General features: G+C 47.8%; 2 protein-coding genes across 2 annotated transcripts; both read right to left on the bottom strand.

The window, feature by feature from the left end:
* Positions 1-14,943: 14,943 nt before the first annotated feature.
* On the bottom strand, positions 14,944-69,278 carry LOC311117436 (uncharacterized protein; the record flags this gene model as incomplete). Its single annotated transcript, XM_084192368.1, has 8 exons — positions 14,944-15,283; positions 19,462-20,537; positions 20,637-20,801; positions 21,524-21,585; positions 26,821-26,977; positions 39,950-40,122; positions 66,035-66,737; positions 66,819-69,278. Coding segments are annotated over 8 exons (5,136 nt in total), but the record flags the coding sequence as incomplete, so codon positions are not given.
* Positions 69,279-86,811: 17,533 nt separating this feature from the next.
* On the bottom strand, positions 86,812-95,763 carry LOC311117435 (muscarinic acetylcholine receptor M3-like; the record flags this gene model as incomplete). Its single annotated transcript, XM_084192367.1, has 4 exons — positions 86,812-88,567; positions 88,879-89,029; positions 89,190-89,393; positions 95,741-95,763. 4 exons carry the CDS (start codon positions 95,761-95,763, stop codon positions 86,981-86,983), a joined length of 1,965 nt encoding a protein of 654 aa, XP_084048493.1. The 3' UTR covers positions 86,812-86,980.
* Positions 95,764-121,942: the final 26,179 nt, after the last annotated feature.

Genomic DNA, 121,942 nt, shown 5'->3' with positions numbered 1-121,942 from the left:
ATGCTATTTGGCCCTAAACAGAGAGTACAGAGTGGCAGAATACCTGACCACTGTGACTGACCCAAATTTAAGGAAACCTTTGACTATGTACAGACTCAGTGAGCATAGCCTTGCTATTGAGAAAGGCCTCCGTAGGCAAACCTGGCTCTCAAAATGAGGTGGAAACTGAGCTGCACTTCCTAACCTCCTGCCAAATGTATGACCATATTAGAGACACATATTTCCCTCAGATTACACAGACCCACAAAGAATACGAAAAAAAAAACAATTTTGATTAACTCCCATATCTATTGGGTGAAATACCACAGTGTGCCATCACAGCTGCAAGATTTGACCTGTTGCCACAAGAAAAGGGCAACCAGTGAAGAACAAACACCATTGTAAATACAACCCATATTTATGTTGATTTATTTCCCCATTTGTACTTTAACTATTTGCACATTGTTACAACACTGTATATATACATAATATGACATTTGAAATGTCTTTATTCTTTTGGAACTTCTGAGTGTAATGTTTACTGTTAATATTTATTGTTTATTTCACTTTTGTTTATTATCTACTTCACTTGCTTTGGCAACGTTAACACACGTTTCCCCATGCCAATAAAGCCCTTAAATTGGGGGGGAGGAGAGAGAGAGAGAGAGAGCGGGAGGGGCAGTTATTGGAAATTGATTTTAAAAGCCTGACATTCTAATCTTCTTTTCTTATGTGTTTAGGGGAAGAAAATGTGAACCTGGCCTTCCCTACCCACAACTCTTCGATACTACCGAGTCTCATCCAAGTTCACGGTTTTCCAACTGACATTTAGTGGTGAGAACAGTTTTATTAAGGGTACAAAGTGATAACCACAAGCCAACATTTTCAGGATATGATTGACTTTTTTCTGTACTTCATTGTCTGCGTAGTTCTGTGCTCATTCCATCACATGCAGCAGGAAATGCCTTCTGCTTCAACCTTGCATCTTATGAAAATGTATGCTATTTGACATACAATATTCTGTCTATAATCAGAACCATTCCATTTCCTTGTTTTCACCTCAACAGGCCCTAGGTCAGTTTTGGCAATTAAATAATAATAAAAACAGTGTGATTAGAAATGACTGGCGTCCATTTCCCCATCAGCAGCTGTCGCACACTGAACGACTCAACTCTCCCTGTTCTCTGATTAAATAATGATCTCGTAGGAGGTTTAGAAACAGGCCAGTAGGTAGGTAGGTGAGCGAGAGAGAGAGAGAGAGAGAGAGAGTGAGAGTGAGAGAGTGAGAGACCCACAGTGACCTCACCACAAGACTGTAGCAGTGTGTCTTAAAGCCAATTTATGCTTGGATATATGGAGATAATGGAGCCGGAGGAGATGGCTGCCGTTTTTACGGGTTCCTAACCAATTGTTCTATTGTGTGTTTTTTCGCGTCATTTGTAACTTATTCTGTACATAATGTTTCTGCCACCGTCTCTTACGACCGAAAAGAGCTTCTGGATATCAGGACAGACATTACTCACCTCGTACTGGACGAAGATTTTGGTCTTTAACGAGTTGGGCGCGAAGGATTTATTTCAGACACCCGAGAAGGCCCAAATCCCTGTCATTCGCAGGAGAAAGAGACGGAGATATCGGGGACGTAGGTTGGGGTGCCTTGTAAGGATCCGGTGGCGAGTAGGTAATCTGCCTCTACCATCAGTCCTATTAGCCAACATACAATCATTGGATAACGAGCTACGATTAAGGTTATCCTACCAACGGGACATTAAAAACTGTAATACCTTATGTTTCACCGAGTCGTGGCTGAACGACAACATGGATAACATACAGCTGGTGGGATATACGCTACATCGGCAGGATAGAACGGCTGACTCCGGTAAGACAAGGGGTGGCGGTCTGTGTATATTTGTAAACAACACCCAAGACGTAAGACTCCTGAACAGCTAATCAAATGGCTACCCAGATTATTTGCATTGCCCTGGCCCCATAGTCCACTACAGGGAATAGGGTGCTATTTGGGACTTAGCCAGAGACTGGAGCAGCGTGTGTTTACTGTGCTTTCCCTGCAGACCAAGAAAACTAAAAAAACTAACATTTTTTAAACCATGTTTTCTGATTTGTATCAGAAACTCAAGACAATGGTCAGTTTTCCACTGTTATTCAGCCTGCGTCAATGGCTGGAAACAATCTCCATCTAAGCAGAAGTGTATTACGTACAGACATAAACTTTCCCCTTCAGAAAGTAAACAGATGACCCCGAATATCCCCGGTTGGTCGGTGTGTCACCAGTCACCAGGACCCACCAACCAAGATCTAACCACGTAAACTGGACTCAGTACGTCCGTCAGTTCTGCTCTGCAAGATTACGGAGGAATGGAAGGAAAATGGGCCTCTCCTGGATGGGAGGACATGTTAGAGCTCTGGGCCCCATATCTAGTCTGATCTAGGATCAGTGCCTTTTAGATCACAATGAAAAGGTGTACTTTGGTCAGGTGGCAAACCTGGTCCTAGAACAGCACTTACACTACTGATGCTTAAAATATAAAAAGGCCCCCCTTGTCTTTCATCTGTGACCATTACAGTCTGTAAAATGTGATCGGGACACACAGTAAAACAGAACTGATTGGCTCTTTTGCATTCCACAGCCAGCTAGGGGCTAGAGAATTGCTGTGACGTCAACAGCCATGACATCAGACTGGGGCTAGACCATCAACAATGGAAAGAGTAAAAAGGCTTTTATCAGATGAATGAGGAGGCAGAACGACATTGTTACCACAGTGTACGATACATACTTTGATAAGGACAATTGATTTGGTGAATGAAAGAGCTGAAAACCAAATGAGAACGGAGTGATTCAACTAGGAAACATTCTCTTAAAAACGTTCACCATAATATGTCCCCAAAAGAAATGACAGCATATTTAGTCGATTAATTTAAAGAAAAATATTGTCAGGCTTTTCAATAAAAGACAATTGCAGTGGCATTAAAAAATAAATAGTCTATGCACTGCAATGTTTTATTTGACCCAACTCGGCTAAGACATAAGCATTAAGCGTTTCAGAAATATTAATTCACATGCAATCCTCATCAGAATGCTCAGTATTTTATCCTCTTACCGTAAAAATCAGGTTCCTAAAACAGATCTTCAATCTGACTAAACTGCAAACAACATGATACATACCAGCTGAGATACAGAGGACCACTGCAAACAACATGATACATACCAGCTGAGATACAGAGGACCTCTGCAAACAACATGATACATACCAGCTGAGATACAGAGGACCACTGCAAACAACATGATACATACCAGCTGAGATACAGAGGACCACTGCAAACAACATGATACATACCAGCTGAGCTACAGAGGACCACTGCAAACAACATGATACATACCAGCTGAGATACAGAGGACCACTGCAAACAACATGATACATACCAGCTGAGATACAGAGGACCACTGCAAACAACATGATACATACCAGCTGAGCTACAGAGGACCACTGCAAACAACATGATACATACCAGCTGAGATACAGAGGACCACTGCAAACAACATGATACATACCAGCTGAGATACAGAGGACCACTGCAAACAACATGATACATACCAGCTGAGATACAGAGGACCACTGCAAACAACATGATACATACCAGCTGAGATACAGAGGACCACTGCAAACAACATGATACATACCAGCTGAGATACAGAGGACCACTGCAAACAACATGATACATACCAGCTGAGATACAGAGGACCACTGCAAACAACATGATACATACCAGCTGAGATACAGAGGACCTCTGCAAACAACATGATACATACCAGCTGAGATACAGAGGACCTCTGCAAACAACATGATACATACCAGCTGAGATACAGAGGACCTCTGCAAACAACATGATACATACCAGCTGAGATACAGAGGACCTCTGCAAACAACATGATACATACCAGCTGAGATACAGAGGACCACTGCAAACAACATGATACATACCAGCTGAGATACAGAGGACCACTGCAAACAACATGATACATACCAGCTGAGATACAGAGGACCACTGCAAACAACATGATACATACCAGCTGAGATACAGAGGACCACTGCAAACAACATGATACATACCAGCTGAGATACAGAGGACCACTGCAAACAACATGATACATACCAGCTGAGATACAGAGGACCACTGCAAACAACATGATACATACCAGCTGAGATACAGAGGACCTCTGCAAACAACATGATACATACCAGCTGAGATACAGAGGACCACTGCAAACAACATGATACATACCAGCTGAGATACAGAGGACCACTGCAAACAACATGATACATACCAGCTGAGATACAGAGGACCACTGCAAACAACATGATACATACCAGCTGAGATACAGAGGACCACTGCAAACAACATGATACATACCAGCTGAGATACAGAGGACCACTGCAAACAACATGATACATACCAGCTGAGATACAGAGGACCACTGCAAACAACATGATACATACCAGCTGAGATACAGAGGACCAGCGCCGTGCTATTCCAGCTGAGATACAGAGGACCACTGCAAACAACATGATACATACCAGCTGAGATACAGAGGACCACTGCAAACAACATGATACATACCAGCTGAGATACAGAGGACCTCTGCAAACAACATGATACATACCAGCTGAGATACAGAGGACCTCTGCAAACAACATGATACATACCAGCTGAGATACAGAGGACCACTGCAAACAACATGATACATACCAGCTGAGATACAGAGGACCACTGCAAACAACATGATACATACCAGCTGAGATACAGAGGACCACTGCAAACAACATGATACATACCAGCTGAGATACAGAGGACCACTGCAAACAACATGATACATACCAGCTGAGATACAGAGGACCACTGCAAACAACATGATACATACCAGCTGAGATACAGAGGACCACTGCAAACAACATGATACATACCAGCTGAGATACAGAGGACCACTGCAAACAACATGATACATACCAGCTGAGATACAGAGGACCACTGCAAACAACATGATACATACCAGCTGAGATACAGAGGACCACTGCAAACAACATGATACATACCAGCTGAGATACAGAGGACCACTGCAAACAACATGATACATACCAGCTGAGCTACAGAGGACCACTGCAAACAACATGATACATACCAGCTGAGATACAGAGGACCACTGCAAACAACATGATACATACCAGCTGAGATACAGAGGACCACTGCAAACAACATGATACATACCAGCTGAGCTACAGAGGACCACTGCAAACAACATGATACATACCAGCTGAGATACAGAGGACCACTGCAAACAACATGATACATACCAGCTGAGATACAGAGGACCACTGCAAACAACATGATACATACCAGCTGAGATACAGAGGACCACTGCAAACAACATGATACATACCAGCTGAGATACAGAGGACCACTGCAAACAACATGATACATACCAGCTTCAACACTTCCTATTGCTGGCATGCCGACCGGAATGAAACTAAGGAAAACATGTTACTTTATTCAAATAAAATGTTTCCGGGCCACCTCTGGCAGCTAGCAGGGGTAAATAAGGATACCAATTATTCCAATCAGTTAGTATCTAAGGTCATGTTTTAAACATTGGACCGCTAACTGCAATCGTTCTCTATGGGACTGGGACGACTTCAAAGTTAAGATTCTTTACCAGAATATTTAAAAAGAGGTCAAAATCGCTGAAACAACTTAAATTCCCAAACACTTTATTTGATAACTCAAATAGCGTCCAGATTTAGACCTGCCCACAAGACTACATTAGATAAAGTGATGAGGCTCCCGTCCTTCAAAGAAGACGGAAGAAAATATCGGCTCAGGAATATTGCCCTTAAAATACTTTTGAATAACTTAAAATGGTAGAAATAAAAAGTAACTGTGGCAGGTAAATAACATTTCAAAATCAGTAAAATCACAGGAATCCTGAGGACACTGCTGCCTGGCAACACAGACTCCTAGCTCCGGCCAAACGCTAGGCCACGCCCACGGACGTTAGTCTCTTCTCCTCATTGGATCGGAGTACCTTCCAGACCCTTCACCCAACGCCAACACATTTGGGCCGTCTGATTGGTCCAGAAACCGATGGGTTGGGTCAGAGCCAGAACACACGTGGGTAAAAAAATGCATAATTGGCTTTGATACTCTGATTGGTTAGAGATGATCCAATCGCTGATGACTGTTTAGCACAACGCCCTTTATCTCAAATTCCGAGCAGCTGAAGGACCAACCAGTAGAGGGAAGGACCAATTTTTGTCAACATTCTTCTGGTTGTAAGGAACATTTCCATGATTGTGCACTCCTATGTTTCAGAATGTATACCGATTAAATAATGTATCCCAGTCTGATTAAATCAGACAACATCCAGATCCAGAAGCAGCTCAGTGGAGACAGAACATTTCCTTTCTTCCGCAACGAATGAGCCCCACAGACGCCAGAACACCAAGCAGCCCCCTGCCTCAGCCCCAGTCCCATAAAGCCCCAGCTCCAACCTCAGCCCTCCCTTCACATCCAACCAGCCCTAGTCTCAACCTCAAGCCTCCCTTCACATCCAACCAGCCCTAGTCTCAACCTCAAGCCTCCCTTCACATCCAACCAGCCCTAGTCTCAACCTCAAGCCTCCCTTCACATCCAACCAGCCCTAGTCTCAACCTCAACCCTGCTACATTCCTTCCGCCATGGCTGAACCTCAAGCCTGCTACATTCCTTCCGCCATGACTGAACCTCAAGCCTGCTACATTCCTTCCGCCATGACTGAACCTCAACCCTGCTACATTCCTTCCGCCATGACTGAACCTCAAACAGAGACACACTATACAGGCCAGGACTGCTCAGATCAGCTAAAGACTGCTCTGTGTGTGTCTGTGTGTGTGTGTGTGTGTGTCTGTGTGTGTGTGTGTGTGTGTCTGTGTGTGTGTGTGTGTGTGTGTATGTGGTGTGTGTGTGTGGTGTGTGTGGTGTGTGTCTGTGTGTGTGGTGTGTGTGTGTGTGGTGTGTGTCTGTGTGTGTGCGTATGTGTGCGTGTCTGTGTCTGTGTGTGTGTGTGTGTTGTATATGATCCTGTGGGCTTTAGTGTTACTGCAGCGTAGTTCTTTATTGATGACAGATCCTGGTTCTGCCACTCCAGTCAAAACACCAAGCTCTATGGAGCTCTGATGAAATCCCTTCATCTGAACATGGTTAGGTCAGGCTACATGGTTTAGATGTTTAGAGGTCGGGCTACATGGTTTAGATGTTTAGGCCGGGCTACATGGTTTAGATGTTTAGAGGTCGGGCTACATGGTTTAGATGTTTAGGTCGGGCTACATGGTTTAGAGGTCAGGCTACATGGTTTAGATGTTTAGAGGTCGGGCTACATGGTTTAGAATTTTAGAGACCGGGCTACATGGTTTAGATGTTTAGAGGTCGGGCTACATGGTTTAGATGTTTAGAGGTCGGGCTACATGGTTTAGATGTTTAGAGGTCGGGCTACATGGTTTAGATGTTTAGAGGTCGGGCTACATGGTTTAGATGTTTAGGTCGGGCTACATGGTTTAGAGGTCAGGCTACATGGTTTAGATGTTTAGAGGTCGGGCTACATGGTTTAGATGTTTAGAGGCCGGGCTACATGGTTTAGATGTTTAGAGGTCGGCTACATGGTTTAGATGTTTAGAGGTCAGGCTACATGGTTTAGATGTTTAGAGGTCGGGCTACATGGTTTAGATGTTTAGGCCGGGATACATGGTTTAGATGTTTAGAGGTCAGGCTACATGGTTTAGAGGTCGGGCTACATGGTTTAGAGGTCGGGCTACATGGTTTAGATGTTTAGAGGTCGGGCTACATGGTTTAGATGTTTAGAGGTCGGGCTACATGGTTTAGATGTTTAGAGGTCGGGCTACATGGTTTAGATGTTTAGAGGTCGGGCTACATGGTTTAGATGTTTAGAGGTCGGGCTACATGGTTTAGATGTTTAGAGGTCGGGCTACATGGTTTAGATGTTTAGAGGTCGGGCTACATGGTTTAGATGTTTAGAGGTCAGGCTACATGGTTTAGATGTTTAGAGATCAGGCTACATGGTTTAGATGTTTAGGCCGGGCTACATGGTTTAGATGATTAGAGGTCGGGCTACATGGTTTAGATGTTTAGAGGTCAGGCTACATGGTTTAGATGTTTAGGTCAGGCTACATGGTTTAGATGTTTAGAGGTCAGGCTACATGGTTTAGATGTTTAGAGGTCGGGCTACATGGTTTAGATGTTTAGGCCGGGCTACATGGTTTAGATGTTTAGAGGTCGGGCTACATGGTTTAGATGTTTAGGTCGGGCTACATGGTTTAGATGTTTAGAGGTCGGGCTACATGGTTTAGATGTTTAGAGGTCGGGCTACATGGTTTAGATGTTTAGAGGCCGGGCTACATGGTTTAGATGTTTAGGTCGGGCTACATGGTTTAGATGTTTAGAGGTCAGGCTACATGGTTTAGATGTTTAGGCCGGGCTACATGGTTTAGATGTTTAGAGGTCGGGCTACATGGTTTAGATGTTTAGAGGTCGGGCTACATGGTTTAGATGTTTAGAGGTCGGGCTACATGGTTTAGATGTTTAGGTCGGGCTACATGGTTTAGATGTTTAGAGGTCGGGCTACATGGTTTAGATGTTTAGGTCGGGCTACATGGTTTAGATGTTTAGAGGTCGGGCTACATGGTTTAGATGTTTAGGTCAGGCTACATGGTTTAGATGTTTAGAGGTCAGGCTACATGGTTTAGATGTTTAGAGGTCGGGCTACATGGTTTAGATGTTTAGAGGTCGGGCTACATGGTTTAGATGTTTAGAGGTCAGGCTACATGGTTTAGATGTTTAGAGGTCGGGCTACATGGTTTAGATGTTTAGAGGTCAGGCTACATGGTTTAGATGTTTAGAGGTCGGGCTACATGGTTTAGATGTTTAGGTCGGGCTACATGGTTTAGATGTTTAGAGGTCGGGCTACATGGTTTAGATGTTTAGGTCGGGCTACATGGTTTAGATGGTTAGGTCGGGCTACATGGTTTAGATATTTAGAGGTCAGGCTACATGGTTTAGATGTTTAGAGGTCGGGCTACATGGTTTAGATGTTTAGGTCGGGCTACATGGTTTAGATGGTTAGGTCGGGCTACATGGTTTAGATGTTTAGAGGTCAGGCTACATGGTTTAGATGTTTAGAGGTCAGGCTACATGGTTTAGATGTTTAGAGGTCAGGCTACATGGTTTAGATGTTTAGAGGTCAGGCTACATGGTTTAGATGTTTAGAGGCCGGGCTACATGGTTTAGATGTTTAGGGGTCGGGCTACATGGTTTAGATGTTTAGAGGTCGGGCTACATGGTTTAGATGTTTAGAGGTCAGGCTACATGGTTTAGATGTTTAGAGGTCGGCTACATGGTTTAGATGTTTAGAGGTCGGGCTACATGGTTTAGATGTTTAGAGGTCGGGCTACATGGTTTAGATGTTTAGAGGTCAGGCTACATGGTTTAGATGTTTAGAGGTCAGGCTACATGGTTTAGATGTTTAGGCCGGGCTACATGGTTTAGATGTTTAGAGGTCGGGCTACATGGTTTAGATGTTTAGAGGTCGGGCTACATGGTTTAGATGTTTAGAGGTCGGGCTACATGGTTTAGATGTTTAGAGGTCAGGCTACCTGGTTTAGAGGTCAGGCTACATGGTTAAGATGTTTAGGTCAGGCTACATGGTTTAGATGTTTAGAGGTCGGGCTACATGGTTTAGATGTTTAGGTCGGGCTACATGGTTTAGATGTTTAGAGGTCGGGCTACATGGTTTAGATGTTTAGAGGTCGGGCTACATGGTTTAGATGTTTAGGGGTCGGGCTACATGGTTTAGATGTTTAGAGGTCAGGCTACATGGTTTAGATGTTTAGAGGTCGGCTACATGGTTTAGATGTTTAGAGGTCGGGCTACATGGTTTAGATGTTTAGAGGTCGGCTACATGGTTTAGATGTTTAGAGGTCGGGCTACATGGTTTAGATGTTTAGAGGTCGGGCTACATGGTTTAGATGTTTAGAGGTCAGGCTACATGGTTTAGATGTTTAGAGGTCAGGCTACATGGTTTAGATGTTTAGGTCGGGCTACATGGTTTAGATGTTTAGAGGTCAGGCTACATGGTTTAGATGTTTAGGCCGGGCTACATGGTTTAGATGTTTAGAGGTCGGGCTACATGGTTTAGATGTTTAGAGGTCGGGCTACATGGTTTAGATGTTTAGAGGTCAGGCTACATGGTTTAGAGGTCAGGCTACATGGTTAAGATGTTTAGGTCAGGCTACATGGTTTAGATGTTTAGAGGTCGGGCTACATGGTTTAGATGTTTAGGTCGGGCTACATGGTTTAGATGTTTAGAGGTCGGGCTACATGGTTTAGATGTTTAGAGGTCGGGCTACATGGTTTAGATGTTTAGGGGTCGGGCTACATGGTTTAGATGTTTAGAGGTCAGGCTACATGGTTTAGATGTTTAGAGGTCGGCTACATGGTTTAGATGTTTAGAGGTCGGGCTACATGGTTTAGATGTTTAGAGGTCGGCTACATGGTTTAGATGTTTAGAGGTCGGGCTACATGGTTTAGATGTTTAGAGGTCGGGCTACATGGTTTAGATGTTTAGAGGTCAGGCTACATGGTTTAGATGTTTAGAGGTCGGGCTACATGGTTTAGATGTTTAGGTCGGGCTACATGGTTTAGATGTTTAGAGGTCAGGCTACATGGTTTAGATGTTTAGGCCGGGCTACATGGTTTAGATGTTTAGAGGTCGGGCTACATGGTTTAGATGTTTAGAGGTCGGGCTACATGGTTTAGATGTTTAGAGGTCAGGCTACATGGTTTAGATGTTTAGAGGTCAGGCTACATGGTTTAGATGTTTAGAGGTCAGGCTACATGGTTTAGATGTTTAGGTCAGGCTACATGGTTTAGATGTTTAGAGGTCGGGCTACATGGTTTAGATGTTTAGAGGTCGGGCTACATGGTTTAGATGTCGGGCTACATGGTTTAGATGTTTAGAGGTCGGGCTACATGGTTTAGATGTTTAGAGGTCAGGCTACATGGTTTAGATGTTTAGAGGTCAGGCTACATGGTTTAGATGTTTAGAGGTCGGGCTACATGGTTTAGATGTTTAGAGGTCAGGCTACATGGTTTAGATGTTTAGAGGTCGGGCTACATGGTTTAGATGTTTAGAGGTCAGGCTACATGGTTTAGATGTTTAGAGGTCGGGCTACATGGTTTAGATGTTTAGAGGTCGGGCTACATGGTTTAGATGTTTAGAGATCAGGCTACATGGTTTAGATGTTTAGAGGTCGGGCTGCATGGTTTAGATGTTTAGGGGTCAGGCTACATGGTTTAGATGTTTAGAGGTCAGGCTACATGGTTTAGATGTTTAGGTCGGGCTACATGGTTTAGATGTTTAGAGGTCGGGCTGCATGGTTTAGATGTTTAGAGGTCAGGCTACATGGTTTAGATGTTTAGGTCGGGCTACATGGTTTAGATGTTTAGAGATCAGGCTACATGGTTCAGATGTTTAGAGGTCGGGCTGCATGGTTTAGATGTTTAGAGGTCAGGCTACATGGTTTAGATGTTTAGGTCGGGCTACATGGTTTAGATGTTTAGAGGTCGGGCTGCATGGTTTAGATGTTTAGGGGTCAGGCTACATGGTTTAGATGTTTAGAGGTCAGGCTACATGGTTTAGATGTTTAGGTCGGGCTACATGGTTTAGATGTTTAGAGGTCGGGCTGCATGGTTTAGATGTTTAGGGGTCAGGCTGCATGGTTTAGATGTTTAGAGGTCAGGCTACATGGTCTGCCTCCTCAATGGCACCCTACTCCTTACCAAGGGCCCTGGTCAAAAGAAGTGCACTAAGTGCCCTGGTCAAAAGAAGTGCACGGTGTAGGGAACAGGGTGGCATTAGGGGCACAGCCATGGGTAAAGGTTGGGCTACATTTACAGGAAGAGGGGAAACTACCAGCCAGACAGACATCTACCACTAAGTAGAACTGTAGTCAACCCTCAGCACCGTTCTGGGCCCAGAATAAATATATCTAAGTCCCAAATGACATCCCATTCTCTTTGTAGTGCACTACTTTTGACCAGAACCCATTCGGAATAGGGTGCCATACTGGACTTGTTATATGGGAACCTGTCTGGCATCATGGACACCTTTAGCCTGGTCCCAGATCTGTTTGTTGTGTCTCGCTCTGTCACGCCGTGACAATGAACATGGGAGTTGGTAAGACAGCACAAGGATATCTGGGACCAGGCTAGCACACCTTAGTACACTATAATGCCACTGGTCCAGTTAAAGCTATGGACCAGGACCCTGGGCAGAGCAGTACACTATAACGCCACTGGTCCAGTTAAAGCTATGGACCAGGACCCTGGGCAGAGCAGTACACTATAATGCCACTGGTCCAGTTAAAGCTATGGACCAGGACCCTGGGCAGAGCAGTACACTATAATGCCACTGGTCCAGTTAAAGCTATGGATCAGGACCCTGGGCAGAGCAGAGAGCCATGAGAACAGACAACTAAGGGATCTGATTCTTCAGGAGGACAGTCAGTAATTCTAGTGGAGAACTGGGCCTAAGTTGACAGGACCTAAGATCACATCCATTCCCAGTTCAGCTGAAACCCCAGAACCCAGACAGTTCAGCTGAAACCCCAGAACCCAGACAGTTCAGCTGAAACCCCAGAACCCAGACAGTTCAGCTGAAACCCCAGAACCCAGACAGTTCAGCTGAAACCCCAGAACCCAGACAGTTCAGCTGAAACCCCAGAACCCAGACAGTTCAGCTGAAACCCCAGAACCCAGACAGTTCAGCTGAAACCCCAGAACCCAGACAGCTCAACTGAAGGAGAACAACAGAACAGCTGGAAGGAAGGAAGACAGAGAGGAGGAGAACTCCTAGATAAACAGGACAGGAGGACAGGGGTATAGGACAGGACAGGGAAATAGGACAGGATGACAGGACAATAGGACAGGACAATAGGACAGGACAGGAGGACAGGACAATAGGACAGGAGGACAAGGAAATAGGACAGGACAGGAGGACAGGACAATAGGACATGGGGCATTGGACAGGGGAATAGGACAGGACAATAGGACAGGATGTTGGACAATAGGACAGGACAATAGGACAGGACAGGAAAATAGGACAGGAGGACAGGGGATTAGGACATGAGGAGAGGGGAATAGGACAGGACGACAGGGGAATAGGATAGGACAGGGGATATAGGACAGGAGATATAGGACAGGACAGGATGACAGGACAGGATGACAGGAAAATAGGATAGGAGATATAGGACAGGACAGGAGATATAGGACAGGACAGGAGATATAGGACAGGAGAATAAGACAGGACAATAGGACAGGACAGGAGGACAGGGGAATAGGACATGGGGCGGCGCACAATTGGCCCAGTGTCGTCCAGGGTAGGGGAGGGAATGGCCGGCAGGGATGTAGCTCAGTTGGTAAAGCATGGCATTTGCAACGCCAGGGTTGTGGGTTCGATTCCAGTATGAAAAAATTAAATAATAATGTATGCGCTCACTATAAGTGGCTCTGGATAAGAGCATCTGCTAAATGACTAAAATGTAAAATGTAAATTACATGAGGAGAGGGGAATAGAACAGGACAGGAGGACAGGACAGGAGGACAGGGGAATAGGACAGGACAGGGAAATAGGACAGGAGGACAGGACAGGACGACAGGACATGAGGACAGGACAGGGAAATAGGACAGGAGGACAGGACAGGAGATTAGGACAGGACAGGAGGACAGGACGACAGGAGGACAGGACAGGAGATTAGGACAGGACAGGAGGACAGGACGACAGGAGGACAGGACGACAGGAGGACAGGACGACAGGGGAATAGGACAGGAGGACAGGACAGGAGGACAGGACAGGACGACAGGACAGGAGGACAGGACAGGGAAATAGGACAGGAGGACAGGACAGGAGATTAGGACAGGACAGGAGGACAGGACGACAGGAGGACAGGACAGGAGATTAGGACAGGACAGGAGGACAGGACGACAGGAGGACAGGACGACAGGAGGACAGGACGACAGGGGAATAGGACAGGAGGACAGGACAGGAGGACAGGACGACAGGACAGGAGGACAGGACAGGGAAATAGGACAGGAGGACAGGACAGGAGATTAGGACAGGACAGGAGGACAGGACGACAGGAGGACAGGACGACAGGAGGACAGGACGACAGGGGAATAGGACAGGAGGACAGGACAGGAGATTAGGACAGGACAGGAGGACAGGACGACAGGAGGACAGGACGACAGGGGAATAGGACAGGAGGACAGGACGACAGGAGGACAGGACGACAGGGGAATAGGACAGGAGGACAGGACAGGAGGACAGGACGACAGGAGGACAGGACGACAGGGGAATAGGACAGGAGGACAGGGCAGGAAGTGATGTAGATAACTGATACAGGGACTGTGTCCCAAATTATAGCCTATTCCCTACATAGAGTAAGACGGGCTCTGGTCAAAAGTAGTGCACTATTTAGGGACTAGGGTTTCATTTGGGACACAGGCTGATTCAGAAACCAAACAGGGAACATCAAGGGGAAACTGTCTGGCCCAGTTTGGCCACGGATGGAAGCCTCTATTTTGTGCATATCACGTCTGGCTCTAGACTGTCAAAGCTAGTCAATAAAAGACTGTTGTATCCATCTCCTCCAACATCACAGGCTCTGACTGGGGATGCAGAGATACCCCGGCAGTTTTAAAAGACATTACCAGGGTCAGAGATGAAAAAGGTCCAGTCTCACTCTATCCTACTTAGCGTGGCAATAAACATTTAAACCATATTCAACGACCGAGATCAAATTTGCTAAACGAGCACCATTTTTGCGTATAAAAATCTGCTCTCACCTGTTTGGCTTTAGACTTGGTTATGGTATCAGATCTCACCTGTTTGGCTTTAGACTTGGTGATGGTATCAGATCTCACCTGTTTGGCTTTAGACTTGGTGATGGTGTCAGATCTCACCTGTTTGGCTTTAGACTTGGCGATGGTGTCAGATCTCACCTGTTTGGCTTTAGACTTGGCGATGGTATCAGATCTCACCTGTTTGGCTTTAGACTTGGTGATGGTATCAGACAGGGGTTTCTTCTTCTCCTTCACAGCAGTCTTGGAGAACAGCTCCACAAACTCCTCAAAGTTCACGTCAGGCTCCTCTATCTTGTCCCAGACCAGCGACACACTCGCCTCTCTAGGATGAGGGAAAGAGTTAGTGAGGTCGTGACCTTTGGAACCACATAGGCGTTACAGTGTTACACCTTGAGGACGTCTCTAGGATGAGGGAAAGAGTTCGTGAGGTCGTGACCGTTGGAACCACATAGGCGTTACAGTGATACACCTTGAGGACGTCTCTAGGATGAGGGAAAGAGTTAGTGAGGTCGTGACCTTTGGAACCACATAGGCGTTACAGTGTTACACCTTGAGGACGTCTCTAGGATGAGGGAAAGAGTTAGTGAGGTCGTGACCTTTGGAACCACATAGGCGTTACAGTGTTACACCTTGAGGACGTCTCTAGGATGAGGGAAAGAGTTAGTGAGGTCGTGACCGTTGGACCACATAGGCGTTACAGTGTTACACCTTGAGGACGTCTCTAGGATGAGGGAAAGAGTTAGTGAGGTCGTGACCTTTGGAACCACATAGGCGTTACAGTGATACACCTTGAGGACGTCTCTAGGATGAGGGAAGGGTTAGTGAGGTCGTGACCGTTGGAATCACATAGGCGTTACAGTATTACACCTTGAGTGAGAAATATCATCTAACTTTTCGTCCATATTTCATTTGGTATTGTGACAGCAAATCAATACATTTCCATTAAAAACAATTGACACAGCATCTATTCTACTATCAACTGATGTCACTACTGTGGGGGTAATCGTATTGTTCTGCCTCTAGCTTGTTTTCCTAGACTGTCACATTGTCCGTTTAACCAGCTTGGCATTTCTTGTTCGATGGTTCAAAATTCAAAACCTGTTTGTATCAAATACCTCCAAAGCTGTTCTCCAGCCAGCCAGCCAGAGAGGGTCCAGTCTAACCACATGCTGCCAGAGAGGGTCCAGTCTAACCACATGCTGCCAGAGAGGGTCCAGTCTAACCACATGCTGCCAGAGAGGGTCCAGTCTAACCACATGCTGCCAGAGAGGGTCCAGTCTAACCACATGCTGCCAGAGAGGGTCCAGTCTAACCACATGCTGCCAGAGAGGGTCCAGTCTAACCACATGCTGCCAGAGAGGGTCCAGTCTAACCACATGCTGCCAGAGAGGGTCCAGTCTAACCACATGCTGCCAGAGAGGGTCCAGTCTAACCACATGCTGCCAGAGAGGGTCCAGTCTAACCACATGCTGCCAGAGAGGGTCCAGTCTAACCACATGCTGCCAGAGAGGGTCCAGTCTAACCACATGCTGCCTGTCCAGTCTAACCACATGCTGCCAGAGAGGGTCCAGTCTAACCACATGCTGCCAGAGAGGGTCCAGTCTAACCACATGCTGCCAGAGAGGATCCAGTCTAACCACATGCTGCCAGAGAGGGTCCAGTCTAACCACATGCTGCCAGAGAGGGTCCAGTCTAACCACATGCTGCCAGAGAGGGTCCAGTCTAACCACATGCTGCCAGAGAGGGTCCAGTCTAACCACATGCTGCCTGTCCAGTCTAACCACATGCTGCCAGAGAGGGTCCAGTCTAACCACATGCTGCCAGAGAGGGTCCAGTCTAACCACATGCTGCCAGAGAGGGTCCAGTCTAACCACATGCTGCCAGAGAGGGTCCAGTCTAACCACATGCTGCCAGAGAGGGTCCAGTCTAACCACATGCTGCCTGTCCAGTCTAACCACATGCTGCCAGAGAGGGTCCAGTCTAACCACATGCTGCCAGAGAGGGTCCAGTCTAACCACATGCTGCCAGAGAGGGTCCAGTCTAACCACATGCTGCCAGAGAGGGTCCAGTCTAACCACATGCTGCCAGAGAGGGTCCAGTCTAACCACATGCTGCCAGAGAGGATCCAGTCTAACCACATGCTGCCAGAGAGGGTCCAGTCTAACCACATGCTGCCAGAGAGGGTCCAGTCTAACCACATGCTGCCAGAGAGGGTCCAGTCTAACCACATGCTGCCAGAGAGGGTCCAGTCTAACCACATGCTGCCAGAGAGGGTCCAGTCTAACCACATGCTGCCTGTCCAGTCTAACCACATGCTGCCAGAGAGGGTCCAGTCTAACCACATGCTGCCAGAGAGGGTCCAGTCTAACCACATGCTGCCAGAGAGGGTCCAGTCTAACCACATGCTGCCAGAGAGGGTCCAGTCTAACCACATGCTGCCAGAGAGGGTCCAGTCTAACCACATGCTGCCAGAGAGGGTCCAGTCTAACCATATGCTGCCTGGACGCCACCTGTTTTCATTCAAACCTCAGCTTCACGCTTCTAACACATCTTTTTTTCATTTCACTGAGTTATGGTGGTTTCTCAATATGCATTCTACCGTGCTCCACACTGTCATGCTCTGAGCACATTCCCCGAGGACGTTCTCTGGAGGACGTTCTCTGGAGGACGTTCTCTGGAGGACGAGTGTGGAGAACACATTAAAACATTCCATTTGAGAAGCACTCCCTCTACTGGCTGCTCCTCCCCGTTCACTGACCCCTCCCCCTACTGTATTACCTCAGGCTGCTCCTCCCCGTTCACTGACCCCTCCCCCTACTGTATTACCTCAGGCTGCTCCTCCCCGTTCACTGACCCCTCCCCCTACTGTATTACCTCAGGCTGCTCCTCCCCGTTCACTGACCCCTCCCCCTACTGTATTACCTCAGGCTGCTCCTCCCCGTTCACTGACCCCTCCCCCTACTGTATTACCTCAGGCTGCTCCTCCCCGTTCACTGACCCCTCCCTCTACTGTGTTACCTCAGGCTGCTCCTCCCCGTTCACTGACCCCTCCCCCTACTGTATTACCTCAGGCTGCTCCTCCCCGTTCACTGACCCCTCCCCCTACTGTATTACCTCAGGCTGCTCCTCCCCCTTCACTGAACGTTCTTCCAGCCAGGACAATGGCAACAATAGAGACCAAACAAGATATACACAAAGCAAATGTTTTACGTCATAACTATCAGCTAGATATACAGTATGTGAATCATAAAAATCTAGCTGGCCAGATAGTTTAACAGGCAAAAATGACCTAAAACGAATGTTATGCAAAGTACATGCCAATTCTTCATGGCTAGCCAGTTAGCCCTATTGACAGTAGTAGCTAGCCAGTTAGCCCTATTGGCAGTAGCAGTTAGCCCTATTGACAGTAGCAGCTAGCTCTATTGACAGTAGTAGCTAGCCAGTTAGCCCTATTGACAGCAGTAGCTAGCCAGTTAGCCCTATTGACAGCAGTAGCTAGCCAGTTAGCCCTATTGACAGCAGTAGCTAGCCAGTTAGCCCTATTGACAGCAGTAGCTAGCCAGTTAGCCCTATTGACAATAGTAGCTAGCCAGTTAGCCCTATTGACAGCAGTAGCTAACCAGTTAGCCCTATTGACAGTAGCAGCTAGCCAGTTAGCCCTATTGACAGTAGCAGCTAGTCAGTTAGCCCTATTGACTTACTATGGGCTTGCGATCTACACACGCCTATGTATTGTAGGCAGGTCAAAATGCCAAAATGAACAGAGTATGTATTTATTAACATATCAAGATAAAGTATTGAGATGTGAAAGGGCAACATTTCATTCCCAAGTTGCCGTTTATTTTCTCTCACTTTAGCTCAAATAATGGCCTCCATGGTTTTCAAGAAATGTTGCGTAGTTGTTTACGTGGATTCGTACTTTTTCTGTGCATACTTTGTTGAAACTTACATCGACGCTTAAAAACTATGTACAAACGGAGTACGCATCTGAGAAGTGCCCTCTGTGCTCCGTTTCACATACTTTGATTTGAACTCATACTCCGACCGACCCTTCCTGTGTAGGCATTTTCAGAAACAGCCTTGTCCACACTATCATAAATGCTGAGCAGAATCCTCTTAGGTTGGGGCCATGGTCTGAAACAATACAGCAAGGTCCACAAAGAGTCTCAGAATAAGACCGCTGATCCAGGATCAGTATTCCATCTAAAATCACACAGGCCCAGACGCTTCTGTAACTAGCATAGCTGTAATAATATAATATAATATGCCATTTAGCAGACGCTTTTATCCAAAGCGACTTACAGTCATGCGTGCATACATTTTTGTGTTTGGGTGGTCCCGGGGATCGAACCCACTACCTTGGCGTTACAAGCGCCGTGCTCTACCAGCTGAGCTACAGAGGACCACAGCTGTCACATGATTACTTTTTAGCATAGCACTTTTGTGACAACTGCTGAAAAAAAAAAAGGGCTTGTTAAATACATTTGATTGATTGATTACTTTTTGTGTTGAGCCGAGTTGAGCTGTATCCTGGTCCAGTAGAGAGGTTTCATGGGCCTGGGAGGCTCCACCACTCCTTTCCGGGGAGGTTTCTCATGGGCCATGCTTAGAGCATACAGTCCCATGGGTAGGGGAGGGACCAGGGAGCCCAAGCCACAGGGTGGAGGAGGAGGAGGAGGAGGAGGACCGCCCATCCCAGGTAATGGTGGAGGAGGAGGACCGCCCATCCCAGGTAATGGTGGAGGAGGTGGGGGGCCACAGCCACCTGGTAGAGGGGGTGGAGGAGGGCACATCCCAGGTAATGGTGGAGGTGGTGGGGGGCCACAGCCACCTGGTAGAGGGGGTGGAGGAGGGCACATCCCAGGTAATGGTGGAGGAGGTGGGGGGCCACAGCCACCTGGTAGAGGGGGTGGAGGAGGGCACATCCCAGGTAATGGAGGAGGTGGTGGGGGGCCACAGCCACCTGGTAGAGGGGGTGGAGGAGGGCACATCCCAGGTAATGGTGGAGGTGGTGGGGGGCCACAGCCACCTGGTAGAGGGGGTGGGGGAGGTGCCATCCCCATCATCCCAGGTAATGGTGGAGGTGGTGGGGGGCCACAGCCACCTGGTAGAGGGGGTGGGGGAGGTGCCATCCCCATGCCAGGTAGAGGAGGTGGGGGAGGGGGGGGCATCATACCCCCTGGTAGAGGAGGTGGGGGAGGGGGGGGCATCATATCCCCTGGTAAAGGAGGTGGGGGAGGGGGGGGCATCATACCCCCTGGTAGAGGAGGTGGTTTAATGCCACTCTGTTGCTGCTGTTGGCACGTACAGACAAATGCTGGTCCGGCCTTGGGGGAGAAGGGTATGGGTAGGGACAGGGCCAGTTCTGAGGGGAGATTAGGTTGACAGGAGGAAGACAAGGTGGTCACTCCTCCATTCTCCTTTACAAAGGAGGGTGGCATCTGGTCCGGTAAAGGCACTTTAAACTTAAAGCTTTCCTCCATAGGCGACGTCTGGACAGACTTGGCCTCTAGACAACTCAGAAGACTTTCAGTCTGTAGGTCTACATCACAGACCTCCACTATCCTCTCCTCAGTCTGTAGGTCTACATCACAGACCTCCACTATCCTCTCCTCAGTCTGTAGGTCTACATCACAGACCTCCTTCACCATCCTCTCCTCAGTCTGTAGGTCTACATCACAGACCTCCCTGTACAGACCCCCCTCCCCACCACTCTCCAGGGGGTACTGTTCCTCCAGCTCAGCTATCTTAGTCCGCAGGTCCTCGATGGTCTGTTCTAACTGCTGGATCACGTTGACGTGCTCCTCTTTCAGCTTCACTGTTTTCATCACTGACTCCTCCTGGACAGATAGAGAGAGAGGAGAGAGGGAGAGAGGGAGAGAGGGAGAGAGGGAGAGAGGGAGAGAGAGAGAGAGAGAGAGAGAGAGAGAGAGAGAGAGAGAGAGAGAGAGAGAGAGAGAGAGAGAGAGAGAGAGAGAGAGAGAGCGACAGAGAGAGAGAGAGCGACAGACAGCGACAGAGAGAGAGACAACACAGTGTTCATATAAACCTTTAAAGCAATATGTTAACTGTTATATAAGCACAATGAGAACGATATGTTATATTGAACATATTGTTGTTAGAGGCAGGGCTTCTTGAAGGAGCAAAATGACTTCCTATGGGACAAGTTAAGACAAAGGACAATACTTTACCAACAAGGTGCCTCTCCAGGACACATGAGTGATGACTGATAAACACGGGAGAGGACTGAGTCTGCCAGGTATCGGCCCACACAACAAGACCAAGTCCCTCACATATAACCGCTATTAAGCTTATTCCACTAAACTAGCACAACTAACTGTTAGTGGATGCTGCCCTCATGTGGTCAATCAGGTGAAAGGTGGTGAGGGCTATTCTGGCTAAATGTTGATGACGGACCAGAAATACTATGCAATTCTCTCCCAAGGGGAAAATACTGTATAATTCTATAGCTAACCTCTCAGGTAGGGTTGCAAGATCCCCTACTGATTTTATGGAATCTTACCGGTACTTTGCAACCCTAATCTCAGGTAGGGTGACTGACCTGAAGTTCGTTGACTGCTTCTCTCTGCTGTCTCTTCAGCCCCAGGATGGCTGCCTGGTGTCCTGTAGGAACAGAGAGGATCCTTCTAGATTATCCCTACCAGAATACAACTACACCCGACATTCTACATTAAAATGCAAATCAATTTAGAACATTTTTAACAAGCGTTTTTCTGGATTTTTGTTGTTGTTATTCTGTCTCTCACTGTTCAAATAAACCTACCATTAAAATTATAGACTGATCATTTCTTTGTCAGTGGGCAAACGTACAAAATCAGCAGGGGATCAAATACTTTTTTTCCCCCCCTCACTGTAAATTCACAATCTGTTGCATCATGCAATGTTTTTCTTAGAATGAAATTAAAATTGACATTTAATGTGAACATCAAAAATAAGCAAAGGTTATATTCCTCACAAGCAGAGGTATGTCTAAAGTCTCATTTCATATCAAACCAATAGTTAGGGAAAATACACTACTACATTCACCAGCCTGTTCTATAGGAGTCAGACTCAACAGCAGGGAAATACTACAGGATGTTGGGGGACATTAGAGGGGAAATACTACAGGATGTTGGGGGACATTAGAGGGGAAATACTACAGGATGTTGGGGGACATTAGAGGGGAAATACTACAGGATGTTGGGGGACATTAGAGGGGAAATACTACAGGATGTTGGGGGACATTAGAGGGGAAAGAGTACAGGATGTTGGGGGACATGAGGGGAAAGAGTACAGGATGTTGGGGGACATTAGAGGGGAAATACTACAGGATGTTGGGGGACATTAGAGGGGAAAGAGTACAGGATGTTGGGGGACATTAGAGGGGAAAGAGTACAGGATGTTGGGGGACATTAGAGGGGAAATACTACAGGATGTTGGGGGACATTAGAGGGGAAAGAGGACAGGATGTTGGGGGACATTAGAGGGGAAAGAGGACAGGATGTTGGGGGACATTAGAGGGGAAAGAGTACAGGATGTTGGGGGACATTAGAGGGGAAAGAGTACAGGATGTTGGGGGGACATTAGAGGGGAAAGAGTACAGGATGTTGGAGGACATTAGAGGGGAAAGAGTACAGGATGTTGGGGGACATTAGAGGGGAAAGAGTACAGGATGTTGGGGGACATTAGAGGGGAAAGAGTACAGGATGTTGGGGGACATTAGAGGGGAAAGAGTACAGGATGTTGGGGGACATTAGAGGGGAAAGAGTACAGGATGTTGGGGGACATTAGAGGGGAAAGAGTACAGGATGTTGGGGGGACATTAGAGGGGAAAGCGGTGCTCAGAATATCAATCCATCTGTGTCTGCCTAAGCACTGACTCATTGTTGCTATGCAACCTTCCCCCTTTTAATAGCATGTGGGACTACAGACAGACAGCACATGATGTAACTGACGAACAAGGCCCAAAAGAAAAAGGAGTTAAATGATCACTTAGAAACACATTCACAATGTAACCATTACTTACCTTCATCACCCACTAGAGGTACCGTAGCGTGAAAGAAGAGAGATCAAGTTTAGAAACAAGCCTTTCCTTAAATCTACACTGTTGGGTTAAATTAATGCTAGTGATATGTTTCAAGGCACCCCTGGTGTAAAACATGGTAGCTCAACTCCACTCTCCTTCTCCCTGGACACATAACTCTACCAGAACAAAAGCCAAAGCTACCCGCTCCAACCTGGCTGAGGAACAAAGCTACCCGCTCCACCCTGGCTGAGGAACAAAGCTACACGCTCCACCCTGGCTGAGGAACAAAGCTACCCGCTCCACCCTGGCTGAGGAACAAAGCTACCCGCTCCACCCTGGCTGAGGAACAAAGCTACCTGCTCCACCCTGGCTGAGGAACAAAGCTACCCGCTCCACCCTGGCTGAGGAACAGAGCTATCCGCTCCACCCTGGCTGAGGAACAAAGCTACCCGCTCCACCCGCTGAGGAACAAAGCTACCCGCTCCACCCTGGCTGAGGAACAAAGCTACCTGCTCCACCCTGGCTGAGGAACAAGGTTAAAAAACAGAATGAGAGGAAAACAGATGATTGAGTGGAGGAGAGAGGGGTGCTTTAACTACAGAAAGGTGTTGCTTTTCCCCACATTACCAAGTTCCTCATTACTGGCACAGCTCAGTAGATATCTGTTGTAGCACTATAGACTGTGGGTATAAAACATTAAAAGAACACCTGCTCTTTTCCATGACATAGACTGACCAGGTGAATCCAGGTGAAAGCTATGATCCCTTATTGATGTCACTTGTTAAATCCACTTCAATCAGTGTAGATGAAGGGGAGGAGACAGGTTAAAGAAGGGTTTTTAAGCCTTGAGACAATTGATACATGGATTTTGTATGTGCGCCATTCAGAGGGTGAATGGTCAAGACAAAAGATTTAAGTGCCTTTGAACGGGATATGGTGGTAGGTGCCAGGCGCACCGGTTTGTGTCAAGAACTGCAATGCTGCTGGGTTTTTCATGCTCAACAGTTTCCCGTGTGTATAAAGAATGGTGCACCACCCAAAGGACATCCAGCCAACTTGACACAACTATGGGAAGCAACTATGGGAAGCAATGGAGTCAACATGGGCCAGCATCCCTGTGGAACGCTTTCGACACCTTGTAGAGTCCGTGCCCTGACGAATTGAGGCTGTTCTGAGGGGAAAAGGGGGGGTGCAACTCAATATTAGGAAGGTGTTCTTAATGTTTGGTACACTCAGCGTATGTCTCTATAGTAGGGATCTGTAATCACGTCCTAATGAAGGCCCCAACAGCTTCAGTGTAGCCAATCAGGATCATTGCAAGTTAAAGTTTCAAAATAGACGCCATCTTCTAAAATCAGGAGACGCTGAAAACTACAACAGTCTCTTTCCCCTACCCACCTTGGCCCCTACTCTCCTACAGTCTCTTTCCCCTACCCACCTTGGCCCCTACTCTCCTACAGTCTCTTTCCCCTACCCACCTTGGCCCCTACTCCCCTACAGTCTCTTTCCCCTACCCACCTTGGCCCCTACTCTCCTACAGTCTCTTTCCCCTACCCACCTTGGCCCCTACAGTCTCTTTCCCCTACCCACCTTGGCCCCTACAGTCTCTTTCCCCTACCCACCTTGGCCCCTACTCCCCTACAGTCTCTTTCGCCTACCCACCTTGGCCCCTACTCTCCTACAGTCTCTTTCCCCTACCCACCTTGGCCCCTACTCTCCTACAGTCTCTTTCCCCTACCCACCTTGGCCCCTACTCCCCTACAGTCTCTTTCCCCTACCCACCTTGGCCCCTACTCTCCTACAGTCTCTTTCCCCTACCCACCTTGGCCCCTACTCTCCTACAGTCTCTTTCCCCTACCCACCTTGGCCCCTACAGTCTCTTTCCCCTACCCACCTTGGCCCCTACTCTCCTACAGTCTCTTTCCCCTACCCACCTTGGCCCCTACCCTCCTACAGTCTCTTTCCCCTACCCACCTTGGCCCCTACTCTCCTACAGCCTCTTTCCCCTACCCACCTTGGCCCCTACTCCCCTACAGTCTCTTTCCCCTACCCACCTTGGCCCCTACTCTCCTACAGTCTCTTTCCCCTACCCACCTTGGCCCCTACTCTCCTACAGTCTCTTTCCCCTACCCACCTTGGCCCCTACTCCCCTACAGTCTCTTTCCCCTACCCACCTTGGCCCCTACTCTCCTACAGTCTCTTTCCCCTACCCACCTTGGCCCCTACAGTCTCTTTCCCCTACCCACCTTGGCCCCTACTCTCCTACAGTCTCTTTCCCCTACCCACCTTGGCCCCTACTCTCCTACAGTCTCTTTCCCCTACCCACCTTGGCCCCTACTCTCCTACAGTCTCTTTCCCCTACCCACCTTGGCCCCTACTCCCCTACAGTCTCTTTCCCCTACCCACCTTGGCCCCTACTCTCCTACAGCCTCTTTCCCCTACCCACCTTGGCCCCTACTCTCCTACAGTCTCTTTCCCTACCCACCTTGGCCCCTACTCCCCTACAGTCTCTTTCCCCTACCCACCTTGGCCCCTACTCTCCTACAGTCTCTTTCCCCTACCCACCTTGGCCCCTACTCCCCTACAGCCTCTTTCCCCTACCCACCTTGGCCCCTACTCCCCTACAGTCTCTTTCCCCTACCCACCTTGGCCCCTACTCTCCTACAGTCTCTTTCCCCTACCCACCTTGGCCCCTACTCTCCTACAGTCTCTTTCCCCTACCCACCTTGGCCCCTACTCCCCTACAGTCTCTTTCCCCTACCCACCTTGGCCCCCACTCTCCTACAGTCTCTTATCCCTACCCACCTTGGCCCCTACTCCCCTACAGTCTCTTTCCCCTACCCACCTTGGCCCCTACTCTCCTACAGTCTCTTTCCCCTACCCACCTTGGCCCCTACTCTCCTACAGTCTCTTTCCCCTACCCACCTTGGCCCCTACTCTCCTACAGTCTCTTTCCCCTACCCACCTTGGCCCCTACTCTCCTACAGTCTCTTTCCCCTACCCACCTTGGCCCCTACTCTCCTACAGTCTCTTTCCCCTACCCACCTTGGCCCCTACTCTCCTACAGTCTCTTTCCCCTACCCACCTTGGCCCCTACTCCCCTACAGTCTCTTTCCCCTACCCACCTTGGCCCCTACTCTCCTACAGTCTCTTTCCCCTACCCACCTTGGCCCCTACTCCCCTACAGTCTCTTTCCCCTACCCACCTTGGCCCCTACAGTCTCTTTCCCCTACCCACCTTGGCCCCTACTCTCCTACAGTCTCTTTCCCCTACCCACCTTGGCCCCTACTCCCCTACAGTCTCTTTCCCCTACCCACCTTGGCCCCTACTCTCCTCCAGTCTCTTTCCCCTACCCACCTTGGCCCCTACTCTCCTACAGTCTCTTTCCCCTACCCACCTTGGCCCCTACTCCCCTACAGTCTCTTTCCCCTACCCACCTTGGCCCCTACAGTCTCTTTCCCCTACCCACCTTGGCCCCTCCAGTCTCTTTCCCCTACCCACCTTGGCCCCTACTCTCCTACAGTCTCTTTCCCCTACCCACCTTGGCCCCTCCAGTCTCTTTCCCATACCCACCTTGGCCCCTACTCTCCTACAGCCTCTTTCCCCTACCCACCTTGGCCCCTACTCTCCTACAGTCTCTTTCCCCTACCCACCTTGGCCCCTACTCTCCTACAGTCTCTTTCCCCTACCCACCTTGGTACAACTTATTGTATATAGTATCTGTATAGATGTGGTGAGGGCCCCTACTCTCCTCTGTGTAATGAGGCCTGGTCTGATATCTGTTTTAGTCCTAGTCTCTACAGTATCTGTATAGATGTGTTGAGGGCCCCTACCCTCCTCGGTGGACAGGAGGCCTGGTCTATCTTCTCCCACAGGTCTGGGTGGGGGCCACAGGGTCTTCAGGTGCCCAGGGAGGGGGGCCCGGCCCTCAAAGTGTTCCATGGAGTTGGGGGGCTGGCTGACCGCTGCCCACGTGTACAGCTGGTCTTGCTGGGGGAGAGAGAGAGATGAGGGTAGATAACATATATATATTTTTTTTAAATATGGCATACATGAGGACACAAGAGGAGATCAAATGCTCTAAGGGGACGACAGAGGACATACAGAGACAGAGGTAGACGGTAAGAGCTATGGAATACATAGCAGTAGGATGACTCATCAGTTTCCTAACAGTAAAGGCAAGTACAACTATAGACCAGATCTGAAAGGACTGGATACACATCAATAATATGGGAACAGCTCCAACTCCTCTAGTGCACTCCTTTTGACCAGGGCTCCTATCCCCCATCTAGTGCACTCCTTTTGACCAGGGCTCCTATCCCCCCATCTAGTGCACTCCTTTTGACCAGGGCTCCTATCCCTCATCTAGTGCACTCCTTTTGACCAGGGCTCCTATCCCCATCTAGTGCACTCCTTTTGACCAGGGCTCCTATCCCCATCTAGTGCACTCCTTTTGACCAGGGCTCCTATTCCCCATCTAGTGCACTCCTTTTGACCAGGGCTCCTATCCCCTATCTAGTGCACTCCTTTTGACCAGGGCTCCTTGTGAATGGAACACATTAAAGAGGTCTGGATGGAAGGGGTTGAAAGATCCATATTAGCTGCATAAACACTGACATCACACCGTCATGTTCAACATAGTCAGTCTGACATCATCAACACACCATCATGTTCAACATAGTCAGTCTGACATCGTCAACACACCATCATGTTCAACATAGTCAGTCTGACATCGTCATCACACACCATCATGTTCAACATAGTCAGTCTGACATCATCAACACACCATCATGTTCAACATAGTCAGTCTGACATCGTCAACACACCGTCATGTTCAACATAGTCAGTCTGACATCATCAACACACCATCATGTTCAACATAGTCAGTCTGACATCATCAACACACCGTCATGTTCAACATAGTCAGTCTGACATCCTCAACACACCATCATGTTCAACATAGTCAGTCTGACATCATCAACACACCATCATGTTCAACATAGTCAGTCTGACATCCTCATCACACCGTCATGTTCAACATAGTCAGTCTGACATCATCAACACACCATCATGTTCAACATAGTCAGTCTGACATCGTCATCACACACCATCATGTTCAACATAGTCAGTCTGACATCATCAACACACCATCATGTTCAACATAGTCAGTCTGACATCGTCAACACCGTCATGTTCAACATAGTCAGTCTGACATCGTCAACACACCATCATGTTCAACATAGTCAGTCTGACATCGTCAACACCGTCATGTTCAACATAGTCAGTCTGACATCGTCAACACACCGTCATGTTCAACATAGTCAGTCTGACATCGTCAACACACCGTCATGTTCAACAGTCAGTCTGACATCATCAACACACCGTCATATTCAACATAGTCAGTCTGACATCGTCAACACACCATCATGTTCAACAGTCTGACATCGTCAACACACCGTCATGTTCAACATAGTCAGTCTGACATCGTCAACACCGTCATGTTCAACATAGTCAGTCTGACATCGTCAACACACCATCATGTTCAACATAGTCAGTCTGACATCGTCAACACCGTCATGTTCAACATAGTCAGTCTGACATCGTCAACACACCGTCATGTTCAACAGTCAGTCTGACATCATCAACACACCGTCATATTCAACATAGTCAGTCTGACATCGTCAACACACCATCATGTTCAACAGTCTGACATCGTCAACACACCGTCATGTTCAACATAGTCAGTCTGACATCGTCAACACACCATCATGTTCAACATAGTCAGTCTGACATCGTCAACACACCATCATGTTCAACATAGTCAGTCTGACATCGTCAACACACCATCATGTTCAACAGTCTGACATCGTCAACACACCGTCATGTTCAACATAGTCAGTCTGACATCGTCAACACACCATCATGTTCAACATAGTCAGTCTGACATCATCAACACACCGTCATGTTCAACATAGTCAGTCTGACATCGTCAACACACCGTCATGTTCAACATAGTCAGTCTGACATCGTCAACACCGTCATGTTCAACATAGTCAGTCTGACATCATCATCACACCGTCATGTTCAACATAGTCAGTCTGACATCGTCAACACACCGTCATGTTCAACATAGTCAGTCTGACATCGTCAACACACCGTCATGTTCAACATAGTCAGTCTGACATCGTCAACACACCATCATGTTCAACAGTCTGACATCGTCAACACACCGTCATGTTCAACATAGTCAGTCTGACATCATCAACACACCGTCATGTTCAACATAGTCAGTCTGACATCCTCATCACACCGTCATGTTCAACATAGTCAGTCTGACATCATCAACACACCGTCATGTTCAACATAGTCAGTCTGACATCATCATCACACCGTCATGTTCAACATAGTCAGTCTGACATCGTCATCACACCGTCATGTTCAACATAGTCAGTCTGACATCCTCATCACACCGTCATGTTCAACATAGTCAGTCTGACATCGTCAACACCGTCATGTTCAACATAGTCAGTCTGACATCGTCAACACACCATCATGTTCAACAGTCTGACATCGTCAACACACCGTCATGTTCAACATAGTCAGTCTGACATCATCAACACACCGTCATGTTCAACATAGTCAGTCTGACATCCTCATCACACCATCATGTTCAACATAGTCAGTCTGACATCATCAACACACCGTCATGTTCAACATAGTCAGTCTGACATCATCATCACACCGTCATGTTCAACATAGTCAGTCTGACATCGTCAACACCGTCATGTTCAACATAGTCAGTCTGACATCGTCATCACACCATCATGTTCAACAGTCTGACATCGTCAACACACCGTCATGTTCAACATAGTCAGTCTGACATCGTCAACACACCACCATGTTCAACATAGTCAGTCTGACATCATCATCACACCATCATGTTCAACATAGTCAGTCTGACATCGTCAACACACCATCATGTACAACATAGTCAGTCTGACATCATCAACACACCGTCATGTTCAACATAGTCAGTCTGACATCATCAACACACCGTCATGTTCAACATAGTCAGTCTGACATCGTCATCAGACACCATCATGTTCAACATACAGTGGCTTGCGAAAGTATTCACCCCCCTTGGCATTTTCCCCATTTTGTTGCCTTACAACCTGGAATTAAAATATATTTTTTGGGGGGTTTGTATCATTTGATTTACAAAACATGCCAACCACTTTGAAGATGCTAACTATTTTTTCTTGTGAAACAAATAAGAAATAAGACAAGAAAACAGAAAACTTGAGCGTGCATAACTATTCACCCCCCCAAAGTCAATACTTTGTAGAGCCACCTTTTGCAGCAATTACAGCTGCAAGTCTCTTGGGGTATGTCTCTATAAGCTTGGCACATCTAGCCACTGGGATTTTAACCCCTTCTTCAAGGCAAAACTGCTCCAGCTCCTTCAAGTGGGATTTCCCAGTCCCTGCCGATGAAAAACATCCCCACAGCATGATGCTGCCACCACCATGCTTAACTGTGGGGATGGTGTTCTCTAGGTGATGAGAGGTGTTGGGTTTGCGCCAGACATAGCATTTTCCTTGCTGGCCAAAAAGCTCAATTTTAGTCTCATCTGACCAGAGTACCTTCTTCCATATCTTTGGGGAGTCTCCCACATGGCTTTTGGCGAACACCAAACCTGTTAGCTTATTTTTTTCTTAAAGCAATGACTTTTTTCTGGCCACTCTTCCGTAAAGCTTTATCTTAGCCAGGTCGCAGTTGTAAATGAGAACTTGTTCTCAACTGGCTTACCTGGTTAAATAAACGTAAAAAAAAAAAAAAAAGCCCAGCTCTGTGGAGTGTGTGGCTTAAAGTGGTCCTATGGACAGATACTCCAATCTCCACTGTGGAGCTTTGCAGCTCCTTCAGGGTTATCTTTGGTCTCTTTGTTGCCTCTCTGATTAATGCCCTCCTTGCCTGGTCTGTGAGTTTTGGTGGGCGGCCTTCTCTTGGCAGGTTTGTTGTGGTGCCATATTCTTTCCATTTTTTAATAATGGATTTAATGGTGCTCCGTGGGATGTTCAAAGTTTCTGATATTTGTTTTATAACCCAACCCTGATCTGTACTTCTCCACAACTTTGTCCCTGACCTGTTTGGAGAGCTCCTTGGTCTTCATGGTGCCGCTTGCTTGGTGGTGCCCCCTGCTTAGTGGTGTTGCAGACTCTGGGGCCTTTCAGAACAGGTGTATATATACTGAGATCATGTGACACTTCGATTGCACACAGGTGGACTTTATTTAACTAATTATGTGACTTTTGAAGGTAATTGGTTGCACCAGATCTTATTTAAGGGCTTCATAACAAAGGGGGTGAATACATATGCACGTACCACTTTTCCGTTATTTTTTTGAAACAAGTAATTTTTTTCCATTTCTATTTTGTGTATGTCCATTACATGAAATCGAAATAAAAATCCATTTAAATTACAGGTTATAATGCAACAAAATAGGAAAAACGCCAAGGGGGATGAATACTTTACAAGGCCCTGTAGTCAGTCTGACGTCGTCAACACACAGCAGATGTTGCACAGAAACAACGTTTATATCCCAAATGGCACCCTATTCCCTATATAGTGCACTACTTTAGACCAGAGAATGGCACCCTATTCCCTATATAGTGCACTACTTTAGACCAGAGAATGGCACCCTATTCCCTATATAGTGCACTACTTTAGACCAGAGAATGGCCCCATATTCCCTATATAGTGCACTACTTTAGACCAGAGAATGGCACCCTATTCCCTATATAGTGCACTACTTTAGACCAGAGAATGGCCCCCTATTCCCTATATAGTGCACTACTTTAGACCAGAGAATGGCACCCTATTCCCTATATAGTGCACTACTTTAGACCAGAGCCCTATGACACCCTATTCCCTATATAGTGCACTACTTTAGACCAGAGCCCTATGACACCCTATTCCCTATATAGTGCACTACTTTAGACCAGAGAATGGCACCCTATTCCCTATATAGTGCAATATGGGCCCTCGTCAAAAGTAGTGCACTATATAGGGAATAGGGTGCCATTATTCATTCTACAATCATATGTTGAACGATCACATGGAATAATCCCATTTTAGATGCAATACTCTTTTCTTGGATGTTGACTGCAACGGAAACAATCCCAAACCACTATGTGACATCACATGCCGTGTGTATTCAAGCATCCCACGTTAGATTTAAGAACAAAGGTCATGTCCCAAATGGCGCCCTGTGGACCCTGGTCTAAAGTAGTGCACTACAAAGGGAACAGGGTTCCATTTTGGGACAGAGCCCACAGACCTGTGAATATTGCTCCCATGCTAACCTGCAGGTGCTCAAACAGGTTGCATTTCCTGCGGACGGTCTGTTTGAGTTTGAGCCATGCGAGGTCCAGTCTCCTCTCCCTCTCCTCCCCTGTTCCCTGGCCGTTGATGGTTAGTAGCTCCCTGACTAGCTCAGGCACCTTGGACAGCGCCACACACTCAGAGTCCCCCACAGCATCATTAGCTAGAGCCAGGGAGGATGAGGAAGAGCCTGAGCTCCCTTTGGTCTCTGTGCCCGACTCTGACATCTTCGCCATGTCCTTGTCAGCTTTAAATCTGTCACTTCCTGGACACCATATTCCATTTTATGGACCACAGCCTCTGGACTCAGCTCTATGCACCACTCCTGTTTGGAACGTGTAGGTATTCCATTTACCACCAGGAACGCTGAGGAAAATGTGGAGTTTGCATTTAAGAAAAAGAATATCAACAAATCCCTCGGGGGTTGTAAACGGTGGTGTTTTTTCTCAGGGGTTGTAGTCATCCTCTGCTCTGCTGTCCTCTGTTCCGATGCAGTGAGTTACCGCCAGTCTGGCACCTCTTTCCTTTCACCGGTCTTTCATCCCGAAACTCCCTAAGATGGTGCATCCTCTGTTAAACTGCAGCAGTGCCCAGAAACCTTGGGCGTCGCTGCCCCCCCTCCCCTCCCTCCCTCCCTCCTGTTCTCATGGTTGCTCTGACCCTGACCAGTCCATCCTCAGAGAGCCTGTTATGGTGGACTGGTCTCCTCTATGACTACGCTTTCTCCTTCTCTATACTGCTGCTCTGTGCTGCACAGGGAGGAGAGGGGAGAGGAGAGGGGAGAGGAGGAGAGGGGAGAGGAGAGGGGAGAGGAGGAGAGGGGGGAGGAGAGAGGAGGAGAGGGGGGAGGAGAGAGGAGGAGAGGGAGAGAGGAGGAGAGGGGAGAGGAGGAGAGGGGAGAGGAGGAGAGGGGGGAGGAGAGGGGAGAGGAGGAGAGGGGAGAGGAGGAGAGGGGAGAGGAGGAGAGGGGAGAGGAGGGGGGAGAGGAGGGGGGAGAGGAGGAGAGGGGGGAGGAGAGGGGAGAGGAGGAGAGGGGGGAGGAGGAGAGGGGGGAGGAGAGAGGAAAGGGGAGGAGAGAGGAGGGGGGAGGAGAGAGGAGTGGGGAGGGCGGGCAGTTGCAGAGGACGATCATATATTCACAGGTCAATGCCTGACAGAGCTGCCCTGTCCCGTCCTCTCCTGTCTGTAATCAGCTGCAGTTAGGCTCAGTCCCAATGACCAGATTAGGGTATCAGGTTACAATCTGAAACCTGTCACGTCTGTCCACCTCTGGGGAGCATGAGTCAGGCAGGGAGGGAGCAGAGAAGTGGCGTCATTCTCTGTTATCGCTACAACATGCAGCAGTAGTGTTAAAACAGCTAGCCAGGAGGCTGGTCCCTCCAGACACTGTAACAACAGCTAACCAGGAGGCTGGTCCCTCCAGAGACACACTGTAACAACAGCTAACCAGGAGGCTGGTCCCTCCAGAGACACACTGTAACAACAGCTAGCCAGGAGGCTGGTCCCTCCAGACACTAACAACAGCTAACCAGGAGGCTGGTCCCTCCAGATACACACTGTAACAACAGCTAGCCAGGAGGCTGGTCCCTCCAGAGACACACTGTAACAACAGCTAGCCAGGAGGCTGGTCCCTCCAGAGACACACTGTAACAACAGCTAACCAGGAGGCTGGTCCCTCCAGAGACACACTGTAACAACATCTAGCCAGGAGGCTGGTACCTCCAGACACACTGTAACAACAGCTAACCAGGAGGCTGGTCCCTCCAGAGACACACTGTAACAACAGCTAACCAGGAGGCTGGTCCCTCCAGAGACACACTGTAACAACAGCTAACCAGGAGGCTGGCCCCTCCAGAGACACACTGTAACAACAGCTAACCAGGAGGCTGGTCCCTCCAGACACTAACAACAGCTAGCCAGGAGGCTGGTCCCTCCAGAGCCACACTGTAACAGCAGCTAACCAGGAGGCTGGTCCCTCCAGAGACACACTGTAACAACAGCTAACCAGGAGGCTGGTCCCTCCAGAGACACACTGTAACAACAGCTAACCAGGAGGCTGGTCCCTCCAGACACTAACAACAGCTAGCCAGGAGGCTGGTCCCTCCAGAGCCACACTGTAACAACAGCTAACCAGGAGGCTGGTCCCTCCAGAGACACTGTAACAACAGCTAACCAGGAGGCTGGTCCCTCCAGAGACACACTGTAACCAGGAGGCTGGTCCCTCCAGAGACACACTGTAACAACAGCTAGCCAGGAGGCTGGTCCCTCCAGACACTAACAACAGCTAACCAGGAGGCTGGTCCCTCCAGAGACACACTGTAACAACAGCTAACCAGGAGGCTGGTCCCTCCAGAGCCACACTGTAACAACAGCTAGCCAGGAGGCTGGTCCCTCCAGAGACACACTGTAACAACAGCTAGCCAGGAGGCTGGTCCCTCCAGACACTGTAACAACAGCTAGCCAGGAGGCTGGTCCCTGCAGAGACTGTAACAACAGCTAGCCAGGAGGCTGGTCCCTCCAGAGACACACTGTAACAACAGCTAACCAGGAGGCTGGTCCCTCCAGAGACACACTGTAACAACAGCTAACCAGGAGGCTGGTCCCTCCAGACACTAACAACAGCTAGCCAGGAGGCTGGTCCCTCCAGAGCCACACTGTAACAACAGCTAACCAGGAGGCTGGTCCCTCCAGAGACACACTGTAACAACAGCTAGCCAGGAGGCTGGTCCCTCCAGACACTAACAACAGCTAACCAGGAGGCTGGTCCCTCCAGAGACACACTGTAACAACAGCTAACCAGGAGGCTGGTCCCTCCAGAGCCACACTGTAACAACAGCTAGCCAGGAGGCTGGTCCCTCCAGACACTAACAACAGCTAACCAGGAGGCTGGTCCCTCCAGAGACACACTGTAACAACAGCTAACCAGGAGGCTGGTCCCTCCAGAGACACACTGTAACAACAGCTAACCAGGAGGCTGGTCCCTCCAGAGCCACACTGTAACCACAGCTAACCAGGAGGCTGGTCCCTCCAGAGACACACTGTAACAACAGCTAGCCAGGAGGCTGGTCCCTCCAGAGACACACTGTAACAACAGCTAACCAGGAGGCTGGTCCCTCCAGAGACACACTATAACAACAGCTAACCAGGAGGCTGATCCCTCCAGAGACACACTGTAACAACAGCTAACCAGGAGGCTGGTCCCTCCAGACACTAACAACAGTATCTCTGCATCCTGATACATTTTCATGACTTTCACTGTGGCACTGTCACCATAACAACAAGGTGTCTCTTATTACAGGTCCCAGCACAGCCATTAGCACTGTGATAGAGCTCAGAGCACTCACACTCAGTAAAACATAAACATTAGACTCAGACGTGGCTCTGGATAACAGCGTCTGCTAAATGACTACAATGGACCTGTGTAGACGACTTACGTCAAAAACACCACCTCCAGTTTTTCATATGATCACATGACCATGGTCAGAACAGCTTGTCCTGCTAGCACAGTGTAACCAGGGGTGAAAGTAGATTTAATTTCTTACTGGTATGGAACACCCAAGTGTGCGCACGCATTTTTTACAGGGTAGCCTACTCTGCTGACACTGAGGGCATGACTCTCTCCTTGGTGAGGATCAAAGGTGCCAGATAAGCTTGGCAAATGGCTGACAGATAGCCAGACCCCCATTACTCCACACACAGAGACGCATACAAAGCTCTCCTTCGCCCTCCAGTGACTCGCTCAATACGAAGTGGTCAGATGACGTGGATGCTACGCTACAGGACTGTTTTGCTAGCACAGAATGGAATATGTGCCGGGATTCATCCAATGGCATTGAGGAGTACACCACATCAGTCACTGGCTTCATCAATAAGTGCATCGACGACGTCGTCCCCACAGTGACTGTACGTACATACCCCAACCAGAAGCCATAGATTACAGGCAACATCCGCACTGACCGCGACTGAGCTAAAGGGTAGAGCTGCCGCTTTCAAGGAGCGGGACTCTAACCCGGACGCTTATAAGAAATCCCGCTATGCCCTCCGATGAACCATCAAACAGGCAAAGTGTCAATACAGGACTAAGATTGTATCCTACTACACCGGCTCTGACGCTCGTTGGATGTGGCAGGGCTTGCAAACTATTATGGACTACAAAGGGAAACCCAGCCGCGAGCTGCCCAGTGACGCGAGCCTACCAGATGAGCTAAATTCCTTTTATGCTCACCTTGGGGCAAGCAACACTGAAGCATGCATGAGAACACCAGCTGTTCCGGACGACTGTGATCACACTCCGTAGCCAATGTGAGCAAGACCTTTAAACAGGTCAATATTCACAAGGCCGCGGGGCCAGACGGATTACCAGGACGTGTACTCAGAGCATGCGCGGACCGACTGGCAAGTGTCTTCACTGATATTTTCAACCTGTCCTTGACCGAGTCTAATACCTACATGTTTCAAGCAGCCCACCATAGTCCCTGTGCCCAAGAAAGCAAAGGTAACCTGCCTAAATGACTACCGCCCGTAGCACTCACGTCGGTAGCCATGAAGTGCATTGAAAGGTTGGTCATGGCTCAAATCAACACCATTATCCCGGAAAGCCTAGACCCACTCCAATTTGCATACCGCCCCAACAGATCCACAGATGACGCAATCTCAAATCGCACTCCACACTGCCCTACCCACCTGGACAAAAGGAACACCTGTGAGAGAATGCTGTTCATTGACTACAGCTCAGCGTTCAACACCATAGTGCCGACAAAGCTCATCACTAAGGTAAGGACCCTGGGACTAAACACCTCCCTCTGCAACTGGATCATGGACTTCCTGACGGGCCACCCCCAGGTGGTAAGGGTAGGTAACAACACATCTGCCACGCTCATCCTCAACACTGGGGCACCTCAGGGGTGCGTGCTCAGTCCCCTCCTGTACTCCCTGTTCACCCACGACTGCATGGCCAAGCATGACTCCAACACCATCATTAAGTTTGCTGACAACACAACAGTGGTAGGCCTGATCACCGACAACGATGAGACAGCCTATAGGGAGGAGGTCAGAGACCTGGCAGTGTGGTGCCAGGATAACAACCTCTATCTCAATGTGAGCAAGACAAAGGAGATGATCGTGGACTACAGGAAAAGGAGGGCCGAACAGGCCCCCATTAACATCGACGGGGCTGTAGTGGAGCAGGTTCCTTGGTGTCCACATCACCAACAAACTATCAGGGTCCAAACACATCGAGAGCATCCTGACCGGCTGCATCACCGCCTGGTATGGCAACTGCTCGGCATCCGACCGTAAGGCGCTACAGAGGGTAGTGCGTATGGCCCAATACATCACTGGGGCCAAGCTTCCTGCCATCCAGGACCTCTATACCAGGCGGTGTCAGAGGAAGGCCCAAAAAATTGCCAAAGACTCCAGTCACCCAAGTCATAGACTGTTCTCTCTGCTACCACACGGCAAGCGGTACCGGAGCCCCATGTCTAGGTCCAAAAGGCTCCTTAACAGCTTCTACCCCCAAGCCGTAAGACTGCTGAACAATTAATCAAATGGCTACCCAGACTATTTGCATTGACCCCCCCCCCCCTTTGTTTTTACACTGCTGCTACTCGCTGTTTACTATCTATGCATAGTCACTTTACACCTAACTACATGTACAAATTACCTGGACTAACCTGTACCCCCGCACATTGACTCGGTACCAGTACCCCCAGTACATAGCCTCGTTATTGTTATTTTGTGTTACTTTTTATTGTATTTTTTACTTTAGTTTATTTAGTAAATATTTTCTTAACTATTTATTGAACTGCATTGTTGGTTAAGGGCTTGTAAGTTAGCATTTCACGGTGTTGTATTCGGCGCATGTGACAAACACAATTTGACTTGATTTGAGTGTAACGTAACAGAGGACTGCTGTGTGCTGCAGACTGATGCAGATATCCAGCATGATAATGGTGATGCTGTGATGAAAGTGACTAAGGGAACAGGCTGCTGGGAAATGTAGTCCAACCACGACACACTGGGCAGATGGTGTGTGTCACAGAGCTCTTTGAAGACACCATCGTCACAACCAAAAGACATGCCAACCAATCACCTCCTACAACACAGATAACATGATCCCAAAAGACAAGCCAACCAATCACCTCCTACAACACAGATAACATGATCCCAAAAGACAAGCCAACCAATCACCTCCTACAACACAGATAACATGATCCCAAAAAGACATGCCAACCAATCACCTCCTACAACACAGATAACATGATCCCAAAAAGACATGCCAACCAATCACCTCCTACAACACAGATAACATGATCCCTCCAAAATGGGAATGTCCAAATTGTAAGAGACACTGAATATTCACTATCTAACATACTGCATCACAACACATTGGGACCATAACAGTTCAAATGAGGGATTTGAATTTCAACTGACATTGATCAGATTAGTGATGGTAGGAACAGCAGCGTTCTATGGATGTACCTCATAATAAACTTTTTAAAAACTAAACAATAAAGAGTTGTAGGTAAACACTACAGCACGCTAAACAATGATTCAATTTAACAGGCATATCATATTTAATTAACTTGATTATTGCTGTGAAACCGAGAACATTTGTTTTTGATTAGCTACATGGAGCAGAGAAAAACAGAGTCGATGTAAGAGCGGGCCCTGACCTCTGATCAGAGTTGAATTTGCTACATGAAACTGTCCCTGGAGAGATACTGTCCTGTAGTTTTCCGCTCCAACCATAATCTAGCACACCTGATTCTAATAATTAGGTTGGTTGATAAACTGAATCAGGTTGGTTACTGGAGTTGGAGCAAAAACCTACAGGAGGGTATCTCTCCAGGAACAGGGTTGGAGTTAACCTACAGGAGGGTATCTCTCCAGGAACAGGGTTGGAGTTAAAACCTACAGGAGGGTGTCTCTCCAGGAACAGGGTTGGAGTTAAAACCTACAGGAGGGTATCTCTCCAGGAACAGGGTTGGAGTTAAAACCTACAGGAGGGTATCTCTCCAGGAACAGGGTTGGAGTTAAAACCTACAGGAGGGTGTCTCTCCAGGAACAGGGTTGGAGTTAAAACCTACAGGAGGGTATCTCTCCAGGAACAGGGTTGAAGTTAAAACCTACAGGAGGGTATCTCTCCAGGAACAGGGTTGGAGTTAAAACCTACAGGAGGGTATCTCTCCAGGAACAGGGTTGGAGTTAAAACCTACAGGAGGGTATCTCTCCAGGAACAGGGTTGGAGTTAAAACCTACAGGAGGGTATCTCTCCAGGAACAGGGTTGGAGTTAAAACCTACAGGAGGGTATCTCTCCAGGAACAGGGTTGGAGTTAAAACCTACAGGAGGGCGTCTCTCCAGGAACAGGGTTGGAGTTAAAACCTACAGGAGGGTATCTCTCCAGGAACAGGGTTGGAGTTAAAACCTACAGGAGAGTATCTCTCCAGGAACAGGGTTGTAGTGAAAACCTACAGGAGGGCGTCTCTCCAGGAACAGGGATGGAGTTTAAACCTACAGGAGGGCGTGTCTCCAGGAACAGGGTTGAGGGTCCTGGTATAGAATATAGTACACTCACGTGGAACTTGCATGGTGCAGTGAGTTGTGGGTTGGACCCTCCTATTGGCTCTCTGAAGCAGTCAGTGAAGGGCAGTAACAGCCCCATCGCCAGAATCCTAGAACACAGCTTCTCAGCCTCCTCTGGCTGGGCATCTTCCTGCTGAAGGAACAACTTCTCTAGGAGAGTACGACCTGGAGTTAGAGAGAGACATATCAATATTACTACAGTAGAACTCCAGTCTGAGACATATCAATATTACTACAGTAGAACTCCAGTCTAAGAGACATATCAATATTACTACAGTAGAACTCCAGGCTAAGAGACATATCAATATTACTACAGTAGAACTCCAGTCTAAGAGACATATCAATATTACTACAGTAGAACTCCAGTCTAAGAGACATATCAATATTACTACAGTAGAACTCCAGTCTGAGAGACATATCAATATTACTACAGTAGAACTCCAGTCTGAGACATATCAATATTACTACAGTAGAACTCCAGTCTAAGAGACATATCAATATTACTACAGTAGAACTCCAGTCTGAGAGACATATCAATATTACTACAGTAGAACTCCAGTCTAAGAGACATATCAATATTACTACAGTAGAACTCCAGTCTAAGAGACATATCAATATTACTACAGTAGAACTCCAGTCTAAGAGACATATCAATATTACTACAGTAGAACTCCAGTCTAAGAGACATATCAATATTACTACAGTAGAACTCCAGTCTGAGAGACATATCAATATTACTACAGTAGAACTCCAGTCTAAGAGACATATCAATATTACTACAGTAGAACTCCAGTCTAAGAGACATCAATATTACTACAGTAGAACTCCAGTCTGAGAGACATATCAATATTACTACAGTAGAACTCCAGTCTAAGAGACATATCAATATTACTACAGTAGAACTCCAGTCTAAGAGACATCAATATTCCTACAGTAGAACTCCAGTCTAAGAGACATATCAATATTACTACAGTAGAACTCCAGTCTAAGAGACATCAATATTACTACAGTAGAACTCCAGTCTAAGAGACATATCAATATTCCCACAGTAGAACTCCAGTCTAAGAGACATCAATATTCCTACAGTAGAACTCCAGTCTAAGAGACATATCAATATTACTACAGTAGAACTCCAGTCTAAGAGACATATCAATATTACTACAGTAGAACTCCAGTCTAAGAGACATATCAATATTACTACAGTAGAACTCCAGTCTAAGAGACATATCAATATTCCTACAGTAGAACTCCAGTCTGAGAGACATATCAATATTACTACAGTAGAACTCCAGTCTAAGAGACATATCAATATTCCTACAGTAGAACTCCAGTCTGAGAGACATATCAATATTACTACAGTAGAACTCCAGTCTAAGAGACATATCAATATTTCTACAGTAGAACTCCAGTCTAAGAGACATATCAATATTCCTACAGTAGAACTCCAGTCTAAGAGACATATCAATATTTCTACAGTAGAACTCCAGTCTAAGAGACATATCAATATTACTACAGTAGAACTCCAGTCTAAGAGACATATCAATATTACTACAGTAGAACTCCAGTCTAAGAGACATCAATATTCCCACAGTAGAACTCCAGTCTGAGAGCTTCTCTAGCCAGGCTGATCCAACCAGACATACGTGTGTATATCGTTGCCTTCCTCCCATGGCACATCAACTTGAAAGACAGTTCAATTAATGATGTCTGAAGGTCATAATAATAATAATAATAATAATAATAATAATAATAATAATAAGCCATTTAGCAGACGCTTTTATCCAAAGTGACTTACAGTCATGCGTGCATCATTTTTTTTTTTTGTGTATGGGTGGTCCCGGGGATCGAACCCACTACCCTGGCGTTACAAGAGCCGTGCTCTACCAGCTGAGCTACAGAGGATCACATGCTTCTTTAAATGCCGATAACAAGTGCCGCCAGTGTAGTGACATCAGAATAGTCTGCCGCCAGTGTAGCGACATCAGAATAGTCTGCCGCCAGTGTAGCGACATCAGAATAGTCTGCCGCCAGTGTAGCGACATCAGAATAGTCTGCCGCCAGTGTAGTGACATCAGAATAGTCTGCCGCCAGTGTAGCGACATCAGAATAGTCTGCCGCCAGTGTAGCGACATCAGAATAGTCTGCCGCCAGTGTAGTGACATCAGAATAGTCTGCCGCCAGTGTAGTGACATCAGAATAGTCTGCCGCCAGTGTAGTGACATCAGAATAGTCTGCCGCCAGTGTAGCGACATCAGAATAGTCTGCCGCCAGTGTAGCGACATCAGAATAGTCTGCCGCCAGTGTAGCGACATCAGAATAGTCTGCCGCCAGTGTAGCGACATCAGAATAGTCTGCCGCCAGTGTAGCGACATCAGAATAGTCTGCCGCCAGTGTAGCGACATCAGAATAGTCTGCCGCCAGTGTAGTGACATCAGAATAGTCTGCCTTCAGAATAGTCTGCCGCCAGTGTAGCGACATCAGAATAGTCTGCCGCCAGTGTAGTGACATCAGAATAGTCTGCCGCCAGTGTAGCGACATCAGAATAGTCTGCCGCCAGTGTAGTGACATCAGAATAGTCTGCCGCCAGTGTAGTGACATCAGAATAGTCTGTGTTGAAGGTGTAAAAGACTAGCAGCATTACTACATACTGAAAATAATGAACGGAGAAGATCCATTTTATACTCTGCTGATGTAAGAATGTTTTAAGTATGAATAGTGATGACCGGATCTAGATCCATTCGGAGACTGGAAAGGAAGAGCACACTGTATATAGAGACGTACATTCCCCAGAAATCCAAAAGCAAAAATGGCAACCAGCCACGTGGGGGTCTCAACATACATTTTAACACTAGCACAAAACATACACAACTAAGTGAATGGATAGATGAAGCTCTAGTTCAATCCTCTCCTCCACCATCAGTACTGTCTGTCTGTCTGCTTCCAGTTCAGTTGAGCTGCTGAACCCTCTCCTCCACCATCAGTACTGTCTGTCTGTCTGCTTCCAGTTCAGTTGAGCTGCTGAACCCTCTCCTCCATCATCAGTACTGTCTGTCTGTCTCCAGTTCAGTTGAGCTGCTGAACCCTCTCCTCCACCATCAGTACTGTCTGTCTGCTTCCAGTTCAGTTGAGCTGCTGAACCCTCTCCTCCACCATCAGTACTGTCTGTCTGCTTCCAGTTCAGTTGAGCTGCTGAACCCTCTCCTCCATCATCAGTACTGTCTGTCTGTCTGCTTCCAGTTCAGTTGAGCTGCTGAACCCTCTCCTCCACCATCAGTACTGTCTGTCTGCTTCCAGTTCAGTTGAGCTGCTGAACCCTCTCCTCCACCATCAGTACTGTCTGTCTGCTTCCAGTTCAGTTGAGCTGCTGAACCCTCTCCTCCATCATCAGTACTGTCTGTCTGCTTCCAGTTCAGTTGAGCTGCTGAACCCTCTCCTCCATCATCAGTACTGTCTGTCTGTCTGTCTGCTTCCAGTTCAGTTGAGCTGCTGAACCCTCTCCTCCACCATCAGTACTGTCTGTCTGCTTCCAGTTCAGTTGAGCTGCTGAACCCTCTCCTCCACCATCAGTACTGTCTGTCTCCAGTTCAGTTGAGCTGCTGAACCCTCTCCTCCACCATCAGTACTGTCTGTCTGTCTGCTTCCAGTTCAATTGAGCTGCTGAACCCTCTCCTCCACCATCAGTACTGTCTGTCTGCTTCCAGTTCAGTTGAGCTGCTGAACCCTCTCCTCCACCATCAGTACTGTCTGTCTGCTTCCAGTTCAGTTGAGCTGCTGAACCCTCTCCTCCACCATCAGTACTGTCTGTCTGCTTCCAGTTCAGTTGAGCTGCTGAACCCTCTCCTCCACCATCAGTACTGTCTGTCTGCTTCCAGTTCAGTTGAGCTGCTGAACCCTCTCCTCCATCATCAGTACTGTCTGTCTGTCTGCTTCCAGTTCAGTTGAGCTGCTGAACCCTCTCCTCCATCATCAGTACTGTCTGTCTGTCTGCTTCCAGTTCAGTTGAGCTGCTGAACCCTCTCCTCCATCATCAGTACTGTCTGTCTGCTTCCAGTTCAGTTGAGCTGCTGAACCCTCTCCTCCACCATCAGTACTGTGTCTCCGGTTCAGTTGAGCTGCTGAACCCTCTCCTCCACCATCAGTACTGTCTGTCTGTCTGCTTCCAGTTCAGTTGAGCTGCTGAACCCTCTCCTCCACCATCAGTACTGTCTGTCTGTCTGCTTCCAGTTCAGTTGAGCTGCTGAACCCTCTCCTCCATCATCAGTACTGTCTGTCTGTCTGCTTCCAGTTCAGTTGAGCTGCTGAACCCTCTCCTCCATCATCAGTACTGTCTGTCTGTCTGCTTCCAGTTCAGTTGAGCTGCTGAACCCTCTCCTCCACCATCAGTACTGTCTGTCTGTCTGCTTCCAGTTCAGTTGAGCTGCTGAACCCTCTCCTCCATCATCAGTACTGTCTGTCTGTCTGCTTCCAGTTCAGTTAGCTGCTGAACCCTCTCCTCCATCATCAGTACTGTCTGTCTGTCCGCTTCCAGTTCAGTTGAGCTGCTGAACCCTCTCCTCCACCATCAGTACTGTCTGTCTGCTTCCAGTTCAGTTGAGCTGCTGAACCCTCTCCTCCATCATCAGTACTGTCTGTCTGCTTCCAGTTCAGTTGAGCTGCTGAACCCTCTCCTCCATCATCAGTACTGTCTGTCTGTCTGCTTCCAGTTCAGTTGAGCTGCTGAACCCTCTCCTCCACCATCAGTACTGTCTGTCTGCTTCCAGTTCAGTTGAGCTGCTGAACCCTCTCCTCCACCATCAGTACTGTCTGTCTGTCTGCTTCCAGTTCAGTTGAGCTGCTGAACCCTCTCCTCCACCATCAGTACTGTCTGTCTGTCTGCTTCCAGTTCAGTTGAGCTGCTGAACCCTCTCCTCCATCATCAGTACTGTCTGTCTGTCTGCTTCCAGTTCAGTTGAGCTGCTGAACCCTCTCCTCCATCATCAGTACTGTCTGTCTGTCTGCTTCCAGTTCAGTTGAGCTGCTGAACCCTCTCCTCCATCATCAGTACTGTCTGTCTGTCTGCTTCCAGTTCAGTTGAGCTGCTGAACCCTCTCCTCCATCATCAGTACTGTCTGTCTGCTTCCAGTTCAGTTGAGCTGCTGAACCCTCTCCTCCATCATCAGTACTGTCTGTCTGTCTGCTTCCAGTTCAGTTGAGCTGCTGAACCCTCTCCTCCATCATCAGTACTGTCTGTCTGTCTGTCCGCTTCCAGTTCAGTTGAGCTGCTGAACCCTCTCCTCCATCATCAGTACTGTCTGTCTGTCTGCTTCCAGTTCAGTTGAGCTGCTGAACCCTCTCCTCCACCATCAGTACTGTCTGTCTGTCTGCTTCCAGTTCAGTTGAGCTGCTGAACCCTCTCCTCCACCATCAGTACTGTCTGTGTCTGCTTCCAGTTCAGTTGAGCTGCTGAACCCTCTCCTCCACCATCAGTACTGTCTGTCTGCTTCCAGTTCAGTTGAGCTGCTGAACCCTCTCCTCCACCATCAGTACTGTCTGTCTGTCTGCTTCCAGTTCAGTTGAGCTGCTGAACCCTCTCCTCCACCATCAGTACTGTCTGTCTGTCTGTCTGCTTCCAGTTCAGTTGAGCTGCTGAACCCTCTCCTCCATCATCAGTACTGTCTGTCTGTCTGTCTGCTTCCAGTTCAGTTGAGCTGCTGAACCCTCTCCTCCACCATCAGTACTGTCTGTCTGCTTCCAGTTCAGTTGAGCTGCTGAACCCTCTCCTCCACCATCAGTACTGTCTGTCTGCTTCCAGTTCAGTTGAGCTGCTGAACCCTCTCCTCCACCATCAGTACTGTCTGTCTGTCTGTCTGTCTGCTTCCAGTTCAGTTGAGCTGCTGAACCCTCTCCTCCACCATCAGTACTGTCTGTCTGTCTGCTTCCAGTTCAGTTGAGCTGCTGAACCCTCTCCTCCATCATCAGTACTGTCTGTCTGCTTCCAGTTCAGTTGAGCTGCTGAACCCTCTCCTCCACCATCAGTACTGTCTGTCTGTCTGCTTCCAGTTGAGCTGCTGAACCCTCTCCTCCACCATCAGTACTGTCTGTCTGTCTGCTTCCAGTTCAGTTGAGCTGCTGAACCCTCTCCTCCACCATCAGTACTGTCTGTCTGTCTGCTTCCAGTTCAGTTGAGCTGCTGAACCCTCTCCTCCATCATCAGTACTGTCTGTCTGTCTCCAGTTCAGTTGAGCTGCTGAACCCTCTCCTCCACCATCAGTACTGTCTGTCTGTCTGCTTCCAGTTCAGTTGAGCTGCTGAACCCTCTCCTCCACCATCAGTACTGTCTGTCTGTCTGCTTCCAGTTCAGTTGAGCTGCTGAACCCTCTCCTCCACCATCAGTACTGTCTGTCTGTCTGCTTCCAGTTGAGCTGCTGAACCCTCTCCTCCACCATCAGTACTGTCTGTCTGTCTGCTTCCAGTTCAGTTGAGCTGCTGAACCCTCTCCTCCACCATCAGTACTGTCTGTCTGTCTGCTTCCAGTTCAGTTGAGCTGCTGAACCCTCTCCTCCACCATCAGTACTGTCTGTCTGTCTGCTTCCAGTTCAGTTGAGCTGCTGAACCCTCTCCTCCACCATCAGTACTGTCTGTCTGTCTGCTTCCAGTTCAGTTGAGCTGCTGAACCCTCTCCTCCACCATCAGTACTGTCTGTCTGTCTGCTTCCAGTTCAGTTGAGCTGCTGAACCAACAGGGCTAAATCTATTAGAGCCGGCCCATTGGCTTCATTAGTTAATATGGAGAGCACTGATGAATGGCCTCGACGCCACCACTGGTTGTCCACACCCAAGCAGCATCTGAAATGGCACCCTTTTCCCTATATAGTGCACTACTTTTGACCAGGGCTCACAGGGTTGTAGTGCACTATAAAGGGAACAGGGTACCATTAGGGACAAAGTCAACATAACGCTAAGAGAGAGAGCCCTGATGCATGGCCTAACTTCACCCCCGGTTGTCATGACACCCAGATATTATGGGATATGATCTGGGGCCTATTCAGGAGCATGTAACATTACAGGCCTTTCAGATAGAACTGTATGACGTAGAGCAGATCTGATAGACTGTCAGATTGAATAGGGAATCATACCGTCAGCGCCGTTCGTTCTATTTCTATCTGAAGTTCAGAACATGGTAAAGCAGCATTTCGGAGTGGGCCGCTGCTGGAGTAGCTAAAGCACTCCTGAAATAATTCAAAGCTTCCCATTCGGAGAATTAGAGTGAGAATACCATTTTACAGTAGCTGGAGGGAGGAGAGGAGAGGAGAGGAAGGAGGGGGAGAGGAGAGGAGAGGGAGGGGAGGAGAGGAGAGGAAGGAGGGGGAGGGGAGAGGAGAGGAGAGGAGAGGAAGGAGGGGGAGAGGAGAGGAGAGGAAGGAGGGGGAGAGGAGAGGAAGGAGGGGGAGAGGAGAGGAGAGGAAGGAGGGGGAGAGGAGAGGAGAGGAGAGGAAGGAGGGGGAGAGGAGAGGAGAGGAGAGGAGAGGAGAGGAAGGAGGGGGAGAGGAGAGGGGGGAGAGGAGAGGGGGGGGGGAGAGGAGAGGAGAGGAAGGAGGGGGAGAGGAGAGGAGAGGAAGGAGGGGGAGAGGAGAGGAGAGGAAGGAGGGGGAGAGGAGAGGAGAGGAGAGGAGGGGAGAGGAGAGGAGAGGAGAGGAGAGGAGAGGAGAGGAGAGGAGAGGAGAGGAGAGGAGAGGAGAGGAGAGGAGAGGAGAGGAGAGGAGAGGAGAGGAGAGGAGAGGAGAGGAGAGGAGAGGAGAGGAGAGGAGAGGAGAGGAGAGGAGAGGAGAGGAGAGGAGAGGAGAGGAGAGGAGAGGAGAGGAGAGGAGAGGAGAGGAGAGGAGAGGAGAGGAGAGGAGAGGAGAGGAGAGGAGAGGAGAGGAGAGGAGAGGAGAGGAGAGGAGAGGAGAGGAGAGGAGAGGAGAGGAGAGGAGAGGAGGGAGGGGGAGAGGAGAGGAGAGGAGAGGAGAGGAGGGAGGGGGAGAGGAGAGGAGAGGAGAGGAGAGGAGGAAGGAGGGGGAGAGGGAGGGGAGGAAGGAGGGGGAGAGGGAGGGGAGGAGAGGGGAGGAGAGGAGAGGGGAGAAAGGAGGAAGAAGGGGGAGAAGAGAGGGGAGGGGAGAGGAGGAAGGAGGGGGAGAGGATGAGAACAGAAGAGGGGGAGGAGAGAGCTCATAACTAGGAGAGGTACAGATTTAGAAAGAAAAGCAGTTCTAATATTAAAGAGCTGCTCATGAAGTGTGCGTGTGGTGTCACATGCTTCATAAACAACAGCTGTAGACTAACAGACTGACGGGTCCTTTTCCAATAATGCAGTTAAAGATTTTAAAAATCAAATGAATACAAAAATAGAAATAGTGACAAGGAATAAATACAGTGACTAACGAATAACAACAATGACTAAAAATAACATGGCTATACACAGGGAGTACCAGTACTGAGTGGATGTGCAGGGGTACCAGGTAATAACATGGCTATATACAGGAAGTACCAGTACTGAGTCCATGTGCAGGGGTACCAGGTAATAACATGGCTATATACAGGGAGTACCAGTACTGAGTCCATGTGCAGGGGTACCAGGTAATAACATGGATATATACAGGAAGTACCAGTACTGAGTCAATGTACAGGGGTACCAGGTAATAACATGGCTATATACAGGGGTACCAGGTAATAACATGGCTATATACAGGGAGTACCAGTACTGAGTCAATGTGCAGGGGTACCAGGTAATAACATGGCTATATACACAGGGTACCAGTACTGAGTGGATGTGCAGGGGTACCAGGTAATAACATGGCTATATAAAGGGAGTACCAGTTCTGAGTCAATGTGCAGGGGTACCAGGTAATAACATGGCTATATACAGGAAGTACCAGTACTGAGTCCATGTGCAGGGGTACCAGGTAATAACATGGCTATATACACAGGGTACCAGTACTGAGTCAATGTGCAGGGGTACCAGGTAATAACATGGCTATATACAGGAAGTACCAGTACTGAGTCCATGTGCAGGGGTACCAGGTAACAACATGGCCATATACAGGAAGTACCAGTACTGAGTCCATGTGCAGGGGTACTTTGAGGGTCTGAGGGCCCACGCCGAATATTTTCAGCCGGTGTGTGTCAGACAGCTGCTCAGTAAGTCAGGAGTAAACTGCTCTGGGTCTGCTGTGACCCTCAGCCTGTAATCAGGTGATTGACAGCATGGTACTGGGTCAGAGATGTAGTCAGATGATTGACAGCACAGTACTGGGTCAGAGATGTAGTCAGGTGATTGACAGCATGGTACTGGGTCAGAGATGTAGTCAGGTGATTGACAGCATGGTACTGGGTCAGAGATGTAGTCAGGTGATTGACAGCATGGTACTGGGTCAGAGATGTAGTCAGATGATTGACAGCATGGTACTGGGTCAGAGATGTAGTCAGGTGATTGACAGCATGGTACTGGGTCAGAGATGTAGTCAGGTGATTAACAGCATGGTACTGGGTCAGAGATGTAGTCAGATGATTGACAGCATGGTACTGGGTCAGAGATGTAGTCAGATGATTGATAGCATGGTACTGGGTCAGAGATGTAGTCAGGTGATTGACAGCATGGTACTGGTCAGAGATGTAGTCAGGTGATTGACAGCATGGTACTGGGTCAGAGTGGTAGTCAGGTGATTGATAGCATGGTACTGGGTCAGAGATGTAGTCAGGTGATTGACAGCATGGTACTGGGTCAGAGATGTAATCAGGTGATTGACAGCATGGTACTGGGTCAGAGATGTAGTCAGGTGATTGTCAGCACGGTACTGGGTCAGAGATGTAGTCAGGTGATTGACAGCATGGTACTGGGTCAGAGATGTAGTCAGGTGATTGACAGCACGGTACTGGGTCAGAGATGTAGTCAGGTGATTGTCAGCACGGTACTGGGTCAGAGATGTAGTCAGGTGATTGACAGCATGGTACTGGGTCAGAGATGTAGTCAGGTGATTGACAGCATGGTACTGGGTCAGAGATGTAGTCAGGTGATTGTCAGCACGGTACTGGGTCAGAGATGTAGTCAGGTGATTGACAGCACGGTACTGGGTCAGAGATGTAGTCAGGTGATTGTCAGCACGGTACTGGGTCAGAGATGTAGTCAGGTGATTGACAGCATGGTACTGGGTCAGAGATGAATGAATGTATGCATGCAGGTTGAGACCAGTCACTAATAACAAATCTACCAGTTTTAACCAATCCCTAATCCACCAGTTGACCAATCCCTAATCACAAGAACTACAGTTCTGACCAATCCCTAATCACAAATCCTACACAGTTTTGACCAATCCCTAATCACAAGTCCACCAGTTTTGAACAATCCCTAATAGTGTTGCACAGTATACATTTTAGTCATTTAGCAGACGCTCTTATCCAGAGCGACTTACAGTTAGTGAGTGCATACATTTTCATACTGGACCCCGTGGGAATCGAACCCCCAACCCTGGCGTTGCAAGCGCCATGCTCTACCAACTGAGCTACAGGAGGTCCCATGATACCGATGTAAAAATGTGCTTGCTATATCCGTCATTAGATTAAAACAAGTCGTCCCTGTAACCTAGTCCTAGATGGATGAAAGGGCTTCATAAAATGACACTAAACTAAAACGCTGGGTAAGAAGGGTAAACAGACTAAGAAGAGAAGAGACCCTCTAAGACAAAATACATTTCAAATAAGGCAGAAGATATATTCTTCTCTCTACCACCGGCCATTCCTGTCGAGACGCAAAGTTATTACAAAAACAAAAAAACCTAAGATGAAAATAAATCAAAACACTGAGGAAAAAAACACACTAAGCTTTTTATTTTTTTTACTAACTTCTATTTTGGTTCACGAGGAAATGGCTACCGTCCCTATCCCCAGCCTACGGGACGCTACCGTCCCCGTCCCCAGCCTACGGGACGCTACCGTCCCCGTCCCCAGCCTACGGGACGCTACCGTCCCCGTCCCCAGCCTACGGGACGCTACCGTCCCCGTCCCCAGCCTACGGGACGCTACCGTCCCCGTCCCCAGCCTACGGGACGCAGAGACGTTTAGGGACGCAGAGTGATTGAGGCCAAAAGGTTGATCAGTAGGAAAGAGGGTCAAAGAAGTGTAAGCTTATCAGTGATGCTGAGGTTTCAGAAAGTTTCGCCAGGAAAAGTACAAATAGGATTTCATAGTTTAAATGTTAAAGAGAATTTGTCCCATATGCACCGCTGTGTTTTAAACGCCAAAGCATGGGACACGTAGCTGCTCTGTGTAAAGGAAAGAAAAGATGTGCCAAGTGTGGAGGGGAACATGATTACGGTGAATGTGGGAGCAATGTGAAGGTTAAGTGCTGTAATTGTGGAGGTGACAACAGTGCATCATTTGGTGGATGCCAGGTACAGAGAGAGGCTGGAGAGGCTCAGAGATATAGGATCAGTCATGATGTATCGTATGCAGAGGCTCAGAGACATAGGATCAGTCATGATGTATCGTATGCAGAGGCTCAGAGACATAGGATCAGTCATGATGTATCGTATGCAGAGGCTCAGAGACATAGGATCAGTCATGATGTATCGTATGCAGCGGCCGTAAAACAGACTGGTGGAACTACAGTGCGGACTGATGGCGCTTACATGGATGTTCCTGTAGTAAGTGGACCTGCTGTCGGGGCTGGTGCTTCCGAGGCCTGTTCAGAAATCTTGCGCTAATGAATGTGCGGCGTCAAAAGGACACTGATAATGAATAAAGTTGACTTCATAGCTTTTATTGGTAAGGTTATCAATACGACTCGGGTTGTGAAAAGCAGAAATGCCAGGTTGAAGGTTATTGTGGAGACTGCAAAATAAATATTCGGGATAACAGATGTTAGTGTTGAAATTGGTTGTTGACATGCTGAACAAGCACCAAAACGTTTGTACTTTTTCCGATACTAGAACATGAAAAATGGTTCGGTACTAGAATTCTTGTTACTTTCTGCCAAATGTGTCTCATGTCATTTATGGATTGAGAGGATCGAGTCTGTCTAGTAATTTGTCTGAATCTTCAAGGGGGCAGTAGTGAGCTAGCAGGCTCCGTGTCTCCTCTAGGGGGCAGTAGTGAGCTAGCCAGGCTCCGTGTCTCCTCTAGGGGGCAGTAGTGAGCTAGCCAGGCTCCGTGTCTCCTCTAGGGGGCAGTAGTGAGCTAACCAGGCTACGTGTCTCCTCTAGGGGGCAGTAGTGAGCTAACCAGGCTACGTGTCTCCTCTAGGGGGCAGTAGTGAGCTAGCCAGGCTCCGTGTCTCCTCTAGGGGGCAGTAGTGAGCTAGCCAGGCTCCTCGTCTCCTCTAGGGGGCAGTAGTGAGCTAGCAGGCTCCTTGTCTCCTCTAGGGGGCAGTAGTGAGCTAGCCAGGCTCCGTGTCTCCTCTAGGGGGCAGTAGTGAGCTAGCCAGGCTCCGTGTCTCCTCTAGGGGGCAGTAGTGAGCTAGCCAGGCTCCGTGTCTCCTCTAGGGGGCAGTAGTGAGCTAGCCAGGCTCCGTGTCTCCTCTAGGGGGCAGTAGTGAGCTAGCCAGGCTCCGTGTCTCCTCTAGGGGGCAGTAGTGAGCTAGCCAGGCTCCGTGTCTCCTCTAGGGGGCAGTAGTGAGCTAGCAGGCTCCGTGTCTCCTCTAGGGGGCAGTAGTGAGCTAGCAGGCTCCGTGTCTCCTCTAGGGGGCAGTAGTGAGCTAACCAGGCTCCGTGTCTCCTCTAGGGGGCAGTAGTGAGCTAGCCAGGCTCCGTGTCTCCTCTAGGGGGCAGTAGTGAGCTAACCAGGCTACGTGTCTCCTCTAGGGGGCAGTAGTGAGCTAGCCAGGCTCCGTGTCTCCTCTAGGGGGCAGTAGTGAGCTAGCCAGGCTCCGTGTCTCCTCTAGGGGGCAGTAGTGAGCTAACCAGGCTCCGTGTCTCCTCTAGGGGGCAGTAGTGAGCTAGCCAGGCTCCGTGTCTCCTCTAGGGGGCAGTAGTGAGCTAGCCAGGCTCCGTGTCTCCTCTAGGGGGCAGTAGTGAGCTAGCCAGGCTCCGTGTCTCCTCTAGGGGGCAGTAGTGAGCTAACCAGGCTCCGTGTCTCCTCTAGGGGGCAGTAGTGAGCTAGCCAGGCTCCGTGTCTCCTCTAGGGGGCAGTAGTGAGCTAGCCAGGCTCCGTGTCTCCTCTAGGGGGCAGTAGTGAGATAGCCAGGCTCCGTGTCTCCTCTAGGGGGCAGTAGTGAGCTAACCAGGCTCCGTGTCTCCTCTAGGGGGCAGTAGTGAGATAGCCAGGCTCCTTGTCTCCTCTAGGGGGCAGTAGTGAGCTAGCCAGGCTCCGTGTCTCCTCTAGGGGGCAGTAGTGAGATAGCCAGGCTCCGTGTCTCCTCTAGGGGGCAGTAGTGAGCTAGCAGGCTCCGTGTCTCCTCTAGGGGGCAGTAATACTAGCCAGGCTCCGTGTCTCCTCTAGGGGGCAGTAGTGAGCTAGCCAGGCTCCGTGTCTCCTCTAGGGGGCAGTAGTGAGCTAGCCAGGCTCCGTGTCTCCTCTAGGGGGCAGTAGTGAGCTAGCAGGCTCCGTGTCTCCTCTAGGGGGCAGTAGTGAGCTAGCCAGGCTCCGTGTCTCCTCTAGGGGGCAGTAGTGAGCTAGCCAGCGCGAGCCACTTTTGAGGAGCAAGCGAGAGAGAGAAAATGCCAGCAGCGTGGCTTCTAACAAAAACATACCTCCACGCCCGCAGCTTGTTGACAAAACTGGCTCCAGAAGTGAACTATGGGATTACTTTGATTAAGGAGCAGATGAAGACCAGCTCACCAAAACAACTATGCAAAAGGTGTTACAAAGCAGTGAAGTACAAGGGAGATTTACTTGCAAAACAACATAAAACTATTTTACGTGACATTTGCATTGTAACGTTGCTGTTATTCTACTAAATTTGAATTATTTTTGAGTGACAATGACATGAACATATTCAGCATGACATTCATGTGAGCATTATAAAATAAATGACAACCCAAAGTCATGTGAAATGAACTCAGAACTAGACAGAAATATATTTAGACTACTTCACATTTGTCTGGGCTTGCTAGCAGTAGCCACTAGCCAGCCAGCAGCCCTGGGAAGTAAAATGCACCCTGGGAATAGTAGTATTGTGTAAAATCTATTATATACTGAACAAAAATATCAACGCAACATGCAACAATTTCAAAGATTTTACTGAGTTACAGTTCATTTAAGGAAAATCAGACAATTTAAATTCATTAGGCCCTGATCTATGTATTTCACATGACTGGGAATACAGATATGCATCTGTTGGTCACAGATAGCTTTAAAAAAGGGTAGGGACGTCGATCAGAAAATGAGTCAGAATCTGGTGTGACCATTTGCCTCATGCAGCGCGACATCTGCTTCGTATAGAGTTGATCAGGATGTTGGTTGTGGCCTGTGGAATGTTGTCACACTCCTCTTCAATGGCTGTGCGAAGTCGCTGGATATTGTTGGGATCTGGAACACGCTGTCGTACACGTCGATCCAGAGCATCCCAAACCTGCTCAATGGGTGACATGTCTGGTGAGTATTCACACCATAGAAGAACTGGGACATTTTCAGCTTCCAGGAATTGTGTACAGATCCGTGCGACATGGGGCTGTGCATTATCATGCTGAAACAGGAGGTGATGGCGGCGGATTAATGGCACAACAATGGGCCTCAGGATCTCGTCACGGTATCTATGTGCATTCAAATTGCCATCGATAAAATGCAAATTGTGTTCGTTGTCCGTAGCTTATGCCTGCTTATACCATAACCAACCACCATGGGGCACTCTGTTCACAACATTGACATCAGCAAACCGGTTGTGCAAATATGCCTTCGGAAAGTATTCAGACCCCTTGACTTTTTCCACTTTGTTACATTACAGCCTTATTATTTTTATCTTTTTTTTATCTTTATCAATCTACATACAATACCCCATAATGACAAAGTAAAAATAGGTTTTTAGAAATGTTTGCTAATTTATTAAAAACAAGAAATTGAAATATCACATTTACATAAGTATTCAGAAAACATCCCAAACCATCTCAAATTGGGTTGAGGTCGGGGGATTGTGGAGGCCAGGTCATCTGATGCAGCACTCCATCCCTCTCTTTCTTGGTCAAATAGCCCTTAAACAGCCTGGAGGTGTGTTGGATCCTTGTCCTGTTGAAAAACAAATGATCGTCCCACTAAGTCCAAGCCAGATGGGATGGCGTATCGCTGCAGAATGCTGTGGTAGCCATGCTGGTTAAGTGTGCCTTGAATTCTAAACAATTCACAGACAGTTTCACCAGCAAAGCACCCCCACACCATAACACCTCCTCCTCCATGCTTTACGGTGGGAAATACACATGCGGAGATCATCCATTCACCAAAAATCTCCAATTTGGACTCCAAACCAAAGGACAAATTTCCATTGTTCGTGTTTCTTGGCCCAAGCAAGTCTCTTCTTATTATTGGTGTCCTTTAGTAGTGGTTTCTTTGCAGCAATTTGACCATGAAGGCCTGATTCACACAGTCCCCTGTGAACAGTTGATGTTGAGATGTGTCTGTTACTTGAACTCTGTGAAGCATTTATTTGGGCTGAAATTCCTGTGGCAGTCCTCAAGAGAGCCAGTTTCATCATAGCGCTTGACGGTTTCTGCGACTGCACTTGAAGAAACTTTCAAGTTCTTGAAATGTTCCATATTGACTGACCTTCATGTCATAATATATTTTGATTTGTTTAACACTTCTTTCGTTACTACATGATTCCATATGTGTTATTTCATAGTTTTAATGTCTTCACTATTATTCTACAATGTAGAAAATAGTAAAAATAAAGAAAAACCCTTGAATGAGTAGGTGTCCAAACTTTTGACTGGTAGTGTATATCAGTGCCACCCTGTTCACAAAAATGGATCGCTCCTACAGACAGTGAGTCACGTGGCCATGGCTTGCTATATAAAGCAGGCAGACAGGCATCCAGTTACTGTTCGATTGAACGTTAAAATTAGGCAAAGCAAGAGACCTAAGCAAGTTTGAGCGTGGTATGTTCAGAAAACGTCCAGCCTCCTGGGCTTTTCACGCACGACAGTGTCTAGGGTTTTCCGACAATGGTGTGACAAGCAAAAAAAACATCCAGTCAGCAGCAGTCCTGTGTGCGAAAACAGCTTGTTGATGAGAGAGGTCGAAGGTGAACGGCTCAAGCTAACAGGTTAAATAACGGCGCAGTACACCAGCGGTGTTCAGAACCGAACCACTCCGATCCAATCCAATCCTGTCAGCTAAAAACAAGAAGCAGCGATCACCAACACCAGACAATTAAGGAAAGGAAAAATATTGCCTTGTCCGACAAATCCTGGTTCCTGTTGAGTCATGCTGCATGAGCCCATGGTGTCAATGGTACAGGCTGGTGTTGTTCCTGTACCCAAGAAAGCAAAAGGTAACTGAACTAAATGACTATCGCCCCGTAGCACTCACTTCTGTCATCATGAAGTGCTCTGAGAGACTAGTCAAGGATAATTTCACCTTTACCTTACCTGTCACCCTAGACCCACTTCAATTTGCTTACCGCCCCAATAGATCCACAGACGATGCAATTCGCCATCACACTGCCCTATCCCATCTGGACAAGAGGAATACCTATGTAAGAATGCTGTTCATTGACTATAGCTCAGCCTTCAACACCATAGTACCCTCCAAGCTCATCATTAAGCTCGAGGCCCTGGGTCTGAACCCCGCCCTGTGCAACTGGGTCCTGGACTTCCTGACGGGCCGCCCCCAGATGGTGAAGGTAGGAAACAACATCTCCACTTCGCTGATCCTCAACACAGGGGCCCCACAAGGGTGCGTGCTCAGCCCACTCCTGTACTCCCTGTTCACCCATGACTGCGTGGACAAGCACGCCTCCAACTCAATCATCAAGTTTGCAGACGACACAACAGTAGTAGGCTTGATTACCAACAATGATGAGACCACCTACAGGGAGGAGGTGAGGGCTCTGGGAGTGTGGTGCCAGGAAAATAACCTCTCACTCAACATCAACAAAACAAAGGTGAAGTTATTCATTACACTTTGGATGGAGTATCAGTACACCCAGTCACTACAAAGATACATGCATCCTTGCAAACTCAGTTGCCGGAGAGGAAGGAAACCTCTCAGGGATTTCACCATGAGGCCAATGGTGACTTTGAAACAGTGGCAGAGTTTAATGGCTGTGATAGGAGAAAACTGAGGATGGATCAACAACATTGTAGTTTCTCCACAATACTAACCTAATTGACAGAGTGAAATGAAGGAAGCCTGTACAGAATAAAAAATATTCCAACACATTCATCCTGTTTGCAATAAGACACTAAAGTAAAACTGCAAAAAAAGTGGCAAAGAAATAAACTTCATGTCCTGAATAAAAAACATTATGTTTGGGGCAAATCCAACAACACATCACGGAGTACCACTTCATGTTTTCAAGCATTGTGGTGGCTGTGTCATGTTATGGGTATGCTTGTCATCGGCAAGGACTAGGGAGTATTTTTTAGGATAAAAAGAAACGGAATAGAGCTAAGCACAGGTCAAATCCTAAAGGAAAACCTGGTTCAGTCTGCTTTCCAACAGACACTGGGAGACAAATTCACCTTTCAGCAGGACAATTAGCTAAAACAAGGACAAATCTACACTGGACTTGCTCACCAAGACGACGTTGAATGTTCCTGAGTGGCCTAGTTACAGTTTGGATTTAAATTGGCTTGAAAATCTATGGCAAGACCTGAAAAATGGCTGTCTAGCAATGATCAACAACCAACTTGACAGAGCTTGAAGAATTTTTAAAAGAACAGTGTGCAAATATTGTACAATCCAGGTGTGGAAAACTCTTAGAGATCAAATGTGATTCTAACATGTATTGACTTAGGGGTGTGAATGCTTATGTAAATTTCATTTTCAATAAATTTGCAAACATTTCTAAAAAATCATGTTTTCATTGTCATTATCGGGTATTGTGTGTAGATGGTGAGAGAGAAAAAATTGATTTAATCCATTTTGAATTCAGGCTGGAACAACAAAATGTGGAATATGTCAAGAGGTCTGAATACTCTGAAGGAACTGTATTATGCATCTATCCATGGTGCCTTTACCAAGATCAGAAACAACTAGAAACAATTAGAAACCTCTGTACTCTCTCCAAGATGTTTGGGGTGGACAGGTAGGAACAATTAGAAACCTCTGTACTCTCTCCAAGATGTTTGGGGTGGACAGGAAGTCATTGATGCAGAGAGAGTAGAATGAGACCAGGGTATCCCATTTAGCAGACGCTTTTATCCTAAGCGACTCACAGTCATGCATGCATGCATACATACCTTTTTACCTATGGGTGGTCCCGGGAATCGAACCCACTACCCTGGTGTTACAAGCACCATGCTTTCCCAACTGAGCTACAGAGAGATTTCAGGGATATGAGACCTACAAGTGGTGGACAAAAATGCAAACAAATGAGGAGACAAGAAGAAGACTACTACTGGATGACTACTGGATGACTACTGGATGACTACTCATGCACCCTAGGGTGGGGGCATTGTCATACTGTCACACCTCCGTACCTTCAGGCTCTGATCAGTCCCTACACCCAAACGAGGGCATTGCGTTCTTCCACCTCTGGCCTGCTGGCTCCCCTTCCTCTACGGAAGCATAGTTCCTGCTCAGCCCAGTCAAAACTGTTCGCTGCTCTGGCACCCCAATGGTGGAACAAGCTCCCCCACGACGCCAGGACAGCGGAGTCACTCACCACCTTCCGGAGACACTTGAAACCCCACCTCTTTAAGGAATACCTGGGATAGGATAAAGTAATCCTTCTACCCCCCCCCTCAACCCACCCCTACAAAAAAAAATGGTAAAGTGGTTATCCCACTGGCTATAAGGTGAATGCACCAATTTGTAAGTCGCTCTGGATAAGAGCGTCTGCTAAATTACGTAAATGTAAATGTTCATTCAGGTGATTGTTTTTTTAGTCCACCACCATTACCTTTGTAATACAACAGTAGAGAGGGATATTTGAAAACTGTCTTCACACAGGCTTCAGGAAGACAAGTTGAACTAATTAACAACAATAGCAGTACAGCAAATGTGAATCAGCTTTCAGATTAATTCATTGAAATGTTGTGGTCTTTGCTGCATGGCTTCTTATCCACAGAGGGCCGGGTTTGTGTTCTAACCGAGCATTAACATACCCGTTTTCAACTAATCATGTCTTGATTGAAGTCTATGATTAGTTGAAATCAGGTTTGTACTGGTTGGCAAGAACCAGAGCCTAAATCTCTGGATGTGATTGGACCCCCCCACCCCCCGTTATAAGTGCTACTTTCATGATGAATAGCAATGATCCGTTTATTTTAATAAACTTTAGGGGAGATTCATATAATATAATTTGACATAAGAAATGTCAGTTTGTAAATTATTATTAATTAAAATGTATTTTTTAAGAGGGCTTATTTGGAACACCAATGGACTGAAAGGCTATACATTAAGTCCAGTCTGGACTTTTTTTTTGTAAATAAAGTCATAAAGCTTCACATGAGAGATGACTATGTAATTGTATCTTCACTTTTCTTACAAAAAATGAGGGCAGTATATGTTAGGAATGTCTAAACTTAGATTTTGGTGAGCTTAAAAAGGGCCACTTACCTTAATGCTGATCAAGGCTTTTGGGGGGTTGGTTTTGCTACTGTCGCCTTTAGAGAAGTCAGGCTTTTGGGGGGTCAATCTGCTGTTAGGCATCAGAGAAGTCATTATAGAACGCGCTATTGGTCAAATGTTTTCCTGCTAACAGTAACAGCCAGCTCTGCAACATCCACTGACAGAGAGCAAGAGCGATACAGAGAGATAGAGATAGAGAGAGAGAGAGAGGGGGGGGATGGAGCGAGGGAGAGAGAGAGAGAGAGAGAGAGGGAGAGAGAGAGAGAGAGGGGGGGATGGAGCGAGGGAGAGAGAGACAGAGAGAGAGAGGGAGAGAGAGGGGGATGGAGCGAGAGGGAGAGAGAGAGAGGGGGATGGAGCGAGAGGGAGAGAGAGAGGGGGATGGAGCGAGAGAGAGAGAGAGAGAGAGAGAGAGAGAGAGAGGGAGAGAGAGAGAGGGGGATGGAGCGAGAGGGAGAGAGAGAGAGGGGGATGGAGCGAGGGAGAGAGAGACAGAGAGAGGGGGATGGAGCGAGGGAGAGAGAGAGAGAGGGGGATGGAGCGAGGGAGAGAGAGAGAGAGAGGGGGATGGAGCGAGGGAGAGAGAGAGAGGGGGATGGAGCGAGGGAGAGAGAGACAGAGAGAGAGAGGGGGATGGAGCGAGGGAGAGAGAGAGAGGGGGATGGAGCGAGGGAGAGAGAGACAGAGAGAGAGAGAGAGAGAGAGGGGGGGATGGAGCGAGAGGGAGAGAGAGAGAGGGGGATGGAGCGAGGGAGAGAGAGAGAGGGGGATGGAGCGAGGGAGAGAGAGAGGGATGGAGAGAGAGAGAGAGAGACAGAGAGAAAGAGAGAGAGGGGGGTGGAGCGAGGGAGAGAGAGAGAGAGAGTGTTGGAGAGAGACAGCGAGATGAGAAGAGAGAGAAGAGACAGGAGAATAGGTTGTGTTTACAGGAACAGCAGAGGCAGACCTTTATGGCTGTGTTTACACAGGCAGCACAATTCTGATCTTTTTTACCCCCACAAAGTGGTCTTTTGACCAATCAGATCAGCTCTGAAAATGATCTGATGTGAAAAGATCTGTGATTGGTTAAAAGACCAATTAGTGCTTACCGTATGCTTCCCAATCTAAACTGTTTGTGCATATGATTAAATTTTGTGACGTTTTTGGTGTTCGGCAGCGTTCGACAGGTATTTTGTCAGCTGTTCGAGCACATACAATTTTTTCTTCAGGCAAGCCGAAGTTCTGTAGCCGAAGACTATGCCCCTTTGTCGGTGATTGGTCAACAGTAGGGATTCTTCGATGAAGAGTTTGTTGTAATTCAACAACAGACGACTAGTTTGAATGCACATTTTTTCACTTGAGAAATACTGCAAACATAGATGCAAGACATACTCTGCAAAAACGTCAAAATGAATTACAGATTTCTTGAGTTATCTTAGATTAATTCGGACTATTTTGAGGAAGTGTGCTTGTTGCTACAGCGTCTCAAGTGGGGGGAAAAGACGCTTTTTCTTGTTTTTCAAGCAGAGGTATTTTAAGTACGTGAGCACAGCCGTTTACCTTGCTAGCTAAGATCTGCTAGGAGCAAACAACCCGTCTGCCTTAAGCGTCTCCTGGTTTCTATTGATGTAATGCAGCATGAAAGCTCTGTCACCCCTCCCCCATGCACACCACGCTCTGCACAACAATAACCACGTTTCCATGGTGTTGGCTAAGGGTGCGTTTCCATGGTGTTGGCTAAGGGTGCGTTTCCATGGTGTTGGCTAAGGGTGCGTTTCCATGGTGTTGGCTAAGGGTGAGTGTGCTCACGCCAACAAAAAATGTGCTATCCAGGAGCGAAAGCTCACAGGAGCGAAAGCTCACAGCTCATAAACATTACAAATATATGATCATGTTCAGTTATCAGTCTCCTCTCCATCTATTGACATGCAACAGAAACCCTCTAGACCACGTGTCCAGCTCATTCCACGGAGGGCCGAGTGGCTGTGGGTTTTCACTCCTCCCTAGTACTTGATTGATGAATTAAGGTCACTGATTAGTAAGGAACTCCCCTCACCTGGTTGTCTAGGTCTAAGTAAGGAACTCCCCTCACCTGGTTGTCTAGGTCTAAGTAAGGAACTCCCCTCACCTGGTTGTCTAGGTCTTAGTAAAGAACTCCCCTCACCTGGTTGTCTAGGTCTAAGTAAAGAACTCCCCTCACCTGGTTGTCTAGGTCTAAGTAAAGAACTCCCCTCACCTGGTTGTCTAGGTCTTAGTAAAGAACTCCCCTCACCTGGTTGTCTAGGTCTAAGTAAAGAACTCCCCTCACCTGGTTGTCTAGGGCTAAATTGAAAGGAAAAACCAAAACCCTGCAGACACTCGGCCCTCCATGGAATGACTTTCACACCCTGTTCTAAAGGATGAAATATTAACCTTGTCCAGCCTTGACCAGGGACAAGGAGACCCTGACTGACTGACAGAGGGGGGTTATGTTAGGAGGGACTGACAGAGGGGGGTTATGTTAGGAGGGACTGACTGACAGAGGGGGGTTATGTTAGGAGGGACTGACAGAGGGGGGTTATGTTAGGAGGGACTGACAGACAGAGGGGGGTTATGTTAGGAGGGACTGACAGAGGGGGGTTATGTTAGGAGGGACTGACAGACAGAGGGGGGTTATGTTAGGAGGGACTGACAGAGGGGGGTTATGTTAGGAGGGACTGACAGACAGAGGGGGGTTATGTTAGGAGGGACTGACAGAGGGGGGTTATGTTAGGAGGGACTGACTGACAGAGGGGTTATGTTAGGAGGGACTGACAGAGGGGGGTTATGTTAGGAGGGACTGACAGAGGGGGGTTATGTTAGGAGGGACTGACAGAGGGGGGTTATGTTAGGAGGGACTGACTGATAGAGGGGTTATGTTAGGAGGGACTGACTGACAGAGGGGGGTTATGTTAGGAGGGACTGACAGAGGGGGGTTATGTTAGGAGGGACTGACTGACAGAGGGGTTATGTTAGGAGGGACTGACAGAGGGGGGTTATGTTAGGAGGGACTGACAGAGGGGGGTTATGTTAGGAGGGACTGACAGAGGGGGGTTATGTTAGGAGACCCTGACTGACAGAGGGGGGTTATGTTAGGAGGGACTGACTGACAGAGGGGGGTTATGTTAGGAGGGACTGACAGACAGAGGGGTTATGTTAGGAGGGACTGACTGATAGAGGGGGGTTATGTTAGGAGGGACTGACTGATAGAGGGGGGTTATGTTAGGAGGGACTGACTGATAGAGGGGGGTTATGTTAGGAGGGACTGACTGACAGAGGGGGGTTATGTTAGGAGGGACTGACTGACAGAGGGGGGTTATGTTAGGAGGGACTGACAGAGGGGGGTTATGTTAGGAGGGACTGACTGAGGGGGGTTATGTTAGGAGGGACTGACTGACAGAGGGGTTATGTTAGGAGGGACTGACTGACAGAGGGGTTATGTTAGGAGGGACTGACTGATAGAGGGGTTATGTTAGGAGGGACTGACTGATAGAGGGGTTATGTTAGGAGGGACTGACAGAGGGGGGTTATGTTAGGAGGGACTGACAGAGGGGGGTTATGTTAGGAGGGACTGACAGAGGGGGGTTATGTTAGGAGACCCTGACTGACAGAGGGGGGTTATGTTAGGAGGGACTGACAGACAGAGGGGTTATGTTAGGAGGGACTGAAAGACAGAGGGGGGTTATGTTAGGAGGGACTGACAGAGGGGGGTTATGTTAGGAGGGACTGACTGACAGAGGGGTTATGTTAGGAGGGACTGACTGACAGAGGGGTTATGTTAGGAGGGACTGACAGAGGGGGGTTATGTTAGGAGGGACTGACTGACAGAGGGGTTATGTTAGGAGGGACTGACAGACAGAGGGGTTATGTTAGGAGGGACTGACAGAGGGGGGTTATGTTAGGAGGGACTGACAGAGGGGGGTTATGTTAGGAGGGACTGACTGACAGAGGGGTTATGTTAGGAGGGACTGACTGAGGGGGGTTATGTTAGGAGGGACTGACTGATAGAGGGGGGTTATGTTAGGAGGGACTGACTGATAGAGGGGTTATGTTAGGAGGGACTGATAGAGGGGGGTTATGTTAGGAGGGACTGACAGAGGGGGGTTATGTTAGGAGGGACTGACAGAGGGGGGTTATGTTAGGAGGGACTGACAGACAGAGGGGGGTTATGTTAGGAGGGACTGACTGACAGAGGGGGGTTATGTTAGGAGGGACTGACAGACAGAGGGGGGTTATGTTAGGAGGGACTGACAGAGGGGGGTTATGTTAGGAGGGACTGACTGACAGAGGGGTTATGTTAGGAGGGACTGACAGAGGGGGGTTATGTTAGGAGGGACTGACAGAGGGGGGTTATGTTAGGAGGGACTGACAGAGGGGGGTTATGTTAGGAGGGACTGACTGACAGAGGGGTTATGTTAGGAGGGACTGATAGAGGGGTTATGTTAGGAGGGACTGACTGACAGAGGGGTTATGTTAGGAGGGACTGACTGACAGAGGGGTTATGTTAGGAGGGACTGACTGAGGGGGGTTATGTTAGGAGGGACTGACAGATAGAGGGGTTATGTTAGGAGGGACTGACAGACAGAGGGGGGTTATGTTAGGAGGGACTGACAGAGGGGTTATGTTAGGAGGGACTGATAGAGGGGGGTTATGTTAGGAGGGACTGACAGAGGGGGGGTATGTTAGGAGGGACTGACTGACAGAGGGGGGTTATGTTAGGAGGGACTGACTGACAGAGGGGGGTTATGTTAGGAGGGACTGACAGAGGGGGGTTATGTTAGGAGGGACTGACAGAGGGGGGTTATGTTAGGAGGGACTGACTGACAGAGGGGTTATGTTAGGAGGGACTGATAGAGGGGTTATGTTAGGAGGGACTGACAGACAGAGGGGTTATGTTAGGAGGGACTGACTGAGGGGGGTTATGTTAGGAGGGACTGACTGATAGAGGGGTTATGTTAGGAGGGACTGACAGACAGAGGGGGGTTATGTTAGGAGGGACTGACAGAGGGGGGTTATGTTAGGAGGGACTGATAGAGGGGTTATGTTAGGAGGGACTGACAGAGGGGGGTTATGTTAGGAGGGACTGACTGACAGAGGGGTTATGTTAGGAGGGACTGACAGAGGGGGGTTATGTTAGGAGGGACTGACTGACAGAGGGGGGTTATGTTAGGAGGGACTGACAGAGGGGGGTTATGTTAGGAGGGACTGACAGAGGGGGGTTATGTTAGGAGGGACTGACTGACAGAGGGGGGTTATGTTAGGAGGGACTGACTGACAGAGGGGGGTTATGTTAGGAGGGACTGACTGACAGAGGGGGGTTATGTTAGGAGGGACTGACAGAGGGGGGTTATGTTAGGAGGGACTGACTGACAGAGGGGGGTTATGTTAGGAGGGACTGACAGACAGAGGGGTTATGTTAGGAGGGACTGACAGACAGAGGGGTTATGTTAGGAGGGACTGACAGACAGAGGGGTTATGTTAGGAGGGACTGACAGACAGAGGGGTTATGTTAGGAGGGACTGACAGACAGAGGGGTTATGTCAGGGACAGGGAGGGACTCTTATCTCCTGTCACCCTCTCCAGTAGGAACACACATTTTTTTATTTAGTCTGTCTCCGTCTGTCTGTCTGTCTGTCTGTACGAGGGAGAGCTCTTCTCTCTCGTCTGTTAGTTGACAGAGAGCGCTAAGGCCCAAAACAAAGACCACTGTCCCCCTGCCTACCGACCGCCACACATCTCAATAGCCACTGTCCCCCTGCCTACCGACCGCCACACATCTCAATAGCCACTGTCCCCCTGCCTACCGACCGCCACACATCTCAATAGCTACTGCTGTTTGTTTATGCTAAGTACTTCCAGAAGGAATGAACATCAACTGTCCAGGCCAAATACTGTATACTACACATCCTACTGTAGTCATTTCTAGATGGAGTAGTTTCATGTTCGTCTAGAAATCTAAATAAACAGGAGCATTGTTCTGAGTGGGGAAAATAACACTGAAACCAAGTGTAGGGATAATTATAGACATTGGCTTAATTGCTACTCAGAACAGAACCCCATTAATGCTCTGAATATGGATAAGAGAAGTGTTGAGTGACAGAACGTTCTGCTGTGTTTCTACCTAACAGAGACAGCCAAGGGTGCTGCTAGACACAATAAGGACAAGGGTAGAGACAGAAAGCTGCCGGCCTACACTGAAGTTACAATACAGCTCTGATGCAGGGCCAAAAACATTTGGACATTTTAGCAGACGCTCTTATCCAGAGCGACTTATAGCAGTGAGAGCGTACTTTTTCCACGACAACAACATCAAAACAAAAAGCAACAACTTTGCTCCCTTGTGAAAGAGGCCTTGGTCTCAAATGGGGACTCCCTGTGAAAATAAAGGTTAAATAAAAACTCACCGGTGAAGATGTCATGGAAGCTGCAGGTAGACACCTGTCCGGTGGAGGACCTCCGCGTGGCACACAGTGGCTGGCTGGCCCCCGTCAGCCTGTCCTGCGACCCTCCATACCCCTCCAGGTAGTCTGCTGATCCGGCCTTGGTGGGGCGATCCCTCTCCAGCTCCTCGGTCCAGTCTGCAGACCAGCTGAGGGGACCAGCGATGCTGTGGGAGCGCTGTCGTCTAACCCTCCTCTTCTCCGTGCGGTGTCCCAGGTCGTGGCAGCGTCGGTGGAACAAGGGGCTCTGTGACGGCGAGGTGCCTGGGGAGTTAGAGAGCTGCCTTGTGGTGGTCTTGATGTAGGAGGGGTAAATGGGAGGGTAGAGTTTGGCTGTGGGGCTGGAGCCTGCGGAGGAGTGGTTGTACGAGGGAAGGGTGGAGGTCAGGGTGGACTTGAGGAGGCGCGTGGCCAGGCTAGGGCTCTCCTGAGAGGGCCAGGGGGAGAAGGACACACTGCTCTTCCTCCTACGGGTGATCAGGGGGTCGTCTGCAGGCTCAGAGCACCTCAGATCCCCCCTGCTAAAACACTCCAAGGACTCAGCACTGACTGCAGCCCCCACTCCTGCCCCTACCCAGTCCCCTATCCTCCCCTCTGCCTCGGAGGCGTTCCCAGAGCTCAGGCCTATGTCCTCGTGGCTCGTGGTCGCGTCACTGTGACTATGGCTCTCGGCTGACAGAGGCGGCATGTCCAGGTCCAGGTCGTCATCCTCCTCCACCTCCTCCTCCTCCTCCTCCTCCTCCTCCACCTCCTCCAACACTTCCTTCTCCTCATCTCTGAAAGGAGACTCCACAGCGCTCTCAAAAGAGGCTGTTAGGTCTGGGAAGCTAGTAGCGCTGGTTGTCTTGGTAACATGGCTGTTGGTCTGGGCTGTGGGGGGCTGAGTATTAGCGTTCACCTCCTGGCAGCTCAATGCCTCCTCCTCCTTTGTCCCGGAGGAAGAGGAGGCACAAAGGGCCGGTTCTGTTTCAGCCCCTCTCAGCTCCCAGTTGAGTTTCTCTGCAGACGTGGCTGCTCTCCTCTCCTCCTCCGGCCCATCCAGGGACAGAGACAGTTTAGAAAGCAGGCCATTCTCCCGGCCAGTGACAGGGGCTGCCTCTGGGGTAGTGAGAGGCTCCGGTGGGGGGGTCTGTTCAGGGGGGCTGGGGGTAGTTCTAACCTCGTCAGACCTCTGTTTCCTCCACCCCCCTCCCCAACCCAGCTCTTCACTCAGCTCAGCGGTGGAGATAATCACCCCCTGCTGTAGTCTAATGGCCTGCTGGATGTCAGCTAGCAGGTCTTCTTGTTCTGCAGCTGAGTGAAAGCTATAGATGTCCGTGTCTGAACCAGAGCTGCTCTTCTTCTTCTGTTCTACCGCCTCCTGCTGGTCTGGAGCAGTGTCCGTGGTCGCCGCCGCCGTGGGCTGCCGGCTCTCTGTCCTGATACAACCACCATGCCCTTCACCACGCTCTGTTGGTCCCTCGGTGTCAGACTGGCCCAGCTCATCAGCTGACAGAGAGAGGTCTGGTGTTTTGGTGTTAACAGAGTGAGCAGAGTCCAGCTCATTCTGAGACGACAACACATCCTCCCTGGATCCCCCTGTCGATCCCTTCCCCTTTAGATTCTTCCTCTTCCTGATGGAGAACACCGAGGATTTCGCCTCCTTCTCCTTCTTCTTCTTGCTCTTCTCCTCCCCTCCTTTGACATGTTTTCCGTGGGATTTCTTGCCGTTGTGAAATCCTTTCTTTGTGCCGTCAGCATCGCGAGGCCCTCCGGTGGTATCGTCCGCTGCGTCCAGTCCGTATCCTTCCCCCTCTTTCCCCCTCTTCTGCTTCCCCTCCTGGTTCCCCATGATGCTGGATCTCAGCCTCCACGTCTGTCTGGCGCTGAGACTCAGGCCATGCCTCCGAAAACAGCTGCCGTTTTCTCTGCTGCTGCCCCTCCTCAATCTACGTCTGCGTAGCTGCTGCGAGGCGGAGGCTGTGATGCTGCTTTCCGGTGACGATGACGAGAGGAGCAGTGATGTTGATGCAAAGACGTACGCCTGCTCTCGCTCTCGCTGCTCCCCCTCTCCTCCTCCCCGCGCATGCTCAATTCCTCGCTGCGCTTTCTCTCCCCCTCCTGCCATGATTTCTCGCAGCTCCCCCTCTCCCCCTCCTCCCTGCTCTCTCTTTCTCTCTCCATACGCGTGCACCTGCTTGCTCTCTCCCGGCTCCCTCCCCCCCTCTCCATCTGCTGCTCTGCATAATGTGCTGAGCCTAGCAGAGCTGGAGGAGAAACAGCCCTCGGAGACCACAGGGACTAGCTCAGTAAAAACATGCTCAGTAGAGGTCTCCGGCTGCCTCTCCGCCGGCTGCCTGCACGGTTCACCAGCCAGGAGAAGAGAAAAGCATGGATGCTGCTGCTGATATTGACGAGTTGGGTTCTGGTGGGGCTCTAGGGAGAGGCGGCTGCTGTGACGGGGAGTCTGGCGGTTATAGGGGCTGTGACGGGGAGTCTGGCGGGGAGTGTGGTGGTTATAGGGGCTGTGAAGGAGAGTCTGGCAGGGAGAGTGGTGGTTATAGGGGCTGTGAAGGAGAGTCTGGCGGGGAGAGTGGTGGTTATAGGGGCTGTGAAGGAGAGTCTGGCGGGGAGAGTGGTGGTTATAGGGGCTGTGAAGGAGAGTCTGGCGGGGAGTGTGGCTGTTACAGGGGCTGTGACGGAGAGTGTGGTGGTTATAGGGGCTGTGAAGGAGAGTCTGGCGGGGAGAGTGGTGGTTATAGGGGCTGTGAAGGAGAGTCTGGCGGGGAGTGTGGCTGTTACAGGGGCTGTGACGGAGAGTGTGGTGGTTATAGGGGCTGTGAAGGAGAGTCTGGCGGGGAGAGTGGTGGTTATAGGGGCTGTGAAGGAGAGTCTGGCGGGGAGTGTGGCTGTTACAGGGGCTGTGACGGAGAGTCTGGCGGGGAGTGTGGCTGTTACAGGGGCTGTGACGGAGAGTCTGGCGGGGAGTGTGGTGGTTATAGGGGCTGTGACGGGGAGTCTGGCGGGGAGTGTGGCTGTTACAGGGGCTGTGACGGGGAGTCTGGCGGGGAGTGTGGTGGTTACAGGGGCTGTGACGGGGAGTCTGGCGGGGAGTGTGGCTGTTTGTATTCAGATTGAACAGACACCCAGTTCTCTCTGTGAAAGGTGTTCTGACAACGCTCTCCCTCAGCACAGGGATCTGGTTTTCTATGGTCTGGATGGTTCGCATGGTGAAGTCTTGATGCTGGGCACAATACGCTCAGAGATGGTGTCTGGAGAAACACAGGATAGGATAAACAAAATGACTAGCCATTAGATTACTGAAACGTAAATGTATTTAAAACATAGTAGTGCTTTTTACTGCTCTTCTGTAAATAGGTCTGTTTCACATGAACATTTACCAGCAAGAAAAATAGCTTTTTTGTCTCATTACTGTAGATACGTTTTTGCTACTATTACAACATTACTGGTGTTACATCAGTAAATAATCATTCTAAAAATTCTCTTTGAAATGCAATAATGCTATTTACAGAGCTTCCATCATTAAAAATGCCTATACACTGGGTGTATAAAACATTAGGAACACCTTCCTAATATTGAGATGCATCCCCTTTTTCCATCAGAACAGCCTCAATTCATCGGGGCATGGACTCTACAAGGTGTCGAAAGCGTTCCACAGGGATGCTGGCCCATGTTGACTGACTCCAGTGCTTCCCACAGTTGTGTCAAGTTGGCTGGATGTCCTTTAGGTGATGGACCATTCTTTAAACACACAGGTAGGTAGGTATATACATATATATATTTTTTTAAATCGACCAGCCACAGTTTTTTTTTCTTCTAGCCAACATATTATTGTTAGCTAAAATTACACCAACAAAACAAAACGGATGCACATACAATAAATGTATAATTAGTAATAAGTAGTGGTATATTGTTTAATTGAATTACAGTTTGTGACCCGAGTCTTTCAAAGATGCACTATGCAGAAATCGCGCCGCCATTTCCTGATTGCTAAAGTTCTAATAGCTCTGCTAATTTCAGTTTATGTGACAAAACAAGTCCAGTGGAGAGAATCATTGTACCGTCTAAACCGCTGTGAAATATATTTTCCATAACCAAAAATATCGTATTTTCAGCTGGTGTACAAAACCGAAAGAAAAAGACGCAAAAACATAGAACAGATCTGCCGCTTCCTAGACTTGCTCTCAATGAAAATGACAGATCTATAACTCATATTCTACGTGAATTTTGTAAGGTCGCCAAAAAAAAAAAAGTGACATAAAAGAGCCCTTAGCGGTCAAACAGGGAAACAGTTCTTCCACCATTCATTTTTCCCATAGGGGATTTTTTTTTTAAAAACACTTAATATAAGAGTTGTGTTTCGTGTAGGCTTACCCTGGCGTGACGTTTTTGATATCCATGTAAATCTCTCTCGGACAAGGTGACTTTTATCAATATATTCACCTCTATTTACTCTGATGCTAATTAGCATTTTGGAATCAAAGTAGACATCATGGAAAACTACAAATCCCTGCAAACTCCTGCACCTCCTCTCTAGCTGATAACTTTGCTAAGAGGTTTTGTGTCAATTTAAAACTTGCACAAGACAGTTCACAGAATTATCAATTTAAAAGAAATGTAGCCAATGTATTCATTACTACATTTAACTGACATTAGATAGTTAATCCAGAGATTCTTACCTTCAGCTCGATTCGGCAGTCTTTTCCCTATGGGAGAAAACGTTGGGGAAAACAATTGGAACCATTTCCCTGTTCGACCGCTAGGTTTTATGGGTATGATGACGCATTCTGTGGTACTATATCGCAGCTTTAACCAAAATGCTCACCTGCCTCTTTAAGGGCGGGAGGTTACCATGGTAACGCCATCGGAGTCACGTTAGTCTGACTAGTAGCCGCGTCGTCTTCTCTTCCGTAGCGGTTGAAACCCAAACATTGAGAAAAAAAAAACTACCTAGCTTGTGAATAAAACAAAATGTAGATAGCCAAGAAACAAGGGCAAAGTCTCACTTCAGTAGACATTCGTTTAAAAGTACATTTGACCAATTTTTCATGCCTGTGCGCAGCGCTTGTAAAAAGTCATATTTCACTCAGCTCTTCAAGTGCGCACAGACCCGGCCAGGCAGTGTTGCAGCGCAAGGATGGATAGGCTATAGGATTGGCTATAGGATTGGCTATAGGATTGGCTATAGGATTGGCTATAGGATTGGCTATAGGATTGGCTATAGGATTGGCTATAGGATTGGCTATAGGATTGGCTATAGGATTGGCTATAGGATTGGCTATAGGATTGGCTATAGGATAGGCTATAGCATAGGCTATAGCATAGGCTATAGCATAGGCTATAGCATAGGCTATAGCATAGGCTATAGCATAGGCTATAGCATAGGCTATAGCATAGGCTATAGCATAGGCTATAGGATTGGCTATAGGATTGGCTATAGGATTGGCTATAGGATAGGCTATAGGATAGGCTATAGGATTGGCAGTTGTTTGACTTGGATAGGCTATAGGATTGGCAGTTGTTTGACTTGGATAGGCTATAGGATTGGCTATAGGATAGGCTATAGGATTGGCAGTTGTTTGACTTGGATAGGCTATAGGATTGGCAGTTGTTTGACTTGGATAGGCTATAGGATAGGCTATAGGATAGGCTATAGGATAGGCTATAGGATTGCAGTTGTTTGACTTGGATAGGCTATAGGATTGGCAGTTGTTTGACTTGGATAGGCTATAGGATAGGCTATAGGATTGGCAGTTGTTTGACTTGGATAGGCTATAGGATTGGCAGTTGTTTGACTTGGATAGGCTATAGGATAGGCTATAGGATTGGCAGTTGTTTGACTTGGATAGGCTATAGGATTGGCAGTTGTTTGACTTGGATAGGCTATAGGATTGGCAGTTGTTTGACTTGGATAGGCTATAGGATTGGCAGTTGTTTGACTTGGATAGGCTATAGGATTGGCAGTTGTTTGACTTTGTGCGCAGAAATACTTTCTTAGGATAAAAATAAACGGAATAGAACTAAGCACAGGCAAAATCTTAGAGGCAAACCTGGTTCAGTCTGCTTTCCACCAAACACTGCGAGACTAATTCACCTTTCAGCAGGACAATAAGCTAAAACAAGGACAAACACACACTGGAGTTGCTTACGAAGAACACATTGAATGTTCCTGAGTGGCCTAGTTACAGTTTGGATTTAAATCGCATTGAAAATCTATGGCAAGGCTTGACAATGGCTGTCTAGCAATAAACAACCACCAACTTCACAGATCTTGAAGAATCTTTAAAAGAATAATGTGCAAATATTGTACAATCCAGGGGTCCAAAACTCTGAGATTTACCCAGAAAGACGCCGCTATGTCCGCTGCCAAAGGTGATGTACCCAGAAAGACGCCGCTATATCCGCTGCCAACTCTCAGAGATTTACCCAGAAAGACACCGCTATATCCGCTGCCAACTCTCAGAGATTTACCCAGAAAGACGCCGCTATATCCGCTGCAAACTCTCAGAGATGTACCCAGAAAGACGCCGCTATATCCGCTGCCAACTCTCAGAGATGTACCCAGAAAGACTCCGCTATATCCGCTGCCAACTCTCAGAGATTTACCCAGAAAGAAGCCGCTATATCCGCTGCCAACTCTCAGAGATTTACCCAGAAAGACTCCGCTATATCCGCTGCCAACTCTCAGAGATTTACCCAGAAAGACTCCGCTATATCCGCTGCCAACTCTCAGAGATGTACCCAGAAAGACTCCGCTATATCCGCTGCCAACTCTCAGAGATGTACCCAGAAAGACTCCGCTATATCCGCTGCCAACTCTCAGAGATTTACCCAGAAAGAAGCCGCTATATCCGCTGCCAACTCTCAGAGATTTACCCAGAAAGACTCCGCTATATCCGCTGCCAACTCTCAGAGATTTACCCAGAAAGACTCCGCTATATCCGCTGCCAACTCTCAGAGATTTACCCAGAAAGACTCCGCTATATCCGCTGCCAACTCTCAGAGATGTACCCAGAAAGACTCCGCTATATCCGCTGCCAAAGGTGATGTACCCAGAAAGACGCCGCTATATCCACTGCCAACTCAGAGATTTACCCAGAAAGACTCCGCTATATCCGCTGCCAACTCTCAGAGATTTACCCAGAAAGACTCCGCTATATCCGCTGCCAACTCTCAGAGATTTACCCAGAAAGACTCCGCTATATCCGCTGCCAACTCTCAGAGATTTACCCAGAAAGACTCCGCTATATCCGCTGCCAACTCTCAGAGATTTACCCAGAAAGACTCCGCTATATCCGCTGCCAACTCTCAGAGATTTACCCAGAAAGACGCCGCTATATCCGCTGCCAACTCTCAGAGATGTACCCAGAAAGACGCCGCTATATCCGCTGCCAACTCTCTGAGATGTACCCAGAAAGACCCCGCTATATCCGCTGCCAAAGGTGATGTACCCAGAAAGACTCCGCTATATCCGCTGCCAAAGGTGATGTACCCAGAAAGACTCCGCTATATCCGCTGCCAAAGGTGATGTACCCAGAAAGACGCCGCTATATCCGCTGCCAAAGGGGATGTACCCAGAAAGACTCCGCTATATCCGCTGCCAACTCTCAGAGATATACCCAGAAAGACTCCGCTATATCCGCTGCCAAAGGGGATGTACCCAGAAAGACTCTGCTATATCCGCTGCCAAAGGGGATGTACCCAGAAAGACTCCGCTATATCCGCTGCCAACTCTCAGAGATGTACCCAGAAAGACTCCGCTATATCCGCTGCCAAAGGGGATGTACCCAGAAAGACTCCGCTATATCCGCTGCCAACTCTCAGAGATGTACCCAGAAAGACTCCGCTATATCCGCTGCCAAAGGGGATGTACCCAGAAAGACACCCGCTATATCCGCTGCCAAAGGGGATGTACCCAGAAAGACTCCGCTATATCCGCTGCCAAAGGGGATGTACCCAGAAAGACTCCGCTATATCCGCTGCCAAAGGAGATGTACCCAGAAAGACTCCGCTATATCCGCTGCCAAAGGTGATTCTAACATGGATCGACTCAGGAGGTTGAATACTTATGGAAATCAAGTTATTCATTTATTTATTTTATGTTATAATTTTTCTTCCACTTTGACATTAGACTGTGCAGATCGTTGACCAAAAAAAGGACAAATACAATTTAATCCCACCTTGTAACAACAAAAAGGTGGAGAAAGTCAAGGGGTGTGAATACTTTCTGAACTGTATACAGTGGGGAGAACAAGTATTTGATACACTGCCGATTTTGCAGGTTTTCCTACTTACAAAGCATGTAGAGGTCTGTAATTTTTATCATAGGTACACTTCAACTGTGAGAGACGGAATCTAAAATCAAAAATCCAGAAAATCAGATTGTATGATTAAGTAATTCATTTGCATTTTATTGCATGACATAAGTATTTGATACATCAGAAAAGCAGAACTTAATATTTGGTACAGAAACCTTTGTTTGCAATTACAGAGATCATACGTTTCCTGTAGGTCTTGACCAGGTTTGCACACACTGCAGCAGGGATTTTGGCCCACTCCTCCATACAGACCTTCTCTAGATCCTTCAGGTTTCGGGGCTGTCGCTGGGCAATACGGACTTTCAGCTCCCTCCAAAGATTTTCTATTGGGTTCAGGTCTGGAGACTGGCTAGGCCACTCCAGGACCTTGAGATGCTTCTTACGGAGCCACTCCTTAGTTGCCCTGGCTGTGTGTTTCGGGTCGTTGTCATGCTGGAAGACCCAGCCACGACCCATCTTCAATGCTCTTACTGAGGGAAGGAGGTTGTTGGCCAAGATCTCGCGATACATGGCCCCATCCATCCTCCCCTCAATACAGTGCAGTTGTCCTGTCCCCTTTGCAGAAAAGCATCCCCAAAGAATGATGTTTCCACCTCCATGCTTCACGGTTGGGATGGTGTTCTTGGGGTTGTACTCATCCTTCTTCTTCCTCCAAAAAGCTCTATTTTTGTCTCATCAGACCACATGACCTTCTCCCATTCCTCCTCTGGATCTTCCAGATGGTCATTGGCAAACTTCAGACGGGCCTGGACATGCGCTGGCTTGAGCAGGGGGACCTTGCGTGCGCTGCAGGATTTTAATCCATGACGGCGTAGTGTGTTACTAATGGTTTTCTTTGAGACTGTGGTCCCAGCTCTCTTCAGGTCATTGACCAGGTCCTGCCGTGTAGTTCTGGGCTGATCCCTCACCTTCCTCATGATCATTGATGCCCCACGAGGTGAGATCTTGCATGGAGCCCCAGACCGAGGGTGATTAACCGTCATCTTGAACTTCTTCCATTTTCTAATAATTGCGCCAACAGTTGTTGCCTTCTCACCAAGCTGCTTGCCTATTGTCCTGTAGCCCATCCCAGCCTTGTGCAGGTCTACAATTTTATCCCTGATGTCCTTACACATCTCTCTGTTCTTGGCCATTGTGGAGAGGTTGGAGTCTGTTTGATTGAGTGTGTGGACAGGTGTCTTTTATACAGGTAACGAGTTCAAACAGGTGCAGTTAATAAAGGTAATGAGTGGAGAACAGGAGGGCTTCTTAAAGAAAAACTAACAGGTCTGTGACAGCCGGAATTCTTACTGGTTGGTAGGTGATCAAATACTTATGTCATGCAATAAAATGCAAATTACATAAAAATCATACAATGTGATTTTCTGGATGTTTGTTTTAGATTCCGTCTCTCACAGTTGAAGTGTACCTATGATAAAAATTACAGACCTCTACAAGCTTTGTAAGTAGGAAAACCTGCAAAATCAGCAGTGTATCAAATACTTGTTCTCCCCACTGTATATACACACACTACATGTCCAAAAGTATGTGGACACCTGCTTGTCAAACATCTCATTCCATAATCATGGGCATTAATATGGAGTTGGTCCCCCCTTTGCTGCTATAACAGCCTCCACTCTTCTGGGAAGGCTTTCCACTAGATGTTGGAACATTGCTGCGGGGACTTGCTTCCATTCAGCCACAAGAGCATTAGTGAGGTCGGGCACTGATGTTGGACGATTAGGCCTGGCTTGCGGTCGGCGTTCCAATTCATCCTAAAGGTGTTCGATAGGGTTGAGGTCAGGGCTCTGTGCAGGCCAGTCAAGTTCTTCCAGACTGATCTTGACAAACCATTTCTGTATGGACCTCGCTTTGTGCACGGGGGCATTGTCATGCTGAAACAGGAAAGGGCCTTCCCCAAACTGTTGCTACAAAGTTGGAAGCACAGAAATCGTTTAGAATGTCATTTTATGCTGTAGCGTTAAGATTTCCCTTCACTGGAACTAAGGGGCCTAGCCCGAATCATAAAAAACTGCCCCAGACCATTATTCCTCCTCCACCAAACTGAAGTTGGCACAGGGCCGGTCATTACCGTTCTGTCACCCAAGGTGAGACCAGAAAATGGCTCCCGCAAAAAATAGAATATTCCCAGTAAGCAAAATGACGTTGAAAAGACGTTGAAGTTAGGTTCAATTTAGGTTCTGAATGAAAACGTGAAAAGTTATTTTCAGTATGTTTAAAATACATATTTTCCATGAAGTTGAAAATGCATATTTTCCAGATGTTGAAAAATATGTATTTTTCGGACGTTGAAATCAGGTTCATTTTCGGTTCTGAATGAGTTTTAAATACTTATGTTGAAAATGTTGAAATACAGTGCATTCGGAAAGTATTCAGACCCCTTCACTTTTCCTACATTTTGTTACGTTACAGCCCTATTCTAAAATGGATCAAATTATTTTTTCCCCCTCAATCTACACACAATACCCCATAATGACGAAGTAAAAACAGGTTTCGAAATGTTTGCAATTGTATTAAAAATAAAAAACTGAAATACCTTATTTACATAAGTATTCAGACCCTTTGCTATGAGACTCGAAATTGAGGTCAGGTGCATCCTGTTTCCATTGATCATCCTTGAGATGTTCCTACAACTTGATTGGAGTCCACCTGTGGTAAATTCAATTGATTGGACATGATTTGGAAAGGCACACGCCTGTCTATATAAGGTCCCACATTTGACAGCAAAAACCAAGCTATGAGGTCGAAGTAATTGTCCGTAGAGCTCCGAGACAGGATTGTGTCGAGGCACAGATCTGGGGAAGGGTACCAAAACATTTTCTGCAGCATTGAAAGTCCCCAAGAACACAGTGGCCTCAATCATTCTTAAATGGAAGAAGTTTGGAACCACCAAGACTCTTCCTAGAGCTGGCCGCCCGGCCAAACTGAGCAATCAGGGGAGAAGGGCCTTGGTCAGGGAGGTGACCAAGAACCCGATGGTCACTCAGAGAGCTCCTCTGTGGAGATGGGAGAACCTTCCAGAAGGACAACCGTCTCTGCAGCACTCCACCAATCAGGCCTTTATGGTAGAGTGGCCAGACGGAAGGCACTCCTCAGTAAAAGGCACATGACAGCCAGCTTGGAGTTTGCCAAAAGGCATCTAAAAGACTCAGACCATGAGAAACAAGATTCTCTGTTCTAATGAAACCAAGATTGAACTCTTTGGCCTGAATGCCAAGCGTCACGTCTGGAGGAAACCTGGCACCATCCCTACGGTGAAGCATGGTGGTGGCAGCATCATGCTGTGGGGATGTTTTTCAGCGCTTGGGACTGGGAGATTAGTCAGGATCGAGGGAAAGATGAACGGCGCAAAGTACAGAGAGATCCTTGATGAAAACCTGCTCAAGAGCGCTCAGGTCCTCAGACTGGGGCGAAGGTTCACCTTCCAACAGGACAACGACCCTAAGCACACAGCTAAGACAACGCAGGAGTGGCTTCGAGACAAGTCTCTGAATGTCCTTGAGTGGCCCAGCCAGAGCCCGGACTTCAACCCGATCTAACATCTCTGGAGAGACCCGGAAATAGCTGTGCAGCGACACTCCCCATCCAACCTGACAGAGCTTGAGAGGATCTGCAGAGAAGAATGAGAGAAACTCCCCAAATACAGGTGTGCCAAGCTTATAGTGTCATACCCAAGAAGACTCGAGGCTGTAATCGCTGCCAAAGGTGCTTCAACAAAGTTCTGAGTAAAGGGTTATTCTCATTACTAATTTACTGCCTTTAAAAAAAACATTGCTGATATGGCTGACTTGCTTAAACAAATTTCGATTAAGACGTTAATGAGCGAGCTAGGATGGACGTAATCAATATAACTATTTGTTCAGCACTTTTGAAATGTACAGCGACAGAATTCAGAACATGGGCCACTCTTACGTTATTCTCCATGTACACCAAGTCAGAACAGTAGGCTTCAGGTCGGAGCTCTAGAGTTCCCAGTTGTCTTGAACGCTGCAGAAATCATGCTTGAATGTTTATCCTTTTAAGCTTGGAAAACACATTTTCACTTCACAATAAGGCCATTCTACTGCCAATGTTTGTCTATGGTGATTGCATGGCTGTGTGCTTGATTTTATACACCTGTCAGCAACGGGTGTGGCTGAACTAGCCGAATCCACTAATTTGAAGGGGCGTCCACATACTTTTGTGTATATAGTGTAAAGTTAAACTTTTATAGACATGACATTTACATTTATTTACATTTTAATCATTTAGCAGACGCTCTTATCCAGAGAGACTTACAGTTAGTGAGTGCATACATTATTATTATTATTATTATTATTATTATTATATTTTTTCATACTGGCCCCCCGTGGGAATCGAACCCACAACCATGGCGTTGCAAACGCCATTCCCTCCCCCTATGCTTTTCTCATTTCCATCACATTTCCCAGAGGAATACAGTGGTCCTGTGTCATTCAGAATTAGGATAACATGCTGCATGTCAACACTGCCCCAATGACAGCATTATGTTTATGACTATATTCTTATTTTTGACAGGTACAAGGGTGTGCGATAATGTTCAACCCGATCAGCTTCGACTCACCTTACCTCGTCCCCAGGCTAATTGCGCATGGGCAGAAGTAGCATCATCAATAGGTACACTAACCTTTCCTGAACCCTTATATAAAAACTGGACTGACTGCGATGTCCACAACACCAATAACCCTTTTAACAGACTAGAAAGTTCCAGTTTAGGCTAATATTTCATTAAATGAAAGCAACTCCATAGGGGAGGTGTAGAATTTAGATGCTGTTTCCTAATTGCAACCATTGATACCAACTTGCCGCATGTTGTGTTGGTGTCAATCAATGTGAAGAACATGGGGAAACGTATTGCTTTACTGGATGTTTAACGAACACGTGCCCCAAAAAAATACAACTAATATTTCCCTAGCAAATTCAGACATTACTCACATCATGTTTCCTCCATGAAGTTGACATCCACCGCTAGCATGCAGCCGCCACATTGTCCATTGGAAGACACGCCCGTTCAATCAGGAATTTAATTTCTTACAGGTGTGAATTCCTTGAGCGACCTTTTGATTTTCCTGTGACCCCCGTCACATAAACACATCTGGTCATAACTTTGGCATGTGACAGTATTTGAAAAATAATTACTAGAAACAGAAGTAATCTTACTACTATGATTAACTACTAGGCCTGGAGACCTATAACGTCATATAGTCAAATATAAGAAATACAATAGCGACGCCTAGTGGTTGATTTATAGAAAACACCTAAGCCTAATGGCCAGGGGGTCATCATTTAGCAGACGCTCTTATCCAGTGCCCATGTTGGTTTATAGAGCTATATCGTGGTCCTATGTCAAACACAAACAATCAAATTATATAAACTTGATGATGGTAATGATTTAATAAGAAAATTAACAGCACACTCCCTTACCCTACATTATAAAAAGCTGGTCTATCCTATATACCTGCAATTACTCACCTACTGAGTAGACAAGACATTAAAGAACACCTGCTCTTTCCATGACATAAGACTGACCAGGTGAATCCAGGTGAAAGCTGTGATCCCTTATTGGTGTCACCTGTTAAATCCACTTCAATCAGTGTAGATGAAGGGGAGGAGACAGGTTAAATAATGATTTTTAAGCCTTGATACATGGATTGTGTATGTGTGCCATTCAGAGTGTGAATGGGCAAGACAAAATATTTAAGTGCCTTTGAACGGGGTATGGTAGTAGGTGCCAGGCGCACCGGTTTGTGTCAAGAACTGAAACGCTGCTGGGTTTTTCACGCTCAACAGTTTCCTGTGTGTATAATAATAATAATAATATGCCATTTAGCAGACGCTTTTATCCAAAGCGACTTACAGTCATGCATGCATAAATTTTTGTGTATGGGTGGTCCCGGGGATCGAAGCCACTACCTTGGCGTTACAAACGCCGTGCTCTACCAGCTGAGCTACAGAGGACCAGAACACCCCACCACCCAAAGGACATCCAGCCAACTTGACACAACTGTGGGAAGCATTGGAGTCAACATGGGCCAGCATCCCTGTGGAACGCTTTCGACCCCTTGTAGAGTCCGTGCCCCGATGAATTGAGGCTGTTCTGTAGGAAAAAGGGGGGGTGCAACTCAATATTAGGAAGGTGTTCCTAATGTTTGTGTGTGTGTGTGTGTGTGTGTGTGTGTGTGTGTGTGTGTGCGTGCGTGCGTGTGTGTGTGTGTGTGCGTGTGTGTGTGTGTGTGTGTGTGTGTGTGTGTGTGTGTGTGTGTGTGTGTGTGTGTGTGTGTGTGTGTGTGTGAGTGTGTGTGTGTGTGTGTGTGTGTGTGTGTGTGTGTGTGTGTGTGTTTGTGTGTGTGTGTGTGTGTGTGTGTGTGTGAGTGTGTGTGTGTGTGTGTGTGTGTGTGTGAGTGTGTTTGTGTGTGTGTGTGTGTGTGTGTGTGTGTGTGTGTGTGTGTGTGTGTGTGTGAGTGTGTTTGTGTGAGTGTGTTTGTGTGTGTGTGTGTGTGTGTGTGTGTGTGTGTGTGTGTGTGTGTGTGTGTGTGTGTGTGTGTGTGTGCACAACAGTCTGTGACCGGACACTGAAACACAGTATGAAACTTTATTCCCCTATAAAATGACACATACAAAAAAAAAAAGCCTTCAAATGATTTGTCATTAAAATTAGTGCCTTCAGAAGTGCTTTACTGGCAACAAAAATCCAAACTCATCATATCCTCATAACTGAACATGCAGTTTGTGTCAATCAGGTGATACTAACAAACAAACAATTGTTCAAATGAAACATCTCTTATAAAATATCACGAGCATAAGATTGTATACCACAAGTCAATCATATCATTATAAAAATGAAATAACACAACATTTGGATTTATAAAACACTTGGTAAATGACTTATCCTTCTGTTGATCCGATCACATATCATACTGAACAATTTAAAGGAGCGATACAATATTGCGTCCCAAATGGGGCCCTATTCCCTATATGGGCCCTGGTCAAAAGTAGTGCACTAAATAGGTCAAAAGTAGTGCACTAAATAGGTCAAAAGTAGTGCACTAAATAGAGAATAGTGTACCATTTAGGACGCATGCGTTGTATTAATAGGAAAAGGAGAAATGCTGCCACCTCAAGTAGGACAAGTTGTATTCCAATCCTCTGACTTTGACAAAAATCTTTAGGTATAGGTCAAGCTAATTTTATACATTGTTCACATCTCTTCTAATAACTTCCATCTCTATATCAATGTACAGAAACAGAAACAATGCAGAGAAGACAGTCAGTCTTTAGAATGGTGTCCTGGAAATGCATTCATAGATTAAGTATATATTTGTGAGTCCCAAAGGGCACCCTATTCCCTATATAGTGCACTACTTTTGACCAGAGCCCAGCAGTGCACTACATAGTGAATATGGTGGCATTTGGGCTGCATGCTAGGACATGGAAATGTATTCATCCAAAACGAATAAATGAAGCTGCACGTCATTCCATCATACATGGTGTGATAAAACCAAACATCTTGTATAGTTCTTGTGTCAAAAAAAGGTGTATTTGAAAACTAGAACACTCGTTAAAACGTCTTGAAAAAAATGAAAGTCCAACATTGTGTGTCCTGGTCAACTCATTGTGCGTCCTGGTCAACTCATTGTGCGTCCTGGTCAACTCATTGTGTGTCCTGGTCAACTCATTGTTTGTCCTGGTCAACTCATTGTGTGTCCTGGTCAACTCATTGTGTGTCCTGGTCAACTCATTGTGTGTCCTGGTCAGCTCATTGTGTGTCCTGGTCAACTCATTGTGTGCCCTGGTCAACTCATTGTGTGTCCTGGTCAACTCATTGTGTGCCCTGGTCAACTCATTGTGTGTCCTGGTCAACTCATTGTGTGTCCTGGTCAACTCATTGTGTGTCCTGGTCAACTCATTGTGTGTCCTGGTCAACTCATTGTGTGTCCTGGTCAACTCATTGTGTGTCCTGGTCAACTCATTGTGCGTCCTGGTCAACACATTGTGCGTCCTGGTCAACTCATTGTGTGTCCTGGTCAACACATTGTGTGTCCTGGTCAACTCATTGTGTGTCCTGGTCAACTCATTGTTTGTCCTGGTCAACTCATTGTGTGTCCTGGTCAACTCATTGTGCGTCCTGGTCAACTCATTGTGTGTCCTGGTCAACTCATTGTGTGTCCTGGTCAACTCATTGTGTGTCCTGGTCAACTCATTGTGTGTCCTGGTCAACTCATTGTGTGTCCTGGTCAAAACATTGTGTGTCCTGGTCAACTAGTGAAATCCATGAGAGTCATCATGTCAACAAAACTGTCCTCCCGGCACCCAATCCCAAATCAGCTAACACCGCGAGGAGACAAAAACATAACTGTGAATGTTATTAAGTGGTTGCCTGGACATCAGTCTGTTTGTGCTAACATTCCACTCCCATGCTAAACATTTGACACGGAGTACAGGGGGTGGAATATTAGCACAAAACGGGTCTGGATTTCAGACTAATTAAGTGACATCAGTTACTCCTAAAATAATACAGCACCACTAATACACAGCTTGGAGCCAACCATCAATACTGTACTAGTCACACTACAGTTATACCACTAGGTGGAGCTGTTTGACTACTGACATTCTCCACCTGGAAACAGTCTGTAGGGAAAAAGATGGGCAACACCCAGTGCTTGACTTGGGACTGAAATAGGTGCCGATACTCATTTTGAGTGCTGGTACTGTTTATATTTAGGTGCTGGAACTCTGCAAATACTTTTTTTAGGTAATATTCTATAAGGGGTGCAGTAACTCAAGCAGCAGAACATTTGAGGTGCCGGTACTCTGTTCGGGTGAGCTCCTGCCCCAAGTCAACCACTGGCAACATCTCACCTCAGGTCCATTTGTTTCATAGCTAGTAACCATCGTAGTCGTAGAACCATTATCAAGTCAACCACTGGCAACATCTCACCTCAGGTCCATTTGTTTCATAGCTAGTAACCATCGTAGTCGTAGAACCATTATCAAGTCAACCACTGGCAACATCTCACCTCAGGTCCACTTGTTTCATAGCTAGTAACCATCATAGTCATAGAACCATTATCATATTGTGGTATTTGACTTGTATGAAAAACTCATCAGAAAGACCTGTGGATATCAATTTTGTCAATATGTCTCAATGGTAAAACATATATTTAATTACATACATTTTACTTTATTGCAATTTAACTTGTCCCTCATCATGTGCATGTGAACATCTTTGACCGGGACACATTATTTTTATAGAAAATATATAACAATCATTTTATATAAACATATAACTGCATCATACATAAACATTAATTGAAAGTATCCACACAGTCACTATGTAAATATTACCTCATAATCACAGGGTTATTTATATAATATAAGCAGCTTGTACACCAGCCCTGTGTCTTACAACTAGAGATGCTAAATTCCAGTACCTTTCTCCAAATTCCCAGGTTTTCCAGAAATCCCGATTGGAGGAGTCCAGCATTTCCTGACCATTCCCTCCTGATTCCAGGAGTCTTCCTACCGGGATTTTTTTGAAAACATGTGAATTCTGGGAAAGTTACCAGAATTTTGCAACTCTATTTACAACACTGTCTCACTTTGAGCAACGATTACAACCACCACAATGGTCACCACACGTTGTTAAAATCATCACCGGCGACCACACAGAATATTAGCCAAACACATTAAATAACATGGGATGAAAAGGTTACTGCCTCATATCATGATGAATCAGATTTTGTAGACAGACAAATATACCGAAGTAGCTCACTTCTCACCAGAACTCATTGGGAGGAATCAAAGAGCAGAGTAGCATGCCACTCACAGACTCTTGGAAAGTACTGCACCTTTACATGAAAGTACTGCACCTTTACATGAAAGTACTGCACCTTTACATGAAAGTACTGCACCTTTACATGAAAGTACTGCACCTTTACATGAAAGTATTGCACCTTTACATGAAAGTACTGCACCTTTACAAAGTACTGCACCTTTACATAAAAGTACTGCATCTTTACATGAAAGTACTGTACCTTTACAAAGTACTGCAGCTTTACAAGGTACTGAACCTTTACAAAGTACTGTACCTTTACAAAGTACTGCACCTTTATAAAGTACTGCAGCTTTACATGTCCACTGATTCACCTAATTGTATCTATCTGCCAACTGGAAAGGCAGATGTGTTCTGTAGGATTGTTGAAGTTCTGTAACTGTGTTCTGTAGGATTGTTGAAGTTCTGTAACTGTGTTCTGTAGGATTGTTGACGTTCTGTAACTGTGTTCTGTGTGATTGTTGAAGTTCTGTAAATGTGTTCTGTAGGATTGTTGACGTTCTGTAACTGTGTTCTGTAGGATTGTTGAAGTTCTGTAACTGTGTTCTGTAGGATTGTTGACGTTCTGTAACTGTGTTCTGTAGGATTGTTGAAGTTCTGTAACTGTGTTCTGTGTGATTGTTGAAGTTCTGTAACTGTGTTCTGTAGGATTGTTGAAGTTCTGTAAATGTGTTCTGTAGGATTGTTGACGTTCTGTAACTGTGTTCTGTAGGATTGTTGAAGTTCTGTAACTGTGTTCTGTAGGATTGTTGACGTTCTGTAACTGTGTTCTGTGTGATTGTTGAAGTTCTGTAAATGTGTTCTGTAGGATTGTTGACGTTCTGTAACTGTGTTCTGTAGGATTGTTGAAGTTCTGTAACTGTGTTCTGTGTGATTGTTGAAGTTCTGTAACTGTGTTCTGTGTGATTGTTGAAGTTCTGTAAATGTGTTCTGTAGGATTGTTGACGTTCTGTAACTGTGTTCTGTAGGATTGTTGACGTTCTGTAACTGTGTTCTGTGTGATTGTTGAAGTTCTGTAACTGTGTTCTGTAGGATTGTTGAAGTTCTGTAAATGTGTTCTGTAGGATTGTTGACGTTCTGTAACTGTGTTCTGTGTGATTGTTGAAGTTCTGTAAATGTGTTCTGTAGGATTGTTGAAGTTCTGTAAATGTGTTCTGTAGGATTGTTGAAGTTCTGTAACTGTGTTCTGTGTGATTGTTGAAGTCCTGTAAATGTGTTCTGTAGGATTGTTGAAGTCCTGTAAATGTGTTCTGTAGGATTGTTGAAGTTCTGTAAATGTGTTCTGTAGGATTGTTGAAGTTCTGTAACTGTGTTCTGTAGGATTGTTGAAGTTCTGTAACTGTGTTCTGTAGGATTGTTGACGTTCTGTAACTGTGTTCTGTGTGATTGTTGAAGTTCTGTAAATGTGTTCTGTAGGATTGTTGAAGTTCTGTAAATGTGTTCTGTAGGATTGTTGAAGTTCTGTAAATGTGTTCTGTAGGATTGTTGAAGTTCTGTAAATGTGTTCTGTAGGATTGTTGACGTTCTGTAGCTGTCTAGCAACAGTTCAGTTAAAACCAGGCAACAGATGTTCTCATACATTTGACAGCCCTTTTTTGTGTACAAATCCTGTTGGGTTGAGTGCCCTAAAAATCTAATCAAATAAATCAAATCTCCCCTTCCGTCCGTGTATAAATATCCCGTTGGGTTGACTGCCTACAGATCAAATCTCCCCTTCTGTCCGTGTATAAATATCCCGTTGGGTTGACTGCCCTACAGATCAAATCTCCCCTTCCGTCCATGTATAAATATCCCGTTGGGTTGACTGCCCTACAGATCAAATCTCCCCTTCCGTCCGTGTATAAATATCCCGTTGGGTTGACTGCCCTACAGATCAAATCTCCCCTTCCGTCCGTGTATAAATATCCCGTTGGGTTGACTGCCCTACAGATCAAATCTCCCCTTCCGTCCGTGTATAAATATCCCGTTGGGTTGACTGCCCTACAGATCAAATCTCCCCTTCCGTCCGTGTATAAATATCCCGTTGGGTTGACTGCCCTACAGATCAAATCTCCCCTTCTGTCCATTCTGTCCATGTCACTGCTGTCTGGCCCTTTGATCTGCTGTGACAGGTGGAAAACAACACAGGAACACAGAGGGCTGGTTGGATTTGTTCACCTCCATGGTTCTGTAGTGTACTGCAGCCCAGAGAGGCATTACACTATACTGCACCAACACAATCAATACAGTCCTGGGTCTGTAGCAGCCCAGAGAGGCATTACACTACACTGCACCAACACAATCAATACAGTCCTGGGTCTGTAGCAGCCCAGAGAGGCATTACACTACACTGCACCAATACAGTCCTGGGTCTGTAGCAGCCCAGAGAGGCATTACACTATACTGCACCAACACAATCAATACAGTAAAACATTATCCTAAATATAAACCAACTTAGTGAATACCATTGGTCCTGTTAAATGTATTTATTTTACTATGTCAATATGTCTTTGTTGTCAATGTTTTGGCACCAAACTGGTGGCAGTTGTGGGGGAAAAAAAAGTCAATAGTTGGAAGAGATGCAGAGTTAATTTATAATAATTGTGTATTTTATTCCTGGTGTTACCATTGTTCTTTGTATTAACATTGACCTCTGTCTGCATCGATGAGAAAGGCTGGTAAGTCCAGTCCATCTCCCTGGACAACTACCTGTCGAGCCCACAGAGGCCTACAGCTGACCCAGACCCCAGGAGATCACACCTGCTAGGGCTCCTTCTTGCGGAAGGCGACCGTCTGCCTCTGCTGGAACTGGGGCTTGTTGTGTTTGTTGATGTCCTGCCAGCGGCAGAGCAGAATCATCTTGAAGGTATTCCTGAAGGTCAGGTTGCACATGGCGTAACACATGGGGTTGATGGTGCTGTTGACGTAGCACAGCCAGTAGCCCAGAGACCACAGCGCCTCAGGGATGCAGTCAGTACAGAAGGTGTTGACCAACACCATAATGTTATAGGGAGTCCAGGTGATGATGAAAGCCAACAAGATGGCACTGAGGGTCTGGGCTGCCTTCTTCTCTTTCTTCTCCTTGACTACACTCTGCTTCTTACGCTTGCTGATCTGGCTCTTGGCTTTGGAGGCCAAGCGCTTGGCCATGGCTGCGTCCTTCAGGGAGACGGGGGCTGAGGAGGGGGACTTAGAGGTGGAGGACATGTCCCCTGGTTGGCTCTGGATGGAGGATGAGGAGGTGACGGGGGTCTTGGAGCGTTGGTAGCTGTTGTCTTCCTTGTCTCTCTCGCCCTTCTCCCTCCTGGTATTGGAGGACGTCTTCTTGTCCTTATTATCGCCCCCTGGTGGCCGGGGAGGGTCCTCCTCCGTAGCATCCTGGTCCTCAGGAGAGGTCAGCTGGGGGTCATTGTTAGGGTCGTTGCCAGGGGCGGGGTTTATCCCCGGCAGGTTGACCACGATGGAATAGATAGCTCGGCTTGACTCCGTCGCCCCCTCCTCGTCCTCAGAATCTGATTGGTCCATGGAGGCCCCGCCCCCCTCGTTGTTGTTCCAGCTATCGGAGCTGCTGTGTTCCGGCTCTCCGCCCACTGTGGTCGCCTTCTTCTTGGACCACCTACTCAGTGGCCAGAACCGGAAGCGCCCTCTGGTCTTCTTGGCTCCAGAGCCTTTCTGACCGGCCTGGTTAAGCTCGTAACTGCTGCAGCTCCTGGAGCTTCCCGTCTTGGGCACCATGGGAGCCTCCTCTTCCTGGGCCTCCTCCTTCTTCTCCTCCTCCTCCTTCTGGCTGCCCCCATGGCCTGCCTTGTTCCCTGCCCCCGACCCCCTCAGCCCCGCCAGGTCCTTCTGCCTGTTCTCTGTCTCTCTGTAGATCCTCCAGTAGAGAACCGTCATGATGGTGACCGGCAGGTAGAAGGCAGCGATGGCCGTGCAGAAGGTGATAATAGGCTCCGAGAGAAACTGGATGTAGCATTCTCCAGGAGGCACAGTGCGCTCCCCTACGATGTACTGCCAGAAGAGTATGGCCGGGGCCCACAGGACGAAGGACACGGACCAGGCCATGCTGATCATAGTCAGAGCTCTCTTGGTGGTCCTCTTGGCCCGGTAAGTCAGAGGTCGCGTTATGGAGAAGTAGCGGTCGAAGCTGATGACCAGCAGGTTCATGACGGAGGCGTTGCTCGCCACGTAGTCGATAGCCAACCACAGGTCGCACGCCCAGTTCCCTAAAGCCCACTGGTCCATGATGATGTAAGTGGTGTAGAGGTTCATGGAAAGAGTACCGATGATGAGGTCAGCGAAGGCCAGGCTGAGGAGATAGTAGTTATTCACCGTCTTCAGCTGCTTGTTCACCTGGAAGAGAGAAGAGAAACATTTTATTATTAAAGTGTCACTCCACAATATAACATCAATTAACAAGACATATGATGTTAAAAGCTGTTAAAAAACAATGTTGTGGACCATTCAGTAAGAGTTTTGAGGCACGTGCACGCTGCAATAATTACGGCCTGTGATACACATGCCATCAAGCTACCTCACGCTACAGAAACAGGAGATATGCTCCTGCCCTGTGGGCCGTTCTGGCTCGGACAAGCCTACTTACACTATAAACAATTACAGGCAGTCATAATACAATGTAACATTCATCTAGGCCTACAATGTACCTTGAAGGAGATGAGCACCAGGATGTTTCCTACGACGGTGACCAGAGACAGAGACCCGGTGAAGAACACGATCAGGATGACTTGCCAGACCGTGTGACCTCCCAGAGGGTCATAGGTCACCATGGGGTCAAGGAGGGAGGCGTTGGACGGGCTGGTCGAAGAAGAAGATGATTACTTTGTTAATTGTCACAGAAACAATGAAATGTGTATTTTCCCTTTATCCCAGCCTTTCTGAGACATAGACCCCCACGGAGAGGTTCAGAGTCAGCTCTAGGATTCGGTTTCTAACCCTAACCCCTCTAACCTCTAACCTGGTCAGGTTGGTGAGGTCCCTGGTAGTCAAGTCGTTGTCCAGCACAAGGCCCAAGCCCAGGATGGTGGTCCTCATCCCCGGGGAGCTGTTGGTCAGGTACATACTGGGGTCTGCAGAGGAGGAAGGGTTCAAGGTCATAGTGCTACCGTCCCGAGGGCATATTCTGGAGACACCTGGGAGAGAAAATACAATTTGTTTTTGGCTTTATAAAAGTCATATACACTGAGTGTACAAAACATTAAAGAACACCTGCTCTTTTCCATGACATAAGACTGACCAGGTGAATCCAGGTGAAAGCTGTGATCCCTTATTGATGTCAATTATTAAATCCACTTCAACCAGTGTAGATGAAGGAGAGGAGACAGGTTAAAGAAGGGTTTTTAAGCCTTGAGACAATTGAGGAATGTGCCATTCAGAGGGTGAGTGGGAAAGACAAAATATTTCAGTGCCTTTAAAAATGGCTATGGAAGTAGGTGTCAGGCGCTCCTGTTTGAATGTGTCAAGAACTGCAACGCTGCTGGGTTTTTCATGCTCAACAGTTTCCCGTGTGTCTCAAGAATGGTCCACCACCCAAAGGACATCCAGCCAACTTGACACAAATGTGGGAAGCAATGGAGTCAACATGGGACAGCATCCCTGTGGAACGCTTTCAACACCTTGTAGAGGTCATGCCCCTACGAATTTAGGCTGTTCTGAGGGCAAAAGGGGGGGGGGGGTGCAACTCAATAGTAGGAAAATGTTCCTAATGTTTAGTACACTCAGTGTATATTATTTTGTATTGCATAGAGGGTGTTCTTTAATGGAAGCCTCTCCAACATAATCCAGGTAGAATCAGGCATTCCCCAGGGCAGCTGTCTAGGCCCCTTACTTTTTTCAATCTTTATTAATGACATGCCACTGACATGAGAGAGTGTACGCGTGGGCACGGATTTAAAGCAACGATATTCGAGTGATGGGCTGTTTTAAGACTCTGCAGCTGCAATTAAAAAATATATATATATAGAGAGAGAGCGAGAGAGAGAGAGAGAGACAGAGAGAGAGAGAGAGAGAGAGAGAGAGAGAGAGAGAGAGAGAGAGACAGAGAGAGAGAGAGATAGATAGAGAGAGAGAGATAGAGAGAGAGAGAGACAGAGAGACAGAGAGAGAGAGACAGAGAGAGAGAGAGACAGAGAGAGAGAGAGAGAGAGAGAGAGAGAGAGAGAGAGAGAGAGAGACAGAGAGAGACAGAGAGAGAGAGAGACAGAGAGAGACAGAGAGAGAGAGAGACAGAGAGAGAGCTGTCCTACACTACCTCAGGTAATACATTCAATTATTAGCCTCATCTTTAGCTAATTAATGAAGGCGTATGCATAATAAGCTAACTTATAGCCTCTGTCTCTTACGCAATAAGCACCTGCGCTCCGCTGGCCTCTCCTTAAAAACGCTGTTTGGGATGCAAGCTCTCGTTTGCTGAATGTTAAATACAGCAGCCAAAAGAACTCACTGGTAGTTATAAAGAAGAGAGAACGTGTCATGGTGGTAGACTACAGCAGTTATTTATTCAGACATTTATTCAGACTGGCTTTTCACATAGAAATAGTAATAGAAAAGGTGATTCAAACAGGGCTGATACGGAATAGGATGTCTTCAAACAATCTCCAACGGTGGAGGCATATGTTTCATGATGAACTACTCATGGTGTGATTGTGGTAACGTACAGTAACTCAAGTCCTTTTGTTCACCCGACCTAGAATACCTCACAATCAAATGTCGAACGCATTACCTCCCTAGAGAATTTTATTTGGTTATAGTCCCAGCCGTGTATATTCCCCCTCAAGCCGACACCACGACAACCCTCAAGGAACTACACTGGACCCTGAGCAAACTGGAAACCGCATATCCTGAAGCTGCATTTATTATAGCAGGGGACTTTAACAAAGCTAATCTGAGGAAAACACTACCGAAGTTCTATCAACACATCGCCTGCCGAACTCGCGCTTCAAAAACTCTAGACCATTGTTATTCTCCCTTCATGGATGGCTACAAGGACCTCCCCTACCCGCCCTTCAGCAAATCAGATCACGACTCCATTTTGCTCCTCCCTTCCTATAGGCAGAAACTCAAACAGGAAGTACCCGTGCTAAGGTCTATTCAATGCTGGTCTGACCAATCGGAATCCATGCTCCAAGACTGTTTTGATCACACGGACTGGGACATGTTCCGGTTTGCCTATGAGAATAACATTGACATATACACTGACTGAGTTTATCAGAAAGTGTATAGGGGATGTTGTTCCCACTGTGACAATTAAAACCTATCCAAACCAAAAACCATGGACAGATTGCAGCATTTGCGCAAAACTGAAAGCGCGAACCACCGCATTTAACCACAGCAAGGTGACTGGGATTATGATTGAATACAAACACTCCAGTTATGCCCTCTGTAAGGCAATCAAACAGGCAAAACATCAGTACAGAGATAAAGTTGAATCGCAATTCAACGGCTCAGACACGAGACGTATGTGTCAGGGACTCCTTGATGAAAACCTGCTCCAGAGCGCTCAGGACCTCAGACTGGGCCGAAGGTTCACCTTCCAACAGGACAACGACCCTAAGCACACAGCCAAGACAACGCAGGAGTGGCTTCGGGACAAGTCTCTGAATGTCCTTGAGTGGCCCAGCCAGAGCCCGGACTTGAACCCGATCGAACATCTCTGGAGAGACCTGAAAATAGCTGTGCAGTGACGCTCCCCATCCAACCTGACAGAGCTTGAGAGGATCTGCAGAGAAGAATGGGAGAAACTCCCCAAATACAGGTGTGCCAAGCTTGTAGCGTCATACCCAAGAAGACTTGATGCTGTAATCGCTGCCAAAGGTGATTCAACAAAGTACTGAGTAAAGGGTCTGAATACTTATGTAAATATGATTAAAAAATGGTTTTATACATTTGCAAACATTAAAAACCTGTTTTTGCTATGTCATTATGGGGCATTGTGTGTAGATTGATGAGGGGGAAAAACAATTTCATCCATTTTAGAATAAGGCTGTAACGTAACAAAATGTGGAAAACGTCAAGGGGTCTGAATACTTTCTGAATGCACTGTATAGTCTATTAATCACACTTACCACTACATACAGTTGAAGTCGGAAGTTTACATACACCTTAGCCAAATACATTTAAACTCAGTTTTTCACAATTCCTGACATTTAATCCTAGTAAAAATTCCCTGTTTTAGGTCAATTAGGATCACCACTTTTTTTAATAATGTGAAATGTCAGAATAATAGTAGAGAGAATGATTTATTTCAGCTTTTATTTCTTTCATCACATTCCCAGTGGGTCAGAAGTTTACATACACTCAGTTAGCATTTGGTAGCATCGCCTTTAAATTGCTTAACTTGGGTCAAATGTGTCGGGTAGCCTTCCACAAGCTTCCCACAATAAGTTGGATAGATTTTGGCCCATTCCTCCTGACAGAGCTGGTGTAACTGAGTCAGGTTTGTAGGCCTCCTTGCTCGCACACGCTTTTTCAATTCTGCCCACAAATTTTCTATAGGATTGAGGTCCGGGCTTTGTGATGGCCACTCCAATACCTTGACTTTGTTGTCCTTAAGCCATTTTGCCACAACTTTGGAAGTATGCTTGGGGTCATTGCCCATTTGGAAGACCCATTTGCGACCAAGCTTCCTGACTGATGTCTTGAGATGTTGCTTCAATATATCCACATAATTTCCCTTCCTCATGATGCCATCTATTTTGTGAAGTGCACCAGTCCCTCCTGCAGCAAAGCACCCCCACAGTATGATGCTGCCACCCCCGTGCTTCATGTTTGGGATGGTGTTCTTCGGCTTGCAAGCCACCCCCTTTATCCTCCAAACATAACAATGGTCCTTATGGCCAAACAGTTATATTATATTACATGTGTCGATATAGGACTCGTTTTACTGTGGATATAGATACTTTTGTACCTGTTTCCTCCAGCATCTTCACAAGGTCCTTTGCTGTTGTTCTGGGATTTATTTGCTGTTTTTGCACCAAAGTACGTTAATCTCTAGGAGACAGAATGCGTCTCCTTCCTGAGCGGTATGACAGCTGCGTGGTCCCTGTCTTGTCCAGGACCGGAGTCTACACAGACCGGTGCACCATAGCCAATCAGAGCTACAGTAGGCCTTTATGCAAACAAGCCATTTGCCACACGGGCCTGCCATCATTCACTTTGAACTGGACTGTGTGTTTATAATCAGTAGCAACAACTTTAGATCATTAGAACGCATTCACCAAAAGCCACAAAATACACCTGAATGGATTTCTGCAAATATAGAAATACCACGGGAGTCCTCTTACATTTGGGAACTTTACTGTCACGCCCTGACTCAGGGGACTCGTATATGTGGAGTCAGGGTGTGTAGTTTCTATGTTGTGTATTTCTATGTTGTAGTTCTAGTATGTCTAGATCTATGTTGGCCGGTGTGGTTCCCAATCAGAGGCAGCTGTTGCTCGTTGTCTCTGATTGGGGACCATACTTAGGCAGCCTATTGGCACTAGTGGGTTGTGGGATCTTGTTCCGTGTGAGGTATGTTGTTTGTGTTCCGTGGACTTCACGTTTCGTTTAGTTTGTTGTTTTGTCGCTTGTTTATTCGTTCCAAATAAACATGTATGCATATCACGCTGCGCCTTGGTCTGACCCGTCGATGAACGAACGTGACAGAAGATCCCACCAAACAAGGACCAAGCAGCGTGCCCAGGAAGAGCGAATTGCCATGTCACAGGTGGGCAAATTGTGGTCATGGGAAGAGATATTCGCGGGGAAAGGGCCATGGGCGAAGGTAGATGCCCAGGCAGGAGAGGAGCAACGGCAACACAGAGGACGCTGGTCGAGGAGGAAGCCCGAGAGACAGCCCCAAGAAGAAAAAAAATGGGGGGCTAAAGGGGTGGTCGGGGAGCGAGAGAGAAGTTGGTTTTCAGATTGGGTCCCTACGACCTTGGGAAGAGGAGTGGGAACAGTTTTATACTGAGGAGTCGGAGGATGACGACGACGATGAGTTTCTGTTCCCTAACTCGTGGGGGCTCCCGGAGGAGTCCTCACAGGAAGAGGAGTGCCGACGACGGAGACCCAAGAGGCAACCCCAAGAAAACATTTTGGGGGGGCACACGGGGTGGACGACAAGGCAGCAGGAGGTCGCAACAGGGCGGATCTGCTGGTTAGGAGAGGAGGCCACCAGATTACGGGGGCCATTGGTTCAGAGGGAGCAGAAGGAAGGTGTAGAGGCACGGCGAGAGGAGCTGGTTAGGCAGCAGAAGGAGCGGGGGTTAATAAAGGAACCCAGTCCCGCCCCTCGCACCAAGCAAGTGGTGCGTGTCGCCAGTCCGGTCCGGCCCGTTCCTGCTCCCCGCACTAAGCCAGTGGTGCGTGTTCCCAGTATGGCCCGGCCCGTTCCTGCCCCTCGCACCAAGCCAGTGGTGCGCGTCGCCAGCCCGGCCCGGCCTGTTCCTGTCCCTCGCACCAAGCCAGTGGTGCGCGTCGCCAGCCCGGTCCGGCCTGTTCCTATTCCTCGCACAAAGCCAGTGGTGCGCGTCGCCAGCCCGGCCCGGCCTGTTTTTGCCCCTCGCACCAAGCCAGTGGTGCGTGTCGCTAGCCCGGTCCGGCCTGTTCCTGTTCCTCGCACCAAGCCAGTAGTGCGCGTCGCCAGCCCGGCCTGTTCCTGCCCCTCGCACCAAGACAGTGGTGCGTGTGTCTAGTCCGGCACGGCCCGTGCCTGTTCCACCGGTGCCCGGTTCGGCACCGGTCAGCTGCTCTACTCCGGAGCCAGAGCAGTCCGCTCCACCGGGGTCCAGTCCAGATCCGGTCAGCGGCTCCACTCCGGAGCCAGAGTAGTCCACTCCACCGGTGCCCAGTCCAGCTCCGGTCAGCGGCTCCAGTCCGGAGCCTGAGAAGTCCGCTCCACCGGTGTCCGGTCCAGCTCCGGTCAGCGGCTCCAATCCAGACCCAGACGTCAGCCCCTCTCCAGGTTCGGGGTCTCCCACACCAGGGTCCAGACAGGGCTTGGAGTATAGTGGGAGGAAGGAGAGGGGAAGCAACGCGCCGAGGTCCAGACCAGACCAGGGGCACAACAGGGAGGCGAAGAGTGAGAGGTCGTCACGCCCTGAGCCGGATCCGCCTCCGAGGTGGAATGCCCACCCGGCCCCTACCCTGTTATGTTTATGTTGCGCGGTCGGAGTCCGCACCTTTGGGGGGGGGGGGGTACTGTCACGCCCTGACTCAGGGGACTCGTATATGTTGAGTCAGGGTGTGTAGTTTCTATGTTGTGTATTTCTATGTTGTAGTTCTAGTATGTCTATTTCTATGTTGGCCGGTGTGGTTCCCAATCAGAAGCAGCTGTCGCTCGTTGTCTCTGATTGGGGACCATACTTAGGCAGCCTATTGGCACTAGTGGGTTGTGGGATCTTGTTCCGTGTGAGGTATGTTGTTTGTGTACCGTGGACGTCACGTTTCGTTTAGTTTGTTGTTTTGTCGCTTGTTTATTCGTTCCAAATAAACATGTATGCATATCACGCTGCGCCTTGGTCTGACCCGTCGATGAACGAACGTGACATTTACAGTCCTACTGATCAAACAACCATGAAAAGGTAGGCTCTCTCTCTCTCCCTCAGTTATGCACATCAACAACAACAAGATCAACAACTAATGTTAGCCAGAGCAAGATGAGCTAAAATCTAGTTTTAATTTCTTTTTTTTTCTTTTTTACATTTTTAGTCATTTAGCAGACGCTCTTATCCAGACATTTTTGGTTACTATATGATTCCATAATGTCTTCACTATTATTCTACAATGTAGAAAATAGTAAAAATAAAGAAAAACCCTGGAATGAGCAGGTGTTCTAAAGCCTTCTGACCGGTAGTGGACATCAGCACTCTGGGACACTTTGTGAATACAGGCCCTGGAGTCTGACGTCAAAACAGTAGCATTTCTTTTAGCCCAGGAACAGAATTACATATTGAACTGGACTACTTGTGTGAAAATACGCTGCGGATCTCCAGTGTATACAGACCTACCTACTGTTACAATGATCCTAGAATAAAGTCTCTCTTGAAATAGACTTCTGTTTACACTCGTTTTTAAGTTGGCCCTATGTGTCCTATTCTACAATTTGGAATGACAACTATGGACAGGCTGCAGAGGAGGCTGGTGGGAGGAGCTATAGTAGGACAGGCTCATTGTAATGGAATAAATAGAATAGTATCAAAGATATGGAAACCCGCAGCGGTCTAAGGCACTGCATCGCAATGCTGCGGGGCCACTACAGCCTGGGGTTCGATCCCAGGCTGTGTCACAACCGGCCGTGACCGGGAGCCCCATAGGGCGGCGGACAATTGGCCCAGCGTCATCTGGGTCAGGGGAGGGTTTGGCCGGGGGGATTTCCTTGGCTCATCGCGCTCTAGCGACTTCTTGTGGTGGGCCGTGCGCCTGCAAGCTGACTTGGGGTCGTCAGTTGAACGGTGTTTCCTCCGACACGTTGGTGCGGGCTAGCTTCCGGGTTAAGCTGGCAGGGTGTTAAGAAAGCAGCGAGGCTTGGCGGGTCATGTTTTGGAGGACGCATGACTCGACCTTCGCCTCTCCCGAGCCCATTGGGGAGTTTCAGCAATGAGACAAGATCGTGACTACCAATTGGATATCACAAAATTAGGGGTAAAAATATATATATGAAAACCACATGTTTGACTCCGTTCCATTGATTCCATTCCAGCCATTACAATGAGCTCCTCCTCCTATAGCTCCTCCCACCACCCTCGTCTGATAGACTGTAGCCTATCACTTAGAGGGAAAATCTACATAAATTCATATTCACTATTGAAGCCAAATTCCTCGTCCTTTACCCTTTGGCCAGAGATGATGTCCCTAGCCCTTTTGGATCTTTTGCCTGCCAGAACGTGGTCTGAGCCGTGAGAGACCCAGCTTGGAGACAGACCAGGGCAGGTAGAGATGATGTCCCTAGCCCGTTTGGATCTTTTGACTGCCAGAACGTGGTCTGAGCCGTGAGAGACACAGCTTGGAGACAGACCAGGTCAGGTCAGTCTAGCCAATCAACATCACCCGGTCTAGCCAATCAAGCACTTCACCACTAGGCTGCTGTAAACCTCCATGTGTGACCACCGGTTCTGCCCCGCAATGCACCATGGGTAGCGGGCGGCGAGGTTCACACCTGGTTACTATAGGTCACAGACACAGTAGAGATCGGCCAATCACAGTGTGAGAGGATAACTACCTCCCTGATCCCCTGCTCATAACCTTGCCCTGCCTCCCGCCCTCCCACAGTGGCTTCTGGGAAGCCATCTGTTAAGCCATAGACAAGGCCCCCAGAATCCCAGAGACTGCCCCTTCGACTGGCTGCATATTCTGTCCCTGCTTTAAACCACTGAGGGAGAGAGAGAACGAGACAGAGAGAGAGAGAGACAGAGAGAGAGAGAGAGAGAGAAAGGGGGGGGGGGAAGAGAGCGAGAGAAAGATGGATCAAATAGATTTCATTAGTGCTGTTTGATATAAGAGGCTCAGTGAGTGATTTCACTAAAGGGCCGTTCTAAACCAGTTGAAGGTTTTAGGAGAGAATAAATGATTATATTACCAAACACTGCAGTGGCCCGTCTATTCCTCTTCAGTTCCCTCTCAAACAAAGTCTATTTCAGGCCTCTGTGTGACAACGCTCTGTGGGCACAACACGGCACAGCGTTGCCATGGTCATGTCATTGATCCCAATCAGAGCTGAAGGGATCAGTGAGAGCTGTGTGATTACCTCCGAGCAGGGCCAGCAGGGTGGGACACCAATCTGTGATGTGTCTCACTGCTCCCCACACAGAGGAACCCAGCAGGGTGGGACACCAATCTGTGATGTGTCTCACTGCTCCCCACACAGAGGAACCCAGCATGGTGGGACACCAAACTCCCCACATTGAGTTACAGAGCAAAACACAAATGTCACCAGACCAGTTACGCCCGGTGACTGACATACACATTCTACCCTTCCTCTACATATCCCTCTGAGACAGACCTGGGAGGAGGCCTCTACATATCCTCTACATATCCCTCTGAGACAGACCTGGGAGGAGGCCTCTACATATCCTCTACCTATCCCTCTGAGACAGACCTGGGAGGAGGCCTCTACATATCCTCTACATATCCCTCTGAGACAGACCTGGGAGGAGGCCTCTACATATCCCTCTGAGACAGACCTGGGAGGAGGCCTCTACATATCCTCTACATATCCCTCTGAGACAGACCTGGGAGGAGGCCTCTACATATCCTCTACATATCCCTCTGAGACAGACCTGGGAGGAGGCCTCTACATATCCTCTACATATCCCTCTGAGACAGACCTGGGAGGAGGCCTCTACATATCCTCTACATATCCCTCTGAGACAGACCTGGGAGGAGGCCTCTACATATCCTCTACCTATCCCTCTGAGACAGACCAGGGAGGAGGCCTCTACATATCCCTCTGAGACAGACCTGGGAGGAGGCCTCTACATATCCTCTACCTATCCCTCTGAGACAGACCTGGGAGGAGGCCTCTACATATCCTCTACCTATCCCTCTGAGACAGACCTGGGAGGAGGCCTCTACATATCCTCTACATATCCCTCTGAGACAGACCTGGGAGGAGGCCTCTACATATCCTCTACATATCCCTCTGAGACAGACCTGGGAGGAGGCCTCTACATATCCTCTACCTATCCCTCTGAGACAGACCTGGGAGGAGGCCTCTACCTATCCCTCTGAGACAGACCTGGGAGGAGGCCTCTACATATCCTCTACATATCCTCTACATATCCCTCTGAGACAGACCTGGGAGGAGGCCTCTACATATCCTCTACATATCCCTCTGAGACAGACCTGGGAGGAGGCCTCTACATATCCTCTACCTATCCCTCTGAGACAGACCTGGGAGGAGGCCTCTACATATCCTCTACATATCCCTCTGAGACAGACCTGGGAGGAGGCCTCTACATATCCTCTACATATCCCTCTGAGACAGACCAGGGAGGAGGCCTCTACATATCCTCTACCTATCCCTCTGAGACAGACCTGGGAGGAGGCCTCTACATATCCTCTACCTATCCCTCTGAGACAGACCTGGGAGGAGGCCTCTACATATCCTCTACCTATCCCTCTGAGACAGACCTGGGAGGAGGCCTCTACATATCCTCTACCTATCCCTCTGAGACAGACCTGGGAGGAGGCCTCTACATATCCTCTACCTATCCCTCTGAGACAGACCTGGGAGGAGGCCTCTACATATCCTCTACCTATCCCTCTGAGACAGACCAGGGAGGAGGCCTCTACATATCCTCTACCTATCCCTCTGAGACAGACCTGGGAGGAGGCCTCTACATATCCCTCTGAGACAGACCTGGGAGGAGGCCTCTACATATCCTCTACATATCCCTCTGAGACAGACCAGGGAGGAGGCCTCTACATATCCTCTACCTATCCCTCTGAGACAGACCTGGGAGGAGGCCTCTACATATCCTCTCAGTACATTCCAGAGAAACTACACCACATCTATGATGGGGTAGCCTGGACACTGTGCTATGATGGGGTAGCCTGGACACTGTGCTATGATGGGGTAGCCTGGGAGCTGTGCTATGATGGGGTAGCCTGGGCACTGTGCTATGATGGGGTAGCCTGGGCACTGTGCTATGATGGGGTAGCCTGGAAACTGTGCTATGATGGGGTAGCCTGGACACTGTGCTATGATGGGGTAGCCTGGACACTGTGCTATGATGGGGTAGTCTGGACACTGTGCTATGATGGGGTAGCCTGGACACTGTGCTATGATGGGGTAGCCTGGGAGCTGTGCTATGATGGGGTAGCCTGGGCACTGTGCTATGATGGGGTAGCCTGGGCACTGTGCTATGATGGGGTAGCCTGGACACTGTGCTATGATGGGGTAGCCTGGAAACTGTGCTATGATGGGGTAGTCTGGAAACTGTGCTATGATGGGGTAGTCAGCCCAGTCAAAACTGTTCGCTGCTCTGGCACCCCAATGGTGGAACAAGCTCCCTCACGACGCTAGGACAGCGGAGTCACTCACCACCTTCCGGAGACATTTGAAACCCCACCTCTTTAAGGAATACCTGGGATAGGATAAAGTAATCCTTCTACCCCCCCGCCCCCCCCCCCCCTAAAAAATATTGTAAAGTGGTTATCCCACTGGCTATAGGGTGAATGCACCAATTTGTAAGTCGCTCTGGATAAGAGCGTCTGCTAAATGACGTAAATGTAATGTAAATGGGTAGTCTGGACACTGTGCTATGATGGGGTAGTCTGGACACTGTGCTATGATGGGGTAGCCTGGACACTGTGCTATGATGGGGTAGCCTGGACACTGTGCTATGATGGGGTAGCCTGGACACTGTGCTATGATGTGGTAGCCTGGACACTGTGCTATGATGGGGTAGCCTGGGCACTGTGCTACGATGGGGTAGCCTGGACACTGTGCTACGATGGGGTAGCCTGGACACTGTGCTATGATGGGGTAGCCTGGACACTGTGCTACGATGGGGTAGCCTGGACACTGTGCTATGATGGGGTAGCCTGGACACTGTGCTATGATGGGGTAGCCTGGTCACTGTGCTATGATGGGGTAGCCTGGACACTGTGCTATGATGTGGTAGCCTGGACACTGTGCTATGATGGGGTAGCCTGGACACTGTGCTATGATGTGGTAGCCTGGACACTGTGCTATGATGGGGTAGCCTGGACACTGTGCTATGATGGGGTAGCCTGGACACTGTGCTATGATTACATTTTAGTCATTTAGCAGACACTCTTATCCAGAGTGACTTACAGTTAGTGCATTCATCTTAAGACAGCTCGTTGGGACAACCACAAATCACAGGCATAGAAAGGACATTTTCCCTCAATAACGTAGCTGTCAGTCGAGTCAGAGCTAGAAGGGGGGGGGGGGGAGGTCATTTTTATTTTATTTCATTTATTATTAATAAAAGGAGGATTATTTAAGATATTGTTTGAAGAGGAAGGGTTTCAGATGTTTTCGGAATATGGGCAGGGACTCTGCTGCCTTAGCTCCAGGGGGAAGCTGGTTCCACCATTGGGGTGCCAGGACAGAGAAGAGCTGGGACTGGGCTGAGGGGGAGCTGCCCTCCCATTGGGGTGCCAGGACAGAGAAGAGCTGGGACTGGGCTGAGGGGGAGCTGCCCTCCCATTGGGGTGCCAGGACAGAGAAGAGCTGGGACTGGGCTGAGCTGCCCTCCTGTAGGGGTGGGAGGGCCAAGAGACCTGAGGTGGCAGAACGGAGTGCTCTGGTTGGGGTGTAGGGTTGGAGCATAGCCTGAAGGTAGGGAGGGGCAGTTCCTCTTGCTGCTCCGTAGGTAAGCACCATGGTCTTGTAGTGGATGAGAGCTTTTACTGGAAGCCAATTGAGTATGTGGATGAGCAGGGTGACATGGGAGAACTTGGGAAGGTTGAAAACCAGGTGGGCTGCAGCGTTCTGGATAAGTGGCAGGGGTTTGATGGCACAAGCGGGGAGCCCAGCCAACAGCGAGTTGCAGTAGTCCAGACGGGAGAGGACAAGTGCCTGGATTACGACCTGCGCCGCTTCCTGTGTGAGGTCGTACTCTATGGATGTTGTAGAGCATGAACCTGCAGGAGTGGGTCACTGCTTTGATGTTTTCAGAGAACGACGGGCTGTTGTCCAGGGTCACGTCAAGGTTCTTTGCACTCTGAGAGGGCGACACTGGAGTTGTCAACTGTTATGAAGAGGTCTTTGAGCGGGCAGGCCTTCCCTGGGAGAAAGAGCAGCTCCATCTTGTCGAGGTTGAGCTTGAGGTGGTGGGCCGACATCCAAGTTGAGATATATCTGCCAGGCACACAGAGATGCGTGTCGCCACCTGGGTGTCAGAAGAGGGGAAGGAGAAAAGTATTTGAGTGTCGTCCGCATAGCAATGATAGGAGAGACGGGTGACTTGGAGCCGAGTGACTTGGTGTATGGAGAGAAGAGGGCCTAGAACCGAGCCCTGGGGGACACCAGTAAACCTAAAACCTAGTGAGAGTACGTGGTGCAGACACAGATCCTCTCAACGTCAACTGGTAGAAGCAGTCTGCCAGGTAGGATGCAATCCAAGAGTGTGCAGAGCCTGAGACGCCCAGCCCTGAGAGGGTGGAGAGGAGGATCTGATGGTTCACAGTGTCGAAGGCAGAGGATAGATCTAGGAGGATGAGAACAGAGGAGAGAGATTTAGCTTTGGCAGTGCAGAGAACCTCCATGACACAGGGAAGAACAGCCTTGGTTGAGTGACCCGTCTTGAAGCCTGACTGGTTAGGGTCAAGAAGATAGTTCTGAGAGAGAGATCGAGAGAGTTGGTCTGAGACAGCACGCTCAAGTGTTTTGGAAAGAAAAGAAAGAAGGGATACAGGTCTGTAGTTTTGACGTCAGATGAGTCGAGTGTTGGTTTCTTGAGGAGGGAAGCAACTCAGACCATTTTGAAGTCAGAAGGGACGCAGCCAGTCGTCAGGGATGAGTTGATGAGGGAAGTGAGAAGGTCTCCAGAGATGGTCTGGAGAAGGGAGGATGGGATGGGGTCGAGCTGGCAGGTTGTCGGGCGGCCGGAACTCACTAGTCGCAGGATGTCATCTGGAGAGAGAGGGGAGAAAGAGGTCAAGGCGTAGGGTAGTTCTGTGTGAGTGACACCAGAGGACTCAATAGGCTGAGTGAATGAGTAGAGGATGTCAACCTTTTTTTCAAAGTGGTTGACAAAGTTGTCCGTAGAGAGCGAGGAGGGAGATGGACAGGTGAGAGAGGGAGAATAGAGAACATCTCCAGTTAGGAGGAATGAGTAGCCCCGCGACGACCAGATGCTCTTGGACTATGAGAGAAAACAGTCAGATGAAGAGACAGCAGCTAATTGCCTAGCAGAGGTGAAGAGCATACCTCCCTGTACTAATTACTGTTTGCCTAGCAGAGATGGAGAGCATACCTCCCTGTACTAATTGCTGATTGCCTAGCAGAGATGGAGAGCATACCTCCCTGTACTAATTACTGATTGCCTAGCAGAGGTGAAGAGCATACCTCCCTGTACTAATTACTGATTGCCTAGCAGAGGTGAAGAGCATACCTCCCTGTACTAATTACTGATTGCCTAGCAGAGGTGGAGAGCATACCTCCCTGTACTAATTGCTGATTGCCTAGCAGAGATGGAGAGCATACCTCCCTGTACTAATTACTGATTGCCTAGCAGAGGTGGAGAGCATACCTCCCTGTACTAATTACTGATTGCCTAGCAGAGATGGAGAGCATACCTCCCTGTACTAATTACTGATTGCCTAGCAGAGGTGGAGAGCATACCTCCCTGTACTAATTACTGATTGCCTAGCAGAGATGGAGAGCATACCTCCCTGTACTAATTACTGATTGCCTAGCAGAGATGGAGAGCATACCTCCCTGTACTAATTACTGATTGCCTAGCAGAGGTGGAGAGCATACCTCCCTGTACTAATTACTGATTGCCTAGCAGAGATGGAGAGCATACCTCCCTGTACTAGCATACCTCCCTGTACTAATTACTGATTGCCTAGCAGAGGTGGAGAGCATACCTCCCTGTACTAATTACTGATTGCCTAGCAGAGATGGAGAGCATACCTCCCTGTACTAATTACTGATTGCCTAGCAGAGATGGAGAGCATACCTCCCTGTACTAGCATACCTCCCTGTACTAATTACTGATTGCCTAGCAGAGGTGGAGAGCATACCTCCCTGTACTAATTACTGATTGCCTAGCAGAGGTGGAGAGCATACCTCCCTGTACTAATTACTGATTGCCTAGGAGATGTGAAACAACTACCCCTGCAATACAGCCACTGATTACCAAAACAAGTCACAAATTGCCCTGCCCCTTGATCCTGGTTGATGTGTCAACAACTATCTGCAAGTAATGAGCAGTCAGCAGTTCACACACCAAGTAGGCCACTGGGAAGACAGGCAGCATTTAAAGTAGACGGCCCTAGATAGCAACAAGACGGGACTAGACCACAACAGATAAAGACAACAAAAGTATACTGATCACTAATGAAGTGGTAATGAAGTGTTATGATGGGGTACCTCTCACCTCTCCTGATCACAATGTGGTTCTACCTCAGACCAGAGGACAGCAGAAAAATATATAATGTGGTTCTGCGAGAGAACAGCAGAGATATATTATGTGGTTCTACCAGAGAACAGCAGAGATATATTATGTGGTTCTATCAGAGAACAGCAGAGATATATTATGTGGTTCTACCAGAGAACAGCAGAGATATATTATGTGGTTCTACCAGAGAACAGCAGAGATATATTATGTGGTTCTACCAGAGAACAGCAGAGATAAAGTGCCTTGCAAAAGTATTCAGCCCCCTTGGCGTTTTTCCTATTTTGTTGCATTACAACCTGTAATTTAAATTGATTTTTATTTGGATTGCATATAACGGACATACACAAAATAGTCCAAATTGGTGAAGTGAAATTTAAAAAAAAACTTGTTTAAAAATATTCTAAATAAATTAACGGAAAAGTGGTGCGTGCATATGTATTCACCCCCTTTGCTATGAAGCCCCTAAATAAGATCTGGTGCAACCAATTACCTTCAGAAGTCAAATAATTAGTTAAATAAAGTCCACCTGTGTGCAATTTAAGTGTCACATGATCTGTCACATGATCTCAGTATATATACACCTGTTCTGAAAGGCCCCAGAGTCTGCAACACCACTAAGCAAGGGGCACCACCAAGCAAGCGGCACCATGAAGACCAAGGAGCTCTCCAAACAGGTTAGGGACAAAGTTGTGGAGAAGTACAGATCAGGGTTGGGTTATAAAAAAATATCCAAAACTTTGAACATCCCACGGAGCACCATTAAATCCATTATTAAAAAATGTAAAGAATATGGCACCACAACAAACCTGCCAAGAGAGGGCCGCCCACCAAAACTCACAGACCAGGCAAGGAGGGCATTAATCAGAGAGACAACAAAGAGACCAAAGATAACCCTGAAGGAGCTGCAAAGCTCCACAGAGGAGATTGGAGTATCTGTCCATAGGACCACTTTAAGATTTACACTCCACAGAGCTGGGCTTTACGGAAGAGTGGCCAGAAAAAAGCCATTGCTTAAAGAAAAAATAAGGTAACACGTTTGGTGTTCACCAAAAGGCATGTGGGAGACTCCCCAAACATATGGAAGAAGGTACTCTGGTCAGATGACACTAGAATTTAGCTTTTTGGCCATCAAGGAAAACGCTATGTCTGGCGCAAACCCAACACTTCTCATCACCACGAGAACACCATCCCCACAGTGAAGCATGGTTGTGGCAGCATCATGCTGTAGGGATGTTTTTCATTGACAGGGACTGGGAAACTAGTCAGAATTGAAGGAATGATGGATGGTGCTAAATACAGGGAAATTCTTGAGGGAAACCTGTTTCAGTCTTCCAGAGATTTGAGACTGGGACGGAGGTTAACCTTCCAGCAGGACAATGACCCTAAGCATACTGCTAAAGAAACACTCCAGTGGTTTATGGGGAAACATTTAAATGTCTTGGAATGGCCTAGTCAAAGCCCAGACCTCAATCCAATTGAGAATCTGTGGTATGACTTAAAGATTGCTGTATACCAGCGGAACCCATCCAACTTGAAGGAGATGGAGCAGTTTTGCCTTGAAGAATGGGCAGAAATCCCAGTGGCTAGATGTGCCAAGCTTATAGAGATATTTCCCAAGAGACTTGCAGCTGTAATTGCAGCAAAAGGTTGCTCTACAAAGTATTGACTTTGGGGGGGTGAATCGTTATGCACGCTGAAGTTTTGTTATTTTGTATTTTTCTTTTTTATTTCACAATAAAAAATATTGTGCATCTTCAAAGTGGTACGCATGTTGTGTAAATCAAATTATACACCCCCCCCAAAAAATCCATTTTAATTCCAGGTTGTAAGGCAACAAAATGTGTTGTATTAACTAACCATTATAAACCCTGTGTTGTATTAACTAACCATTATAAACCCTGTGTTGTATTAACTAACCATTATAAACCCTGTGTTGTATTAACTAAACATTATAAACCCTGTGTTGTATTAACTAACCATTATAAACCCTGTGTTGTATTAACTAACCATTATAAACCCTGTGTTGTATTAACTAACCATTATAAACCCTGTGTTGTATTAACTAACCATTATAAACCCTGTGTTGTATTAACTAACCATTATAAAGCCTGTGTTGTATTAACTAACCATTATAAACCCTGTGTTGTATTAACTAACCATTATAAACCCTGTGTTGTATTAACTAACCATTATAAACCCTGTGTTGTATTAACTAACCATTATAAACCCTGTGTTGTATTAACTAAACATTATAAACCCTGTGTTGTATTAACTAACCATTATAAACCCTGTGTTTTCTTAACTAAACATTATAAACCCTGTGTTGTATTAACTAACCATTATAAACCCTGTGTTGTATTAACTAACCATTATAAACCCTGTGTTGTATTAACTAACCATTATAAACCCTGTGTTGTATTAACTAACCATTATAAACCCTGTGTTGTATTAACTAACCATTATAAACCCTGTGTTGTATTAACTAACCATTATAAACCCTGTGTTGTATTAACTAACCATTATAAACCCTGTGTTGCATTAACTAACCATTATAAACCCTGTGTTGCATTAACTATGCATGACTGGAAAACTAAATGACGGCTTAATCACCACAATGGAGTGATTCATATTATACATTAAAATGACTACCCATAATATAGCTATTACATATTAATAACCATGTAACACAACCCATGTTATTGACTCTAAAAACCCTGCAATGATAAATGAAGTGAGAACAAAACATTTCCAAATATCAACCCCTTCAATATGTGTTATCGTTGTTGTATTCAGGTCATTGTAATATGCATCATAATAGTCATAAACAATGTGAATATGTAAACAAAACTCTCTTTGGTCTATGAGGATTCCCACAGATACTAAAACAGAGTCCTAAAACTGAAAACTAGCTGTTATTGGCAGAGAGGTTTGGAACCCTCATTCTAATTGGTCTATTCACTAATTTACTCCCTGGTGATGTCACTAGGCAGGCCAAAGCTCCATCCCACCAACACAGGCAGAATATTTCAGGAGGTCTTTTCAAACAGCTCTTACATTAAAATGACATTATCATCATTTACACAATTTCACAGTTTTATTCCAACCTAATAATGTGGAAATATATATATAAATCATTTTTTGACAGCACTGGGCCTTTATAGAAAAGGTAATGTGAGACCTTAGCACGTATTAATGTACTTCTCATACAGGTTTGTCCACAATACTTTGGCTGTTGGAAAACTTGACAAAAGCTGAAGTAAACCGTTCTGTCTGTGACTCGACAGACAGCCAGACCACAACCTGACCACCACTACCCTCAACCTGTTGGTGTATACACTGAGTCTACAAAACATTAGGAACACCTTCCTAATATTGAGTTGCACCCCCTTTTTCCTTCAGAACAGCCTCAATTCGTCAGGGCATGGACTCTACAAGGTGTCGAAAGCGTTCCACAGGGATGCTGGCCCATGTTGACTCCATTGCTTCCCACAGTTGTGTCAAGTTGGTTGGATGTCCTTTGGGTGGTGGACCATTCTTGATACACACAGGAAACTGTTGAGCGTGAAAAACCCAGCTGCGTTGCAGTTCTTGACAAAAAACGGTACGCCTGGCACCTACTACCATACCCTGTTCAAAGGCACTTAAATATTTTGTCTTGCCCATTCACCCTCTGAATGGCACACATACACAATCCATGTCTCTATTGTCTCAAGGCTTAAAAATCCTTCTTTAACCTGTCTCCTCCCCTTCATCTACACTGATTGAAGTGGATTTAACAACTGACATCAATAAGGGATCATAGCTTTCACCTGGATTCACCTGGTCAGTCTTATGTCATGGAAAGATCAGGTGTTCTTAATGTTTTGTACATTCAGCATAGGTCCTATCAAGACAAATGACAGCTTGGAGAGAGAGAGAGATGACACTGACATGGAAGATGGCAGAGGAGAGGAGAGGAGAGGAGAGGAGAGGAGAGGAGAGGAGAGGAGAGGAGAGGAGAGGAGAGGAGAGGAGAGGAGAGGAGAGGAGAGGAGAGGAGAGGAAAGGAGAGGTACAGAGAGAGGAGAGGAGAGGAGAGGAGAGGAGAGGAGAGGAGAGGAGAGGAGAGGAGAGGAGAGGAGAGGTACAGAGAGATGAGAGGAGAGGAGAGGTACAGAGAGAGGAGAGGAGAGGAGAGGAGAGGAGAGGAGAGGAGAGGAGAGGAGAGGAGAGGAGAGGAGAGGAGAGGAGAGGAGAGGAGAGGAGAGGAGAGGAGAGGAGAGGAGAGGTACAGAGAGAGGAGAGGAGAGGAGAGGAGAGGAGAGGAGAGGAGAGGAGAGGAGAGGAGAGGAGAGGAGAGGAGAGGAGAGGAGAGGAGAGGAGAGGAGAGGAGAGGAGAGGAGAGGAGAGGTATAGATACTGTGGAGCAGGGTATAGATACTGTGGAGCAGGGTATAGATACTGTGGAGCAGGGTATAGATACTGTGGAGCAGGGTATAGATACTGTGGAACAGGGTATAGATACTGTGGAGCAGGGTATAGATACTGTGGAACAGGGTATAGATACTGTGGAGCAGGGTATAGATACTGTGGAGCAGGGTATAGATACTGTGGAGCAGGGTATAGATACTGTGGAGCAGGGTATAGATACTGTGGAGCAGGGTATAGATACTGTGGAGCAGGGTATAGATACTGTGGAACAGGGTACAGAGAGTTCCTCATACGGAAGCAGGTTCAACCAGCAGTGACAGAGGGCTGTTCAACCAGCAGTGATAGAGGGCTGTGCTTAATGTCCAACTCTATATGGGAGAGCTATTACACAACACTGCCCTTAAATGGTTGGTTATGACTTATTCACAAAGAGGGATTTGTCTGCTAAATGGAGGTTAAAATCTGTACTTCATCTGTATTCGGCTCTCTAAAGGATTATTTGTTGGTGCCCATGGGTTATCTACATAAAACTAAAATGCAAAAATGTATTTAAAGGAATGTATTTCATTACAAAGTCAACACGTTTGTATATAAAGTCATTGGAATGATTTAGTGCATTTTATTGTGTGACTCCCAATCCAGGCTTTTAGGATCATACAGTAACCCAACTACATCTCCATCAAACAGAGCATAGCCTCCTGAAACCCAACTACATCTCCATCAAACAGAGCATAGCCTCCTGAAACCCAACTACATCTCCATCAAACAGAGCATAGCCTCCTGAAACCCAACTACATCTCCATCAAACAGAGCATAGCCTCCTGAAACCCAACTACATCTCCATCAAACAGAGCATAGCCTCCTGAAACCCAACAACATCTCCATCAAACAGAGCATAGCCTCCTGAAACCCAACTACATCTCCATCAAACAGAGCATAGCCTCCTGAAACCCAACTACATCTCCATCAAACAGAGCATAGCCTCCTGAAACCCAACTACATCTCCATCAAACAGAGCATAGCTCCTGAAACCCAACTACATCTCCATCAAACAGAGCATAGCTCCTGAAACCCAACTACATCTCCATCAAACAGAGCATAGCCTCCTGAAACCCAACTACATCTCCATCAAACAGAGCATAGCTCCTGAAACCCAACTACATCTCCATCAAACAGAGCATAGCCTCCTGAAACCCAAATACATCTCCATCAAACAGAGCATAGCCTCCTGAAACCCAAATACATCTCCATCAAACAGAGCATAGCCTCCTGAAACCCAACTACATCTCCATCAAACAGAGCATAGCCTCCTGAAACCCAACAACATCTCCATCAAACAGAGCATAGCCTCCTGAAACCCAACAACATCTCCATCAAACAGAGCATAGCCTCCAGAAACCCAACTACATCTCCATCAAACAGAGCATAGCCTCCTGAAACCCAACTACATCTCCATCAAACAGAGCATAGCCTCCTGAAACCCAACAACATCTCCATCAAACAGAGCATAGCCTCCTGAAACCCAACAACATCTCCATCAAACAGAGCATAGCCTCCAGAAACCCAACTACATCTCCATCAAACAGAGCATAGCCTCCTGAAACCCAACTACATCTCCATCAAACAGAGCATAGCCTACTGAAACCCAACTACATCTCCATCAAACAGAGCATAGCCTACTGAAACCCAACTACATCTCCATCAAACAGAGCATAGCCTCCTGAAACTGTAGACAGATGGATGAGGCAAAGCAGGACTTTCTCTGATTCAGAACCTTCATCTCAGTGTCTCCAAGAAGCCAGTCTGCTGCTAGCTCAGCAGAGAAACAGAAGAAGTGGATAACCTCCGAGAAACAGAAGAAGTGGATAACCTCAGAGAAACAGAAGAAGTGGATAACCTCAGAGAAACAGAAGAAGTGGATAACCTCAGAGAAACAGAAGAAGTGGATAACCTCAGAGAAACAGAAGAAGTGGATAACCTCAGAGAAACAGAAGAAGTGGATAACCTCAGAGAAACAGAAGAAGTGGATAACCTCAGAGAAACAGAAGAAGTGGATAACCTCAGAGAAACAGAAGAAGTGGATAACCTCAGAGAAACAGAAGAAGTGGATAACCTCAGAGAAACAGAAGAAGTGGATAACCTCCGAGAAACAGAAGAAGTGGATAACCTCAGACTTCCAACCAAGGCTGCGTCCCAAACAGCACCTTATTCCATATAACGCACTACTTTAACCAGAGCCCTACACTGCCATGTGAGACACAGCCAGAAGTCTCTCTCTCACTACTTTAACCAGAGCCCTACGGGTCCTTTTGAGACACAGCCAGAAGTCTCTCTCTCACTACTTTAACCAGAGCCCTACGCTGCCATTAGAGACACAGCCAGAAGTCTCTCTCTCACTACTTTAACCAGAGCCCTACGCTGCCATTTGAGACACAGCCAGAAGTCTCTCTCTCACTACTTTAACCAGAGCCCTACGGGTCCTTTAGAGACACAGACAGAAGTCTCTCTCTCACTACTTTAACCAGAGCCCTACGCTGCCATTAGAGACCCAGCCAGAAGTCTCTCTCTCACTACTTTAACCAGAGCCCTACGCTGCCATTAGAGACACAGCCAGAAGTCTCTCTCTCACTACTTTAACCAGAGCCCTACGCTGCCATTAGAGACACAGCCAGAAGTCTCTCTCTCACTACTTTAACCAGAGCACTACGCTGCCATTAGAGACACAGCCAGAAGTCTCTCTCTCACTACTTTAACCAGAGCCCTACGGGTCCTTTAGAGACAAAGCCAGAAGTCTCTCTCTCACTACTTTAACCAGAGCCCTACGCTGCCATTAGAGACACAGCCAGAAGTCTCTCTCTCACTACTTTAACCAGAGCCCTACGGGTCCATTTGAGACACAGCCAGAAGTCTCTCTCTCACCACTTTAACCAGAGCCCTACGCTGCCATTAGAGACACAGCCAGAAGTCTCTCTCTCACTACTTTAACCAGAGCCCTACGCTGCCATTAGAGACACAGACATAAGTCTCTCTCTCACTACTTTAACCAGAGCCCTACGCTGCCATTAGAGACACAGCCAGAAGTCTCTCTCTCACTACTTTAACCAGAGCCCTACGGGTCCTTTAGAGACACAGCCAGAAGTCTCTCTCTCACTACTTTAACCAGAGCCCTACGCTGCCATGTGAGACACAGCCAGAAGTCTCTCTCTCACTACTTTAACCAGAGCCCTACGGGTCCTTTTGAGACACAGCCAGAAGTCTCTCTCTCACTACTTTAACCAGAGCCCTACGGGTCCTTTAGAGACACAGCCAGAAGTCTCTCTCTCACTACTTTAACCAGAGCCCTACGCTGCCATTAGAGACACAGCCAGAAGTCTCTCTCTCACTACTTTAACCAGAGCCCTACGCTGCCATTTGAGACCCAGCCAGAAGTCTCTCTCTCACTACTTTAACCAGAGCCCTACGGGTCCTTTTGAGACACAGCCAGAAGTCTCTCTCTCACTACTTTAACCAGAGCCCTACGCTGCAATTTGAGACACAGCCAGAAGTCTCTCTCTCACTACTTTAACCAGAGCCCTACGCTGCCATTAGAGACACAGCCAGAAGTCTCTCTCTCACTACTTTAACCAGAGCCCTACGCTGCCATGTGAGACACAGCCAGAAGTCTCTCTCTCACTACTTTAACCAGAGCCCTACGCTGCCATGTGAGACACAGCCAGAAGTCTCTCTCTCACTACTTTAACCAGAGCCCTACGCTGCCATTTGAGACACAGCCAGAAGTCTCTCTCTCACTACTTTAACCAGAGCCCTACGCTGCCATGTGAGACACAGCCAGAAGTCTCTCTCTCACTACTTTAACCAGAGCCCTACACTGCCATTTGAGACACAGCCAGAAGTCTCTCTCTCACTACTTTAACCAGAGCCCTACGGGTCCTTTAGAGACACAGCCAGAAGTCTCTCTCTCACTACTTTAACCAGAGCCCTACACTGCCATTAGAGACACAGCCAGAAGTCTCTCTCTCACTACTTTAACCAGAGCCCTACGCTGCCATTAGAGACACAGACAGAAGTCTCTCTCTCACTACTTTAACCAGAGCCCTACGGGTCCTTTTGAGACACAGCCAGAAGTCTCTCTCTCACTACTTTAACCAGAGCCCTACGGGTCCTTTTGAGACATAGCCAGAAGTCTCTCTCTCACTACTTTAACCAGAGCCCTACGGGTCCTTTTGAGACCCAGCCAGAAGTCTCTCTCTCACTACTTTAACCAGAGCCCTACGCTGCCATTAGAGACACAGCCAGAAGTCTCTCTCTCACTACTTTAACCAGAGCCCTACGCTGCCATTAGAGACACAGCCAGAAGTCTCTCTCTCACTACTTTAACCAGAGCCCTACGCTGCCATTAGAGACACAGCCAGAAGTCTCTCTCTCACTACTTTAACCAGAGCCCTACGCTGCCATTTGAGACACAGCCAGAAGTCTCTCTCTCACTACTTTAACCAGAGCCCTACGGGTCCTTTAGAGACACAGACAGAAGTCTCTCTCTCACTACTTTAACCAGAGCCCTACGCTGCCATTAGAGACCCAGCCAGAAGTCTCTCTCTCACTACTTTAACCAGAGCCCTACGCTGCCATTAGAGACACAGCCAGAAGTCTCTCTCTCACTACTTTAACCAGAGCCCTACGCTGCCATTAGAGACACAGCCAGAAGTCTCTCTCTCACTACTTTAACCAGAGCCCTACGCTGCCATTAGAGACACAGCCAGAAGTCTCTCTCTCACTACTTTAACCAGAGCCCTACGGGTCCTTTAGAGACACAGCCAGAAGTCTCTCTCTCACTACTTTAACCAGAGCCCTACGCTGCCATTAGAGACACAGCCAGAAGTCTCTCTCTCACTACTTTAACCAGAGCCCTACGGGTCCATTTGAGACACAGCCAGAAGTCTCTCTCTCACCACTTTAACCAGAGCCCTACGCTGCCATTAGAGACCCAGCCAGAAGTCTCTCTCTCACTACTTTAACCAGAGCCCTACGCTGCCATTAGAGACACAGACAGAAGTCTCTCTCTCACTACTTTAACCAGAGCCCTACGCTTTCATTAGAGACACAGCCAGAAGTCTCTCTCTCACTACTTTAACCAGAGCCCTACGGGTCCTTTAGAGACACAGCCAGAAGTCTCTCTCTCACTACTTTAACCAGAGCCCTACGCTGCCATTAGAGACACAGCCAGAAGTCTCTCTCTCACTACTTTAACCAGAGCCCTACGGGTCCATTTGAGACACAGCCAGAAGTCTCTCTCTCACCACTTTAACCAGAGCCCTACGCTGCCATTAGAGACCCAGCCAGAAGTCTCTCTCTCACTACTTTAACCAGAGCCCTACGCTGCCATTAGAGACACAGCCAGAAGTCTCTCTCTCACTACTTTAACCAGAGCCCTACGGGTCCTTTAGAGACACAGCCAGAAGTCTCTCTCTCACTACTTTAACCAGAGCCCTACGCTGCCATGTGAGACACAGCCAGAAGTCTCTCTCTCACTACTTTAACCAGAGCCCTACGGGTCCTTTTGAGACACAGCCAGAAGTCTCTCTCTCACTACTTTAACCAGAGCCCTACGGGTCCTTTAGAGACACAGCCAGAAGTCTCTCTCTCACTACTTTAACCAGAGCCCTACGCTGCCATTAGAGACACAGCCAGAAGTCTCTCTCTCACTACTTTAACCAGAGCCCTACGCTGCCATTTGAGACCCAGCCAGAAGTCTCTCTCTCACTACTTTAACCAGAGCCCTACGGGTCCTTTTGAGACACAGCCAGAAGTCTCTCTCTCACTACTTTAACCAGAGCCCTACGCTGCAATTTGAGACACAGCCAGAAGTCTCTCTCTCACTACTTTAACCAGAGCCCTACGCTGCCATTAGAGACACAGCCAGAAGTCTCTCTCTCACTACTTTAACCAGAGCCCTACGCTGCCATGTGAGACACAGCCAGAAGTCTCTCTCTCACTACTTTAACCAGAGCCCTACGCTGCCATGTGAGACACAGCCAGAAGTCTCTCTCTCACTACTTTAACCAGAGCCCTACGCTGCCATTTGAGACACAGCCAGAAGTCTCTCTCTCACTACTTTAACCAGAGCCCTACGCTGCCATGTGAGACACAGCCAGAAGTCTCTCTCTCACTACTTTAACCAGAGCCCTACACTGCCATTTGAGACACAGCCAGAAGTCTCTCTCTCACTACTTTAACCAGAGCCCTACGGGTCCTTTAGAGACACAGCCAGAAGTCTCTCTCTCACTACTTTAACCAGAGCCCTACACTGCCATTAGAGACACAGCCAGAAGTCTCTCTCTCACTACTTTAACCAGAGCCCTACGCTGCCATTAGAGACACAGACAGAAGTCTCTCTCTCACTACTTTAACCAGAGCCCTACGGGTCCTTTTGAGACACAGCCAGAAGTCTCTCTCTCACTACTTTAACCAGAGCCCTACGGGTCCTTTTGAGACATAGCCAGAAGTCTCTCTCTCACTACTTTAACCAGAGCCCTACGGGTCCTTTTGAGACCCAGCCAGAAGTCTCTCTCTCACTACTTTAACCAGAGCCCTACGCTGCCATTAGAGACACAGCCAGAAGTCTCTCTCTCACTACTTTAACCAGAGCCCTACGGGTCCTTTAGAGACACAGCCAGAAGTCTCTCTCTCACTACTTTAACCAGAGCCCTACGCTGCCATTAGAGACACAGCCAGAAGTCTCTCTCTCACTACTTTAACCAGAGCCCTACGGGTCCATTTGAGACACAGCCAGAAGACTCTCTCTCACCACTTTAACCAGAGCCCTACGCTGCCATTAGAGACACAGCCAGAAGTCTCTCTCTCACTACTTTAACCAGAGCCCTACGCTGCCATTAGAGACACAGACAGAAGTCTCTCTCTCACTACTTTAACCAGAGCCCTACGGGTCCTTTAGAGACACAGCCAGAAGTCTCTCTCTCACTACTTTAACCAGAGCCCTACGGGTCCTTTTGAGACACAGCCAGAAGTCTCTCTCTCACTACTTTAACCAGAGCCCTACGCTGCAATTTGAGACACAGCCAGAAGTCTCTCTCTCACTACTTTAACCAGAGCCCTACGCTGCCATTAGAGACACAGCCAGAAGTCTCTCTCTCACTACTTTAACCAGAGCCCTACGGGTCCTTTAGAGACACAGCCAGAAGTCTCTCTCTCACTACTTTAACCAGAGCCCTACGCTGCCATGTGAGACACAGTCAGAAGTCTCTCTCTCACTACTTTAACCAGAGCCCTACGGGTCCTTTTGAGACACAGCCAGAAGTCTCTCTCTCACTACTTTAACCAGAGCCCTACGGGTCCTTTAGAGACACAGCCAGAAGTCTCTCTCTCACTACTTTAACCAGAGCCCTACGCTGCCATTAGAGACACAGCCAGAAGTCTCTCTCTCACTACTTTAACCAGAGCCCTACGCTGCCATTTGAGACCCAGCCAGAAGTCTCTCTCTCACTACTTTAACCAGAGCCCTACGGGTCCTTTTGAGACACAGCCAGAAGTCTCTCTCTCACTACTTTAACCAGAGCCCTACGCTGCAATTTGAGACACAGCCAGAAGTCTCTCTCTCACTACTTTAACCAGAGCCCTACGCTGCCATTAGAGACACAGCCAGAAGTCTCTCTCTCACTACTTTAACCAGAGCCCTACGCTGCAATGTGAGACACAGCCAGAAGTCTCTCTCTCACTACTTTAACCAGAGCCCTACGCTGCCATGTGAGACACAGCCAGAAGTCTCTCTCTCACTACTTTAACCAGAGCCCTACGCTGCCATTTGAGACACAGCCAGAAGTCTCTCTCTCACTACTTTAACCAGAACCCTACGCTGCCATTAGAGACACAGCCAGAAGTCTCTCTCTCACTACTTTAACCAGAGCCCTACGCTGCCATTAGAGACACAGCCAGAAGTCTCTCTCTCACTACTTTAACCAGAGCCCTACGGGTCCTTTAGAGACACAGCCAGAAGTCTCTCTCTCACTACTTTAACCAGAGCCCTACGCTGCCATTAGAGACACAGCCAGAAGTCTCTCTCTCACTACTTTAACCAGAGCCCTACGGGTCCATTTGAGACACAGCCAGAAGTCTCTCTCTCACCACTTTAACCAGAGCCCTACGCTGCCATTAGAGACCCAGCCAGAAGTCTCTCTCTCACTACTTTAACCAGAGCCCTACGCTGCCATTAGAGACACAGACAGAAGTCTCTCTCTCACTACTTTAACCAGAGCCCTACGCTGCCATTAGAGACACAGCCAGAAGTCTCTCTCTCACTACTTTAACCAGAGCCCTACGGGTCCTTTAGAGACACAGCCAGAAGTCTCTCTCTCACTACTTTAACCAGAGCCCTACGCTGCCATTAGAGACACAGCCAGAAGTCTCTCTCTCACTACTTTAACCAGAGCCCTACGGGTCCATTTGAGACACAGCCAGAAGTCTCTCTCTCACCACTTTAACCAGAGCCCTACGCTGCCATTAGAGACCCAGCCAGAAGTCTCTCTCTCACTACTTTAACCAGAGCCCTACGCTGCCATTAGAGACACAGACAGAAGTCTCTCTCTCACTACTTTAACCAGAGCCCTACGCTGCCATTAGAGACACAGCCAGAAGTCTCTCTCTCACTACTTTAACCAGAGCCCTACGGGTCCTTTAGAGACACAGCCAGAAGTCTCTCTCTCACTACTTTAACCAGAGCCCTACGCTGCCATGTGAGACACAGCCAGAAGTCTCTCTCTCACTACTTTAACCAGAGCCCTACGGGTCCTTTTGAGACACAGCCAGAAGTCTCTCTCTCACTACTTTAACCAGAGCCCTACGGGTCCTTTAGAGACACAGCCAGAAGTCTCTCTCTCACTACTTTAACCAGAGCCCTACGCTGCCATTAGAGACACAGCCAGAAGTCTCTCTCTCACTACTTTAACCAGAGCCCTACGCTGCCATTTGAGACCCAGCCAGAAGTCTCTCTCTCACTACTTTAACCAGAGCCCTACGGGTCCTTTTGAGACACAGCCAGAAGTCTCTCTCTCACTACTTTAACCAGAGCCCTACGCTGCAATTTGAGACACAGCCAGAAGTCTCTCTCTCACTACTTTAACCAGAGCCCTACGCTGCCATTAGAGACACAGCCAGAAGTCTCTCTCTCACTACTTTAACCAGAGCCCTACGGGTCCTTTAGAGACACAGCCAGAAGTCTCTCTCTCACTACTTTAACCAGAGCCCTACGCTGCCATGTGAGACACAGCCAGAAGTCTCTCTCTCACTACTTTAACCAGAGCCCTACGGGTCCTTTTGAGAAACAGCCAGAAGTCTCTCTCTCACTACTTTAACCAGAGCCCTACGGGTCCTTTAGAGACACAGCCAGAAGTCTCTCTCTCACTACTTTAACCAGAGCCCTACGCTGCCATTAGAGACACAGCCAGAAGTCTCTCTCTCACTACTTTAACCAGAGCCCTACGCTGCCATTTGAGACCCAGCCAGAAGTCTCTCTCTCACTACTTTAACCAGAGCCCTACGGGTCCTTTTGAGACACAGCCAGAAGTCTCTCTCTCACTACTTTAACCAGAGCCCTACGCTGCAATTTGAGACACAGCCAGAAGTCTCTCTCTCACTACTTTAACCAGAGCCCTACGCTGCCATTAGAGACACAGCCAGAAGTCTCTCTCTCACAACTTTAACCAGAGCCCTATGCTGCCATGTGAGACACAGCCAGAAGTCTCTCTCTCACTACTTTAACCAGAGCCCTACGCTGCCATGTGAGACACAGCCAGAAGTCTCTCTCTCACTACTTTAACCAGAGCCCTACGCTGCCATTTGAGACACAGCCAGAAGTCTCTCTCTCACTACTTTAACCAGAGCCCTACGCTGCCATGTGAGACACAGCCAGAAGTCTCTCTCACACTACTTTAACCAGAGCCCTACACTGCCATTTGAGACACAGCCAGAAGTCTCTCTCTCACTACTTTAACCAGAGCCCTACGGGTCCTTTAGAGACACAGCCAGAAGTCTCTCTCTCACTACTTTAACCAGAGCCCTACACTGCCATTAGAGACACAGCCAGAAGTATCTCTCTCACTACTTTAACCAGAGCCCTACGCTGCCATTAGAGACACAGCCAGAAGTCTCTCTCTCACTACTTTAACCAGAGCCCTACGGGTCCTTTTGAGACACAGCCAGAAGTCTCTCTCTCACTACTTTAACCAGAGCCCTACGGGTCCTTTTGAGACATAGCCAGAAGTCTCTCTCTCACTACTTTAACCAGAGCCCTACGGGTCCTTTTGAGACCCAGCCAGAAGTCTCTCTCTCACTACTTTAACCAGAGCCCTACGCTGCCATTAGAGACACAGCCAGAAGTCTCTCTCTCACTACTTTAACCAGAGCCCTACGGGTCCTTTAGAGACACAGCCAGAAGTCTCTCTCTCACTACTTTAACCAGAGCCCTACGCTGCCATTAGAGACACAGCCAGAAGTCTCTCTCTCACTACTTTAACCAGAGCCCTACGGGTCCATTTGAGACACAGCCAGAAGACTCTCTCTCACCACTTTAACCAGAGCCCTACGCTGCCATTAGAGACACAGCCAGAAGTCTCTCTCTCACTACTTTAACCAGAGCCCTACGCTGCCATTAGAGACACAGACAGAAGTCTCTCTCTCACTACTTTAACCAGAGCCCTACGCTGCCATTAGAGACACAGCCAGAAGTCTCTCTCTCACTACTTTAACCAGAGCCCTACGGGTCCTTTAGAGACACAGCCAGAAGTCTCTCTCTCACTACTTTAACCAGAGCCCTACGCTGCCATGTGAGACACAGCCAGAAGTCTCTCTCTCACTACTTTAACCAGAGCCCTACGGGTCCTTTTGAGACACAGCCAGAAGTCTCTCTCTCACTACTTTAACCAGAGCCCTACGGGTCCTTTAGAGACACAGCCAGAAGTCTCTCTCTCACTACTTTAACCAGAGCCCTACGCTGCCATTAGAGACACAGCCAGAAGTCTCTCTCTCACTACTTTAACCAGAGCCCTACGCTGCCATTTGAGACCCAGCCAGAAGTCTCTCTCTCACTACTTTAACCAGAGCCCTACGGGTCCTTTTGAGACACAGCCAGAAGTCTCTCTCTCACTACTTTAACCAGAGCCCTACGCTGCAATTTGAGACACAGCCAGAAGTCTCTCTCTCACTACTTTAACCAGAGCCCTACGCTGCCATTAGAGACACAGCCAGAAGTCTCTCTCTCACTACTTTAACAAGAGCCCTACGCTGCCATGTGAGACACAGCCAGAAGTCTCTTTCTCACTACTTTAACCAGAGCCCTACGCTGCCATGTGAGACACAGCCAGAAGTCTCTCTCTCACTACTTTAACCTGAGCCCTACGCTGCCATTTGAGACACAGCCAGAAGTCTCTCTCTCACTACTTTAACCAGAGCCCTACGCTGCCATGTGAGACACAGCCAGAAGTCTCTCTCTCACTACTTTAACCAGAGCCCTACGGGTCCTTTTGAGACACAGCCAGAAGTCTCTCTCTCACTACTTTAACCAGAGCCCTACGGGTCCTTTAGAGACACAGCCAGAAGTCTCTCTCTCACTACTTTAACCAAAGCCCTACGCTGCCATTAGAGACACAGCCAGAAGTCTCTCTCTCACTACTTTAACCAGAGCCCTACGCTGCCATTTGAGACCCAGCCAGAAGTCTCTCTCTCACTACTTTAACCAGAGCCCTACGGGTCCTTTTGAGACACAGCCAGAAGTCTCTCTCTCACTACTTTAACCAGAGCCCTACGCTGCAATTTGAGACACAGCCAGAAGTCTCTCTCTCACTACTTTAACCAGAGCCCTACGCTGCCATTAGAGACACAGCCAGAAGTCTCTCTCTCACTACTTTAACCAGAGCCCTACGCTGCCATGTGAGACACAGCCAGAAGTCTCTCTCTCACTACTTTAACCAGAGCCCTACGCTGCCATGTGAGACACAGCCAGAAGTCTCTCTCTCACTACTTTAACCAGAGCCCTACGCTGCCATTTGAGACACAGCCAGAAGTCTCTCTCTCACTACTTTAACCAGAGCCCTACGCTGCCATGTGAGACACAGCCAGAAGTCTCTCTCACACTACTTTAACCAGAGCCCTACACTGCCATTTGAGACACAGCCAGAAGTCTCTCTCTCACTACTTTAACCAGAGCCCTACGGGTCCTTTAGAGACACAGCCAGAAGTCTCTCTCTCACTACTTTAACCAGAGCCCTACACTGCCATTAGAGACACAGCCAGAAGTCTCTCTCTCACTACTTTAACCAGAGCCCTACGCTGCCATTAGAGACACAGCCAGAAGTCTCTCTCTCACTACTTTAACCAGAGCCCTACGGGTCCTTTTGAGACACAGCCAGAAGTCTCTCTCTCACTACTTTAACCAGAGCCCTACGGGTCCTTTTGAGACATAGCCAGAAGTCTCTCTCTCACTACTTTAACCAGAGCCCTACGGGTCCTTTTGAGACCCAGCCAGAAGTCTCTCTCTCACTACTTTAACCAGAGCCCTACGCTGCCATTAGAGACACAGCCAGAAGTCTCTCTCTCACTACTTTAACCAGAGCCCTACGGGTCCTTTAGAGACACAGCCAGAAGTCTCTCTCTCACTACTTTAACCAGAGCCCTACGCTGCCATTAGAGACACAGCCAGAAGTCTCTCTCTCACTACTTTAACCAGAGCCCTACGGGTCCATTTGAGACACAGCCAGAAGACTCTCTCTCACCACTTTAACCAGAGCCCTACGCTGCCATTAGAGACACAGCCAGAAGTCTCTCTCTCACTACTTTAACCAGAGCCCTACGCTGCCATTAGAGACACAGACAGAAGTCTCTCTCTCACTACTTTAACCAGAGCCCTACGCTGCCATTAGAGACACAGCCAGAAGTCTCTCTCTCACTACTTTAACCAGAGCCCTACGGGTCCTTTAGAGACACAGCCAGAAGTCTCTCTCTCACTACTTTAACCAGAGCCCTACGCTGCCATGTGAGACACAGCCAGAAGTCTCTCTCTCACTACTTTAACCAGAGCCCTACGGGTCCTTTTGAGACACAGCCAGAAGTCTCTCTCTCACTACTTTAACCAGAGCCCTACGGGTCCTTTAGAGACACAGCCAGAAGTCTCTCTCTCACTACTTTAACCAGAGCCCTACGCTGCCATTAGAGACAC

This window comes from Coregonus lavaretus (assembly GCF_964263955.1).
Source record: "Coregonus lavaretus genome assembly, contig: HAP1_SCAFFOLD_1437, whole genome shotgun sequence".
In the NCBI taxonomy this organism is placed as follows: Eukaryota; Metazoa; Chordata; class Actinopteri; order Salmoniformes; family Salmonidae; genus Coregonus; species Coregonus lavaretus.
Note: the sequence above shows the minus strand (reverse complement) of the source record. Positions and strands in the feature narration are given on the sequence as shown.